Below are 137,362 nucleotides of genomic sequence, written 5' to 3' on the forward strand. Positions count from 1 at the left end.
GGAAGGGGAAATCTGAAGTTGAATTAGGAAGATCTTCTGGCTTGAAGGCAGAGAAGAGGGCTGGAAGCTGTGCTGGAACAAGCCTCTTTGGGAGGTTATGGAAACCTGCATTTCCAGCCTCTGCCATCTGGGGTTGCTAACTAACTTTCTTCAGTAAGAGGTGGGCGAGCATTGCAAAATATCAGGGCTTTCAGTAGTTTGGCTTTGTTCTGTGGCTTTCCCCCTTACCTCTACCCAAACCTATGCTCTCTGGAGCTCTGGGGCTCGCTGAGTGTCCTGAGACCCGGGGACCAATCCCCTGCTTCCAGGATGAATTTCCCAGTCAAACCCATTTCTGAGATTTCCAAGCAAGTTTGCAGGATGCTGTCCTTTCCTGATCTTAGGAGCCCTGCATATTCTAGAGCGCAACTGGAGGGGCTGGGGTGGGGCACCGAAGCCAGAGTAATATCACCGCTGGCCCCGAAGGCTCTTCGCACTTAGTGAAGGGTGGTCTCCTGTCTGAGTCGTCAGTATTCCGAAGCCATAGCAGTATCTCTTCTATGCTCAGATCTTCGGCTGCACGTGCAACAAGGTTTAAAGATTTTTTTCATTTCTTGAAATTGTACTCTGAGGGATAGTGAGTGCCTTCGTTCTGCGCTCCATAGACAGGAGTATAGATAAGCTCTCCCTTCCAGGCTGCAAATAGAGTCTTCGACCTTTTCGTGAGGACGCCCCCCCCTTTTTTTCTTTCTTTTCTTTTTTTGCAAATTCGCCTAGAGATTCTGGGATCCAGGCATTCACCACTGAGTCCTTAAAAGCTGCCCGTGGGACCGAGGCCCTATGGGAGTGGGTCTTTTGCTACTTGGGGGTCTCCCTAAACTCCTCCTTTTCCCTTTTCTCACTGGGAAGCTGGATAATGAGGAAAGCCGAGGCACCCCGGGGACTGGTCCTCGGATCTAAGCTGAGAGAAGGGGCGGGTAATCTTTCAGCATCGCCCTTTTAAGGGATTGCTGTGAGTCGAGGGATGCTAGTGGCTACAGGTCCCAGTCTTTGCTTTCTTGAGTGGGAAGCGCGCGTGTGTTGGGGGTGGGTGGTCGTGATCTGTGCAGTGTCTCCCAAACCACCACTTCCCCGCCCACCCACTAGCTGCTTGAAAAGCCTGCTTTCCTCCAGGTCGTCCCACGGCGTCTATACCCGCCTCCCCTTCTCTCCAGTCTCGGTCTCCGCCCCCTCGCTCACTGGAGGCCTCGCCGCTTTAAGAGCCGGGGTAGCGATTGACAAGCAATAAACGCGGAGCGCCGGGCTGTGCTGGAGCCACCCCGAGCTAGGGGCCTCCAGGGGCTCAGGTAGGCGCCCCCTCGGCCCCGGGACAGCACCCATCCCAGGGCCCTGTCTCCTCTTCGTTCTGGCGCAGCACCTAGGGCCCTTTCTCCGCATCTCACCTCCCTTGGTCTCTATGCTCAGGGCCATCGCCTGCATCTCCACCAACCACCCCCACCCCCTTTTCTAGGGTCCGTCTAGAGAGAGACCAAACCCCGCTGCCCACTGACGCTGCCCATCCCCACCCCCGCGGTGAGGGCTCCAAAGTGACGTCAGGCACAGAGCGGGTGAGCTGTTCGGGGCGCTGGTGTCCGTGCGGCCTCTCCAGGGGCTGTGCGGATTCTGGGGACTTCAGAGCCAGGCATTACGTAAGAATCGCGCTGTTAGCTCTTCCAGGGGTGGGGGCGCAAGACAGAGAATATGTGGGTCCCCGTGGCTCCCCGGCCACCTTAGGAGACCAACACCTCAATCCTTCCTGGGAGGGGGTCCTGGGAAGGGGGTGTGCTGCTGCTTCCGCCTCTCAGGTTGTAGAGGGGGCGGGTCTGGGGCGGGGGCCAAGGCTAAGATCTGGGGACCTGGGAAGGGATCGGTGCCAGGACCGAGGAGCCAGGGCCAGGAAAGTTAGGTCAACTGGGGCGGGGGCCGGGGGGAGAGTGAGGACGGGGCGGGGTGGGGGCAGCCATGCAGTGACCTCATCCCTGGTCTCCAGCGGGCGCTCAAGCAAAGAGCCTTCTTTGATGGCTCGCAACACACCCCCCTCCCTCTAGGTCCTAGCGCCCAACGTGTTAGTGCTGGACCCTGGGCCGGGGCGCTCTGATTCTCAGTGCATGCTGGCCCCCGCGACCACTTAGGCCCCCATCCCTCAGTCTGTCTACCCCTCCCCACGACCTGTCGGTCTGCAAAGCGCCTTTGTCAGACCTTTCTTCTCTACATCTCTTTGTACGTGTGTTGATGGAGCTTGGAGGAAACCTCCCCCTTTCCCGGTGGGCCCGCATCATCTAGCAACCCTGAGCGAAGTGGAGAGCCTGGAGGTAGGGGTGAGGGGGCACAGGGCTCAGGCTTTAGGAAGCCGAGTTGCGGGTTCCCAGATGCCTGGGCTCCTGACCTTGGCTCGGAGCCAGGCTGGCTTGCCTGGCACTGCTGTTCTCCTGTGGGCACAGCCGGACCCCGCCTTCTTCAAGGCTTGGGTGGGGGTGGGGCAGAGCTAGCCGATGTCGTGGGAACCGACTCCCCAGGGAGAAAACCCAGGCTGGCTGGGCAAGACTTCTGGGGACAGGACCTCCCTGCCTCTTCCCATTCTCCAACCTCTGGGGAAGGAGGACATCTGGAATTCTCTTTGCCAGTAACTGTCAGAGAGAGTAGCGCCAGCCAGGAGAAGGCTCTAGGTTCCAGGTCCTCAGAACCTGAGAGGGGGAGGAAGGGATCCCTCCGCGACGCTCTCTAGGAATAGGGACAACAGGAGTTGGCATCCGGGGCACTACCTGGCACAGTGGATCCTGGGCACTGCTCCAGCCTGGGTGCCAGCCTGACGGGGGGGGGGGGTGCCCTTCCTCTCCGAAGCTTCTTTCCTCCTTGTCCTGAGGAGGCAGACCCAGCAGGAAGGGGAGCCATCCTTCCACCTTTGTAATTTCTACTTTCTAAGCTCAGATGACCAGCTCAGGCCTGGGTGGCGGATGAGAGTAAAGAGGATTTTATTAAAATCAGGTAGTGGTCCCACCAGGGACCTTTTGACAAGGAGGAAGTGAAGTTGCGGCTACCCCACCCCCAGGGCCCAGGAGCATTCAGTCCAAAAGTGGGCACTGCCAGCTGCTTCCCACTACTCCCCCACCCCTGCTATGAGCCACTGCCTCCCGTTGCCATGGCAACCGGGAATTAGGGTTTTCTCCAACAGCACAGGCCCAGGAAGGATGATGGGTCACTCCCCTGCATCCTCCTCTGGAGAATGAGGGAGCCACCCCCAGCTTGGGGTGGCCCTGGGTGGGAACTGAGGCTTTAAACTCCTAGGCTGGTTCTGCCCAGAGCCCCCTGCTCTGAGCTGAGAAGGGGCAGGCAGAGAACGAGGAAACAAGGGAGGCCTTGGGAAGGTATGACATCATTTCTGTCCTCAGATGGTCAAAGATTTGTGGGAGCATCTACACGTGCCAGATCTAGGATCCAGAGGCAACATAAGACAGATGTTGACCTCATGGCCCATGGAGTTTAAAGTCTGGAAATGCCTACCTTTCCTGCTTTTGACTCAGATTCTGGACTTTTTCCCACTCTCTTTCTCGTTCAAAAAAAAAAAAAGACAGATGGTAGGCAGAGATAATTTTTTTTTAAATCATAAATCCATTTTCATTGTCGCTCTCTTTATTAGCCTTGTGATCTTGGGTAAATAAACTACCCTCTCTGACCCTCTCTCTGTTTCCTCCTCTTTGGAGAAATGGGCATAGTATCTGTGCTTTCTGCCTCTTAGGACCGTAGGATCATTTAATGCCAGGGCGATGTGTTCGCCCCTACCTCGCTGGCTGATGCTGAGGCAGAAGCCCTTCCTAATTCCTTCCCCGTTGCTTTGCCCTTGTGCCTTCTCAACCTCCTCTCTCCCCTCCTCCAGGAGAGGCATTTTGCAGAGCCCTTGCTGACTTCACCATGCCGGTCGCCGCCACCAACTCTGAGACTGGTAAGAAGGGGATGCCAATTTGTATCAGTGGTTCAGGGGATGCCAGGCAGAGACTCGAAGGCGGTGAGCAGAATCAGATACTCCCACAGCTCTCTGTAAGAACAAACCGCACCCCCTAGCTGCTCCACCCAGAGGCTCAGCCTTTCCTTCAGGCAGCTTCTATTGCCCAGCTGCACCTGCCCCAGGGTGGGGCTAGAGACACTGCATAAATCACCTCCAAGGAAGCAGGGGGCAATGCATGCACTGGAAATGGCCTGCTATTGCTGGAGGACAAATGGCACGGGGCCAGGCTGATTAGAGAAGTGGCTTCTAGGAGCCGGGTGGTGGAGGATGGCTTGGGGGCAGAGGGACTGCAGCAGCACAACCTGGGGCAGAGAAGTCCATGGGACAGTACCCACCAGATGGGTTGAGTGGCCCAGCATGTGCTAAGATGGGCCATGTGTGCCCCAGGGGTACAGGAAGCTCTGTGTGGAGAATGCCAGGGCAGGAAGCCTCTACTTGGTTCTGTAGGAGGTTTTAGGGCAAGAGAGAGGGTCAGCCAGACAAGCTAGGAAGCCTCCTGAACAAACTGCTAAAATTCTTGGGAGACTGTAAATTCTGTCAAGAGGTTGATGTGAAATGTAAAAGCCAAGACGGGGAAAGCATGTTACTGTTAGGAATACTCACAATCAGGAGTTCCCCTTGTGGCTCAGTAGGTTACGAACCTGACTTATATCCATGAGGCTGAGGATTCGATCCCTGGCCTCGCTCAGTGGGTTAAGGAACCAGCGTTGCTGCAGCTGTAGTGTAGGGTGGCTACGCTGTGGTATAGCCTGGGAACTTCCATATGCCATGGGTGTGGCCCTAAAAAGACACACACACACACACACACACACACACACGGAATATTCACAATCATTATTCTGTGCTGCTGAGTTGTTGTTACCTCATTAACCTGTGACCTTGAGTCCATCACCTCCTTTTTAGGACCCAGGTTTCCTGGTCTCTTAGATGAGATGATGGGACAAGATCAGTGTTTTTTTTGTTTTGTTTTGTCTTTTTGCCTTTTTTAGGGCCGCTTCCCGTGGCATATGGAGGTTCCCAGGCTAGGGGTCGAATCGGAGCTGTAGCCGCCAGCCTATGCCAGAGCCACAGCAATGCAGGATCCAAGCCACTTCTGCAACCTACACCACAGCTCATGGCAACGCCGGATCCTTAACCCACTGAGCAAGGCCAGGGATCGAACCTGCAACCTCATGATTCCTAGTCGGATTCATTAACCACTGAGCCACGACGGGAACTCCAAGATCAGTGTTTTTAACTTGTATGGGTCTTGGGTCCCTTGGAGAATCTGATAAAAGCCAAGGGTCCTCATCGTAGACAAAGCCTTCTATGCACAGAATCCGCATCCCACTCCAGGGGTACTGGAGCGAAATGCCCTGTGCTAGCAGCTCTCTAAGAGCCCTAACAACTGTAAACTGCTCTAGTTTTGCTCTGATTTCTCTGCATGTTTCCCTGCTTGGCTATCTCCTGTCCATGCAGCCCCTTCCCCCTCTAGGCCCTGCTACTGCCTATGCAAGATGTTTCAAGGCCCTCCCAGTTTGATTAAATTGACTCCTCTGTTCCTCCCCTCTGAGAAGCTGAACCAGGAACGTGAAGGCTGCTATGAGTGGGTCAGAGCCTAAATTGTGACACCCCTGTCCCCCAGAAAAGGCCTCTCCATGCAGTGATGGAACGGTACCAATGTCCCTCAGTTTCTGTGGCCTTGGAGGCCTCAGAGGTCCCTCCACCCCCAGCTCCAGCCTGCCTGGGCCCCTCAGTAAGCTGCTTAGGGGTTAATTAAGCCCATCCCTGAGGCCGTGATTAAAAGTCTTTCGATCTGGGCATGTCCAGTAAACCCATTAATAGTGTCTGGCAGGGGGGCAGGGGGAGGAGAAGGCCCAGTAATTTGGCTTCCCTGCTGCAGGCCCTGGTCGGGGTGGGATGGAAGATAGGGCAGGGAGTGGACCCAGGGATATGGGGAGGTCTGCTTCCTCTGAGGACTCCTGGGGCACCTGCTCCCCTGGGTATTTTGCCCTGGGCTGCTATGCTTACCATATCCAAAGGAAGAAGGGCAGGAGCAAGCTGCTTAACCTCTTAGAGTCTGTGATTCCTCCTCTGTAAAGAGGAAATGGGAGACTTCAGGCTAGGAGTCTTCATCTTTCTCCCAGGTGGCTCTCTGTGCCTGCCCCAGGCTGGATGGGCTCCTGGCCTCAAAAATCTAATGATGGTTCTGCCCCTTTTCATGTGGTGGTCGTGACACATCCCACGGGCCTGACAGAGAGATAGCTGGGCCCCTGCCTCTGAGGTCGGGTTCACTTTCCCCCTCCCTCTCTCTTCCCCCAGAGACCTCTGCCTTGGGCTCTGCAGAGAACGAAGCTAGCAGGGTCTTTCCACCCTTACCCACGAGTCAGTATGGCCACGGTCATTGTGGAGAAAGGGAGAGGGTGGGGGCGTATTCCTCTTGCAGGGAGACCCCAACTCTGTTTCTAGTAATGTGGAGGGACCCTTTTCCTGAGGGTTGGAAATACACAGGTAATGGCATGGGCTGAGCGTTTAGACAGCTTGTCCCTGGACTCCAGGCCTGCAGCCCTGCCCTCTCTTCCCCCTGTACCTAGTTCCCTTCTTTCTTTGAATCAAGGCTAGGTCCTGGGGTTTTCAGGTGGAGCTGTCCCTTTAAATCTCTGGGTTAATGTCCTAGTGTGTAATCCTGCCTGCTGCCATGGCAACCAGGGGGTGTGCTGTGCCCTGGTGCCACTCCTCAGGGAATAGTTGTCTGGTGGAGGCAGCAGTGCCTAGTGGTGCCCTCATGGGTACAGGGTCTCAGAGGAATGAATGGTGGCTCTGGGTTGGGGTAACTGTCAAGTGCCCCCCAGTGCCTACCCTAGTCCCTGCTTCCTCAATGGTCTCTCACTCACCTTTTCCCTTCCCTAATTCTGCCTTGTCCACAGGCATCGCCCTCATATCCAAGGGGGAGTGCTAACGGGAGATGGGGGAGGGTGAAACCGCTGCTGAGATGTGGAGTTAGAAATCTTGGGATGCCCTTCTGCGCCTATAGTGATGCCACCCCTTTCCCTCCCCCACTCCCTCACAAATGGCAGCTGGGAGAGGCATTTGGGCTTTGAGGTATTTGCCCCACGCCAAAGTGGTGCCACTGCCTCCTGGCGCAGGACCGAGAATCATTCTTGGGGTCTTCCTTTAATCCTGAGGGAGTCATAGTAGAGGAAACTGGGCCTGGAGAGGGGACAGAGAGGTCGGAGGGCACGAAGAGGAGGCGGCGGCAAGGAGTGTAATACAGGAGGGATTTCCAGAAGCGGGGGGCAGGAACAAGATGGGGCCAAATCCCCACCCACCTTGGGTTCCCCGCAGCTGGGCTGGTTGGGGAGAGTCCCTGAGCACCGCCCTAGTCTTGAAGGGGCTGCACGCTTAACCCTCTCCGCTTTCGAATCTTTCCTCAGCTGCCTCCTCCCCACCCCCACTAGAAGGTACTAAAACAGGGGGATCGGGTCATCCGTGGGCTGAGGACTCACTCTCCCACCGCCCCCTCCCAGAGCTTTTACTGCCCCCTCTGGGGTCTGCTTCACTTGGGGCATTGGCCAATCAGAAAGGCGGTCAGGGCGGTTGAGCCTTGCTATTGGCTAGCCCTGCAGGGGGCGCTTCCCGAGTCCCGCCTCCTCCAGCGCTGCCCTCGGACTGGGAAGGCGGCGGCGGCGTGCGGGCCACTCTGGGAGCCTCGGACCGGGCGAGGGGCAGCCATGGCGGGCAGCCCAGGCAGCGGGGCCTCCCTGGAGGGTATATCCCTGGGCTCCTCTGAGGAAGCTGAGCTCCAGAGGGAAGGTAGGGCGGAAAGGCGGGGCGGTGAGGCTGGGGCATCTAGGGTGCCCTAGGAGCGGGCTCCCGGGATCCTAAGGTTTTGGGGGCGCCGAGGCCTGGGCTGAGGGCGCCAACTCCCCTGGCTCAGTCCTCCCTGTGGCTGGCAGGCTGGGAAATCCGGTTATGAGGTTGTCTGGGGACCGTCCCAGGATATCTGGGCAGAGAGGGGAGGGTCCCTGCTCTGGCCTTTTTCTGAGTCTCTTATGGGCCTTGAAGGTCTCTGACCAAGGCCAAGCCCAGGTCTGAGCAGCAGGGGTCTGGAGGGCAGACGTGGATGCTGTTTCTGGAGAAGGTGGGGAGGATGAGGGGGAAGAGGGTAGGAGAGCAGGAGCCCTTGAACCCTGGCTGCCAGCTCTGGTTTCAGTGCCTCCCCCCATCCACGGTTCCTTCCTGGAGGAGAGGGTACTGCTGAGAGCAGTGAGAGGTGCCAGGGACCGTACCCACCCCTCCTCCTCCCCGGCTTGGGTGCTTTTATACAGATGTAGGCGTGGGTGGCAGGGTGGCAGAGTAATGATACCCCCTGCCCATCTCTGCCCCAGCTGGGCACACTGCTTCTCCCTTCCTTCCCCCAGAACCTGCCACAGCCAGGTGGGGGAAGGAAGACACCCCCCATCCCCGCTGGTGGTGGAAGGAAGACACCCCCCACCTTAGGTCGCAGCAGTGGCCGCTTCAGGTGTTCTCACGCCCTTGTCTGATCCCAGGCTGAGGGTTCACCGATCCGTGGGATGACTTGGTTCAGCTCCTGCCCCTGGGTGCCCTCAGCCATCCTAGGCCTCAGGGTGCCCATTTCCCCAGCTTCTACCAGTGTTCTGGGCCTCAGCTTTGGCTCCCTATGATCTAGACTAATTTCTTTCTCTTCTTTCTTTCTTTCTTTCTTTCTTTTTTTCTTTTCTTCCTTCCTTCCTTCCTCTCTCTCTCTTTCTTTCTTTCTTTTTCATTTTTGGCTGCCCAGTGGCATAAGGAGTTCCTGGGCCAGAGATCAGATCTGAGTGGCAGTCATGACCTGAGCTACAGCTGAGGCAACACCCGATCCTTAACCCTCTGTGCCGGGCCGGGGATCACATCCCACCATCTCCCACGACACCACCAATCTTGTTGCACCATAGCAAGAGCTCCTGTACTAATTTCTTGACAGTTGTCTGTCAGAGCTGAAGGGCCTGTAGATGTATCCAGTCCAATACACCCATTTTACAGGAAGGGAAGACTGAGACCTGTGAGAGGCAGTGACTTGTGCAAAATCACACTGAATTAGTGGCACAGCTGGTACGGGATGCTGTGTAGGCTCTGACCTTCTGCATGGCTGTCTGCTTGACACCAGGCGGGCACTCAGGGACATGCTCTAAGCCATCGTCTCTCATCCCTGAACCTGCCCGTGTGGGTGGCTGAGTCCTGGGGCTTCAGCCCATCCAGAGGTTGGATGCGCAGTCTGGTTCTCTGGTTTAGGGCAGAACCTGGAACCTGACCCTGCTTCCCTTTCTCCCCTCCCCCTACCTCAGTGTCCACTTCCCGCTGCCTAGGGCCTCCCTCCTGCCCAGGCTGGCATGATCTAGGGCCTAGAGAACAGGCCAAGGAAATTGCCCCTCCCCTCTTAGGGCCCCTGCCCCAGGCATTCAAGGTCCCGATGTGCTGGGCCAGGAAGGGTTTGCTGCCGGGAGGGGTGTCTTCTGTGGGATGTGCAGTAGGATGCGGGGTCGCTATAGGGTGTGTTTGGGTCTCTGTGCTCAGCTGGCACCTGTGTGTCTCACAGGCTGCTCTTTCCCCCCAGCCATGCAGCAAGTCCTGGACAACCTGGGATCCCTCCCCAATGCCACGGGGGCTGCTGAACTGGATCTGATCTTCCTTCGAGGCATTATGGAAAGTCCCATAGTGAGATCCTTGGCCAAGGTACAGTGCTGTGAGGGATTCAGGCACAAGGGCACGGTGCCTGGGGAGGCATGGGGACAGGGGGCCCTGGGGCTGGGACATGTGGCACCAGAGACCCCCAGAGAGGGTATGCATGGACATCCACGCCCAGATGATGAATCTGAGCCACTGCAGGGTGGCAGGCTGCCCCCACGCCTGACAGATGAGTGTGTGGATGGGCCCGTGTGGATGCGTGTGGTGACTGCCAGCTTGTAGAGGGCATGACTGGTTAGGGGTGAACATGCCTGTGCTTTGGAATCTCCGGACTTCATCCTGCTCATCTTTCTGCCTTTGGGCATTTTGTGCAGACCTCTTTCTAAGGTCACCTGCCACATGTCAGGTGGAGGAGAGACTCACTAGAGGAGAAAGTTATAAAACAATCTGATGACGGCGGTAATATGGGCAGAGGCACTAGGTGTTTTGGGAGCAGAAAGGGCAGATGGCTGACCAGCCCAGGGGGCGGCAGGGAAGACTTCCTGGAGGAAGGACCACTTGAGCTGAGTCTTGAAGAATGAGGAGGGGGAGGGCATTCTAGGCCACAGGAAGAGCTTAAGCAGAAACAGAGGTGAGAAAGAGCCCGAAGGGTACAGGAGCCATACATGCAGTGTGAGGCTGGAGCTGCAGGTGCAAAAGAGGGAGTATGAGCTGCTGAGAAGCTGGCAGGGGGCAGAGGGCCCTGGAGGCTGTGCCTGGGGTTGCACATCATCCAATAGACAACCTGGAGCCTCCTGCGGGCTTTACGCAGGGCTGTGATGACACACGCGGGTGTTTTAGGCACCCTCTGGCAGCCGCATGGGGGGTGTCTGGAGGGTCACAGCTGGAGCTGGAGAGACTGGAGTCCTGGAGGGCCCGGCACGAGACCCGCAGTAACGGCACGAGGGAAGGGAGGACGGAGGAAATGGTTAGGAGGTAAATCCTTGGTGTTTGGAAGGTGAGGGGTACGTACGGGTAGCCAGGCTCCTGAGATTCTGCACAGGGGAATCTGGCGCCACCTTCGACCGAGATGAGAAGCAAGGAGGGACCGGGGTGCGTGGGGGAGCGTGACCCCCCTCCCCATTGCGGAGGAGGAGAGGAGGTGAGAATGGTGCCAGTAGCTGTGTTGGCGGCAAGACTGGGAGTTGCAGGGCATCATGCTAATGGCTCGGATTTCTCAGGGGAGATGGACAGCCTTCTGCTGGACATGCGGGATCAGGGGTTGAGTGGAGCGGGGGCGGGGTGGGATTTGGACGTGAAGGTTCAAATAATGGCTGAAGAGGAGAGAGGACACGCGCAGAGGCCAGGGAGCAGGGTTGACAGGGCCCCACACCATCCATGGCAGGTGCTTTATTTCCTGTGGGTGGGGGTGACTCATTCCAGAGACTCGGAGGGTGGCTTTGGTCCAGGGCTTGTGCTGGATGGGGACCATGGGAGGCTGAGATGTAGGGACAGGTGAGAGTGGCTCAGAGCATCACCTCTGGGGTCTAGGCTGGGAGGGGAGGGGAGAGTGGCCAGGAGGAGACAGAGGCAGGGAGAAAATGGAAGCGAAGGCCTGGGGGCTCCCTGGGGACACAGCGTTTGGGGAGAGAGTGTACAGTGGAAGAGAAGGCCAAGGTCAGACAGGGAGTCAGGAGGTGAAAGATTTCCCAGGAGGACAGTTCCGGGGGTGACATGACAATCTAGGGTGTGGCTGTCGTGGACGGGGAGATCATCCGTATTAAAGAACTCCAGGAATGGGAAGCTCAGGTGTGGGATGGGGTGGGGTGTGTACATGGATGTTGGGGTACATAGAAGACCACAGGCAGTCCGGGGTCTTCAGGGAAGGGTGCTTGGGGTGACCAGGCCCCTCGCCGGGTCGGCAGGGACAGCAGTGGGTGTGTGGGGGGGTGCAGCCAGGTGGTGGGTCTTCTACAGGGGGCGAGTGGGGTCATGGGACAGCCATAATCGGACCTGCCATGGGGTATGGAAGGCGACCAGGCCCCACTGCTGTGGGAAGGGGACACAGCCTGCTCATGTGATCACCTGTGGAATGGCTGAAGACCTAGGGAGGTTCTGGAGAAGAGAAAACTGGGCAGGTTGGAGGAGATTGGAGAAAGGCAGATTGCGTCTCCTTCGGTGGTCAAGGGTTGGATTCATGCATTAAAAATAAAAACCAGGGGAGTTCCCGTCGCGGCTCAGCGGTAACGGATAGGACAAGTATCCACGAGGACCCAGGTTCTATCCCTGGCCTCGCTCAGTGGGTTAAGGATCCTGTGTTGCTGTGGCTGTGGCATAGTCCTGTAGCTCAGATGCGACCCCTAGCCTGGGAACTTCTGGATGGCACATGTGTGGCCCTAAAAAGACAAAAAAAATTAAAAAGGGAGTTATGTTTGCTTCAAACATAGAGAATATGAGCTCCTTGAGGACAGAGATGTCTGCCTGGTGCACTGCTGTGTCCCTGGAGCCTGGAACACTGCCTGGCACGTAGTAGGTGCTCACTGAATATGTGTTGAATGAATGAAGATGAGAGGGTATAGAAAAAGAACCTAACAGACCCCTGAGTATTCACCTCCAGGATGGGCATGCCAACCACCTGTGCTTTAGTTTTTGCTCTTTATTTTTAAGGAATAAAAAGCATGGTGCAGGGAACGCCTCTCCCCTTTCCTCCTTTCCACTGCCGGCCTGCCCCCGGCTTGAACTGATGCTGCCATTCCCCTGAATGTTTGCATTATCTTGCCGACATATGTATTCAGATGTAAACTATCTGCCCCTGGTATATGTGTTTTTATTTTTACTGTTTTATTTTTTAACTTTTTTTGGCCTGTGGCCTGCTGGAGTTCTGGGGTCAGAGATTGAACCTGTGCCACAGCAGCTGCCCGAGCCACAGCAGTGACAATGCCAGATCCTTAACCCGATGAGCCACCCGGGAACTCCTATACGTGTTTTTAAATTTTATGTAATGGAATAATAGTGTAACCAGCTTAGGTCTTTGAGATTCCTAGTTCATATAAATACTGTAGTTATGGACGTACTTATAGATACGGATCCATTGGAACTGTTGTGTTGCTAGTCCCATACAGGAATAGAGGCCGGTGTGTTCATTTACTGGTTCCCCTGCTGAGCGACAGGTACATGGTTGCTGACTTGCCTCTAGCAAGGACAGCGCTGCTGTGAACATCCTTGTACCCATCTGCTTCTGCACGGGGGTGAGACTCTTTTTAGGGTGAACACTTTGGTGGAATTGCTGTGTATATGCTCTTTGAACCTCAACCTCTGTACCTTTCCAGAGCTGATTTCAGAGTTGGATTTGTTAAACCACACCATCTCTGAGTCACTCGAGCTATTCCGTCTCCAGCAGGCCCACCAGTGACGTAGGAAGGGCTCTCAGGATGTAGAGCCTCGGGGTTAGAAGGTCCTCTAGCCAGCCCCTTTCCAAAGCGTGAGCCCCTCTCCCTCCCCTGATGGCATTCCTCTCTGGTGGCCTTGCGAGCCCATGTGACAACTCTCCGAAGGTGGGCTTGCTGGCTGGCTGGCTCTGTCATTCACTCGTTCGGTCATCTGTCCCCTATTCTACACATCCCTATTGCGTGCTCGCCGAGTACCAGGCCCGGCGCTGGGGCTATGGTAGTGAACTCTCGGATGGTTTATCCTTCTCCCTTGGGAGCCCGAGTCTGTCATTTTCTCACGGAGCCCTGCAGTGTCCTAGTCCTGGGACATCAGCCTAATTGAGAAGTCACCAAGGTGCTGGGTCTGACTGTAAGTAAACTCTCTTCTTCTGAAATGTTCTTGGGGGGAGTTCCCATTGTGGTGCAGTGGGTTAAGAACCCAACATAGTGCCTGTGAGGATTCAGATTCGATCCCTGGCCTTGCTCAGTGGGTTAAGGATCTGGCACAAGCTGCAGCATAGGTCACAGATGTGGCTCGGATCTGGTGTTGCTGTGGCTGTGGTGTAGGCTTGCAGCTATCGCTCTGATTCGACCCCCCAGCCTGGGAACCTCCATATGCCGCAGGTGTGGCTGCAAAAAGAAAAAATAAAAGAAATGGTCTTGGTGTGGGCTGGTTAGACTTTCCCCTTAAGAAATTCCTCGTATGGTTCCAGATGCACAAAGCCCAGTAGAAGGGAGTGTGAAGATTTCTTTAACTCTGAGACCCCATAAGAAGCTCGTGGGCTCAGGGAACCCAGTGATTTTTCTCCATCTAGTTGTGAAATAAACAGGAAGTGAATCTCCTCCATAAAGGCCTGTCTGAGCGCAGGAAAAATCCCTCCAGTTCCTACATGTGTGACCTTTTTACCATGCAGCTTTGCCACTCCTCTCATCAAAAGGCAGAGTTTCTCTCTCTATTCTTCAGTCTGGGCTTGACCACGTGACTTGCTTTGGACAGCAGGACCTACTTCTTACCCCCTCTCATCCATTTTAGTGATTATGTATACGCAGATAAGTTTCTAACCTAATAGAAAAACTACTTTTTTTTTTTTGTCTTTTTGCCTTTTCTAGAGCTGCTCCCGCAGCATATGGAGGTTCCCAGGCTAGGGGTCGAATCAGAGTTGTAGCCACTGGCCTACACCAGAGCCACAGCAACGCGGGATCTGAGCCAGTCTGTGACCTACACCACAGCTCATGGCAACGCCAGATCCTTAACCCACTGAGCAAGGCCAGGGATGGAACCCACAACCTCATGGTTCCTAGTCAGATTCGTCAACCACTGAGCCACGACGGGAACTCCTAGACAAAGTACCTTAATCAAAGATCCAAGGTTCTCCTGTGGTGCAGCAGGTTAAGGATTTGCCATTGTCACTGCAGTGGCTTGGGTCACTGCTGTGGCATGGGTTTGATCCCTGGTGTAGGAACTTCCACATGCCTCAGGCACGGCCAAAAAAAAAAGAAAAAAAGAAAAAAAGAAAAAATCCAGCTATAAAAGCTCAGTGGCCCAGAAACCCACAGGGCCAGAGTCTAGTTCACCTGCTTCTCTTACCCTGATGGCGTGGGCTTGACTCTCCTCTCGGGGATGTGGCAGATGATGTGGCAGGGGCCAGGCTGGGTAGATCTGGAACAGAGGAGCAGGGCCTGAGGAGACAAATCCAGAGAGTTATAGGCTCTGAAGGAAGTCAAATCTGGGTTGACTGCAGACAGCAGGTGGCAGCCCTGGCAGGTGGGTGACATCCGGGAGGGCTGACATGGATCCAGCCATAGATGTTCCAGCAATGGCCAAGGCCAAGGCCATGGTGAGGAATCAAAGGCAGAAGATGTTCAGAAGTTTAGGTAAGCTGTGCAGTTCCCCTCGTAGCTCAGCAGGTGAAGAACCCAACATAATATCTGTGAGGATTTGGGTTGGATCTCTGGCCTTGCTCAGAGGGTTAAGGATCCAGCATTGCCGAGAGCTGTGGCATAGTTCGCAGATGTGGCTCAAATCTGGTGTTGCTGTGGGATAGGCCCCAGCTATAGCTCCAATTCAACCCCTAGCCCGGAACTTCCATATGCCACAGATGTGAAGGAAAAAAAATAAACAAACAAAAAACCACGAAGAAAGAAGGAAGGAAGGAAATTAATTAATTAATTTAGGTAAACTATTACCAGTGGGGATATCTGCCAGTTGAGAGGCTTGTGAACTAATCCACATGAGATGAAGGAGCAACGACACAAGGTTTGGAGTCAGAAGATTCACTGGCTGGCTGTGTGACTTTTGTATTTCCAGCAGCCTCTCTGAGCATCAGTCATTTCTTCTGAGAAGTGGGGATAATGATTTACGTCTCAGAGTCATGGTTGGGATGGAGAAGTGCTTTTTAACTCATACAACGTTGTTATGATGTAGTCCTGGCCATCAGTTCATAGGGAAGACTCTGAAGTTTCTGGCAAAGCAAGACAGGGCCTTACAAGAATGAGGGGCCAGGCGACTCCCTAAGATAGAGACTCTGTCCAGGGGCCATGACAAGCTGAGGCTACAGTGGTGGGGAGCCCCAGTACATCAGTTAGCTTGTGCTGTGTAACAAACCACCCCACAGAATGGTGGTTAAAACAACTGTGATTTCTGTCTCATGATTCTGTGGCTTGATTGGGTGGCTTTTTTGGTCCGAGCTTGCTCAGTCAGGGCTGGGTGGTCTAGGATGGCCTGAGTCACGTGTCCGGTGTCTCAGCGGGAAGGCTGCAGTGTCTAGGGTGGGGTGGTCTCTCATCCTCTAGGAGGGCGGCTCTGATTGCTTCACATGGTGATCTTAGCAGCAGACGAGCCCCCGGTCCCAGAAATTTTCCAAGCCTCTGCTTGTATCATATTTGCTATTGTCCTATTGGCCAAAGCAAATCATAGGGCCAGATCCAGATTGAAGAGTCCCGTAACCTTCTGGCTCACCCCTCTCTGGGCTTCTTTCAGATTTTGAGCTATTTAATTAGGAGCCTAGGCGTCAAGTGAGAATCCCCTCTTTCCTGCCAAGATCGGAGAGTTTGGAGTAGGAAGGCGGAGGGAAAAGCTATTCGGGGCAAGGGCTGTGTAGTGTTGCTGCTTTTGCAGTGGATGTTGGGCGCTGGATTGGGAGCCGGCCGACCTGGGTGTGTGGGCTGGCGCTCCCATTAGCCAGCTGTGAACCTGGCCGAAGTTTCACAGGTCTGTGAGGAGCTTGTGCCCCTGCTGTGCTGAGGATGATTTTTCAGAGCAGAATTAAACAACTCGTTACCACAGAAATTCAAAACCGCTCTCCTGGTTGTGGGGGCTCCTGCCTCTCATACTGCGGTGTGTGCTGCACAAGAGCACGTGCTTTCTAAAGATGGGCGCCCAGAGAGTGACGCTGTTGCCGGATTCTCCTGCAGAGAGAAGGGACACTGAGGCTTATTTCCAGGAAGCAGTGCCTGCACTGGCTCAGCAGATTCATATCCAGAGGCTGAGCCCCGAATGCAGCGGGGCGCTGTCTTATATACCCTCCGTTATTTGTCTTTTACACTTTGGTCTCTTTGTCCTCCTTATAAGATAACATACATTCTGTAGATTCTGGTTGGATGGTCTGTGTTACAAATTGGCACGTGGATACCGATTACATCTTGCTGCCGCAACGTTACGCATGCGCACACAGATGCTGGTTATGCCACGTTGCCATCCCTTTGTTCTGGGAGGGCCCTTACAGCACCACAGCTATGGGGGTGCTCAGGAAACTTTGATGGGAGCCCTGCTGTACACCCAAGAGCTACTTGCTGTTAAGGCATTCATTTTTCCCATTCGAGCCTCCGATACTTTATCAGGGAAATGGCCTTAATACCATGGATCTGTTGCTGGAACTTGGCCTCTGCTCACCGGTGCCAAATAGAAACTCAGAGACAGAGTTTTGGGCAAAGGAGAAAAAAATAGCTTTATTACTTTGCCAGGCGAAGGAGGGTCACAGCAGGCTAATGCCTCAAAGACTATGGCCCCCTTAGGAGAGATCGGGAGGTGGTTTTATAGTTTTGGGAGTGAAAAATAGGGCCACAGATAAGGATCAGGGTAGAGGCAAGCTTGCGTTGTTTTCAAAGCTGGTGTTCAGTGGTCTGGTGGTCTTCTTTCCGGAGTAAAGAATGCTTCATTAGCATCTTCCGTTGGTGGGGGTTAGTTCTGCTGAAGAACTCAAAGATATTGTCATCTGACCTGACCCCCTTGCTGTACAGTGGGAAAATAAAAAAAAAAAAAAAAAAAAAAAGATATTGTCATCTGTATTCCTTGAGGAGGGGCCAGGACTCTGCCCCGAGGCTGCATTGCTCTCTCCCTCTCTCCCTACTGCTCCTCCTGGTCTTGGCATCCCCTTTCTCCCCTGATTAGCAACCGTTTTGAACCTGACCTTTGGAACTCAGGGAAAGTCATGGAGGCTGAAGTATAAACATCCTCATAAACAAGAAATGGGGGACACAGAAAGGCTCGTGTGCCCAGGAGCCCACAGGGCCCTACTTGGTTTCCTTTTTTTTTTTTTTTTTGGTCTTTTTGCCATTTTTTGGGCCGCTCCCGCGGCATATGGAGGTTCCCAGGCTAGGAGTCTAATCGGAGCTGTAGCCACCAGCCTACGCCAGAGCCACAGCAACGCAGGATCCGAGCCGCATCTGCAAACTACACTACAGCTCACAGCAACGCCGGGTCATTAACCCACTGAGCAAGGGCAGGGATCGAACCCGCAACCTCATGGTTCCTAGTTGGATTCGTTAACCACTGCGCCACGACGGGGACTCCCCTCTTATGGATTTTTAATAAATGGTACTGGGACACCTGGAGAGTCATTTGGAGAGATATCGAAGCAGATCTATACCTCACGCCATATATCAGAATAAATTTCCAAGCAGGTCAGATATCTAAATGTGTAAAAATAAACCACACACATCCTAGAAGAAAACACGAATCTGTGTGTAAGGAAAATCTTTTAAAAAATGTGCCTCAAAATTCAGATGCATAAAATACTAATAAATTTAACTACATTACATATATTTTTGCATTGACATAAAAAGCATAAGCAGAGGCAAAAGACAAATGACAAACTGGGGGAAAATATTTGCAAGAGGTATCACAGATAAAGGGCTTATCTTCCTAACATACAGAATGTTTAAAAAAGTGAGAAAAAGAAAATAACAAGATCTGATAGAAAAATTGGCAGAAGACATGAACAGACAGTTCACAGAAAAAGATATACAGATGGCTTTTAAACATATGAAGAGATGCTCAGCTTCATTCCTAGAAACAAAATGCAAATTACGCCCAATTGAGAGATCATTTCTCATCCATGTGATTGGTAGACTTTCAAAGGTTTGATCATATACTGTGGTGGCAAGGCTTCAGGCAAGTTTCTCATCCAGGGCTGGTGGGAGGGCAAAATGGCACAAGCCCCATGGAGGGGAGTTGGTCAGAACCTAATAAAACCACATATGTATCTACCACTTGATCCAGCAGGACTTCTAGCAAGTTATGAGAAAGATCTCCACAGATAGAGAACAGCTGTGCCAAGGTAATTCACTGCAGCTTTATTTGCAATAGTAAGATATTAGAAACAACCTAGGGAGTTCCCGTCGTGGGGCAGTGGTTAACGAATCCGACTAGGAACCATGAGGTTGTGGGTTCGGTCCCTGGCCTTGCTCAGTGGGTTAACGATCCGTCGTTGCCATGAGCTGTGGTGTAGGTTGCAGACGTGGCTTGGATCCCGCGTTGCTGTGGCTCTGGCGTAGGCTGGCAGCTACAGCTCTGGTTAGACCCCTAGCCTGGGAACCTCCACATGCCGAGGGAGCAGCCCAAGAAATAGCAAAAAAAAAAAAAAAAAAAAAAAGAAGAAGAAACAACCTAAATACCAATGGAGACTGGTTGAATAAATTGTGATACTCTAGTCACACAATCACCCAAATGCAGTGATTAAAAATAACAATAATAGGAGTTCCCTGGTGGCTCAGTGGGTTAAGCACCTGACATTGTCACTGCTGTGGCTTGGGTCACTTCTGTAGTGCAGGTTCAGTCCTTGGTTGGGATCTTCTGCATGCTGTGGGCAATGCCAAAAGTAAAAAAAATTAAAAAAATAAAGGAAGATCTCCACAGAGCAGCATAGAGTGATTTCCAGGGAGTGTATATATATGTGTGTGTGTGTATAGTCTTTTCAGGGCCACACCCGTGGCATATGGAAGTTCCCAGGCTAGGGGTCAAATTAGCGCTATAGCTGCTGGCCTATACCACAGCTCATGGCAATGCTGGATCCTTGACCCACTGAGCCAGGCCAGGGATCGAGCCTGCATCCTCATGGATACTAGTCAGGTTTGTTTCTGCTGCACCATGACAGGAACTCCTGAGTTTACTTTTTATATAGATTTAAAATTTGAATGAAATAGAGTGGCCATTAGTCACGAGTGGGCATTTATTTAAATATTTTATTAAAATTTAAGTTAAAAAATTTAAGCTAAGATACTGTTATAAAATTAAACATTCAGTTCCTCAATCATAGTACACATTTCTCAGTATACACACTAGACAGCCCAGACATACAACATGTCCATGCTTGCCGTAAGTTCTTTTGGACTATTCTAAGGACAAAAAGAATGCAGATAAATCTTACTGATTTTTACTTTGTAAGGTTGTGATGGTAGCGCAAATTTAGCAATGTGGAAACTTTTTTGAATATTGAAGGACAGAACAGATAAGTAAATATATTAATGTTCTCGGGGAAAAGTTCTCACTGGAGAGAAGGGAGATCCAAATATGGAAAGGGAAAAGATAAGGAAAGTCTTGCAGAGTTTGATTTTAATCAGAACTCTCAGTGTCGACTAATATCACCGGTGGAAATGACACCCCCGAATCGATGAGCACTGAGTGCCCAGATCTTGGTTTCTAAGTACCATTCTCCACCGAAAGGGATCAGGGTTCCTTGGAGAAACTGCTGACTCCAGACCTGGGTAGGGAAAGGACAAGGTGAGCTCAGAGTAGAGGACAGAGGGTACGCAAGGACTGATGGGAACGTGTCAAAGGGCATGCTTGGGGCTCCCCTGGGAAAAACTTGGGCTAAATTGAGATAATGAAGATAGTGATAGTGATGCCTTAGAACATCCGTGTGAAAAAAATCCACAGTGACACAGAGAGGGAGGGGGAGAGAGAAGAGGAATGGGACAGAAAAAGGAAGAGCTCTTTCTGATGGTGGAATGCCAGCTAATACATGTCGAAGGAATAACGGGGTTATATAATGGCTATTTTGCAACCCCCAATATTACAATAATTGGTTCAGGCAAAGGCCATCAATGGATACTAAATCCATCAGTGAATGATGGTTGGGGAACAAAACAGTCACTTGGTCTCAGTGTGGGGAAAACCACAAGATTGCTTATATAGAACTCACGCCACAGTGATGGACCTGAGCTCAACGTGAGGACACAATCAGATAAATCCAGGCTGTGGGGCATCCTACAGACCACTGGCTCGGACGCTTTGATAAAAAGTCCTGAAAGGCTAAAAGTTACTGGGGTATGTTTCAGAATAAAGGAGGATAAAAAGATGTGGCGACTAACTATAACACGTGATCTTGATGAGATTATGGGTCCAAAAAATTACGTTATTAAGAATATTTTGGGGGGGTTCCTGTCGTGGTTCAGCGGTTAACGAATCCGACTAGGAACCATGAGGTTGCGGGTTCAATCCCTGGCTTTGCTCAGTGGGTTAAGGATCTGGCGTTGCCATGAGCTGTGGTGTAGGTTGCAGATGCGGCTCGGATCCTTTGTTGCTGTGGCTCTGGCGTAGGCCAGCGGCTACAGCTCCGATTGGACCCCTAGCCTGGGAACCTCCATATGCCACGGGAAGCGGCCCTAGAAAAGGCAAAAAGACAAAAAAAAAAAAAGAATATTTGGGGGACACTAGTGAACATGAACACGGCGTGTGTGTTAGCTGATGCTCAATGTGTCAGTGTTGTACATCCCTCAAGTGGGACCCCTTTCTTCCCAACCCACTTAACACCTGTCCCCACTAGGTGGGTCTCTGGCGAGGGCTTCCCTTTCCCTTTTCAGAGCACCTTGTCATGGAGCCCAGAGCTGGTAGAGCAACAAGTAGGTGCAGGGCCCTCCTCTGGCACCGTGTACTGACTTCTTGTCCCCCTCCTCACTGGGCTCAAGGCCTGGAGACCCAAGGTTGAATCCCTGTGACCTTGGACAAGCTACTCCACTTCCCTGGCTTCCTCATCTTGGGTTATAAGGTGTCCAAGACCCCACGCAACGATGATGTTGGTTGGAAGAAGCTGTCCTTGAACTCAGATGCTTATAGGGTCCGGGGGATGCTGCGGACAGTTCCGTGGCGAATGGAAGTTCCCAGGCCAGGGATTGAATCTGAACAATGCCATATCCTTTAACCCACTGTGCCAGACCAGGGATTGAACCCGCACCTCTGTAGCAACCTGAGCTGCTGCAGTTAGATGCTTAATCCACTGTGCCACAGCGGGAATGCCCAGTTTGATCTTTTTTTGAGGGGTCTTTTTTTTTTTAGGGTCATACCCGCAGCATATGGAGGCTCCCAGGCTAGGGGTTGAATTGGAGCTGTTGCTGCCGGTCTGCACCAGAGCCACAGCAATGCCAGATCCGAGCCACATCTGTGGCCTACCCCGCAGCTCTCAGCAACACTGGATCCTTAAGCCGCTGAGCGAGGCCAGGGATCAAACCCACGACCTCATGGTTCCTAGTTGGATTCGTTTCCACTGCGCCAAGATGGGAACTCCGATTTTGATCATTCTAATGGCCCTCTATGGCAAGAGATGGAAGTGAAGTTTGATTCTTTGGATTCCTTCTTCCCTAAGCTGGGCCCCAATCACATGTGGGGGGAGAAAGGAGAAAACAAGCTGCATGTATATGCATGTGTGTGAGTGCGAGTGAGGCTCTGAGGCTGGTACCAGGAGCAGCGCTGTGAGTGGGGCCTAAAGTCAGGATATGGGAGTGGGAAGATGCCTGGGACCTGGAGGGGGGGCAGAGTTTGGTACCCCAGGGCTCTTGGGGAAGCATCAGGCTGCACCTGTTCGGTGCCACCTGCAGGCGCACGAGAGGCTAGAGGAGACGAAGCTGGAGGCCGTGCGGGACAACAACCTGGAGCTGGTGCAGGAGATCCTGCGGGACCTGGCGCAGCTGGCTGAGCAGAGCAGCACCGCAGCTGAGCTGGCACGCATCCTCCAGGAGCCCCACTTCCAGGTGTGGTTCTCCCCCGGAAAGGGATGGGGGGCTTGGCAGAAAGTTAGGGCTGGGATGGGCAGGGACCTCAGGGCACTGCCCCATGGTTCCCCTCTTCCCTCCACCTCCCTAGTCCCTCCTGGAGACACACGACTCTGTGGCCTCAAAGACCTACGAGACGCCACCCCCCAGCCCTGGCCTGGACCCCACGTTCAGCAACCAGCCTGTGCCTCCTGATGCTGTGCGCATGGTGGGCATCCGCAAGACGGCTGGAGAGCATCTGGTGAGGGTGCTGGGCTGCCCCAGAGGGGGAGTCGAGAGGGAGCTCTGAGCGTAACCGGCGGGGATCAAGTCCCATCAGGCAAGGACTGAAGATAAAGAGACGAAGGCAGGGATCAGCTTTGCCCAGGCTGGGGGGCAGGCACACCCAGGAGACAGCAGACCCTGTGACTCTCTCCCGTCTGCCTACTTCCCCTCCCTTAGTGCCCCTGTAAGGGAAGAATTTGGGCAGGGGATGGCAGAGAAGGTCCCTGGGGGGGTGGCTGTAGGAACTGGAGGGGCTCTTAAGAGACCCATTGGAAAATTCTGACTTGGAGCGGCTGGGGCCTCATCCCACCTGCCCTCTGTTCCCCAGGGCGTGACATTCCGTGTGGAGGGTGGCGAGTTGGTGATCGCACGCATTCTGCACGGGGGCATGGTGGCTCAGCAAGGCCTCCTGCACGTGGGCGACATCATCAAGGAGGTGAACGGGCAGCCAGTGGGCAGCGACCCCCGTGCCCTGCAGGAGCTCCTGCGCAGCGCCAGTGGCAGTGTCATCCTCAAGATCCTGCCCAGCTACCAGGAGCCCCATCTGCCCCGCCAGGTGGGCCCCCTCCCCCTAAACCCCTCACCTAGCACGAGGCCCAAGGGGCGGCCGAACCTCCCAGCGGCCAAGGTCACAGGCCTGGGGGTGGGAGCCCCTCCTCTCCAACCAGTGTGCGCAAAGCAAGATGGGGGCGGGACCTGGCAGAGCCTCAGGCCTCTCTGCGTGGTGAACACGCTCGCCCATTTGCCCTAGTGTTGCGCACGGTGCGCTTGTGCAAAGGACATGCGTGATTCTAAAGCCTGGGGTACTCGAGTGTACGAGTGCATGCCTGCATCGTGTGCAGCCCTTCATGTGCCTGGTGTACATGTGGGCTCCCCAAATCCGGTTGTCACGGTCCCGTACAGCTGCCTCCTGGTCGGTGGATGGGGGAGGTCTGGCTGCTCTGCCCACCCCTCCTATTGACTCTCTAGCCTTTTGCCCGTGCCCTCTCCTCCGGAGCATATGGGAGGGACAGAGGGATCTAGCATTAGGTGCCAGGGCCATGCCTTTTATGGGGTGATCCCATCCAGGCCTGAGCAGATCCGCCATCCTTCTGAGTCCTTTTGTTCTGATGCAAAGGGCATCATGCCTTCAGATAAGCAGTGCCAGGGTCTCTTTCATCTTTGTGAGGGGAGGGGCCGGAGAGTAAGCTGTGTGACACTTCCACCCCCTGCCTTGGGGGTGGGGGTGGCATCAGGAGAGGGCAGCGTGCCCTCTAGCCTTCCCCTGCTTCTCCCTTTGATCTTTCACTGAATCCCCCGCCCAGGTATTTGTGAAATGCCACTTTGACTATGACCCAGCCCGGGACAGCCTCATCCCCTGCAAGGAAGCCGGCCTGCGCTTCAGTGCTGGGGACTTGCTTCAGATTGTAAACCAGGATGACGCCAACTGGTGGCAGGTGAGCCCCGGATGCCCATGCAGTCTCTGCCGTGATGGCGTGTGGGGGAGGCGAGGGCTCAGGGAGGCGTTCCCTCACACAGGCAGACCTTGGTCCCACGTGCATTTCAGGCGTGCCACGTGGAAGGGGGCAGCGCGGGGCTCATCCCCAGCCAGCTGCTGGAGGAGAAGCGGAAAGCCTTTGTCAAGCGGGACCTGGAGCTGACACCCACCTCAGGTACGGTCCTCCCCCCAGACCCCTAATCTGGGATGTGGCCAGCCCTGCCTGGTCTCACTCACCCACCTCCTTATGGCCAGGGACCCTTTGCGGCAGCCTTTCAGGAAAGAAAAAGAAGCGAATGATGTATTTGACCACCAAGAATGCAGGTGGGTGTTGGGCCCCCTGCCCCTGTCCTCCTCTAATGTCCCCTCCCTCCCCAGCCAATGACTTGTGCGGCTCCTGGTTCTGATGCTGCCAATCCCGTCCCTGAGCCTCGCCCAGTTGCTCCCCGCTGCCCTTGGCCCCAGCCCTCTTATCCTTGGCCTCCCTGAGAACCCAGCCCCACCCCCTCCCCCAATGCATAATGCCATCTCCCTGTGTGCAGAGTTTGACCGCCACGAGTTGCTCATTTACGAGGAGGTGGCCCGCATGCCCCCCTTCCGCCGGAAAACCCTGGTGCTGATTGGGGCTCAGGGTGTGGGCCGGCGCAGCCTGAAAAACAAACTCATCATGTGGGATCCGGATCGCTACGGCACCACAGTGCCCTGTGAGTGGGAGCAGGGCCCTGCTGGGTGGGGGGCAGAGAGCATAGGCTGCCTTGGGGGCCAGGGCTGAGTCTACTGAAGGCCGCATTGGCGGAGGCCCCCCGGTCAAAGGGTTCCAGGGTTAAGGTACTGTGGGTGTGAGGCGTGGAGTGTGCGCCCTCTCTGGGTGGGTGTGGGAACTGCAGGATGGGAAGAGCTGGGAACGCCGTCCCTGTGAGCCTTTGGCCAGGTGGGTTAAACCAGCCTTGCCTTGCCTTCTCTCACTTTTCGCTTGTTAAAAGCCCAGCGGGGGAAATAGGGCTCTGAGCTGTGTGTGGCCTTGTGGAAGACAGGCTTACAGGACCAATTGAGATGTGAAAGCTCCTGGTCCCTAGAGGCAAGATCCTGAGTGCTGATCTCAGGTCAGCTTGCCTTGCTGTGTGGCTTTGGGCTACTCACTGCCCTCTCTGGGCTTCAGCCCTTTATCTATGAGCGCGGGGTTGAAGCAGTGATCTCTGAAGGTCCTCTCCCTGTGGACCTCTCAAGTCTGTGGGTGCCTGTGGCGATGGTGGGGGCAGGCAGGCTGTGTGGGGAAGCAGCAGGGCCACGTGGCACATGGAGAGCATGCGCAAGTGTGTCTGAGGGGGTGTGGCCTGCTTGTGCCCATTCGGCGCCTCCTACCCCCTAGACACATCCCGGAGGCCCAAGGACTCAGAACGGGAAGGTCAGGGTTACAGCTTCGTGTCCCGCGCGGAAATGGAGGCCGACATCCGCGCTGGGCGGTACCTGGAACATGGCGAATACGAGGGCAACCTGTATGGCACACGTATCGACTCCATCCGGGGCGTGGTCGCTGCCGGCCGGGTGTGTGTGCTGGATGTCAACCCCCAGGTACTGCCTGGCCCGCTCCTTCCCAGCCTCCTCAGTGGGGGTCTCATTCTGCTTGCCCCCCAGCATTTTTCTGTATATTTCCAAGCACTCCCCTATAAGCCCTCAGCTACTGCTAGGGACCCAGGCCACCTCGAACCTCTTTCTCCAGCCTCCTGGAACCCCCACTCCTCTGTCTCCAGCCACCTGCCAGCTCTTCTACCATTCGTTCCCGGGGCTCATGTCCCAGAACCCCAGGCCCCTCATTCTCCTCTGTTCCCAGGTACCTGTCCTCACCGCTATCACCCCAGAGGTACCTGGGAATACACTCCCAACCCTCCTCTTCTGCAGGCAGTGAAGGTGCTGAGAACAGCTGAGTTTGTCCCTTACGTGGTGTTCATCGAGGCCCCCGACTTTGAGACCCTGCGGGCCATGAACCGGGCTGCACTGGAGAGCGGGGTGTCCACCAAGCAGCTCACGGTGAGGGCCTCTGAAGTGTGGCGGGAGGGCTGCCTGCGGTCAGGGAAGGGGCCTCCACCAAACTCTTGGCAACCGCGTGCTCCTCACTGCAGCTCTGCCAGCAGGACTAATGATTCCTACTGACAACACAGAAAACCGAGGTACAGAGGCCACACAGCTGGCCGGAGAACAGGGTCTGCCTGCCTACAAAGCCAGTGCTCCCTTCAGTCTGATTAGGCCCTCTTACCTGGGTGGCCTGGGGGGCACTTCCCATGGCTGGTCCTAGGGCCACCCCCAAGTGCCCAAGGTAACCCCCCACCCCAGATCCAGCCCAAGCTGGAAGGGCAGGGATGGGAAGGGAACTTGAAATGCTGACTTAAATAAGCTGACGTGGGCGCTCTAGGACTGGCCCAGCTGTGTCCCAGCAGCTCCGGAAGGCCTTGTTTGCGGCCAGGGGGAAGAGGGAGGGGTGTTGCCGCCTGCAGAAGCCCGGCTGGGACGCCTGTCCTGGGCCTGAGCAGTATTCTGACTGGGCTCTGAGAGCCGCAGTACCAGGTACGGCCAGCAGAGGGACCCCTGAGTTCAGAGCTCTGAAAACCCTCTACCTCTGGCGGTTCTACAGGTCCCTGGGGGCGAGGCGGGTGGTCCGGGAGTCCGGCAACACCAGACTTTTGAAGCCTCTCCTCCCTGCACTGGCTCCTCCTTGATTCTAACTTGTCCGTCCAGGCAGCCTTCCGGTCTCTGGCTTCCTCCCTCTCTTCAGGCTTTTCTCCAGTTGTAAACAGCCCACCTCTGCGCAAAGATTTCCCGCTGGCCCTCTGGGCTCCCTTGGGTCAGCATTCTGTCCCCACAGAGCGGGCAGAGCAGGGCGCCTGGCAGAAGCTCCTGTGCCCACAGCTAGCTGTGTCCCTGACTCTACACTTCCTCCCTCAGACCTCTCTCTCCACACCTGTGACGTGGGCAGCCAAGTCCTACCTCACCAGGACCTTGGGGAGACGCCTCTCCCTCCCCAGCACCTCCTCCTTCTCTTCCTCAGCTCAGGCTGGCCCCTTCCCGTCCCCACTTTCCAAAGGTTATTTCCTTCCTTCCTCTCACCCGTCTGTCTGTCCACAGTTACAGGAGAGCTGCCTTGGGACCCGCAGGGAGGGGCCTCCTTAGCCAGGGCTTGGTACTTTGTGCCTGCCCTGGTTGGTACTTTGGGCTTTGGGGAAGGGGCTGGATGGGGCAGGCTGTGGGTCTCCCTGACGTTGGGGGTGCCTGGGGGACACTAACGGGCACGACGTCCCCTTGCACCGGCAGGAGGCAGACCTGAGACGGACAGTGGAGGAGAGCAGCCGCATCCAGAGGGGCTATGGGCACTATTTTGACCTCAGCCTGGTCAACAGCAACCTGGAGAGGACCTTCCGAGAGCTCCAGGCCGCCATGGAGAAGCTGCGCACGGAGCCCCAGTGGGTGCCCGTCAGCTGGGTGTACTGAGCTTGTTCACTGGACCTCCGCCCTGTGGCTTGTGACCCGGCACCTGGAATCCATCCCCTTCCCAAGTGTGACCCTCAGCCATGATCCTTAGCTCCCACCCCGGCGCTCTGGCTCTCCCTGGGTAAAGGCCTTAAGTCTGGCTTCAGCGCAGAGGCGTGCACTGCCAGGGAGATGGGTGTTCGTGGGGTACCTCTGTGCCCAGGTGCTGCCCACTCCCGACGTCCATTGGCCACCAGAGGTCCCTTCTGAGGGCCACTCTGTGCCCAGGAGTGTGTCAGTGTCACCTCCATAAGGCTCAGTCCAGAGAAGAGAAAAGCTGCTTTGGGACCATGTGATCAGTAGGCGCGCTGCCCGCTGCCTGCTCCAGTCACTTTTTCTCTCTGGACTGGCCACGCCCACCCCACTCCTAGGCTCCTCCTTCTTCTCCCTGCAGCCGAGGAGCAGACCTTAGGCTGCTCCCCTGTGGTCAGGGGAGTACACGGCCCCCCTGGCAGCCAAGCAAGCCCGGGCGGCGGTGCCCGCCTGGTGCCGTCCCGAAGGCTGGAGGAGCCGAAGCACCAGCTGGTTGCCACAGCCGGGGAGCAGCGCAGCTCTCGGCCCCCTGGGACCGGGGCTGGGTGTTGGTCGTCCCCCATCCCCAGCTTTTCACTGCCGAAGTCTCTCTCAGACTTCCCTCGCGTGCACTGACAGGCCCGCTCTGCTCCCCCTCAGGCAGACGGGAACTGCAGGCCCGGGCAGCAGAGGGGGGCGGGGGGTGCTTGTAGGCTGAGCCCTGTGACAGGAGCCTACTCCTTCTGATAGGAGAGCTCCTTGGGGACACATCTGTCCATGGTCGTTGTCCATTTTGGTCTCTCTGGCAGAGTCCGGGTGGCCCACTCGAAGGAGGGCCGCCTGGGAGCTGAGGAAAGGTGAGGACCCGGCCACGGGGTGAGGGCTTGGGGGACATTTGTGCTCCAGCAGGCTCCTTGCACAACTCCAGGGGGCGCCATCCCCACTGTAGTCTCTGCAGCACATGCTGTGATGCCTGGTCTGTGTTTCTGCCACTGGTGTGTGTGTCGGGCTTAGTGTTTGGAGAGGGGACGCTAAGGCTTGTTTTGCTTTCCAGGTCACTCTTTGGGGGCCCTTTTTGGGGCACCCCATCAGCCCCCAGTTCTTATAAGAACCTTACCCCAAATTCCAGAGACTTGGTGCCCCCTAGATGTGCCCCCTTCCAGCTTTCCTATTGTCCCCTGACCCTAAATGCCACCCTCCAGTCCTTGGAGAGGGCAGTTGTATAAAATACAAGAATCCCTTTTAAGAAAAGAATGCTGTCTTTGCTGTCCCCAGGCATCTCATCTGTCATCCTTCTCTGTGACCCCTCCTGGGGTGAACCTGTCCTTGTAGGGGACCCCCAACCCTCCACCCCAGCCTGTGTGCTCCCCAGTTCTTCTGAGTGTCTAACCAGTCTTTGCTGCAGTGTCAGCCCGAGCTGGCCCCTGAACCACTGTGTGCCCATTTCCTAGGGAAGGGGAGGGGGGAGAAACAGAATATTTATTACAAAGTTAGAAATATATTTATGATATTAGGGATCTCATTTGCATTTGCCTAAGATATGCAAATGAGATGCCGCGGTCAAGGCCACGCCCATCTCATTTGCATAGCCCTGCATCCACCATGCAGTCATCTTTATGCTCTTTTCCCTTTTCGTCAATATTCTTTTAATTTCTCCTCAGTTCAGCTCTCCCTTGCTTCGCTCTCAGCCTCAGCCCGAGGGGACCGGGGGCCGGAGGGAAATGGGATGTTCGCCTGCTGGCCCAAGGCCACAGTGTCCTTTGTCCGCCCCCTCCTCACCCGGGAGACTTGGGAGCAGAGGCAGCCATGCTGTCCCTCTGGGTTAACCTCCAAAGCAGCCTGAGCCGAAGACCATCCTTTTTGATGAAGAGTGGGGACTGGGCACCTGGCTGGCAAGTTGGCACCTGGCCCTTGAGGATGAATCTCCAGACACTATTCTGGCACCTTCACCTGTGGTGATGCCCGAGGGGCAGGGTTGGGCCCTTCCTTTCCTGTCATGCCCCCTCTCTGAACAGCATCTGACCTGCCCTGCCTCAGCCCCACTCCAGGGACCAGGGCTGGGTTGGAACCGGCCTGTGCCCAGCGCATTAGCTCTTCCTCCTCCCTCGTCCCTCCTCCCCCTGTGGACGCCTGTGTGAGGGACCTGGATAAGGGGGATGCTGCCCCTCCGTCCACACCCAGGCCCAGCCCTGCTGCCCCCCACCCCCCGCATATGTCCACTTTAGCTTTCTCTCTGACTGGTTTTCTTTTCCTTTGATTAAATGTGAACGCAAAGTTTCTGGGTTCTGCTTGTCTTTTATTGGGGTCAGGTGGATGGCTTCAGGAAAGGCTGAGGGTGGGGAGCACAGTATAGATGATTCTAGAATGGAAGCTGGAATGACATGTCTTGTGTTCTGTGACGTCTTCTGAAATTTCCCATCCCGCCATTCTGCACTCCCCACCCGAAAAGGATACCCTTCCTCCCTCCCTTTCTTTTTCTCTTTCTTTCTTTCTTTTTTCTAAATGCTTGTATCCAGGCATCTGTGAGCATCCACGGGGACCAGGGGACTCAGAGACTCCATGGCTAATCCACTCAGCTTCACCTGGAACTGGCTGTGTGGCCTTAGGTAGGTTCCTAAGAGTGGTCCTTGGATTAGCAGCATCATCAGCCTGGAAGCTTGTTAGAAATGCAGACTCAGAGTTCCGTTGTGGCACAGCCAAAACGAATCTGACTAGGAACCATGAGGTTGTAGATTCAATCCCTGGCCTTGCTCAGTGGGTTAAGGATCTGGCGTTGCCGTGAGCTGTGGTGTGTGTCACAAACATGGTTCGGATCTAGTGTTGCTGTGGTCTGGCATAGGCTGGCAGCTGTAGCTCTGATTAGACCTCTAGCCTGGGAACCTCCATGTGCCCTGGATGCAGCCCTAAAATGACAAAAGACAAAAAAAAAAAAAAAAAAAAAAAAAAAAGAGAAAGAAAAGAAATGCAGACTCTCAGATCGCATCCATCCAGAACTACTGAGTCAAATATGCAGTTTGGCAAGATTCCTTCTTAATTCATAGACATTTGCAAGTTTAAGAAGTATGAAACTAGAAGATAGAGCTGAAGAAATTATGCAGAATGAAGAACAGAGAGGTAAGGGGAAGGGAAATATGAAAAAGAGGACAAGATATATGGCCAATATAAAGAGGATGTCTAAAAAATTTAATCCTGGTCAATGGAAACAGTAAGAAGAATACAGTACAGATAAATATTTGAAGAGAATATTCTAGAGCTGATGATAGGTATGAATCTACACATATAAGAATTTACCCCAGGAGTTTCCATTGTGTCTCAGTGGTAATGAACCCAACTAGTATCCATGAGGATGCTGGTTTGATCCCTGGCTCTGCTCATTGGGTTCGGGATCCAGCATTGCTATGAGCTGTGATGTAGGTCACAGACGTGGCTCAGATTCAGCATTGCTGTGGCTGTGGTATAGGCTGGCAGAAGAAGCTCCAATTCCACCCCTACCCTGGGAACTTCCATATGTCACAGGTGCAGCCATAAAATGCAATGAAAAAAAATTTTTTAAATAATAAAAAAATTTATCCCAAACAAGAAAAATTAAAAGTTCATGACCAGGAGTGAAACCGCAGCACACCAACACAAGCAGAAGAGCAGTCTGAGAAAAAAGATCACATCACTCAGTCTGACAGCAGACTTCTCAATAGCAACACTTACAGCCAGAAGACAAAATAACTGTACCCCCAGAATGCTGAGAATGGCTGTCAACCTAGAATTGTATACCCAGCAAAACTTTCAACTCTTAGGAACAAATTAAATCTCTAGTGAGAGAAGTGAGATAAATGGAAGCACACCAGCATGAAATATTATGCAGCTGATAAACATTTAATTTACAAGAGGTTTATAAAAACATTACATAAAAGCATAAATGCTAAAGATAGAGAAATTAAGTAGGAAAAGGAAGATGTATAAGTTGTAGGTACAAAAAAGTCGGAAAAGAACATCAGCAAGTGATGTGGAGACAGACTGGAAAGAAATACAACAAAATGCAGTAACCATTGTCTCTGGGTAGTGGTGAGACTAGAGGGTATCTGTTTTCTCTTTTTATCCCATCTTGCTAGGTTTTGTATACTGAGCAGCCCCTAGTGCATTTTTCAAAAACAACGGAAAAAGAAAAAAAAAAAAAAAACCCCACAGAAGTTCTATTGTTATTCTACCGCTCCCATCCCCAAATTCTGGGTCACCTGCAGGTTCCCCTGAGGGTCCTGCCCTATCCCCTCCCACCTCCCTTTTAGACACCCACTTCTATCTGCACCCTGTGTTTTCGCACCCCCTCCCCACTGCCACAACCCACAGGCAATCAACCCTTTCTTGACAAGGAAGGAGCCAAGGTTTTCCCCATCCTCCTTCCAAAGCCTGGAATGCGGAGTTTTCTTGTGGTGCAGAGGATTAAGGGTCTGGCGTTGTCCCTACTGCAGCTCAGGTCACTGCTGTGGCATGGGTTTGATCCCAGGCCTGGGAACTTCCACAGGCCGTGAGTGCAGTGAGAAAACAAAAGGAATCACAAAGCCTGGAATGCATGGCTGGTAGGGAGATCAGAAAGGCAACCCATCCTGCTGTAGAGCACAGGGAACCGTATCTGGTCACTTGTGATGGAACATGATGGAAGATAATGTGAGAATATATATATGTGACTGGGTCACTTTGCTGTACAGCAGAAATTGACAGAACATTGTAAAACAACCACAAAAGAAAAAAAAAATAAAAATCTTAATTAAAAAAAAAGAAGAAAGACAACCTGCTCCCTGCCAGTCCTGGCTCACCCCTTCCAAAGTGCACTTGACCTGGGCCTGGACTCAGGCCAAGGAATGGCCCCAGCTGGGTCCCTGTGTCATGGGCAGAGCAGGCCCTACCGGGGGCCCCAGGGAGATGCCACACACCAAACTCTCTAAGCTGGAGAGACCTGGATGCTCGACAGACCCTCTGGTGCTCGAATTCCAGTGTTAGGGTCAGGATCGCCGGGGCACTTGTTAGAAATGCAGAGTCTTGGGCCCAGCCTCAGAGATGATTTTGGTAAGTGGTTTGTTTTTTTTTTTTTTCTTTTTTTTTTTCTTTTTTAGGGCCTCACCTGTGGCATATGGAAGTTTCCTGGCTAGGGGGCAAACTGCAGCTGCTGGCCTCCACCACAGCCACAGCCACCCCAGATCCAAGCTGTATCTGCGACCTCAGCCACAGCTTGTGGCAAAGCTGGATCCTTAAGGGAGGCCAGGGATCGATCCTCACGGACACTATGTGGGGATCTTGAGCCACGGAGCCACAAGAGGGACTCCGGTTTTAGTAGTTCTCGTGGAGCCCAGCTTCCTGAAGGACTGGGATGCAGGTAGCTCAGAGCCCAGCTTCGAGAGATCAGAATCGGGTCTAATGCAGCAAACTCCCTCCTCCCCACTGGCTTATGTAGAACTTAGCCCTGAGTCTGAGGATGGAAGGAAGGGGGGAGAAAATGGGGTCTGGGGGCCAGGTGGGGAGGTGGGGACTGTTCCCAAGCACCCCGGCCCGGGGGAGTTCCCATAGCAGATGCAAACTCAGACCAGATTCCCTGAGCCCTGCCTGGCCCTGGGAAGGGTCCAGTGGCTGCGTGCCCTGCCCAGGGCTGTGACCATCTCTGGGCGGTCCCAGCCTCCAGCCGGAACTGTGAGGCCACCCCTCCAGGCTCCAGGGCTAACGGTCTCCCAGGTCAGGCTGGGGACCTGCAGGAGGAGAGTTTGGGGAGGTGGGGGAGAGGCCTGGAGGCTGGCAGGTGAACCGTGAAGCTGTAGCAGAAAGCTTATCGGAATTAGTGCAAATTCAACCCTTCAGATTCACGGTGGGCAGACGACCTTCTTCGGCTACCATGAGATGAATTCTGAAAGGCCCGGCCCCTCCCCGGACACGGGGAGAGGAGGGCCTGGGGTCACGTCTCCCTCAGGGTCCCGCAAACAGGCTCCGTCTTCCTCTGAAGCCTGTAAAGACAACAGTGAGAGATGAAAAGCAGAGCCCAGCTGGGTCTCCAGTGGCTGCGGGTCCGCCCCAGCCTTTCCCCCCAAGTTCTGGGCCTCTGCCCATCTAAGGGGCACAGGACTAACCATTTCTCCTCCCAGAACCCCCAGGCTCTGACCCGTCCCCCCATCCCCCATCCTGGCCTCAGGCCTGGCCCCATCCCCCATCCACGGCCTCAGGCCTGGTTCTGGCCACCGATGTGGGAATCCCGCCAAGCCCAGAGCTCTTGAAGCGGGCACTTCCCATATGCTCTTCAAGAATTTTCTGGCTGGGGGCTGGGGGGTGGGGGTGGGAGAGGAAGAGGATTCGAGGTCAGAAGCCCTGGCCTCCTGGGTGAAGTGGCCTCGGCTATGGTTATGATGGGATAGGTGGGTGGGTGCCGAGGGCCGGGCCCTCCCCCACTTCCCTGCATTGTCAGAAGGGATCCGGGCTAGGTGGCTCCAAACCCCCAGTGGCCCCTGTCCACACCTGGCTCAGGCACCGGATCTCCGTGTTGGGGCTGGCAGGAGGCCCAGTGGGCCCTGCAGGGTTGATCGCGGTGTACTCCGGGACCCAGCTGCTCTCCAGCGGCTGAAACACAGACCCAGTCAGAGCAGCCTGTTCCTGGCAGCAGGGATGGCCTGCAAGCGAAGTGGGAGGGGGGCCATGGGGGGGCGGGGCCTATGGAGTCAGAGTCCTTAGGTCCAATTTACAAGGCTCACCGTGACTTTGGGCAAGGCATCTCACATCTCTGAGATTGAGTTTCCTCACCTGTAATATGGGCATGGGAATTTTCCTCTTAGGGTCATTACAATGTTTTTTTTCTTTTTAGGGCCACACCCGTGGCATATGAAAGTGCCCAGGTTAGGGGTCCAATCAGAGCCGCAGCTGCCAGCCTATGCCACAGCCACAGCAACGCCAGATCCCAGCTGCATCTGCAACCTACACCATGGCTTGTGGCAATGCTGGATCTTTAAGCCACGGAGCGAGGCCAAGGATCAAACCCACATCCTCATGGATACTAGTTGGGTTCTTAACCCACTGAGCCACAATGGGAACTCCTGTAATAAATATTTGTGATAATGTGTTATCACTCGATAGCTAGGAACTCCTGGAATGATTCATTCGTCTTCCTGATTATTTCTCTCCTTAAAGCAAGAGGAATGCGCAGGCTGCAGGCTCTTTGCAGGAGGTGAGGAGGAGGCAAAGTTGGACACCTCAGAACCTCACCGAATAGCGAGAGCACAGGAAAAATTCTTCAGGAATCACTGGTCTGAGCAGCCCCTCCCTGGTTAGATGCCAGAGCCCAGGGAAGAGGGGCGGGGAGTCCAGCGAGCGTGGCGAAGCCCCTCCCCGGACCCGGCTCAGCGGCTCCCATGGGTCCTCCCTCTCCTTGCCCAGCAGCTGGCCAGGGCAGAGGCGGGAGCTGGCCGAGGCCCCCAGCCTTGTCTCCTAAGGGCGTAGCGGCCCCGAGGCGGGCTGGCCAGCAAGTCACCTGGTCTGAGGGACGCTGAAGCCTAGGAAAGAAGCTCACATTTTCTAGATAACTATGCAGTGTCTCATCTCACTTGTTCCTCACTGCAGTCCTTCCAGATGGGGAAATCGAGGCTCAGAGAGGTGACCTAACTTGCCAGACGTCACACAGCTGGTGAGAACCTGAGCTGCGCCCTGTAGTCATGATTAGTAAGCTTCAGACCCACGATCTTTCCCTGCACGAGGCTGCCACTGTGACAGGGCGTCCCACACACTTTTCTTTTTTTTGCTATTTTAGGACGGTACCCGTGGCATATGGAGGTTCCCAGGCTAGGGGTCTAATAAGAACTGTAGTCGCTGGCTTAACGCCACAGCCACAGCAATGCAGGATCCAAGCCACATCTGCGACCTACACCACAGCTCATGGCAACACCGGCTCCTTAACCCACTGAGTGAGGCCAGGGATCGAACCCATGGCCTCACGGATCCTAGTCGGGTTCGTTAACTGCTGAGCCACCAAGGGAACTCCCCAGACACTTTTCTGCAGTATTCCCTGTCTCCCAACTGGGCCCCTGCTTCCATCAATACCTTAGCTGTGGAGGATGGGGGCTCAGGTGGAGGTTTGAGCCACCTCTGCTGACACCTTCGGTCTTATGGGGACAAGGAAGGAATCAGAACAGAATTCCTGGAGCACAATGTGACTGGGGGTGGGGGGATGAGGGCGTCAAGGAGTGGGGGGAGGGGGAGGGAGCTTTCGCAAATGCTGTCGCTCCCAGCCTCTGTCTGTCCCAGCCCTGCCTGGGGTGAGGATGTGGCAGAGCTGGGGCTGGGCCAGAGGACTCTTGTCGTCGGGTCCATTTCCCACCAATCCCTTATTGACAGCTTGGTGATTCGCTCAAAACCCAACCATGGGCGGTCCTGTCGTGGCTCAGCAGGTTAAGAACCCAACATAGTTCCATGAGGATGTGGGCCTGATCCTTGGCCTCCATCAGTGGGTTAAGGAGCCGGCATTGCCTCAAGCTGCAGCGCAGGTCACAGATGCAGCTAGGATCCCGCATTGCTGTGGCTGTGGTACAGGCCAGTAGCTGCAGCTCTGATTGGACCCCTAGCCTGGGACCCTCCATATGCTGCAAGGGTGGCCCTAAAAAGCAAAGGAAATAAAATAGAGTAAAATAAAGTAAATGCAATCATTCTTGTAATACACTCAGCTTATACACAGCACTCCATACATGATACTTCCTTTTTCTACCCACTCCCAGGCTCACAGAGGAAGAGAAGTTGGGTACTTCTATTAATGGGGCTGCAAATAAAATACAGGACATCCGTTAAATTTTAATTTCCTCGTGCCACCCTAAAAACAAAACAAAACCAACCCAGCCACTGCTGACCACTGACCATCAGCAGCTGCGGAAGTGTCACCTGCTTAAGGGTGGCCGAATTTGAGGAACGAACATCATGGGGCAGACACTAAGCCACACATGGTGGGGCCAAGGACCACCACCCTCTGTCCAGGGAGGGTCTCCATCCTTCAGGGGTCCTTCTGCCCACGCCGTGGACGCTGGGCTGCTCCAGCAGGCATGCAGGCATTTTCTGGGTGGTTGAATATACAAGAGCCATATGAGAGCCTCTAGTTCTAGTGGCTCAAAAAACAGGAGCAGGCAGCACGGAGGTGCTCCCTCTTAGCCCAGCCTCGCTTCCAGAGCTGGGCAGGGCATGAGCCTCTGGATGCAGAGGCAGGAGGGGGGCTCTGGCGGTGGCCCTGGCCATCCCTCTGTCCATGTCCATGACCTTTCCCTTGCTCTCTTTGGTCACGACCACCTGGCTGAGCTTCCTGAGGCAACAATAGCTGCTTCCGAAGCCGAAGCCGGGGAGGCCCAGCTCCCCATCCCGCCCCGGCCCCTCCCTAGAGGATCGGGCCTGAGTCTTTTGTCCTGACTGGCGCCAGGAAAGACGGCAGCCCCTCTTCCTTGCTCCAAGGTTTGAGGGAAGCAGAATGGAGGCATCTCAGTAAACAGCTGAGGAAGGAGAGGCCGGGAGGGGGGTTGGGTGAGGCAGGTGAGGCTTCTGCTTCCCTGAGCCGTGACCGTGACCGTGACCCCCTCCGTAGGAGCGCCGGCGTAGGAAGGGAGGTCTCTCCAGGAGTGGGGAAGGGCCCGGCAGCAGGTAGCGTCAAGGCAGCTTCCTCTCTCCAAGAAGGGGGGTACAGAGACCCCCATTCTCTCTGCCCCCTGGTCCCCAGAGTGCCAACCTCGGCCTGAGCGTCAGGACAGCCACGCCACCTTGGTCTCAGAGCCAAGGAAAGCTCAGAGAGAACAGAGGGGTGTTCTGGAAACAGGAGAGTTGGGAGCCGAGAGCTCTGAACCCTGCTCTCTCTCCCTTTCTCTCTCTCTCTCTCTTTTTTTTTTTGTCTTTTTGCTATTTCTTAGGCCGCTCCTGCGGCATATGGAGGTTCCCAGGCTAGGGGTCTAATTGGAGCAGTAGCCACTGGCCTACGCCAGAGCCACAGCAATGCGGGATCCGAGCCGCGACTGCAACCTACACCACAGCTCACAGCAATGCCGGATCGTTAACCCACTGAGCAAGGGCAGGGACCGAACCCGCAACCTCATGGTTCCTAGTCAGATTCGTTAACCACTGCGCCACGATGGGAACTCCTCTCTCTCTTTTTTTTTTTCCAGCCGTACCTGCGGCATATGGAAGTTCCTGAGCAAATTGGAGCTACAGCTGCCGGCCTATACCACAGCCACAGCAACACCAGGTCCAAGCCACATCTGCGACCTATGACATAGCTTGTGAAAACGCTGGATTCTTAACCCACTGATCGAGGCCAGGGATCGCCCACATCCTCATAGACACTATGTCAGATTTTTTTTTTTTTTTTTTTGCCTTTTCTAGGGCTGCACCTGCGGCACATGGAGGTTCCCAGGCTAGAAGTCTAATTAGAGCTGTAGCTGCCAGCCTACACCACAGCCACAGCAATGCGGGATCCGAGCTGCTTCTGTGATCTACACTACAGCTCATGGCAACGCCGGATCCTTAACCCACTCAGCGAGGCCAGGGATCGAACCCGCAACCTTATGGTTCCTAGTCGGATTCGTTAACCACTACGCCACGACGGGAACTCCCCTTTTTCTTTTTTCAGATTTTTAACCGGGAGAGCCACAATCGGAACTCCTGAATCCTGCTCTCTTATTTGGGCCACCGCCTGCTGTGTGAACTTGGGCAAGACTTTTCCCCTCTCTGGGCCTCATTCTCTCTTCTGCAAATAGCTGCGGTTGTCATACTCCGAAGTGCTGTTGGAATTCCTGGTGGCAGTGTTTAAACTTCGATTTCCTGCCCCCAATCCCTGGAGGTTTGGTTTGGCACTCCTGTCAAGGAAAGTGTATTTCTAAGAGGCCGCCACCCCGAGGTGTCCTGGAAGTGGGTTTGCACCAACTTAGAGAAAGGCTTGTCGAGATGACCTCAAAGGCCCCCTGGAGATCCAGCTCGGATGTTCTCTGATACTGATGGGGGGATGGGAAGAGGGCCCTGGGCCTGGAGCAGAGCCCTGTTGGCACCGGTGGGAAGTCAGGGTGAGGACGGCAGCCTGAAGGGCTGGTCTCGGGCTCACACGGATTCCCCGGATATTCGAAGCACGGAAGCCCAGGCAGGGAGCGCAAGAGCCAGGGCCTGGGGAGTCCTGACTTCCAGCCCCACGGGGGTCTGACCTTGGGTCCGCCTCCTTCCTTACCGAGTGGGAGAGCTGGAGCTTCTCCTTCCTCTCTGTCTCTGCGGTCAGTTGAGCTGAAAGAGACCAGAGGGAGCACCTTGAAGCCAGGAGTCACCAGGAGATGCAGCTGACGCCACGGGGGTGGACAGGCCCCCTTGCATCGACCTTCCTGGAGGAAGCTGGCAGGCGGATTGGGCAGAGACCTGGCAATGACCTGGACTTTTGAGCTTAGTACATGGAAATCCCCTCAGTGGGCCAGAAACTGTCAATGGAAGGGGTTGTGTGCGCCTGGGTTGTTGCTTCTTAAATCTTACCCTGCACACAGGACCCTGGGAAATTCTATTACAATGCAGATTCTAATTCAGTAGCTTGAGGTTAGGGCCTGAGAGTATGCATTTCTTTCTTTCTTTCTGTCTGTCTGTCTTTCTGTCTGTCTGTCTGTCTTTCTTTCAGGGCTGCACCTGTGGCACATGGAAGTTCCCAGGCTAGGAGCTGAATCGGAGCTACATCCACTGGCCTACGCCACAGCCACAGTAACTCCAGATCCAATCCGCGTCTGCAACCTATACCATAGCTCATGGCAACGCCGGATCCTTAACCCACTGAGTGAGGCCAGGGATTGAACCAGCATCCTTGTGGAAACTAGCCGGGTTCATAACCTGCTAAGCCACAATGGGAAGTCTGAGAGTCTGCATTCCTCACAGGCTAGTAGGGATGTCACTGCTGATATCTAGGGACCACAACTTGAGAGGCAAGGTGCTAGGAGGCTCTGAGGTTGTGACCAGGAATGTTCCCATCCCGTGTGCTCCTCCCGATTCCTCTGAGGGGACCTAGGGACACAGACAAAGCTGACATTTCTTCCTAGGGGCCACACAGTGGAGAGCTAAGAGACAGGCTCAGGATCCACCCCCATGGCCACAACACAGGGACGCCAATTTGTAAAGCTGACTTCCCAGCTCTACTGCTTCCCAGCCGTACAACATAGGGCAAGTCGCTTAACCACTCTGTGCCTCAGTTTCTTGCCCTGTAAAATGGGGGTACTTGCAGCAAGTAGTTCCTAATTCCACAGTATTAAGAGAATTAAAGGAGATAAAAAAAGCAACATAAGCCACACCACGGTGCCTGGCACAAGGCAGCTCCATTAGCGTCATCTCAGTTAAACCCTCTTAATCTGTGCCATTCACCATGGGCACTACACGCGGCCACTGAGCACTGGACACGTGACTACTCTCAGTTACACTGAGATTCCTTTTTTTTTTTTTTTGTCTTTTGTCTTTTGTCTTTTGTCTTTTTAGGGCCGCACCTGCAGCATATGGAGGTTCCTAGGCTAGGGGTCGAATCAGATCCATCACCACAGACATAGCAATGCTGGATCTGAGCTGAATCTATACCAGATCCTTAACCCACTGAGTGAGGCCAGGGATCGAACCCACATCCTCCTCATGGATACTAGTTGGGCTTGTTACCCCGGAGCCACAGCGGGAACTCCAATATCCTAGGGAATTTTAAATCACACATGTGGCTTGTATTCTATTTCTGCTGGACATATAGCTGAGGAAGCCGAGGCTCTGGAAGTTAGGTGACTTGCCCAAGGTCACACAGCTAAAAACTGGCAAAGCTGGGATTTGAAGCCAAGCCTCGAAAGGGGCCGAGCACGTCTACAGACCCAGCAGCAGGTGCTGGGCCACCATGTACATCCTGCTCAAGTTCAAGTGCTCGGCCCAGCACGACCTCTCCTGCCTCCCCCAGAGTCTGTCATACAAGGAACCTGCCGAGATGGCTTCACTGGGATGGACAGAGAGAGAAGAGGCTGATGAGCTTGGACAGAATAACCAAAGCAAGCATCCCCTTGCTCCCCCATTGAACTGCCTGTGCCTAACGCGGACCGCCCTGTGGGTCCCTCATAAGGGAGGGGCGGGGTTCTTGACGCCCATTTCTCAGATGCACACACCAAGGCCCATGAGGTCTCTCCGGGGTGGTGGGGGACTGTGGGTCTCAGGGAGGCTCCCTGGCTGAGAGCTTCTCACCCCCTCCCGTCCACACGCTCACCTTCCTTCCTCCGCTGCAGCACCCAGCTGCCGAGGGCGGCCAGGCCTGTGGCCAGCAGAAGGGCCAGCAGCACCAGGACGGGGGCCAAGATGCGGGTCATGGGGATGGATGTCCTGTGGGTGACATGGAAGGAGCCCCCGAGGCTGTCAGTAGATGTCGGTGGCACACTGGGCATCCTTATTCTAAATCCCAGCCTCTCCCAGGGAGGTCGGAGGGCACTGGGGACCACAACATCCGGTTGGTCTCAATGGAGGGGACGTTAGTCCCATCTCCAGCCCCAGGAGACGCTTTCAGCTGGTTCTGACCCTGTGAGCGGCTACCTGGCCGTCGGTAGTTTATACATAACCCCCTCCCCCACCAAGAGCCGGTCCCCCAGGCTGGGACTCCAGTTGGGTAAGAAAAAGTCACATTGTTTGGTTCCACATTTTCTGTACTTTCTTGGCCACACCCGCAGCATGCAGAAGCTCCCAGGCAAGGGACTGAAACTGACTCAGGTCACAGCAGTGACAAGGCTGGTTTCCTTTTTTGGGGGGCCTTACCCTCAGGTGGGAGTTCTCAGGCACGGCAGTGATAAGGCTGGGTCCTTAACCCACTGAGCCACCAGGGAACTCCTGGTTTCACATTTTCATGCTTGGCATAAGGCCCAGGGCAAAGTGGACAAGCAAAAGCTGCTGAACTGGGGTGGCTACCCCTGAAGCCGGGCCGGAAGTGAGCTGAGAGACTGGGGCCACGGCCTGCACCTCGGTGGCTCTGCATGTCCAAGGCAACAGGGCTACTGGCCCGTGTAGCACAGGCGGTTCACTGCTCAAGGGCCCCTATAGGCAGGGGCTAGGGTGAGGGCTGAATCTGCCCTCTGTGCAGGGGCTGTGCTCATGACAAGAGGCTGTGTCCGCCCAGAGGAACTGTTTGCTCAGAGGCACCTTATGGTTTAGGGAGGGATGGCCTGAAAGGGGACCTTGGTCCCCTGGGAGCTCACCCAGACTTGGCGGTGCTGCTTCTGCGGACCAAGCTGGTGTCCTTTGCTGAGGTGGAGTCCAGCTGTGTGGTTGGGCGGGAGATCCCTGCAGGAGGAGAGGTTGCTGGGTGAGGAGTGGTCCCTGCGTATGGAGAGGTTGCTGAGTGAGGAGTGGTCCTTGCGAATGCAGAGGCCCCTGCGTGTGGAGAGGTTGCTGGGTGAGGAGTGGTCCTTGCAAATGCAGAGGCCCCTGCGTGTGGAGAGGTTGCTGGGTGAGGAGTGGTCCTTGCAAATGCAGAGGCCCCTGCGTGTGGAGAGGTTGCTGGGTGCTCGGACGGGAAGGTCCCTGCGGACGGAGAGGCCTCAGCCCCTGTCTTCCCCAGCTTGGCGGTGCTGACGGTCAGGTGGAGACCAGGAGAAGCTACAAGTCCAAAAGCAACGCCTCAGCACCTTCCCTGCTCCTGGATTCCCAGCATCCCCGGACCTCTGACCCTAGACCCCTGAACCCTAGTCTCCCCAGGACCAATTTCTCAGAACACCCCCTGCTACAGGACCCCCCCCAGGAAGCAAACAGAGGCCACAAAGAAGCCGTTTTGAACAAGCAGGCCACCTGGGCCTGGCTCTCAGCTCCCCCTTTTGCAATGCAGCCTGCTCCCTCTATCGTGGGGAGGTGCACTCCCCCCACCCCCATGACCCTGAACGCACCCCAAGGAATGAGGGACGTTTGTTACCTGGGAAGACGTGCAGAGAGACCGAGAAACTATCATCGAGGCCCAGCCTTTGGATCCCGCAGAAGTAAAGCCCCTCGTCCTCCAGGGTGAGGTTCCTCAGGATCACCTTGAACCTGAGCTCCCGGGGGCTGTCGTGGACGGACACCCTGCCTTCCTGGCCATATTCTCCTGAGAAAACAGTCCCTGAGCAGCGGGCGATGAGGTACCCGATCTTCCTGCACCAGTATTTCCTGTGCGTCTTCAGCGCCTCCCCGTAGGTGCACTGCAGGGACACGGTGTCACCTACGAATCCACTGATCTCCTTCGGGCCCACCAGGGTTCCGTAACCTGAAACCACGGCAGGGGGTGAAGGGTGGAATTCCCTGATTCAAGTATCAGGGTCAAGACCAGAAGGCTGGAGTTCCCATCATGGCGCAGTGGTTAACAAATCCAACAAGGAACCATGAGGTTGCGGGTTCGATCCCTGTCCTTGCTCAGTGGATTAAGGATCCGGCGTTGCCGTGAGCTGTGGTGTAGGTCTCAGACGCGGCTCGAATCCTGCGTTGCTGTGGCTCTGGCCTAGGCCGGTGGCTACAGCTCTGATTAGACCCCTAGCCTGGGAACCTCCATATGCCATGGGAGCAGCCCTAGAAAAAGGCAAAAAGACAAAAAAAAAGACACAAAACCAGAAGGCTTTCCTCAATCACCCCCTTGTGAGGGCAGCCCTGGGAAGAGCTGGTACTCCACTCTACCCCGGAGAGAGCTTGGGATAGGTTTCCCTAAACCTGGTGTATTGAAGGCTGGTGATGGGGAAGCTCTTGATTCAGCCAGCCTGGAGTGTGAATCCCAGCACAGCCACTTAGTAAACTGTGTGACCCTGGGGAAATCGCTTGACCTCTCTTGGGCTGCTGAATTTTCTCACCTGTAAATGCTGGTCATGTCTGATTTCATGGAATTAAGATGCTATTATAGGCAAGATCCACTATAATTTTATATAGCATTAAGAAACAAACACTGTCAGTTGAGCAACTGCATCCTCATTTGTTTTTTCTTTTTAGGGCTGCACTCTCGGCATACGGAAACTCCCAGGCTAGGGGGCGAATCGGAGCCACAAGCTGCCAGCCTAAACCACAGCTCACTGCCGCGCTGGATTCCCCACCCCACTGAGCCAGGCCAAGGGGTCAAACCTGCATCCTCATGGATCCTAGTCAGTTCATTAACAACTGAGCCACAAAGGGAACTCCCCTCATCCTGTTTTTATGTTGAAGATAAAGGGTTTTTTTTTAAAAAAGAGCAGACTTGTGAATCGATGAGACAGAAGAACTTTTTACCTTTCGGGGTAGTTGAGCGTGGCATAGCAGAAGTTCAAAAAATTTTTGCTGAGTTTTACGTGGCAACCATATAAAGGGTGTCTTTTGGGCATCCTGGCTTGGCACAGAGTCAAGAAAAGAAGACCCAAAGCGACATAAAGCTGCTTTCACAGCCACTCAGCCACCAAGGGTCTAGACCCCACAAGTCTGGGGGAAGATCTGACTCTGGGTTCCAGAAACAGCAAGTGCAGGCTCCCTCTGAGGACTGAGGGCAAGTAGGGTGGGGTGAAGCCTGGAAGGATCAGGTGGTTGGGTTGGGTCACAGCCTCAAGGCTCTGCTGGGGGTGGGGAGGGGGGAAAGAAAGGAAATGTAGGTTCCGGAGGTTTTGTCCCTGCAGACCCAACGCGCGGGAACGAGTCCCCGCATCCCTCCACCCGCGCCCCCCTCTCACCTGGGAGCACGAGGCAGGCCCACAGCAGGACGAGCGGCCGCATGGTGAGCGCTGGCCGCGCGGGAGCGCACACTGGGAGCTGGGAGCTCCTCTCCACCGCCGCGCTGCGCGGGGCTTCGACTTCCTCCAGAGGGGATGCCGAAGAGGAAGGCAGGGGAGGGGCCGCGCGGGTCACCCCTCTGCGCCCCAGCGCCGGACCGGAAGGCGCCTCTGCCGTTCCCTCCGTGCGCTTCTCCCAAACCCGTGCCCTTGCAGGGGGTCTTAACCATGCCCCTGGCCACGCACCCCGGAGGGTCTGTGCGCACCATTCGGGGAGTCCATGAATCTCGGTGGGAAACATCTTGACTTTCACTAACCTTTAAGTGATATTTATCTTTTCCTTATGAGTGTCGTGTTCGCAGCGCTGTGACTTTGTCACCAATGAACATCACACATTAGCACTTTAAGTTGTCACCAATCGCTTGAAATACTGCTGTGCACGCACCTCACTACTTGGAAAATTGTGTGCTATTAGATTTGCCTCTACGGTTTTACGCAGTTACAAATTACATAATTATTACACAGCCATTAATATTTTGGTAACCACTTCAATATTATTATTGGTCTTTTAAGCATATGTATTTCATGTTATATGTTTAAAAGATCATTACGCTAACACGTGATCCGTAGGCTTCACCAGACTGCCAAACGGTCAAAGGTACATAGGTCCCTCCTTCCCACGGCCTCCCTGGGGGCGCAGTACCGCCCTCGGCCACGCGGCGGCAGTGCAAGCGGGGGTGAAGGAAGCTGAGCGGGGTACCTGCAGCCCCCTGCAGGCCCCGCGAAAAGGCGGCTCTCCCCAGGAGCGCTGAGCTGTCCGGGAGTTTAAAAAAGTGAATTAGCGGTTTTTTGTCACAGAATTGAATCCTTAGGGGTAAGAGAAAAAAACAAAAACAAAAACAAAAAGACCCACGCACTCTAGAAGGGGTCCTGACATATAGTTTTCCAAAATAGCTCTGTGGGGTCTTTTTCCTTATTGCAAAGGTTATACAAGTTGTAAGCAAAATTTTACACAGTGCAGAAATGCTTAAAAAAAAAAAAAAGGAATTCTCTGGTGGCTCAGTGGGTTGGGATCAGGTGTTGTCACTGCTATAGCTTGGCTTTGACCCCTGAGTAGGGAACTTCCGCATGCTGTGCACCAGGGGGAAAAAAAAAAGAATGGGAACGTCTCCTGTTATTCTCCTTCTTTCTTAGAAAACCACTGTTAATATTTTGACATATATACCTCCACATAAACAGGTGGAATTTTTACCCACTTGCCGGGCTGGTATTTGAGGCATTAACTCAGTGCTTCTGGGAGGGGAGCCTGTGTGTGTGATTCTGATGATGTGGAAGATTTTTTTTTTTTTTTTTGGCTGCGCCCATGGCATGTGGAAGTTCCCCAGCCAGGGATCGAATCCGTGCCACCAGCGTCAAGGCCTGATCCTTAACCTGCTGAGCCACCAGGGAACTCCACGTAGTAGATATATTTTAATTTTACCGTTAAAATTAAACGGGGGTGCTGCTGGCATTTAATGGACAGGGCCAGGGGTTCACATAGCTGAAAACTCTGTTATGATCACAGACTACAAAGGGTAATCAGTTTTTGCAGTTTTACCAACACAGCTTAAAATGTATTTATTCTGGTGTTTAATAGCATATCTCTACTATTTGGGGGGGGGGTCCTTATACAGGGTAATTTCCTGATCTTGTTACTTTTCTGAAATCCTAACTTGACACTTTGAGATCTGCGTTATTTGGTTACAAATTGTTTCCCTTTGTTTTTTTTCCCTTCTGTTACAGCTTAGGCATCATATTGTGGTTTTTAAAAACGAAGAGTGTGAAAAGGCCCATTATTTATGATGGCCACTGTGGGGAGAGTAAACGAAGTGTTTTTTTATTTTTTTGTCTTTTTGTCTTTTTAGGGCCACACCTGCGGCATATGGAGGTTCCCAGGCTAGAGGTCCAATCCGAGCTGTAGCCGCCAGCCTACACCACAGCCACAGCAACACCGGATCCGAGCCGCGTCTGTGACCTACACCACAGCTCATGGCAATGCCGGATCCTTAACCCACTAAGCGAGGCCAGGGATTGAACCCGTAACCTCATGGTTCCTAGTCGGATTTGTTAACCATTGAGCCATGATGGGAACTCCAGAAGTGTTCTTTTTATTTTGACAAGAGGGTGTCGGGTCTGCTGTGCAGCACCCCAACACCTGGCTCCCTTCGAGTGTATTGTGAGGTCCGTCCCTCCACCCTGCCAGCCCCACACCTGGCCAGGAGCAAGGTTCGAGGGCTCTGTTAGAAAGAGATCTCCAGGCCCAGAAGTGGTACAAGAGCTGGGGAGAAGGCCCAAGATCGGGGCACTGGTCTGGGCTCTGCCACTGGTCCCATGTTGTACTGGGGACAATGAGTAGAACCCCGCCTCCTCCATACACAGTAGGTTTGGGGATCTGAAGGGAGAGGACACTTGCTTCCTGCTTCCCGGAGCTCTGGAAGGTGCCCTGCCCTCACAGCCTAGGAGAGCAGGGGGCAAACTGTTTCCTGGACCAGTGAGCTTGGGGCAGTCTCGCCACATCCTCATGGCATCCGTGAGCCCAAGAATGGTTTGGCCATGCCTGGTGTTGCCATGGCTGGGATGAAGGGATGGGGCAGCCGGCATGGGGAGGAGGAAACAGCCACACCGGAGCCCACAGGAAGCCGGAGAGTCTAGCGGATGCCAGCAGGGGCAGATGAGGAGGAGGGTGTGGAGAGAGACCCAGGGTGTTATATCCAACAACGACGGGGGAGGAGTTCCTGTTTTGGTTCCGTGGTAACGAACACGACTCGTATCCATGAGGACGTGGGTTCCATCCCTGGTCCTACTCAGTGGGTTAAGGATCTGGCGTTGCTGTGGCTGTGGCGTAGGCCGGCAGCTGCAGCTCCAATTCAGCCTCTAGCCTGAGAACTTCTGTATGTGGAAACTGTGGCCCTAAAAAAGAAAAAAAAAAAAAAGGGATGAGCCACAAGCTGGAAAGAGCCCGGATCCCTGAGTCACCACTTGGAAGAGAGCTCCCTCTCTTCCAAGCCAACAGCAAGATTTGGTGTGAGCAAGAGATAGATTTTGATGTGTTTGGCCACTGAGACTTCAGTTTGTTTTGGGGGCAAAGCTTAGATGCCACAGCTTTGGAGTTCCCATTGTGGCGCAGTGGTTAACGAATCCGACTAGGAACCATGAGGTTGTGGGTTTGGTCCCTGCCCTTGCTCAGTGGGTTAACGATCTGGCGTTGCCATGAGCTGTGGTGTAGGTTGCAGACACGGCTCGGATCCCGCGTTGCTGTGGCTCTGGCGTAGGCCAGTGGCTGCGGCTCTGATTCGACCCCTAGCCTGGGAACCTCCATATGCTGCAGGAGCGGCCCAAAGAAATAGCAAAAAGACAAAAAAAAAAAATAAAATAAAATAAAATAAAATAAATGCCACAGCTTTTTGTTGTTTCACATGTATTTCATCCTCTGATTCACCTAAAGCTTCCCCTCCCCAACCAGTGGCAAACTCAACTGTTCAACTTCCTCCACTGTACAAATCTGACAACTGCTTTCAAGATTTTCTTTTCTTTTCTTTCTTTCTTTTTTTTTTTTTGTCTTTTAGGGCTGCACCCATGGCATATGGAGGTTCCCAGGCTAGAGGGGTGGAACCAGGGCCGCAGCTGCCAGCCTAACCAATGCCAGATCCGAGCCTGGAGCTAGTGGCAACACTAGATCCTTAGCCCATTGAGCTTGGCAGGGATGGAGCCCGTATCCTCATGGGTACTAGTTGGGTTCGTTACTGCTGAGCCACAACGGGACCTCTGCTTTCAAGATTTTTATGTTGACTATTTTAAGGAGTTTTTACTTCTAGGAATGCCAGTGGGGCCATGGGGAGGGCAGCAATGTAAGACTAAGTACTTAGGATCTTCCTCCTTCAGAAGCTGGATAAAATAGACATATATTTTAAAATATTCTCAAAAACCTTGAATGCTAATGCAATGTGGTGTCTTGGATTGGATCCCAGAAGAAAGAAAGGGTATTAGAAAAACTAGCTCGGAGTTCCCATCGTGGCTCAGTGGTTAACGAACCCTACTAGCATCCATGAGGACGGAGGTTCAATCCCTGGCCTTGTTCAGTGGGTTAAGGATCTGGCGTTGCTGTGAGCTGTGGTATAGGTTGCAGACGTGGCTCGGATTCTGAGTTGCTGTGGCTGTAGTGTAGGCCAGCAGCTGCAGCTCCAATTGGACCCCTAGCCTGGGAACCTCCATATGCCTCGGGTGCGGCCCTATAAAGACCAAACAAACAAACAAACAAAAAAAGGTCCCAATCCCAGAGTTCCCCCTGTGGCACAGTGGGTTAAGGACCCGGTGTTGCCGCAGCTGTGGTGTACCTCACAGTGGAGGCTCGTATTTGATCCCTGGCCCAGGGACTTTCACATACCGAGGGTGCAGCCAAAAAAAGAAAAAAGCAAAATGGTTCTTGTCTGTGTAGAGAAGGTTGCTAAGGTGGAGGGGGTTGGGGAGTGGATGGACTGGGGGTCGGGGTTGGCAGGTGTAAGCTTTTATATATAGAATGGATAAACAGTAAGGTCCTACGCTACAGCACAGGGACATATATTCAATATCCTATGATAAACCAGAATGGAAAAGAATGTTTTTTAACTACATATATATATATATATATATATGTAACAATCACTTTGCTGTGCAGCAGAAATTAACACAACAATTTAAATCAATTAATAAATAAACTTAAGGAGTTCCTGCTGTGATGCAGTGCGTTAAGGATCCAGCATTGTTTCTGCAGTGGTTCAATCCCCAGCCTGGTGCAGGGGGGTTAAGGGGTGGGTATTGCCACAGCTGTGGCATAGCCCTGACCTGGGAAATCCCATATGCCGCAAGTGTGGCCAAAAAAGAAAAAAAAAAAAGTTTTAAATAGTCCTGGTCTGGTAACTTCCTCCTGACCCCCTTACCTCCGGGTACCATAAAGATACCAATGAAAAATCCTTTCTGGGAGTTCCCGTCGTGGTGCAGTGGTTAACGAATCCGACTAGGAACCATGAGGTTGCGGGTTCGGTCCCTGCCCTTGCTCAGTGGGTTAACGATCCAGCGTTGCCATGAGCTGTGGTGTAGGTTGCAGACGCGGCTCGGATCCTGCGTTGCTGTGGCTCTGGCGTAGGCCGGTGGCTACAGCTCCGATTCAACCCCTAGCCTGGGAACCTCCATATGCCGCGGGAGCGGCCCAAGAAATAGCAACAACAACAACAACAAAACAACAACAAAAAAAGACAAAAGACAAAAAAAAAAAAAAAGAAAAAGAAAAATCCTTTCTGGAAGAAAATAGCATCAACTTAAGCATCAGATTATCTTAAAAATCATTTTTTCCCTAAATAAAATCCAATATAAAAAGATAATCAGATGCACGAGGACAAGACTCCACAAGCAAGAGTGTGCGGGGACAGCCAACTGCAGAAACAGACCCCTGGAGAATCCAGACACTGCAAATATCAGGACAGCTTCAACGCTACTATTCTTACCATGTTCAAGGAGGTAAAAGTCAAGGTGGAAATTTCTGGCAGGGAACTGGAAAGTAAAAAAAGTGACAGAGCAGATTCGAAAAAGAATAGCATGACATTCTAGAACTGAAAAAATATGATTAAAAGTAAGAATAAGGAGTTCCTCGTGGCTCAGCGGTTAACGAATGCAACTAGCATCCATGAGGATAAGGGGTCAATCCCTGGCCTCGCTCAGTGGGTTAAGCATCTGGCATTGCTGTGAGCTGTGGTGTAGGTCGCAGATGCAGCTCAGATCTGGCATTGCTGTGGCTGTAGTGTAGGCTGGCAGCTGTAGCTCTGATTGGACCCCTAGCCTGGGAACCTCCATATGCCAAGGGTGCAAGCCCTAAAGAGACAAAAAATAAAATGAGAAGAGGAGGAGGAGGAGGAGTTCTGTTGTGTCGCAATGGAAACAAATGCAACTAGCATCCATGAGGACGTGGGTTCCACCCCTGACCCTGCTCAGTGGGTTAAGGATCCGGCGTTGCCGTGAGCTGTGGTGTGGGTCACAGAGGCGGCTCGGATTCTGTGTGGCTGTGGCTGTGGCGTAGGCCAGGAGCTACCGCTCCGACTGGACCCCTAGCTGGGAACTTGCATATGCCGAGGCTTCGGCCCTAAAAAGCAAGACGGAGGAGAAGAAGAGGAAGAAGAAGAAACCATCCAGGATGAAGCACAAGGAAACAGAAGGATGGGAAACAGAGTAAGAGCAATGGGGATAAAGTGAGAATGTTCACTCTGTTTTATTGGAGACACAGATTGAAAGCAAACAGAGGATGTGATACAGGCCATGACGTACCAATGTGAAGAAACACACCACGTGTTCCTTAGCACGTGTGTGTGCTTATAACATGTGGGAAGCTGAAGCCTGTGCCCTGAGGTATGGAACCCTCTCCCCTGGGTCTAAGGGAGGTACACTATGGACCCTGGATGGATGACAAAGGTGGCACATCCTTTGTAGAGCAGTGGGGAAAGGAGAGTGTTTTCTTTTTTTGGTCTTTTTTAAAAAATGGCTGCACCTGCGGCATATGGAGGTTCCCAGGCTAGGGGTCGAATGGGAGCTGCAGCTGCCGGCCTACACCAGAGCCACAGCAATGCAGGATCTGAGCCTTGTCTGCAACCTACACCACAGCTCATGGCAACGCCGGATCCTCTATCCACTGAGTGAGGCCAGGGATGGAACCAGCATCCTCATGGATACTAGTTTTGAGTTCTTAACCCACTGAACCACAGTGGGAACTCCAGGATGGTGTTTTCAATAAGTAGTGTTGGGACCATTAGGTACCCACGTGGGAAAAAAAATATAAGCCTCGATCCCTGCCTCCTATCACACACGAATGCCAATGCCAGGTGCATTACACAACCAAATGTAAAAGGCAAAATGATGAAGCTTTTCAAAGATCATGGAGCATATCTTCATGGCCTCGGGGTAGAGGAAGAGTTCTCAAACCAGACACAGACAGCACAGACCACAGAGGAAAAGACTGATAAATTCGCCTACAAGTGTTCATTGGAAGATGCCACAAAGAGAGAAGAGGCACACACACACAGAAAAAAATACCAGCCACGCATAGTGCAGACAGCACAGATATAGCATGAAAAAAGATAATGTTGGACGCAAGAAGCCAGGTATACAAAAGACTGATTCCTTTTTGATGAAATTTAGAAACAGAGCAAACAGAATGGCTTTGCATTGTGGTGTAAATACACTTAGAGGGTAAAACCAGAAAGCAGAGGGACTGTGCCTTCAAAGTCCGAGTAGTGAAGGTCTCTGTGGGAAGAAGCTGTGATCTCCGGGGATATAGGGGGTCTTCTGGGGCTGGAAGAGTTTATTTCTTCACTGGGGTGGTGACCATACAGGTGTTCACTTTTTATTAATTTGTGATTTTTTTTTTGGTCTTTTGTCTTTTTAGGGGCCGTACCCGTGACATTTGGAGGTTCCCAGGCTAGGGGTCCAATTGGAGCTCCAGCTGCCAGCCTACACCACCGCCACAGCAATGCAGGACCTGAGCCGCATCTGCGACCTACACCATAGCTCATGGCAACGCCAGATCTTTAACCCACGGAGCAAGGCCAGGGACCGAACCTGCAACCTCATGGTTCCTAGTTGGGTTCGTTAACCACTGAGCAACGATGGGAACTCCCATGATGTTGTATTGTTTGTGCCTTTTCCCGTGACTCGTTCTATTTCACAAATCTAATATATATATTTTTTGAGATGGAGTGACAAAACAACAAATAGAAAAAGTTATCAGAAATCTAAAACCAAAACCAAAACCAAAACCAAAAAAACCTGGAGTTCCTGTCGTGGCTCAGCGGTAATGAACCCATTATCCATGAAGATGTGGGTTCAGTCCCTGGCCTCGCTCAGTGGGTTAAGGATCTGGCATTGCCGTGAGCTGTGGGGTAGGTCAAAGACGTAGCTCGGATCCTGCTTCGCTGTGGCTGTGCGGCAGGCTGGCAGCTACAGCTTCGATTTGACTCCTAGCCTGGGAACTTTCATATACCACAGGTGTGGTCCTAAAAAGACAGACAAACAAAAATCCAAAAACCAAAAAACCCAGTTTGTAGTAATTTCCCTTGTTCTTGCTGAGATGAAAATAAGCTGAGTCTGCCGTTTCTTCAGACCCTCTGACTCATTTCTTTTTTTTTTTTTCCTTTGGCAGAGCAGCATGTGGAAGTTCCCCAGGCCAGGGATCGAAACCATGTGACGGCATCAGCGCAAGCCACAGCAGTGACAACGCTGGCTCCTTAACCACGTGGCCACCAGGGAACTCCTGTCTGACTCACTCCTGATACCTGTCTGGGAGTGAGCCCATTTTCCCTCTTGGAATTATTCCCCATTCCCTTCGGTATCTGGGCTGAATGCCAAAACCAACGCTGCAGACCTGGAGCCTGAAGCAGATTCTTTCTGTCACCTCGGCAAGGATCGAGGACATTGACATTCTTGCCCCCGCCCCACACTGTGTTTCCTGCACTCTCTCTCCCTGCAAAGGTGGACCCCCCACATCATTCATTTCTCTGGCATCAAGCTCATTTTCTTGTTCTATCTGTGGCTTCCCTGGCTGGTGCATCTTGACCAAGCCCTGTGTGGGTGAGGGGACCCTGCCTGGGCTTCTAGCCATCTTGGCCAACTGTGCCCTGAGTAACCTTCTCTGTCCTCTGCCCCGCTCTAAACTCTCATTCATTCAAATACCTAACCCTATGTTAATTTCAAGTACACAACATTGGGGTTTTTTTTTTAAGAATTTTTTTCAAACATTTTATTTTATTATATTTTTAGGGCCACACCCACGTCATATGGAGGTTCCCAGGCGAGGGGTCAATTCTGAGCTGTAGCCACTGGCCTACACCACAGACACAGCCACACAGGATCCAAGCCACGTCTGTGACCTATACCACAGCTCACAGCAACTCGCCAGATCCTTGACCCACTGAGCGTGGCCAGGGATCGAACCTGCACCCTCATGGTTCCTAGTCAGATTCGTTAACCACTGAGCCACAAGGGGAACTACTCAATGTAGTTCTGATTTACATTTCCCTGATGATTAAGTGATGTTGAGCTTGTGTGAATGTGCCCCTTGGCCATCTATACATGACTTCTTTACAACAATGTCTAGTCCAGTCCTTTGGCCATTTTTTAACTGGGTTGGTTTTTTATCTATTTATGTTTTTTGATGTTGAGATGTATGAGATTTTGGGGGTATGTTTTGTATATGAACCCCTTATCAGACATGTCATTTGCAAACATTGTCTCCCATTCAGTAGGCAGTCTTTCTGTTTTGTCGATAGTTTCCTCCACTGTTGCAAAAGCTTTTAGTTTGATGCGGTCTCAGTTGTTTATCTTTGCTTTTGTTTCCCTTGCCTGAGGAGACAAATCCAAAAAAAGTGTTGCTAAGACCAGTGTCAGAGAGTATACTGCCTTTGTTTTCGCCTAGGAATTTTATGGATTCAGGTCTAATGTGTAAGTCTTTGCTCCAATCTGAGTTATTATTTTTTTCTTTTTTGATCTTTTTTTAGGGTTGTACCCGTGACATGTGGAAGTTCTCAGCCAAGGGGTCACATCAGAGCTACAGTGGCCAGCCTACACCGCAGCCACAGCAACTCGGGATCTGAACCGCATCTGCAACCTATACCACAGCTCACAGCAACACTGGATCCTTAACCCACCGAGCGAGGCCAGGGATGGAACCCGCATTCTCATGGATACTAGTCAGGTTCATTACCGCTGAGCCACGATGGGAACGCCTGAGTTAATTTTTGTATATGGTCTGGGAAAGTAGTCCAGTCGGATTCTTTTGCACGTAGCGACACTATTTTTAAAGTAATTTCTGCCCCAACTTATTTATAGTCATCTTTCTTAAAAGTTAAATTACCATAAACATGAGAATCATTTTGGTACTTTCTGTTCTGGTCTATTTGTCTACCTGTTGATGTTTCTTCTGTATGAAACCTTTAAAACTGTTTTTGTATAAGAAATGGTTCCTATCTGCTAAGGCAAGTGTCACCTTACAACCCACCCTGCCAAATCTGGTCCCCAAATTTTCTTTTTCAGAATTTTCCTGCTATTCACTGATGCTCATTTTTCCTGATGAGTTGGGTGTTTTGGTCCTTGGCTAGTGTTTTAAAGGTCCTCCCCTCCCATATAGCAGTAGGTCCTTTATTTATTTATTTATTTATTTTTACTTAAAAAAAAATCAAACTATAGTTGATTTGCAATATTGTGCCAATTTCTGCTGTACAGCAAAGCGAATAGGACCTTTACTTTTCCTAGTTGGTTTACAACTTGATATTTGATCTTTTGGTTGATTATTTAGTTTGAACTTTTTTTTTTCATTATACTCAATGACTATTATCATTATTGTTTGTCTTTTTAGGGCTGCACCTGAGGCCTATAGAAATTCCCTGACTAGGGCTTGACTCAATGTAACCCCTAGCCTGGGAACTTCCATATGCAGTGGGTGTGGCCCTAAAAAGACACCATCAAGAAAGATCGAGAAGCTATTCTTCTATGTTTTCTTGTGTTAACTTTTCTCAATTTAGTTTATGTTTATGCCTATGGTCCCTCTTCAGTTGAGCTGTGTCTGTGGTATGACTCCCCTCCTCCCGCCATGAACATTAAGTTGTTCCAACACTTTTTTTTTTTTTTTTTTTAGGGCCACACCTGCGGCATATTGACTCAGCAGTAAAATATGGAAGTTCCCAGGCTAGGGATCCAATCCAAGCTACAGCTGCTGGCCTACACCACAGCTCACAGCAACGCGCGATCCTCAACCCACTGAGCAAGGCCAGGGATCGAACCCGCATCCTCATGGCTCCTAGTCAGGTTCCCTAACCACTGAGCCACGAAGGGAACTCCCAAGTGGTTCCAACACATTTACTGGTGTTCTTGTCAGAAGTCATCTGACCCTCTGTCAGAGAGCTCTTGATATTTCTCTAAGTCTAAGCGACCCTGGTAAAAACGCGCCTCCTGTAGTCCTCCCTCCTCAAAGTGAGGTCCTAAGACTAGAAACATGGCATCACCTGGGAGCTCGTTAGAAATGCAGAATCTGGCACCCCTCCAGCCCTACACAACTCCCAGATGATTCATAATCACATTACATTTTGAGAAGCACTGGTGGAGATAATTTTTGAAGAAGGAGCGGAAATGTGATCACGACACATACGGCCACTTACAGCCTCCCCCTGCACCGCAGGCTGTGGGGGCCTGTGGATCTATTTTCTCTCTTGGACGCCGCCAGGCTTACTCTCATCCTCAGCGTCTGGGTCCGGGCTCCGCTCGGGGCGGCCTGCTCCTTGCTCCTGGGGGACAGGGGACCCACGAGCCCACTCCTCACCCTCGAATACCCACAACCACTTGACCACTCACTCATCGAGCAGCTCGAGCCCTCTCCCCCATGCCAATCCTTCCACCCCAACCTCAGCATCTCAGTTACAGAGCAGAGACAATAATGGTCCCTATCTCAGGAGTTAATGCGATGCGAATTGTTCTGAGGAGTACCTCGGGCACAGAAACAGCACAATAAAAGTCAGGGATCGTCAGGGCCATTTCGGAGCCCGTCCCCCAGGAGAAAGCCCCTGAGCGCAAGCCGTTTCCTCGGCAGATCCACCCCCGCCCACTCCAGCCGGGCAGAGCCGAGCCCTGCAGTCTTACCGGCTCGACGTCTCCTCTCTGCCTCCTCCGCGCCCCCAGGGCCCCGGGCACCGATAAATCTTTCCCAGCACCTTGCATTGTTACAGAGAGTTGCCCTCGCGCGTCTGACCGGTCCTCCGCCCCGGCTGGAGTCCGTCAAATTCAGAATCCCTGCTTTGCTAGTCTCGGAACCCCCAGCCCCTGGCACAGTGCCTGGTACTTGGAGGGCGCGCAATAAATGTTTGCAAAATCGAATTCTGTGTTTAGCAAGCGTCCATCCCCCCTCCCCAGCACATGGGGCGGGGGTGGGTATGTGCAGGCGTTGGGGGCGGAGGAGAGGCTGGCTGTTGACCGGGTTGGGGACATAGACAGGGGTCTCCCCAGGGCTCGATGGGAGGACGCTGAGGTCGCGGGGTGTGTGCGGGGGGAAGGACCACGCAGGAGAGTGGAGCCTGGGCCCTCTGAGGGTTGGCTGTGCCAGACGCCGCGGGCGCCCTCCGCTCCTCCCCCTCCTCCCCACGCCCCCTTCCCCCTCCTCCCCGCGCCCCCTTCCCCCTCCTCCCCGTGCCTCTCCTCCTCCCGCTCCGCCACCCCCGCCCGCGCGGCCGCGGCAGGGAGGGGCCGGGGAGGCGGAGCCAGCGGCAGCCGAAGCTCCCGGCCCCCGCGCGCCTCCCGGACTGGAGCTGAGATCCCGGCGCGCCCAGGTAGGACCCCGCGCGGGGGACCGACCACGGACCCGGAGCTGCGGCGGGAGGGGCTCGGCGGGCGGGAAGGATGCGCCGAGACCCGCCCCTCGTGCACACGCAGCGTTGCGGCCCAGGGAGCTCCCCGCTCGGTTGGGGGGCGCTCCGTCCCCGCCCCTCGGCCCCGGGCCTTCTTCCCCGCACCCACCCCCTCCCCTGCGTGCCCCGTTCCTTTCCCGCTGCTCCGCATCCTCCGAGACCGCCCATGGCTTCCCCCAGGTCTCGCCTTGCCTTTGCCCAGCCGCGCTCCTTGTTGGTCCCACAGGTTCCTTCTCAGAGCCAGCTGGAGTCTGTGCTTGGCTGCTTAGGGGAGTGGGGGGCACAGCTTAGAAGGAGCCGGAGGGTGAGTCTGGCGTAGGGGGGCGGGGCGGTGGCTGGAGGGCCGGGTACCATTCTTTTGCATCCTGGTGTCAGTGGGGCTCAGGCACTGGCGGGCGCAGTGGGGCTGGCTCCATGTTTGCAGAATGAATGAATCATTACTCTCCTTATCTGCTTCTGAAGGAGGACTTTTTGAGGACCACGTGCTGCAGAGCACGCTGGGGGGCCTGCCGGGCTAGGGCTCCCCCCCCCCCCCGCCGGCATAGTAGACACCGGCTCTCATCTCTCTCCACCTCCTCTCTATGCTCTATTTTGAGCCCCAGGCTCTGTTCACCTTGGGGTTTGAGGGTGGTGGGGAAGGAGGGGCTTGTGGGCCCAGCCAGGTACTTGTTGAAGGTGTGACAGGCAAGGGACTCGGGCAAGGCCCCTGAGAAGGTCACAGGGGAGGGAGGCGCTGGGGAGGAGAGCACCCACCATCAGAGAGGGGCTACTTCTCACCCCTGAGACCCGCCACCAGAGTATGGATTCTGACCTGCAAGTTACTGAATCCTCCAAGCCTCTGTTTCTTTATCAATCAAATGAGAATATTAGTATCCATTCCTCAGGGCTTTGAGCAGCTTAAGAAAAAATGTCGTGAGAAATCACCCAGCACAATGCTTGACACATGGGGAGCACTCAGCAAATCTTCATTTTCTTTCCATCTTATCTGGAAAAAAAAAAACCAAAAACCAAAAAACCAAGCAGAGATTTATATGTTCCCATCCCCTCGGTCCCCGCATTGGTCCTGGACAGACACAGTACCTATGTAATCACTGTTTGTTGAATGAATATGTTTGATGGAGTTTCACGCTGTGCCCCCCCCCGCCTTTTTCTCCCAGAATCCACAGGCAGAGCTCCAGATCTGACCAGCACAGACATGCCGGTGCTGTCTGAGGACTCCGGTGAGTGTCTCCCAGGGCACTGGGCCTGTCACAGCCTTGAGAACAAGAGCCTGCCCGACAGCCCAGGGCAGCCAAGAAAGCAGCTGCTGCTCGCATGGGCTCTGAGCCTCGGGAATGAGAGCCTGGGGAGAAAATGTGCAAAGACAGGGCTAAAGTGTAGTTGGAGGGGTTGCACGGGGCAGGAAGTATCCATTGCATTGGGTCTACTTTATTTTTTTTTAACCCTCATTTTTTTTTTTTTTTTTTTTACACTCTCCTCAGGCTTGCATGAAACCCTGGCGCTGCTGACCTCTCAGCTCAGACCTGACTCCAACCACAAGGAAGAGATGGGCTTCCTGAGGGATGTTTTCAGTGAAAAAAGCCTCAGTTATTTAATGAAGGTAAAGTCCTCCCCCCGCCCTGGGAAGGTGGTCACTAGCCCACCGCGCAGGGCTTCCTTCTGCTGCTCCATAGAGGGGAAGGGCCACGTGTGTGGGGTCCAGGGTAAGCCCAGGCAGCTGGCTTGGGAGGCCCCAGCCTGAGATCAGCTGTCTTTGCAGATTCACGAGAAGCTTCGCTATTACGAGAGGCAAAGTCCAACCCCTGTTCTGCACAGCGCCGTGGCCCTGGCGGAGGATGTAAGGCCCAGGTTTCTCCTTCCGGCCCGAGTGCCCCCCGCCCCCCATCACTCCTCCATCTGACCTGCTTACCTTTGTTTAACCAGGAGTCACTGGGACTCAGGAGCCCCAAGGTGACAAGCATCTTTGTCCTTTCCCCTCCTCCCTGGGCCTCCTAAGAGGCAGGGAGGAACTCGTGAGCCTTGGACAGGGCCAGGGGACATGGTGACGTGGTGACGCCCACTTACCCTGTGTTCCTGAGAAGGTCTGTTTCCCCAGCTGTGACATTGAGAGCAGCGCCCAAACGATTGAGGACTGGTGACAAGAACAGGTCACTCGTGCTCATTGCATCTGTGCTTTGGGCAGGCGCCATGTGAGGTCCTGGGTGCAGTGCGTCCCCCTTACTGGCTCAGGCTTCTTATCTTTTAAAGGAATCTTTCCCCGTTTCTGACGAACCTGTCCTCCGTGTTGCGTGGTCGGTAAAGCTGTCCTGGTTGATTACTAAGGCCGGCTTCCGAATAAACTCACATAACCCCAGGAGATGGCTTAGCGAGGGCTGGAGGCAGATCCCAAGCCCTTTCTTGGCTGTGAAATGCCTTTAGAAGGATGTTAGGTTGCCAGGCTCCCAGGCTCAGCATTGCCTCTGCTACTAGCTCTGTGACCTTCAACCAGTCACTCACCCTCTCTGAGCCCCAGTTTCCTCATCTAGAAAATGTGGCGAGGGCGCAGACAATAGAGCCACGTAAGCCCAGGTTCAAGTCCTGGCTGTGCCAGCTTTGCGACCTTGAGCAAGATAGTTAATCTTTCTCATTTACTTCTCATCTGTGAAACAGCAAAATAGTAGGACCCGCTGCATCTAGTTCACTGTGAGAGTTAAGTGAGAAGGTCCGTATAAGGCCAACAGCATCCAGGGAGGGCTTCGCGCATGAGCCCCCATTAGCATTAGCCTGTCAAGCCTTCTGATCCCCAGCATGATTTCCCGGGGAGCATCAGTCCTGGGGTGGCAGAGGGTCTGATGGCCCCCTGGTGCTGTCGTAGTGGTTGGGAGGGCCTTTGGGTCTGAGGCTGAGTCTCCCCCCCCAGCCCCCACCCCGCCCGGTGACTCCCAGCAGGCTTGAAGCATCCACAGCCATCTGTGTCCTCTCGCTCCTTCCCCTCCAGGTGATGGAGGAGCTGCAGGCCGCCTCCGTGCACAGCGACGAGAGGGAGCTGCTCCAGCTGCTGTCCACCCCCCACCTCAGGGTACTCACAGTCCCTGCCACCCACCCATGGATCCTGGGGCGGGGGGCAGGAGGGAGACTGAGGAAAGGAGACTTCTGAGCGAGGGCTCCCCAGCCCAGTGTCTGGCTGGTTGTCTCTCTGGCATGAGACTCCCTCCCCCACCAAACCACTGCCCTGCCAGGTCCCCCCGACCCCTGGGAGCTCTGGGGCCAGCCCTTCTTTTTTTCTGGCTTTCCTGACAGGCCATGCTCATGGTACACGACACTGTCGCCCAGAAGAATTTCGACCCCGTTCTGCCCCCTCTGCCCGATCACATTGCTGAGGATTTTGACGAAGAATCAGTGAAGATTGTCCGTCTGGTGAAAAACAAAGAACCTCTGGTATGTGGCCCCCTCCTCTCTTTCCCACCCTCTTCCTCTTTCCCACCCCCACCACCCACCCAGACAGGTGGGAAGGGACCCTGCTAGAATCTTCCGTGTGAGTGATGCCCTGACGAAGCTGCCGCTCGTGCCTGTGACGTGTTTGTGTGCACAGTACCCTTCCTTCCTCCCTCCGCCGTGACCAGGTTCCCTTGTGCAGTAAAGAACCTGCACAGCCGTGCAGGGCAGCCCTTATCGCTATGCTCTGAATCCAACTATGGTCCACGGGGCAAACTCCGCCCCCTGCGGGTGTTGGTGAATAAAGTTCCGTGGGTGCTTGGCCATCTCGTTCATTTATAGATTGTCTGTGGCTGCCTTTATCCAGCCACAACAGACTCAGCGGAAACTCTGTTGCCCGCAAAGCCCAAGATATTTACATTTGGCCCTTTCCAGAAAAAGTTGGCCAACCTTGTCCTGAATTCTGAGGAAGCCCAGGGCAGCAGCTATTCTTCTCCCCAGCTGACAGATTGTTATCATTTTGGTCCTGGTTCAGCATTCATTGGCCGAGCAAAGGGACAGTTGTTTATTTGATGGAGGGAAGTAGCAGCAGTCCAGAGAACTGGGGGTTGCCCTGGAGAACACTGCAGCTGGCCCTCTTGATTGTCAACTTTCGCCAAGTTGACCTCAGATGAGCTGCTTCTGCAAACAGACTGTGATTCTCCTCTTCCTGTCTCCTTACCCTCAAAATGGGGCAAACATCCGCTTGGCAAACAGACCATGACGCCTCCTATGTGCCAGGCCCCATGTTGGGTGCGGGTGGCTCAGAGATGATTAAGACTTCATCATGGGAGTTCCCATTGTGGCTCAGTGGGTAATGAACCCTGCTGGTATCCATGAGGATGGGGTTGGATCCCTGGCCTCGCTCAGTGGGTTAAGGATCTGGTGTTGCTGTGAGCTGAGGTGTGGGGTTAGTAAGTTGCAGACACAGCTCAGATCCCAACTTGCTGTGGCCGTGGCGTAGGCCTCAGCTGCAGCTCCGGTTCCACCCCTAGCCTGGGAACTTCCATACGCTGCAGGTGTGGCCCTAAAAAGCAAAAAAGAAGAAGACTTAGTCCTTGCCCTCTGGGAGTTCATAGGAGGTAGTGACCAGGGGTTTCCTAGAAGGGGTGATGCCCCTGCTGAATTCTGAGAAAGGAGTTTTCTAGAAGGAAGAGAGTGGGCATTTCCAGTAGAACTGCATGAGCAAAGCCACGGGAAGGTCAACTTGGCCTGAATGTTCAGGGAACTTGGCAGGTAGGAAGGAAGGTGTGACAGAGGCGAGGCCAGAGCAGCGGGGAAGCGTAAAGACCCAGATCCCCACACTCGGTTGCTTGGCTGGACCCCGAAGCCAGTGGGGAGCCATTGAAGAGTTTAAAGCAAGAAATAAACCAATGCCCCATTTAGCTGGGAGTCTGGGGAGGCATCTTGGCTAAGGCCCGGGTGTCCTGCTGAGATGACTGGGTGGGTCACGGGGTCATCATTCGAGGGCGCGGGGGATAAGGAGGAGCTTAAGGTCCATTGAATTCAAGAGGCTTGAGGGACGGGCAAGTGGCGATGTCCAGGAGGTGAAGGCTTCTGTGTGCACAGATGCAGACTTGGCAGGTGCCAGCATCCAGGAGGGGTTATGACCATGCCTGGGTAAAGCATATGCAGAGTGAGACAAGAAGAGGACAGGGGCCAAATCCTGGCCCTTTAATCAACATTTAAAAGGCAGATGGGAGTTCTTTTTGTGGCTCAGCAGGTTACGGATCTGATATTGTCACTGCGGTGGTACAGGTGCGATCTCTGGCCCAGGAACTTCCACATGCTGCAGGTGTGGCCAAAAAAAAAAAAAAAAAAAAGATAGAGGAGGACTCAGCAAAGGGGATGAATTGTCACTGAGAAGAACTGGGAGAGAGGTGTCACCAGGGCCCAGGCTAAGAGAGCATTCCAGAAGGAGGGCAGATGGAAGAGCAGAGGAAGAAGACTGAGGGTGGTGATAAAACTTCTCTATCATATCGCCTTTGTGATATGATAGAGAAGGCACTGGACTTGACATCACAGAAGGCCTTACTCTTCACCAGCTGTGTGACCTTGAAATTGCGTATCTTCTCTGTGCCCCAAGCCCTCATCTCTACAATGAGATGGTGACAGGAGTTCCCCTGGTGGCTCAGGGGTAATGAACCTGGCTGGTATCCATGAAGATTTGGGTTTGATCCCTGGCCCCACCCAGTGGGTTAGGGATCCGGCGTTGCCGTGAGCTGTGGTGTAGGTCACAGACTCGGCTCTGATGCTGTGTTGCGTAGGCCAATAGCTGCAGCTCTGATTTGATCCTTAGCCTGGGAACTTCCATATGTTGCATGTGTGGCCCTAAAATGCAAATAAATAAATAAATAAATAAATAGAATGAGATTGTGATTGCATTATTGTGCTTTGTTCAAACTCTAAAGTTCTGTGCTGTATTAATTTTTTTGTCCCCACTGTGGGCATGAAGAAGTTCCCGGGCCAGGGATCGAACCTGCATCAGAGCAGCAACTGGAGCCACTGCAATGGCAACAGTGGACCCTTAATCCGCTGTGCTACAAGAGAACTCCTGCGCTATACTAATTTGAGATATTGCTTTTCTCTCATCCTCAGCACTGGAAAAATGTTCTGCCCAATGGGGTGGCAGAGGGAGGAACGGGGGAGGCTCTGTTGGGTCCTGAGAGGCGGGCTCTGAGGCTCAGGGCTGCTTCTCAGGAGCCTGCCTGCTCTTCTCTGGTGCAGGGGGCCACCATCCGGCGGGACGAGCACTCGGGGGCTGTCGTGGTGGCCAGGATCATGCGAGGGGGCGCAGCAGACCGGAGCGGTGAGTGGCGTCAGGGCTCTGGCCCGGCTGGAGGTGATGGGCAAGGTCCCCAGCCTTCCACCTTCGGCCACGGGTCTCCTTTCCCTCTCCTATCTGCTCACCGCTTTGGGATGTGCTTTGCTTGCTGGGAGCGGGGCTGGAATTTGAAAATAATCTGGAATTTGAAATCTCCTTTGAAAATATCTCAGACATGGAGTACTTTGAGGGTGATGAGAAGGGTGCAGGCATTGGCTTCACCCAGGGACTGGTTAAGCTCGGTGGCTAAATCCTAACTGGGAGGTGGGGACACCCTTCCCGCCCGCCCCCCCCCGCCCCCGCCCCCAGTTGCCTCAGCAAGCCAGTGTTACCGAGGAGAGTGTGTTCATGGCCCGGTGTGTTTGGGTGGAAGATGGGTTAAGAATCACTGGTGTGCGGAGGAACCTGATTGCGAGAGAAAGCCCCTGGTAGAGGGGAGTGTGGCCCCCAAAATCTGGGGTCCATTGCAGTGAAGAGTCTGAGACCAGTGCTTCCCAAACATTAACAAGCATAAGAATGGCCCGAGTGTCTTGTTCCAATGCAGATTCTGATTCAGCAGGTGGGCCCAAGACGCTGCAGCTCTTCCCGCCTCCTGGGTGATGCTGCTGCTTCGAAGCCAGTGTCCACATCAAATAGCAAATAGGGCCTGATAGACCAGACACTTGTCATTAAAGCAGAGGCCAACGCGTGTGTGTCTGACACGCTTGATGCCATCGTCCCTAGTGCCCTGACGTTTTCTTGTAAAACTTGAGAAGGACATTCTTGGAGGTATGTCGGTTCACCCAGGAAGGTGAAGAGTTAATGCTCCTTTTAAAGATGCAGAGGTTGCAGCAGAAAGAACACGGTCTTCCTACGGCAAAGTAACCGCGTTTGCGCGCTGGCTCTATTATTTCTTAGCAGTGTGGCCTTGGGCGAGCTGCCTGGTTTTTCTGGATCTCAGCTGCCAGTTTATAAACTGGGGATTTTAGCAGGTGGTCCTGAGGCTGTTTAGGCCGGGTGAGGCATCTGGCACGCCGTGGGGACCCAGTTCACCCCAGTCCTATCCATCTTCTTGAAACCTTGAGTCTCCCCTGCAGGTACTGGCTCTGCTCCAGGGGCCGCAGCCCCCTTCCCGAGCTGACCGTGACCATTGGCCCCTGTGTCTCCTAGGCCTGGTCCACGTTGGAGATGAGCTCCGGGAGGTGAACGGGGTTACAGTCCTACACAAGCGGCCCGACGAGATTAGCCAAATTCTGGTACGTGCTTCATGGGTGCTGCAGGGTTCAGTGGTTCTTTGGAGACCCAAAGCGGGGCGCTTCCTGAGGCCAGGGCGCCAGATCTGGCCCAGTCTCCACAGGCAAAGTGGCCTCACCATGTGCCCAGCATGCGGGGTGGGGGCAGGGGGAGCGGAGCACCCAAACCACCTGCCTCTCAGAGCCGCCTCTTCAGCACAGCCAGCCTCCCCACCCCCAGCTTTCTTTCCCAAGGACCCTTCTAGAAGAACCTCTCCAAAGGCTCCCCTCTTCTAAAAGGCCGAGGACTATCCAGTAAGAGACTGTAGCCCAGGGAGGACTGAGAGCAGGGGCCTCGGGGTCAGCTGGTCCTGGGTTTGAATCTTGCCTCCATCACTTTTGACCTGTGCAGCCTTGGACAAGGCATCGCATCAGTCTGAGTTTCAGCCTCCTTTCCTGTGCAGTAGGGGTGGGCATGGGTTCTCCCTCAGGGCGTGGTTATCATTAGGTTGTGAGCATTGGGCAGAGGGTAGAACCCTTCACCATTGCCGGGCGTGGGGCTGGTTCCTAGAAGATCAAATGTGGGGGCAGAAGCAACCTTTTGGGTCCAGTCTGGGAGTTCAAGGCAAAACTAAAATTATAAAAAGCCCCAGTCCTAGTTCTGTTCTCTTCATCCTCGGCATGAATGGTTTAGGGGGTGGGGCGGGGAGAGGCAGAAACGGGTTGAGATCTGAAGCTGGGAGGCCCAGCTCTTTAAGGCCCCCACAGCTGGGGGCCCTGGTTGCCACCTCCTGGTCCCCCCTCGCCTTTTCCTGGTTCTGGGCACCGACCTTCTTGCGATCCAGAGCGATGCAGGAATAGCGCTGGGCGGGCTGGGTTCTCATGCGCTGACTGTGTTCTTCCTCACGCCCCCTCCCCACATGGGGTGCAGGGTCTCTGTCGGGTAGAGGGGAGGGGAACCCCTGGAAAGGTAGGAGCGGCCTGAGATTGGGGAACATGCAAGCAAAGAGGGGGAAGTACGGATTGGGAAGCAGCCCCAAATCGGGCAGGAAGGAGGAATAGGAAACAGAACGAGGTGATCAAAATCACCCGAGAGAAGAGCAAGAAGGGCACCCCTTTGGGGGCAACAGAGGTCACAGGGACGAAGGGCTGTATTCAGCGCATGCATTGTCCTTGGGTTCTCATTAAAAATCTTCTGTCCCTCTGTCCCCTGCAAATGCATTAATCAGTTCGGCCGAGGGCCGCCGTAGAAGGCTCGGTCGTAGGGGACCCGGTGTGTCTGACTTTCCTTTCCAGACCTGGGAAGTGAGACGTGAGGTCGTGGCGGGCGGGAGGGGGCCAGGTAGATGATCCGGCTGTGCCCGCTCTCTCCTTTCAGGCGCAGTCCCAGGGATCCATCACCCTGAAAATCATCCCAGCCACCCAAGAGGAGGACCGCTTGAAGGACAGCAAGGTTATGGGGGAGCTGGAGGTGGGCGGAGGGGGGAGCGGGGGTTGGGGGGGAGCTGTCATCCGGGAGGAGATCACCCGTCTGGTCCTGGGAGTGTGTGCTCAGTGGAGAACTCTAATTCAGTCACAAAGTGATTCATTTGTTTGTACCCAGCCTCTTCTAAACAGGGCTAGATGTAGCTTGCTAATAAAAAAGACAAGGTTCTTTTCATTGGAGTAGAAAATCAGGGCCGTGAAGAGGAGGCGCAGGTACCAAATGTTCTGGCTTTTGGGGCCAATTAAGTAACTGCCATCTGTTTAATTGTTTGGTGAGCCTACCTTTGGTGGGCACCTCCTCTGTGCCCGGCGCTCTGCCAGGTGCTGATAGAGGCGTTGGAAGTGAGGCTTGAGGAAGGTTGAGAGGAGAAGGACTTCCCTGGTGAAGAGGGGATGGAAGGGTGTGTGGGCAGAGGGGTCTGCATGCCAGCGGCTCAAAGCCATGGATTGGTATCCGGGGTCCATGAGAAGGCGGGCTCCAGGGGGACGGTGGCGGGTGTGCTGGGAGATGGGTTAAGGCTCTCTTCTGAATGGTCTTAAATCCTTTGTTAAGGGTTTTGGCATCCTCTCTGCTTAGTTTGGGCTCTCAGAAGCCCACCATGATACAGGGATTCAAGAGAAAATAGTTTATTTGGAGGTGACCCCAGGAAACATCAGTACAGGAATGGGGGGTGGGGAGTAGCCCTTGCAATGAAGGGTGTGTCCCCAGCAAAGTCCCACCGTGGGAGCCAGAGCTTCATCCGGCTCCAGAATCCCCTATAGACCGTGCCTCTGTCATCCCACCCCCAAAGCTCTCTCTCCCTGGAGAGCAGGGGAGTCTGGATTCTGGCTGTCTCCAGGTTGCACCCCGGGGATTAATTTCCAGTAATCTCTGCCTGCTGGATGGACGGAGAGCAGATCCCAGTGGCTGAAGAAAGCCTCTAGGGAGCCAGCCTGGGGTGCCCTGAAAAGATAAGGCCCAGGAGATCTGGGCGGGCACCCCACAGGCCAGGTTACAACCTCAGAGGCAGTGAAGTTCTTAAAGGTTTTTTTTTTTTGTTTTTTGTTTTGGCAATGCCCATGGCATGTGGAAGTTTCTGGGCCAGGGGTTGAACCTGAGCCACAGCAGTGATCAGAGCTGCAGCAGTGATAACACCAGATCCTTAACCCACTGTGCCACAAGGGAACTCATATTTTGTTTTGGTTGGGCTGGGTTGGGCTTGTCTTTTTAGGGCTGTACCTATGGCATATGGAAGTTCCCAGGCCAGGGGCTGAATCAGAGCTACAGCTGCAGGCCTGCGCCACAGCCACAGCCACTCAGGATCTGAGCCGTGTCTGTGACCTACACCACAGCTCATGGCAATGCCGGATCCTTAACCCACTGTGCAAGGCTAGGGATCGAACCTGCATCCTCATGGATACTAGTCAGATTCTTTACTGCTGAGCCACAATGGGAACTCTTTTTTTTTTTTAAGAGGGATGTGATGCAGCCGTATTTTGTCTTAGAAAGCTCCCTGGGCCGTGGGTAGAGGGGAGTGTGGTGGGGGGAGACGGGGGGCTGGGGCATCTGGTAGGAGTCTATTGAGACTGGGTGAGAGGTTGTTAAGCCCTGAGCTGAAGTGGTGGGAGGGAGGATGGAAGAGGGCCTTACTTTGATTTCACAATAAATTTGGATCTGAATTCTCTGGCGGCCAAGGTCAAAAGGAGAACATAACGGAGTTCCCATTGTGGCTCAGCTGTTAAATCAAACCTGGCTATGGTGTTGCTGTGGCGGTGGTGTAGGCCAGCAGCCACAGCTCCAATTGGACCCCTAGCCTGGGAACCTCCATTTGCCATGAGTGCAGCCCTAAAAGACAAAAAAAAAAAGAGAACTTAATGAATTATATACTTTTCATCAGTGGATGGCAGGAAGCATGTCAATTTTTTAAGAAAGCTAATTATTGTCTTTTTGCCTTTTCTAGGGCCATACCTGTGGCATACGGAGGTTCTCAGGCTAAGGGTCAAATCAGAGCTGTAGCCACCGGCCTACGCCACAGTCACAGCAACGCCAGATCTGAGCCGCATCTGTGACCTCCACCACAGCTCACGGCAATGCCGGATCCTTAACCCACTGAACAAGGCCAGGGGTACAACCCGCAACCTCATGGTTCCTAGTTGGATTCGTTAACCGCTGAGCCACGACGGGAATATTTCTTAAATATTTCTTCCTGAGCTAGATGCTTGATCAGGGCTGGGTGCCTGGGACCCTGGTAACGTCTGTGGCTGAATGAGGGTATCTGTTCTTGTAACGTATGGCCAGAAAGTTCTTTCTCTTGTTTAATGGAATCTTTCCTTCTTGCAACATGAAGGAATGTGAATTGGATTTGTCTAAGGAGATCCTCTGGCCTCCCCTGCCCCCCATTTGCTATTAAAGTAATTGGACCCTAATGGTCTGGAAGTAGAAATAAATAAAATAAATTCATGCCACCGAATTACAGAGGAGAACAAAGCAGTGTGGCAGAATGCCGTGTCCTATCATCTTCTCTGGAGGGATGACTTCGGGGTAAAGGGGAGAGCTGGGGGTTGCCAGGTGTATGACAGACGAGGCAGGACTGAGTCCAAGATGCGGATGTCAGTTACCCTCCGGAAAAGTGATGGTGAGGAATCGGTAACAGTAGTTTCCTTGATATTTGTGTTCTCAGGATAACTTCTAGATGACTTATTTAATGGATGGCTGCTGACACCATCAGGGGCAGTTAGCATATCGGAAATAACGTTTGAGTTATAAATCGTGCTTGCCTTTACTTTTTGTTTGGACTTGTAGTTGCTTTGTGTCTGCTCAGAGGCTGTTATAAGGACAGCAGATCAGGTAAATAAGATGTTTAGGTTGGAAAGGGAAACTCGTAGAGCTCATCTCATCATTTTCTGATTCTTTTTTTTTTTTTTTTAGGGCCACACCCACAGCCTGTGGAGGTTCCCAGGCTAGGGGTCGAATCAAAACTATAACTGCTGGCCTACACCACAGCCACAGCAACGTGGGATCCGAGCCTCATCTGTGATCTACACCGCAACTCACGGCAACGCTGGATCCTTAACCCTCTGAGCGAGGCCAGGGATCAAACCTGCATCCTCATGCATACTAGTCAGATTCATTTCTGCTGCACCACAGCGGGAACTCCCATTTCCTGATTTTTGATGGATTTCCCAACTGTGATATTCAAAACAGTTGAAGAACAGTTAAGAAAATAGGTGCATTGGGCTTCTGATTAACTTTCTAGGCGTTCTCACTGTTGTATAGCGGGTTAAGGATCCGGCGTTGCTGTAGCGGTGGTGTAGGTTGCAGCTCCGATTCGGGTTCGATCCCTGGCCCAGAAACTTCCATATGCTGTGGGGGTGGACAAGAAAAAAAAAAAAGAGAGAGAAACAAAACAAAACAAAACAAACTTTCTCTTCTTGAGTCTGCTTGTTCTTCCCCCTGTGAACGGTGCTTGTCCTTTGGCTGTCCACGTGCCGTAGACACGTCTGTGCATCCACGGCACAGGGCCGCCTCACTGATCCCCTTCCCTGCAGGTGTTCATGCGGGCTCTCTTCCACTACGACCCCCGGGAAGACCGGGCCATTCCCTGCCAGGAGGCAGGGCTGCCCTTCCAGCGCAGGCAGGTCCTGGAGGTGGTGAGCCAGGATGACCCCACGTGGTGGCAAGCCAAGCGAGTGGGGGACACCAACCTTCGAGCTGGCCTCATCCCCTCCAAGCAGTTCCAGGAAAGGTGGGTCTGGGGCGTGTTGTGATGAGGGGCGGTGCTGGGGTGGCCAGAGGCCTAAGAACATGGCAGAGTCCCAAATCTTCCCCAGCACAGCCGGCACCCGGGGGGCGGGTCCCTGAGCTCCGTACCAATTGTGCTTGTGTTGGCTCTTTTTTCTGCCATCACCACTGGTGATGGCTGTTGGAGAGTCAATAAATGTATGGAAATCTATGTTACTAAATTACCGTCTATTTTAGAATGCCTGCTTGGGGCAAGTTGAGAAATAAAATCTGAAAATACAGACGAGGAGGAGGAAGAGAAGAAAAATTACCCAAAGTCTCATTACTATCTAAACAATGTAATTTCTTTCCTTCCTGCTGTGCCTATAGAATTTGAGGTCTTTTTTTGTTTTTTGTTTTTTTTTTTTAAGGGTTGCACCCGTGGCATATGGAAGTTCCCAGGCCAGGGGTCAAATTGGAGCTGTAAGTCGATGGCCTACACCACAGCCACAGCAACGCCAGATCCAAGGCAGGTCTGTGACCTACACCATAGCTCACGGCAGTGCCGGACCCTGACGCACTGAGCGAGGCCAGGGATCGAACCTGCGTCCTCATGGATACTAGTCAGATTCGTTTCTGCTGAGTCAGGACGGGAACTCCTGACGTGAGCATTTCCTACGTCATTACCTGTTCTTTTATCGTGTGGTTTTTAAGGAGATGTAGTTTTCATTCACAGGCAGGGACTGTGGTTTCTGCCCTGGAGGAGCTGACCGTTTAGGGGGAAGGTCACCCACGGTTCAGATGAACTTTATGTAAACGGGCATGAGGGAGGAGGACTCCGGGCTCCGCAGGGTCCTGGCAGGAAGATTGGCCACTATCCAGGGGCAGATGGAAGGGTCTGGAAGGGTCATACCTAAGTGACTTTGCGTTTTCCCTGTGGCTGTACTGTGATGCTCTCTCCAGCGTTTCACTGCTGCAAGGTCACCATCGTTATCTTGCACATAGACTGATCTTCATGTTTCCAACTGTTTCGTTAGGACAGATTTCCAAAAGTTTCAATCTTGGGTCAGAGGGTGTGGCACTTAGCCTGCAATACCTCTCCTGAGGTCTATAGCCCTCCTTGAGCTTTGGGGGTGTGGAATGATGCTGAACAGACCTCAGGTGCATCCGTCTCGGTGGCCCTCCTGGAGTCTTCCCCCAGGAACTTGTTAGACAGGCCAGTCCCTGGGCCCTGCCCCAGACCTGCAGAATCGGAAACTCAAGAGGGCGGACTCTGAGCGCGGTGTTCTGACAGATATTCCAGTTGATTCTGCAGGGCTGAAGCTTGAGAACTGCAGCTCTGTTTCTTCAGAGGGGCCTCAGACCCATCTGCATCTTTGCTTTCACAGGTCTTGGGAGAAGCCTCTTCAGTTGCATTTAACTGTGGGAATCTAGACACCCCAAGAGCCCTGGGCATCTTCTCGGCTCAGAGACAGGCCTTGGTGGCCGCTTCTCCCCCAAGGGCCACATTCGATAATGTGCTGGGGGAAGGCCATTCAGTTAGGGTCACTTCCACCCTCGGCTTCTGCTGTCTTCCATCTTCCTCAGAGATGGGGAGGCCAGTGGGGATGGAGAAAGGGCCTCCTTTCCTTGAGATTCAGCCCTGGATGGGGAAGCAATGACCAACTGCTGACCACGGGCAACGGGCTGTACCCCTGTGTGTGCCCGTCTTGGGCTGCCAAGCTTCTCCCAGAGCAAGAAGCTCAGTTTCTTCCTCGAGCCAGTGAGCACCCGTGAAAAGGTGCCTCTTCACTGGACTCAGTGTGAAGCAAGGAGGCCTTTGGAGTGCCAGGCCGAACCCACCTGTGGGATCCAGGCCTGTTTCCCCGTGTTTTTCAGAAGGTTCCCCCTAAACGGCAGTCTCATCCAGCTCATAGGCCCTCCCATTCCCTTGTGTCTCCACAGGCGACTAAGCTACTGGAGAGCCACGGGCACCCTGCCGAGCCCCCAGAGCCTCAAGAAGCCGCCCTGTGAGTGGACTGGAAGGATGGCCCTTCGGGGAAGGCAGTTCAGGGTGGGCTGGGGTTAGGACTTGGGGGCCCTCGTGTGGGTAAGAAGCGGGCCCTGGGCCAGAGGGGGCATTGGGGTGTCATCTGAGCTCACAGGCCCCTTGAGGCGGGGGAGCAGGTTGGGGGACATATTCTCTGGAGAGGAGCTACTGTATTGGGGGCCCGTAAGTGACACTGCAGGGAGGTAAGACCTCTCCTGAAATTGTTGCAGACCGCGCGCATGTGGGTCGTGTGTGTCTGTGGGTCTGTCTGGGAGCGGCTTCACAGCTTTCATTAGATTCCTGCAGGGCTCTCTGACCCTGTCAGTTTAAGAATTGTTGGAGCTCCTGCTGTGGCGCAAAGGGATTGGTGGCCTCTTAGGAGCCTGGGACGCAGGTTTGATCCCCAGCCCGGCACAGTGGGTGCAGGATCTGGTGTTGCTGCAGCTGAGGCTTCAGTTGCAACTACGGCTCAGATCTGATCCCTGGCTCGGGAATTCCATATGCCGTGGGCTGGCCAAAAAAGCAAAAAAAAAAAAGGAAAAAATAAAAATAAAAAAGAACAATTGATGTGGAACCACTCCACCATGGAATGGAGACTGTGAGTGAGCTAAAAAGACCAAGAAAAAAAAAAAAAACAACGACTTCAGATAAACAATGAATAGGTTTTTGGGGTTTTTTTTAAGGGCCTTACCCTAGGCATATGGAGGTTCCAAGGCTAGGGTTGAATCGGAGGTGTAGCCACTGGCCTACACCACAGTCACAGCAACTCGGGATCCGAGCTACGTCTGTGACCTATGCCACAGCTCATGGCAACGCTAGATTCTTAACCCTCTGAGCCCTGGATCAAACCCGCATCCTCATGGATGCTAGTCAGATTTGTTTCCATTGGGCCACAACGGGAACTCCTGAATAGGTTTTTAATACAAGTATATGCCATGCAATATTTGGGACATACTTACACTAAAAAATTATTTGTTGTTTCTCTGAAATTCAAATTTAACTGAATGTCCTGTGTTTTATCTGACAGCCCTACTCTGTGTACCTTTTAGAAAACCCATTCACCTGCCATCTTGCCTTTTCATCATCACAACAGCACTTTGTAGTGATGGAGCCAGGGTATCCCTTTTTCCAAGACAGTTAAACGGAAGCGCATGAGGTCAAGGGAGTGGGGCCGGGCTCAGGATCAGAGCCCCCGGATTAGAGCCCCCTGTGGAGAGCAAGCTTCCCCAGGGTACAGGCTTCCTAGCCTGGGAGGAGGATGGGGGCTCGGAACCAAGCGGGGGGCCCTGAACAATGCCAGGTGACCGAGCACGGCTGGCCCGCAGCCCTGCTCTGTGCCGCTCCATCCTCCGGCATCTGCATTTGCCCAGGCAAGTTTCTGACCCCAGAAGACAGCAGCTCCTGGTCCCGCTGCAGGCGTCTTTGGAGCCGCTCCTCGGCTGGGTGGCCACCGCCCACGGCCGCCTTTCCAAACTTGCGCTCGAGTCAGAAGGACTGCGGAGTATTGGCCCTGAGGCCGCTCCCACCCGTGAGGCGCTGGCTTTCTTTGGGCCACTAATGAGACACACACAGGAAGACTAATTAGACCAAGTTTGGGTTTAATAATGCACCACAGCTCAGATCACAGGTTTGCGGGAGGAAGGAAAGAGGGGACAGATGGAGGGCTCCTGAGGCACACGAGGCTGCGGCTGCCTCTCAGCCACGGGGGCCCCCCGGTTCCCCTCCACTAACGCTGTTCCATCTGTCTTTTGTGCAAACTGCAGATGATCAGCCTTGTGACAAAGGTAGGCCCAGTGTTTGTCCTCCGTGCGCACGGACAGGCCCCTTTTCTGTAGACTGTCTGGGGCGGGGAGGGGCTTGTTTTCCCCTCCGCCACCTCTGGCGTGGCTGTGGCCCTTGGCACCTCGCTCCCTCCTCTGCCAGCTGGACCAGCCTGCGCCTTGAGGCGTGCAGAGCCGGTGGGGATGTGGGCTGGGCCCTTCCTGGACTCTGGCTGGGCTGACCGTGGGCTCCAGCTGGGGAGCAGGCCAGAGACAGAAGGGTAGGGCAGGGCGAGGGATGTCCCCTCCTTCTTCTCCCCGATCCAAACTTGGAGGGGCTGGAACAAGGCCTGCTGGCCCAGGGCCCCCTGCCAGGCCTGGAAAGGCTATTTGTGGCCTAAGCATGGAGAGCTGGGCAGAACAGAAGAACTTGTCCTGGAGTGACCAGGACATGGCATTTATCCCAAGCCCCCCCAGAGACACCATCCCAGAGGGCTTCTGCCTGGCCGTCCAGGGCCCGGGTACTTCTGGGCTGGGGCGTGCGTCCAGCATGGCTCACTGGCTTCCCTCTCTCTCTTTGGTTCCCAGAGACCTGTGACTGTGAGGGCTATTTCAAGGGACACTATGTCGGTAAGTAGGGAGTAGTAGGGGCTATCCCCCTAAGGTCCCCTCCCATCCGGGGTCAGGGGGAGGTGAAGGCAGTGACCGAGCCCCAGGGATCCCTCAAGGGCAGCTGAGCCTGTGGGACCCATATTTGCCTTCAACCTCTTCAGCCGAGCCTGCCAGGCCTGGGGTCCCCCACCCCAACTTTCACCCTGCCACTGGGAGCAGCAGCCTCACAGGAAAGGGACTCGGACCCCTACGTTAACAGCAATTTTATTATCGCCATAATCTCTGTGGTAGTTTATTCAGGGTTTCTGCCACCCCCATACAGCAATGGAGCCTTTTACCAATCCCCAGCGTACCTCCACCTCTTTGGTTTCGGGTAATCTTTTCACAGGCCTTAAAGAGCTTTTAAAGTCTTCATTCTGAAGTAATTTCAAACTTCCTGAAAAGCTGTGAGAATTATGCAAAGAAACTGCAGCTGTTGTTAACACGTTGCCGTATTACCTCCATCACTCCCCTTTCTGTATATACACACCCACCCCCATCATGTGAGAGTTAGCTGTGGACATCATGTCCCTTCACCTTTAAATAGCTCAGTCTGGTTCCCTAAGGACAAGGACATTTTCTTTTACACCCCAGGGCTGTTACCGCTTCTGGGAATTTAACGTGCATACAGTTCTGTTAGCCAGTATACTGTTCATATTAAAGTTTTGCCAGTTGTCCCAGTAATGTCTTTTAGATCCCCTGATCTAGGGTCTGGTCTAGGAGCACACATGGCATTTGTAGATTTGTTGTCCCATTTCATGGATATGGGAACCGAGGTGATGACTCGCCTGAGGTCAGTCACCTGTCAAGTAAAACAGTAGCCTTGAACCCTCATTTTTGGATGCTAGGCGGTCACCCTTTTGTCATATCCTGATCAAGCTCTTCCTGTAGCAAGTATTTGGGAGAGGCCTGTACATCTCAGTCCCACCTCCAGGTCTGACCAGGTAGAGAAAGCCTTTAGAGGGAGATGCTGGGACAAATGCCGCAGTGTCTCTCTGCCCTTCTGCCCAAGCTGGTCTTCGGAGGAGCTTCCAGCTGGGCCGCAGGGAGAGGCTGGGAAGCCCACAGGAAGGAAAGATGTCCTCCGTAGCTGAGCCTCTGGAGCTGCCTACCTATGAGGAGGTGACCAGGTACCAGCACCAGCCTGGTGAGCGGCCCCGCCTGGTGGTTCTGATCGGTAGGTGGCGTTTCCAGGAAGTGGGCTGGTTTGCTCCCTGGTGGGGTGGGGAGGGAGCTCAGCAAGGACCCTTCAGCCTTCCCTTTGTGTCCCAGGGTCCCTGGGAGCCCGGCTGCATGAGCTGAAGCAGAAGGTGGTGGCAGAGAACCCACAGCATTTTGGTGTTGCTGTTCCACGTAAGATGACCCGTGTGCGCGCGCGCACCTGCGCATGAATGTGTCTTGGAGTCTTGACTTCGTGTATCCATCTTCATCCTTATTTTGAGTCTGAGGGACCGCTAGGCACTGCCTGCTGTAGTTAGATCAAGGGTCCTAGGCCTGATGAGAAGGGACCCATTCTCAGTGGTCCGCCAGGACCCTCTGAGGCAGTAACTGGAGGACCACTTGCCCACTTCCGGCCTGGGATGGGAGGTGGGTCTGGAGCACATTGTAGGAAAAGTAGCAACTCAACCCATTAGCAAAGGGTCCCCAGTAGTGGGAAGATTCCAGCCTCCTCTTCCCAATGACTCTGATTCTTCCGGACCCTGCTCCCTGCTTGGGCTTCTGGCAGTGTTGCTTGGCCACTCCCTTGTAGCCGGATCCAGCCTGACAGGGTGGGTACACTCCTGAGTGCAGAGGCAGCCGAGGATGCTGAAATCCAGTGAGCAGAGGTCCTGGTTTTGAATGTGACGAGGAAGAGGAGAGGGTGCCAGGAACTCTCCCAAGAGCTTTTGCATGCAGCGACTTGGCCAGCCTTCCCTGTACCCCTGCACTGAGCATTATCATCATCCAGACTGCAGAGGAAGACACTGAGGCTCAGAGAGGTTAAGTAACGGGTCCAGTGTCACACAGTTGGTAGGTGGTGGAGCCAAGATTCAAACCCAGGCAGGCTGCCCGAGTCACATGGGTAACGAGGCCACACAAGAGCCTCTCCCTGCTCCCTGCTGCTTCCTGTCCTTGGCTGTCCCTTTCCTCTCTGGGACTCGTTCTCAGTCCTCTTTTGCAGAGGGATGCAGGGCGGGCACCTGGTGGCCACTGAGAAGGGATGCTGTGGTGGCAGTAATGGGACTTTTCTAGAGTGTTCTCGGGAAGGCGTCTACAAATCCTTTCTTTTACTGTATCACTCCCCTGGGCCTCAGGGCCCATAGCCTGGTCTGTGAGTTGTCAGAATTGTCTTCCAGAGTCTTACCTGACATGACCGGGAAGTGGCAGGGGGTCATGGTGGGGGTGAGAAAGCCAGTTTGGCAGCACACCTGTGAGGGACCAGGGAAGCTTCAGGGGGCCCCAGCCTTCTTGGCCAACAGGACAGACTGAAATAGGACTTGAGAGGTTGTTCACACATGGGTCTTCAGAAACCTCCCAATCCATCCCCTGGGGGAAGGGGTACCTGGAAGCAGGGTACCTACCTGCTTCCAGACACAGCACAGATAGGTGATCCCCCCCCCCCCGCTTTTAGGAACTGGGAAAGTCAGGGAAGACTTCCCAGAGGCAGGGACTTTTGTGCTGGGTTTTGAAGAGTAAATAGGAGTTTTCCAGGCAGAGCAGGAAGAGCTCTCCATACTACCAAGGGAGCAACATGTGCAGCAGGACAAAACTTGGACCCAAAGTAGCAGTGTAAGGGGCTGGGGAGGTTAGCGAGGATGATGTGGGGACATGAAGCTGATTGGGAGGTTGGGTTGATCACGAGGGGCCCGAATACTCATCCGAGGTGTTTCGAATGTAATCAGTAGATGAATGAAAGTTTCAAAGCGAGGGCGTGATCAGGCAAGTGACCCTAGCAGCCCTGCCAGACGTGGGACAAACATATCACACATGAGAGCCTAGCAGATCCCCTGGGTGGCCCCCAAGGGCCAGAAAACACTGTCCTCTGAGCCCCTCCTCTTTTCTTTTGGAATGCTCTGGAAAAAGCTGAGTGTTGCTTCCTCTATGCCCTTGTTTTGTGGAGGACCTGACTTTCCCCAGAGGTGTGCACCTCGATTCTATTGTGGAAATCAGAGGAAAAATACTATTTTAAAACTTTGTGAGGGAGTTCCCGTCGTGGTGCAGTGGTCAACGAATCCGACTAGGAACCATGAGGTTGCGGGTTCGATCCCTGCCCTTGCTCAGTGGGTTAAGGATCCGGCGTTGCTGTGAGCTGTGGTGTAGGTTGCAGATGTGGCTCGGATCCTTTGTTGCTGTGGCTCTGGCGTAGGCCGGTGGCTACAGCTCCGATTCGACCCCTAACCTGGGAACCTCCATATGCCGCGGGAGGGGCCCAAGAAGTAGCAAAAAAAAAAAAAAAAAAAAGACAAAAAAAAAAAAAAGGCAAAACTGTGTGAGAACCAGCTTTGCAGAAACCTCTAGCCCACAGGGGGACTGTCTGTCTTCGTGTCTCCTTTACTCTCAAACCAAAAAATTTTTTTAGCTACACCCACAGTACATGGAAGTTCCCAGGGCAGGGATCAAACCTGTTCCACAGCAGTGACATGTGGGATCCTCAAGCCTCTGAGCCACTAGAGAACTCCTCAAAATGAGAAATATCGAATAGAGAATTAAAAGCATTATGAGAGGATCATCAGGGAGTTCCTATTACGGCTCCGCAGTAAGGAACCAGACTAGTATCCATGAGGACGTAGGTTCAATCCCTGGCCTCACTCAGCGGGTTAAAGGGTCTGGCATTGTCCTGAGCTGTGACAGTCGCAGATGCAGCTTGGATACGGTGTGGCCGTGGCTGTGGTGTAAGCTGGCAGCTATTGCTCCTATTCAACCCCTAGCCTGGGAACCTCCGTATGCCAAGGGTGCGGCACTATAAAGACAACAGAGCGAAACAGGGTCATCTGAGTTTTTGCTGCCTTGGCTCGCACAAAGAAAAGCTATCAGGGCATAAATACTTAGAGGACTAGGAATGCTTTTGGTGATTCTTTAAAAGCGACAGCATCGATGAGGCAGTTTGGCAGAGTGCATGCACTTGGCCTGAGACAGAGAGCGTTCTGTCCTGGCTCTGCTCCCTGCCAGCTGAGAGACAACAGCCCAGCGCTCTTAACCTCTCTGTACCTCCCAGTTTCCTCCCCGGCCAAAAGGGAGGCCTCCTTTGCCTCCATCGCAAAGCGGTGCAAATCAGTGATGTGCCTGCGAAGAGCACGGCGCCTGCCACCCAGGGACCCTCGAAGGGATGTGGTTAGTTTGTACCCAGATCAGCCACGAACTCCTGACGGGAATGAGGGCACAGGCGACTGTGATGGGGCATCTCTGTCCGGCTGTCTTTCTGGCTTTCACAGATACCACCAGGCCCCGGAAGAGCCACGAGAAGGAGGGGGTAGAATATCACTTCATCTCGAAGCAAGCGTTCGAGGCCGACTTGCATCACAACAAGTAGGTTTGCTCCGTGGGCCCGTTGGGCGTCTTGGCGTCGGTCCAGCCTCCCCCTTGAGCTCTGGGATGAAGCGAGGGGGAGGAGGGGGAGGTCGTGGCGGCCGTTCACTTTCTGGGCTGATTTAGGCAAGCCCAGGAACTGAAGGCCTTTTCCCCTGTGGTGGTATTTTAGGTTCCTGGAGCACGGTGAATATAAGGAAAACCTCTACGGAACCAGCCTGGAAGCCATTCAGGTTGTGATGGCCAAAAACAAAGTTTGTTTGGTGGACGTGGAGCCGGATGTGAGTTCCTGGGCCACTTGGACGTTTCCTGTGAACGGAATTTATGAAGTAGTCGGGGTCTGGCGATTTCACAGAACATTCAGTCTCCGTCTAGGAACTGTTTATTCCATAGCACTGGATGTTAAAATTTCTTTGGGGGAGTTCCCATTGTGGCTCAGTGAGTTAAGAACCTAACTAGGATCCATGAGGATGCAGGTTCCATCCTTGCATTAGCAGGTTAAGGATCTGGCGTTGCTGTGAGCTGTGGTGTAGGTTGCAGATGTGGCTTGGATCTGGCGTTGCTGTGGCTGTGGTGCAGGCTGGCAGCTGCAGCTCCACTTTGACCCCCAGCCTGGGAACTTCCATATGCCGAAGGTGCAGCCATTAAAAAAAAAAAAAAAAGATAAAATTTTCCTTGGGTTCCTGGAATCTGATGAAAGCTTTGGACCCCCAGATGTGCACATCTGTACACAAAAACTGCATTACTTGGAGGGACCCTAGGATAGTGACCTCCACAAGGAGTAAGCCATACAGTAGATGGGTGGCGGCCCCGACCGGTCTGGGGCTTAGATGTAAACGCACAGGTGGAAGCTGGGTCACCCCCTCCTGGACCAGGACAAGTGAAACTGGTGGCTTAGAGGACTGCTCAGGGAGGTGGCCAGGAAGGAGAGTAGTTTGAAAAAGGGCCGACTTGACCCCGGGAGGTGCTTCAGAAACATTTCCAGTTCTGCGTACGCCACAAGCTTGACGGGGGCTTAACCATCTTTTTAACCTTGTCTTTGAGAAAAACTTCTAAGCTTTGAACTCAGTCTGGGCATTTTTTTCCTCTCTATAGAAACAGCGCTCCAGTTTTTATGATATAAACTGTAGGCTTTATTTTACAGAAGTTGGCTTGAAACGGATTCCAAAAAGCACACCATGTCCTTAAAGGAAAACCCTCACTAATTTGGACTTACTGGGAGCTGGCAGTGGAGATTAAAAGCCTGAATTTCAGGAGTTCCTGTTGTGGCTCAGTGGTTAATGAATCCAACTCGTATCCATGAGAACGTGGGTTTGATCCCTGGCCTCGTTCAGTGGGTTAAGGATCAGGCGTTGCCATGAGCTGTGGTGTAGGTTGCAGACTTGGCTTGGATCCTGAGTTGCTGTGGCTGTGGCGAAGTTGGCAGCTATAGCTCTGATTCGACCCCTACCCTCGGAACCTCCATATGCCACGGGTGTGACCCTAAAAAAAAAACCAAAAAAAGTCTGAATTTCAAAATTTCTTATTTTTAATTTTTTAATGGCTGCACCTGCACCCTACAGAGGTTCCCAGGCCAGGGACTGAATCTGAGCCACAACTGTGACCTACGCTGCATCTGCGGCAACACCGCATCCTTTAACCCACTGTGCCGGGCCAGGGATGGAACCCACACCTCTATAGCAACCTGAGCTGCTGCAGTCAGATTCTTAACCCCCTGCGCCACAACAGGAACGCCTCAAATTTTTTTTGAAAAGTGATTTTTATTGGCGGGGGGGGGAATGCAGATTATACACAAAGCAGTTTAATACCAGTGTTTCCAAATAGAAGCCCTTACATCTGTAAATAAATGCGCTCATTAACAGGACAGTTTGCATGTTGAAAACCTTCTATGTCTTTCCAGCTTGCTTCAAGTGATCTCTCCGTCTCTTTATTTGCTTAGCAACTCTTTTCTTCTTTGAATATCATAAGGAGGCCTGTGTGATAGCACAAATTTTGCATCAGTGTGGTCCAGATTGATGGTGCTTGACCGCATACACACTGAATCCTGCCGGCTCGTCCATCAGGACTGGGCAAGCTGAGAAGGATAGACAAAGGTTCATCAGAGCCTCTGGGGGGAATGGGTGGGGAGCTCAGAGAGATGACAGCTCTCAGAGCCAAGGCGCTGGGACCTCTTGGAACCTCCATTCTTGGCGAGTGAGCCTTTGGGGCCCCGCCAAGCCCAGCATCATAGCGGAGGGTGGGAAAATGAGCAGGCGGTCCACCCAGTTGAGGTCCCTTGTCACATGACCATACAGTCAGGGCCTCTGCCATTGCAGTTAGGTGATGGAGCACATTGTTACTGAGCATTCAACAAGTAGAGGTCTCAATGAAGTATTTTCAAAGTATATAATATTCCTGAATTTTCTTTCTCAGGCACTGCAACACCTGAGGACCTCAGAGTTTAAACCGTATGTTATATTTGTAAAGCCTGCAATTCAGGAAAAACGGAAGACGCCACCCATGTCCCCAGCTTGTGAGGATGCAGCAGCCCCACTTGTAAGTTTAAAGTTGATCATTTCCTCTCTGAAGGCCTAAAAGGGCCTGTTAACAGCTGGATACGGGTGCTCGTACCGTCTGCAGAAGGCCAGCTTTCCATCCTGCCTCTTGCCCAGACTCAGATGGTCACGTGATCAGAAGGCTCAAGCTGGAGTTCCCGTTGTGGCTCATCGGGTTAAGAACCCAACTAGTATTCATGAAGATGCAGTTTGATCCCTGGGCTCACTCAGGGGGTTAGGAATGAGGTGTTGCTGTGAGCTGCAATGTAGGTCGCAGGTGCAGCTCAGATCCTGCCTTCCTGTGGCTGTGGTGTAGGCTGGCGGCTGCAGCTCTGGATCAACCCCTAGCCTGGGAACTTCATATGACGAGACTGTGGCCCTAGAAAGGGAAAAAAAAAAAAAAAAAGAAGGCTCAGGCTGGGGCAGCTGGAGGTGCCTCTCAGTCCACACAGGGGTGGCTTTGCCTGGGTTCCCCACCCTCCACTCCCTCACATGGGCACCTGCTTGGAAAATAAGGGACTGCCATCTGTCAGGGACCGGATCTGAGTGTGATGAACCACAATAATTTATTGAACTCCTAAGCCAAACCCAGGTAATTTTTCATTGAAACATCAACTTTAGATCCAGCAAGCTAATCCAGGACAGAGGCCAGGGCCAGCATGGGGACTCTTTCCTCTGTTTGGAACCTTGCCCCATACAAAGGTTGTAGGTTTCATTTTTAAAAAATATTTATTTGCTTGCTTATTTATTTTTAAAAATGTTTGTATTTTTTATTTTATTTTATTTTATTTTTTGTCTTTTTCTAGGGTTGCATCCGAAGCACATGGAGGATCCAGGCTAGGGGTCTGATCAGAGCACGGGTTCCGAGCTGTGTCTGTGACCTACCCCACAGCTCACAGCAATGTTGGATCCGTAACCCACTGAGCGAAGTCAGGGATCGAACCCACAACCTCATGGTTCCTAGTCAGATTTGTTAACCACTGAACCACGACAGAAACTTCAAAAATTTAAAATTTTTATAGCAGCCCCCATGGCATATGGAAGTCCCCAGGCTAGGGGTCGAATTGGAGCTACAGATGCAGGCCTGCGCCACTGCCACAGCCACATCAGACCCGAGCCGCCTGTGTGCCCTGCACCACAGCTCATGGCAATGCCAGATCCTTAACCCACTGAGCGAGGCCAGGGATCGAGCCTGCATCCTCACGGGCACTATGTTGGGTTCTGAACCTGCTGAGCCTCAACGGGAACTCCGTGTAGGTTTCTTGTTTGTTCCCCAACTGCCCCTTTCCTTGCAGGATGCGGAGCAGCAAGAGATGGCCGCTTCCGCTGCCTTCATAGATCAGCATTACGGGCACTGGGTGGATGCCGTGCTGGTGAAGGAGGACCTCCAGACTGCACACAGCCAGCTCAGAGCGCTCTTAGAGAAGCTGAGCAAGGACACTCACTGGGTACCTATTAGTTGGGTCAGGTAACTGCATCCTAGAGCATCCAAGTTGGCGGGGACCTGGAAGACCACCCGGTCCAGCCTCCCCCTTGTTAACATCAAGGAATCTCCTGTGAAGGAGACAGAATTTTCCATAAACTCCATCAGCAAGAAGAGTATTTGTGGGAAGTCTTATTTGTCCTTGGTTTTTGTCTGTGGTTTTTCCCTGCACCCCTCCAGAGCAGAAACATGAGTCGAAAGGGGGCTTAGCACGACAAAAGACATGTCATTCATTAAAGTATCACAGGCAAGCTGCCCGTGATTCTTTGCACCAAAGTTGAGTAGCCGCTGTCTTTTGGCGGGGGAGTGGTGGTGAATTTATTCAGTACCAATTTCTTGAGGTGTTTGAGCTTTATACATGGAGGGACACTTCATTTTTCCAGCTTTGTTGGGCGTGGAGTGGCTTTACCCCAGAGGATTTTCCATGCAATTAAAGCTCCCCTGTCTTCAGGCACTAAAATGTTGATTTCAACCTTTTTAAGAGAGTGTTTGCCTGGCCATGGAAAACTTGGTTCTCTGTCTTCTTAAATACGTGAGCATTCAATAACTCTTTTGGAAGATGGAGTCACGCTTCCCTGTCACCATGACTTACTGTACTATTCTATGATTTTTTTTTTTTTGCGTGTGTGTCTTTTTAGGGCTGCACCTGCAGCATTTGGAGGTTCCCAGGCTAGGGGTCGAATCTGAGCTGCAGCTGCCAGCCTACGCCACAGCCACAGCAATGCGGGATCCGAGCCACGTCTGCGACCTACACCACAGCTCGCGGCAATGCCTGATCCTTAACCCACTGAGTGAGGCCAGGGATCGACCCCGCATCCTCTGGGATACTAGTCGGGTTCATTTCCGCTCTGCCACGATGGGGACTCCCTGTTTTCAGGGAATGTAAGGCTGCTTGTGTCATTTCTCATATCCTCAGACTCCTAAGATTGAGCCCTTGCTTGTTTTCATTCATTCTGTTCCGTCATTTGATCGACCCTCTTGTTACTGACAGTTGTCCAGTTGTCACCTGTCCCTACCTTCAGATTATGGGGGCTCCTGTCATGTTAGCTTATGGGAAACCAGATGACCCCCCTGTCAATACTATGTCTAAGTCACAACAAATCAGTCCTGTCAAAATCAGAATATGAAGGCTTTGAGTGTGGGCCTAGGGGGTTGTCTCTGAGCAAAAGTGTTTAATGCCACACAAGCTTTGTGATAATAGATCTTAGCTTCAGAGAAGTGTATTTCTTATTAATAGCCAATGTATGTTAAGTCTTTATTCGGTGCCAGGAACTATCCTAAGGCCTGTATATACATGACTTTGACAAATAACACCAAGCCTAAGAGGTAGAATTCTCATCATCCTTATTATGCAAATGAAAAAAAAAAAAAGGCTAAAAACATTTAAATGTGTCCGAGCTCACACAGCTCTAAAAAATGGCAGCGCTATGGCATTTGAGTCCCTGAGTCTCCCTAATGCCAGAGATGTTATTAATCACTACCCTATACTGCCTCTTCTTTCGTGGCCCCATAAATGGGGCTACCTGTTAAATAATTGACTTCTAAGTGGGGAGTGTCTTCGAGCTAGAATTTACAATAATCTGCGTGTGGCTGCGACTTCTAAGACTGAAAAAGAGGCTGCTGACCTGGGTAAGATTTTCAAGCTCTTTTCCTCATGAGAAAAACAGGAGGACAGGTGAAGAGGGAAGCACAAGGGAGAAGGTTTGCCACCCATTTAGAAATTTCCATTTTGCCTTCTTACACGAGGATACTTTTGCCACGTTCTAGCTTATGAACCTGGTAGGTCCATCTAATAGGATCGTGTGCTTCAGACTGCTCTAGCAAAAGGACGAGGATTTTTTTTTTTTTTTTTTTTTTTTTTTTTTTTTTTTTTGCTTTTTAGGGCTGCACTCATGGCATATGGAGGTTCCCAGGCTAAGGGTTGAATAGGAGCTATAGCTGCTGATCTACGCCAGAGCCACAGCAACGCAGGATCCAAGCCCCATCTGCAACCTACACCACAGCTTATGGCAACGCCGGATCCTTAACCCACTGAGCAAGGCCAGGGATCGAACCTGCAACCTCATGGTTCCTAGTCAGATTTGTTTCCGCTGCACCACGAAGGGAACTCTGAGGATGAGGATATCTTTATACTTAGAGAGTCCTGAATTCTTAGCAAGGGAAACTAGTCTTGAGCTGTCGCACAGAGGACACATGCAGGGAGGGCAGCTGCCCTTTGAAGTTGAAAGGCACATGCCAAGTTGTGTGGATTATACAGGAGAGCCAGGACCTAAAGTCAGCTCTCAGGCAAAAAACACGTTAAGCCAAAATTACTTTTGAAAAATCCCCTAGGGAGGCACCTTGGTGGAGATTGTAACCAACTCGTCGCAGGTCTCATCTGGGTAGTTTTGCCCCCATTTGTAGGAGCACGGTGGTTGAATACCAGATGACTTTGTTTTTTGTTTTTGGGTTTTTTTTTTGTTTGTTTGTTTGTATTTCATGCTACCCAACAGACATTTTCTGCCCCTTAATATTTTTACACAATTGTTGGATGAAATAGTAATTCTCTTCGTGTATTGTGAAGCAAGGCATTAAAATGCGATGCCTGCTTTCCTTCTTGTCCAAGTAGCTTCCCCACCCCTAAGGCAAGCTGTGTCCACAGCTGTTTGTCTGCTACTAAGTCTGAAAGGGTAGAAGGACTAGAGCCCCAGAGACAGAGGTCATTTGTAAAATTTTTTGCTGTTCGTAAAAAGCAGAAGAGTCTTTTTTGAAAAAACAAACAAAAAAATGCACCTATGTACAAGAAGATTTTGGTGAAATGTGTGTAAATTCAATTCCCAGTCCCATTCCAGCCAGTAGTCCATATGTTCTGAGCCCCTGGGCAAAATTTCTGCAAAAGTCCATTAATCTGGGCCTCACACCAAAAGATCTGCTTATTCATACCCCTCAAGATGTACCTTTTTTTTTTTCCCCTTCGACCTTCAAATGCAAGTAAGCTCTCTGCCCACGGCGACAACCAAAGAGAATGTGCACTCTGGAGGACTCTTCTAGGTCAGAGATGTTAGATGAGTGGGGCATGCGTGCTGCCACCACCCATTCTTACATCCATGGCAGACAGTGCTAATCGAGCACAGCACTCCTGCTCATTGTAGGCACTGCTCTTGGATATTTCAGGATATAGTATCCAGTCTTGATTGAGCAAAACTGGCAAGTGAATTCATCCCGTTTGCTATCTTTGATCCAGCAAATTGCAGCCCTCTCTACTATCCACTCCACTCCCTGTAGGAGGTGGGTTTAAGAAAATTACATCTGTCCTTCACAGGCAACGCTTGGCTATGTTAAACCTCCTCCATTTGTGCTTTTACCATCGTATGTTTGAATACACACATGCTTTCAGACATGTGGCCCATCAGTTTTACACTCACTTATCCAGGGTTACATCATTTATGCTACCGATCACAGGCTCGTACATCCAAAAGAATGATAGAGCACTTGGTGACTTATTTAATAACTACAGATCAGCATATGCACAAAGCCCATTCTTTTTTTATTATTATTACTAAAGTATAGTTGATTTACAGGGTTGTGTCCACTTCTGCTGTACAGCAAAGTGACCCAATCATACGTATATATTCCCTTTCTTATATTATCTTCCATCGTGGTCTATATCTCAAGAGACTGCATATAATTCCCTGTGTTGTAGAGTAGGGCCTCCTTGCCTATTCATTATAAATGTAATACGCACAAAGTTTTTTTGTTTTGTTTTGTTTTGTTTTGTCTTTTTAGGGCTTCACTGGAAGCATATGGAAGTTCCTGAGCTAGGGGTTGAATTGGAGATGCAGCTGCCAACCACAGCCACAGCAACATGGGATCCAAGCCGTGTCTGCAACCTACACCACAGCTCGCAGCAATGCTGGATCTGTAACCCACTGATCATGGCCAGGGACTGAACCTGCATCTTCATGGATTCGAGTCAGATTCATTTCCACTGAGCCACGATGGGAACTCCCCAGGTTTTCTTTTCATCTCCCATACCCGACTGGGCTCTGGAGAGGCCTGGCAACCCAGAATGAAGAGTAGAAAGAGACAGGGAAGAAGGGAGGGAGGGAGAGAAGAAGCTTGGTTTGCTGTCTCTGCCAAAGGACTGGGGAGAGGAAGCCCAGGAGACGTCGCAAGGAGCCCCAACCCTAGGCCCAATTCATTCCTAGCAGGAGTGAAGCCCTCTGTCTCCCCGTGACATGAGGAGACCCAGGCCCAGCAGTGCCGGCCCGCCCCTCTGCAGAAGATGGCCCAGCGACACTCGGCAGCCCAGGGAGGCACCTTCCCCCACTGCAGAAGACACCAGCAGGGACTGAGTGGGAGTCCTGGCAGCACCCAGAGAACAAGCAGACCAGAACAGTATGGCAAAGGCTCAGAAAACCCAACTGTCACTGGAACAAAAACCCATAAAAGAAGTAAGAACCTACACACTGCACCTTAACGGGACTCCTACCTACTCAAAGATGTAAATAGGACTGAGCTGTTCCTACCACAGTTACCCAAATGTCCAGGATACAATAGAAAATCACTCATATCACCAAAGCCAGGAGAACCCCAATCTAAATCAGAAAAACACAATCAACTGGTACCAATATACCATGATTCATATGTTGGGTTTTATCTGACAAGGATTTTAAAGCAATTATCGTACAGCACTGTGGCTGGGATCCGGTGTGGCTGTGGCTGTGGCGTAGGCCAGCAGCTGTAGCTCCGATTAGACTCCTAGCCTGGGAACCTCCATATACCACAGGTGTTGCCCTAAAAAGAAAAAAAAAAAAATCCAATTACAAATCGTAAGTGCCTGAAATAGGCAGTAGACATATAAAGGTAGGTAGAAGATATGTTGGGGGGTGGGGGAGGGGTGACAGAGAGGGAGTAGAGGATGACCGCCAGGTTTCTTAGCTGGCTGTCTAAAAGAATGGCCGTTCCTCAAACAGATGACTGGAACCAGTTTAATGATGAATTCACATTTGGACATACGGATTTTTTAAACTTTTTATTTTGAGATAATCATAGATTTACATGTGTGTTAAAAATAATGCAGGGAGTACCTGCTGTGGTGCAGTGGGATCTGTGGCATCTCTGGAGCACTGGGACACAGGTTCAATCCCCAGCCTGGTACAGTGGGTTAAGGATCCAGCACTGGCACAGCTGCAGCTTAGGTCACAACTGAGGCTCGGAGCCAGGGAACTCCATATGCCAAGGGATGGCCAAAAAAAAAAAAAAAAAAGGTCCTGTGTACCCTTTACTCAGCTTATCCAGGTGGTGGCACCTTACAAAACTATACACAATATCACAGCCAGGATATTGCTACTGATCGAGTCAGGATACAGAACAGTTTCATCATTGATGAACTGAATGTCATCAAAATTAAAATGTTTTGCTTTGTGAAAGATGAAAAGACATATTACAGAGAAAGTATTTTGCAGATCACATATCCAGTAAAGGACTTGTATCTAGAATATGTAAAGAACTCTCAAAATTCAATATTAAAAAATCCCAATCCAATTGGAAAATGGGCAAATGCACCATTATTCCACCAAAGAGGAAATACAGATATCAAGGAAGCATAAGAAAGGTATTCGACTTCATTAGTCATTAGAGAAATGCAAGTTAAAACCACATGAGATGTTACTGCATATGTGTTACAATGCCTAAAATAAAAAATAGTGATAACATCAAATGTTGGCGAGGATGTGGAAAAACTGGATCATTCATCCATTGCTGGTGGCAATGTAAATGGTACAGCCACTCTAGAAATAGCTTTGTAGTTTCTTTTAAAATGGATTTTTAAAAAACTTGTCATCAGTATATGCCAGCTGTTATTTAATTAAAGCATAGTTGATTTGCAATGTTCCTTCATTTTCTGCTGTACAATAAAGTGACCCAGCCACCCATACATGCCCTTTTTTTTTTCATTTTCCATCAGGTTCTTAGCCAAGAGACCAGATATAGTTCCCTGTGCTGTACAGCAGGACCCCATCACCCATCCGTTCTAAATGTATCAATTTGCATTCACCAATCCCAAACTCCCCATCAGTCCCCCTCTCTTCCCCCTCCCCCGGCAAGCACCCGTCTGCCCTCCATGTTCGTGATGTTCCTGTTTTCTAGGTGGATTATTTGTACCATATTTTAGACTCTGCGTGTAAGTGATCTCATATGGTGTTTGTCTTTCTCTTTCTGACTTACTTCACTTAGTATGAGAGTCTCTAGTTCCATTCATGTTGCTACCAATGGCATTATTTTGTCCTTTTTATGGCTGAATAGTATTCCATTGCATACATGTACCACATCTTCTTAATCCATAAAATGGACTTATACTACAACCCTGCAAGTACACTCTTGGGCATTTATCCCAGAGAAACCAAACTTATTTTCCTACAGAAACTTGTACCCATAAGTTCATAGCAGCTTTATTCACAAATGGTCAAAAACCTAGAAGCTACTCAAATGACCTGCAGTGGGTGAATAGTTTAATAAACTGTGGTACAGTCATACCATGGACTACTCAACAGTAAAAAGGAATGAACTATTGGTACACACAGCTTGGATTGAACCTCAAGAAAATTATATGGAGTGAAAAAAGCCAATTGGAAAAGAATAGATATACACTGCATGATTCCATTTACATAACACTCATGAAATAGCATAACAACAGAGATGGAAAACAGATTAGTGATTGTTAGGGGTTAGGGCTGGAAGAGGGTGGCTATGGCTAAAAGAGGTGGTAGAGTCTTTACATAATGGTGTACTTAACTATCTCAGATGCGGTTGTACTTACACAAAACTGCACGTGATAAAACTGAATAGAGCTCTACACAAAGGAGTGCATGCATAATTTGTAAAATTTGTATATGTACGATATACAAATTGTAAAAATGTCACCTTCCTGGTTTGAAATTGTACTATGTTTACACAGGGTGTTAACCTTGGGGGAAGCTGGGTGAAGGGTATAGGAGGCCCCCCTTGTATGTTTATTTGCCACTTCCTGTACATCTAACTATTTTAAAATAAAACATTTATTTGTGATAAGAACATTTAAGATCTGATCTCCTTCACTTAAGTTTAAAAACATTCAAAACCAGCATGACCAAATCACAGAAGCCATGTATATTGCCTTGTCATATATTTTAAGGTATTTTTGACATTTTGTTTTCTTTTTTCTTTTTATGGGGGCACCTGCGGTATATAGAAGTTCCCAGGCTAGGGGCTGAATCAGAGCTGAAACTGCAGGTCTGTGCCACAGCCACAACAATGCCAGATCTGAGCCGCATATGGAACCACGGCTTGCAGCAACACCGGATCCTTAACCCGCTGAGTGAGGCCAGGGATTGAACCTGTATCCTCATGAACACTATATTGAGTTCTTAACCTGCTGAGCCACAACAGGAATTCCTATTTTGGACATTTTCAATCTTGCTTCTCCCTATAAATGAACAGAGTCTATGGAAACTTCCTACGGCATTCTTTTCCAACTTTCTGAATTCGAAGAAGAACTATGGCATTTGTTCTCTGTATTGCCTGAATTTTAATTTCCTCATGGGCTTTTGTTTTCCGTTTTGACAGAGCTGAGCGTGTGGCTGGATCATCTCATCCTATCTGTTCTTCCCCCCAGGGTGATGGTGATGGTGTATGTTTTTTAAAAGTTGGGGGTTCCCATTGTGACTCAGCAGGTTAAGAACCCAACTAGCATCTATGAGGATGCAGGTTTAATCCCTGGCCTCGCTCCAGTGGGTTAAGGATCCGGCGTGCTGCGAGTTGTGGTGTAGATCAGCAGCTGCAGCTCCGATTCAACCCTAGCCTGGGAACCTCCACATGCTGCAGGTGTGGCCCTAAAAAGAAGAAGAAAAAGAAAAGGTCTCTCTTTCTCTCATGAACACTGTTCATAGCCCCCAATAAAAAGGCTTTGTTACATCTTTCCTTCTGCCCGCCCAGTTTTGATTCCATTCGGGGGTGGGACTTACAGCTTTGGGGGCCTTTAAATGGGACTTACTCATGTTATGTTCCAAGCTTTATTATAAGCATCCTAGATTGAGCATTCAGCCACTTAGGTGTGTCTTGAGATCCTAAGCAACTGAGAAGTCCTAGGGCCTCTTCTTGTATCTTTTCCATGGTGAGTAACCCTGTATTCAGGGAGAGGAGAGGGAGAGAAATGGAGAGCCATCAATTACCCAGAACTGTTCTTTGGAAAGCCTGAGTGTCCATTTACCCTTCTCCCTGGGGGCAGCAGGCGGCCAGGGGAACTCAGTCATTACTAAGCATGTGAAATCATACAAAATGCCAACACAACGGTCCTTTTGAACAGTGACAGAGGCCCTTAATGTAGCTTTAGCACAACACCAAAGCCACGAGACCTCCCGTTTCTTATTGAGGCAAATCACTTCCCCTTTAGACGCACGTAAAGCCTCAGAGCTGATGACAACAGCTTGTATGTAAGACGGAGCTCTGGTCCCTGAACTGATGACCAATAAATATTACAGAAGAGCAAAATTTACCCCTTCGTTGGGCCCCTCATTCTTCATCTACAGTCTTTAGGGCTTTGTCCTTGGCTGTGATCACTGTTCTCTAATAAACTGCAGCAGTGTTCAGACCTACCTATTCACCTTGGGAGAGAAGATATCTGGTGGTATTTCTGATATAGCGCCTTGAATTCTTGAAGGAAAAAAAAATCAGAAAGATTTATGTCAATGCCAGGGTGCTGGTGCCAAAGCTGAAGTTCTAAATTCTACGGATGGCTTAGAAATAAGGCTTACAGACCAAAGCCAGGGAGTGGAGGTTTATAAAAACACTGCAGATGGCTTTTTTTCCCTTCTTCTGTTTTTGAAATTTTTAAATTATAGTTGATTTACAATGTTGTGCCAATTTCTTTTTTTCTTTTTCTTTTTCTTTCTCTCTCTCTCTCTTTTTTTTTTTTGGTCTTTTTAGGGCCATACCTGAGGCATCTGGAAGTTCCCAGACTAGGGGTCAAATCAGAGCTACAGCTGCCGGCCTACACCACAGCCACAGCAACGTGGGACCCGAGCTCACAGCAACACCGGATCCTTAATGCACTGGAGCGAGGCCAGGGATTGAACCTGCGTCCTTATTGATACTAGTCGGTTCATTAACTGCTGGGCCACGACGGGAACGCGCATGGTGTGCCAATTTCTGCTGTATAGCAGAGTGACCCAGTCATACATACATACATTCTTTTTCTCATATTATCTTCCATCATGTTCTATCCCAGGAGACTGGATGTAGTTCCCTGTGCTGTACCATAGGACCTCATTGCTTATCCATTCTAAATGTCATAGTTTTTTTTTTTTTTTTTTTAACTTTCTTAAGGGTCATCCCTAAATAAGCAAATCAACCACATAGTGAACCGTGTACTCTTCATCCTCTTTGCTTGTACATTCAGCCTGAATGAATTAAGGGATGAGGGAAGATACTATCGGATATTCTCCGAGGCTGACACATCACGATGGCTCTGCTACCAAGGAGATGTCCTTAGCGGGGGTGGGAGTGGGTAGGTATGCTCCTGTTGTTAGCTTGGTAGGTTCCGGGCAGTTTTTCTTTTACCAATTGTTGCATTTCTCATGATTTTTGCCCTCAGCTGTTTAGGGGTCTCTTCTGAGACTGACTCTCCTCTGAACACAGACAAACTCTGTGCGTGCAGCAGAGTAGCACCGAGTGTCCACGTGCCTGCCAGTCTAACTCCGACGACTTTCGGTCGTAGTGGGGTTTGCGATCACCCAGCCTCTTCAGGATGCCCTGGTTCTCCACGGTGATTCTCACTAGGTCCCGGTTCCTTGTTTCTCTGTTTAAGCTGAAAAACACAAAACCCCAAGATGTGTGAAGAATGAAATTCTCCTCCTGGATGGCAGTGGGGGAGATGAAGTTGTGATGTCATACGCCCAGGCTGCCGAAGTTCAGGGCCAGTTGGCCTGTGGAGCCCTGAAGCCCTGCACACCTGTTGAACCAGATCTCGCTCTGGGAAATAGGCAAAGCCTTTTCAGGTTAAGGTGGGTGGTTCTGTGCCATGCTGGCCACTAGCAGATTCTACTTTATTGGTCTGGGGTGGAACCTGGGCACTGGCATTTTGCAAAAGTTCCCCAGGCATTATCATATGAAACCAGGATTGAGACGCTTCGGTTTAGGTGATGGAGGAAGGTCTTGCCGACAGAAAAATCGTGACTGGGTAGTGACAAGTTAGGGTTCACCTCCTTCTCCCCCACTTTCGACTCAATTTCAGATACGCAAGAGTAGGCAAGACATCTTGACACTCCCCCCTTCACTCACACACACACATAGACACACACAAACAAACCCTTCCCTGCGTACACTCCTTTTGTAGCCCTGCTCACATTGTGTAATTATTTACATAAATGTTCCCCCTACCTGACCTTGAGTTCTTTGAGATTAGGAAATACATATCTCATTTCGTCTCCATATTCCTGGTGCTTAGCACACAGCAGTTGCTTAAGAAATATTTGTGGGAGTTCCCGTCGTGGCGCAGTGGTTAACGAATCCGACTAGGAACCATGAGGTTGCGGGTTCGGTCCCTGCCCTTGCTCAGTGGGTTAAGGATCCGGCGTTGCCGTGAGCTGTGGTGTAGGTTGCAGACGCGGCTCGGATCCCACTTTGCTGTGGCTCTGGCGTAGGCCAGTGGCTACAGCTCCGATTGGACCCCTAGTCTGGGAACCTCCATATGCCGCGGAAGCGCCCCAAGAAATAGCAAAAAGACAAAAAAAAAAAAAAAAAAAAGAAATATTTGTGGAAACAATTTTCAGAATGCTGCGTTAGAGTCCCAGCTATGGTCCCCATTTTACAAAAGGATAGAGTGCTTTCTTGTGACAAACTCTCAGTAGGACTCTGAAGAGTCTCTTAGAGGGAATAAAAGCTTTTCAACGTTCCAGAAAGGTCCCTGTTTGGGGTGGTTTTCTCTCCCCTTGACGGGGTCTCTGCTTATCCCTCAAGATAACTCTCATGAGGCTTCCTCCCGCACTGAAACCCACCAAGAGGGACGTCAATTTTGACTTTCAGAAAACGAAACGAAAAGAAAGAACACTACCTCTTGGAAAAATATTCGTTCCAGCAATCCACCTGGGCAGGGCCGCGGTGGGCGTCGGCGATTTTCTGACACAGTTGCTTGTTTTCGTATTCGATTTTGTCGATTCTCTTTTGTTCACCCTGTCGAGAAACCCCACCCACCCTGGTGACGTCATGGCTCCTCTGCGCTCGGTCGCGCGAGGGCTGAGCATCCCCCTCCCCTGGGATTTGGGGAAGGGGCAAATTGGGGGCCACAGTAAAGAGTGGGAGGGGAGCCGAGGAAACCAGGGTGGGGTGGATGGGGAGGAGGATGAGCCAGTCTTTAGTGAGGTTAGTATTTAGAAGGCTCTTTAGGACAGGGATAAAAATCCATAAGGTCCATCTGCAGACGGCAAGAATAAATACCTGTAGTTTGCTCAGTTTTAAAATGTGATGTGTGTGCGCCACTGGAGGTTTGGTATCAACAGTAGGCTTCACTGGCGAGGGAGGAAAGAGAGCAGTGTTATGTCACAGGTGCCTTCTTATAGCCTAGGAGAACCTGCTCACATTCTATCTAGATGGTGACCCTGATTAAAACATTACGTTTGAATTCTGAACTAATCTAGTTCAGGAATTTTGGTTCAGGTTAATTTCCCAAACTGACATCTTCTGAAGCATTTGGAGCAGAAACAAAGAAATGGTGAGGGCAGGGAAAAATACAATTTAAAGAGATAAATGTCCTTTGAATCCAATGAAAGAGGCTTTCTCCCTAGTCTTTCCAATATGACTAGTTTGGCTATGGGGTGCTGAAGTACTATCCTCCGTCAAGCTTACTTTGGCTTTAAAAAGTTACATGAGAAGTTCCCGATGTGGCGCAGCGGATAATGAATCCGACTAGGAACCATGAGGTTGCAGGTTTGATCCCTGGCCTTGCTCAGTGGGTTAAGGATCTGGCGTTGCCGTGAGCTGTGGTGTGGGTCGCAGACATGGCTTGGATCCCGCGTTGCTGTGGCTCTGGCGTAGGCCAGCAGCTACAGCTCCGATTCGACCCCTAGCCTGGGAACCTTCATATGCCGCGGGTGCGGCCCAAGAAATGGCAAAAAGACAAAAAGACAAAAAAAAGTTACATGAGCATTTCCATCAAGTAAACCCCCTGGTGGCAGATAAATTTTGTCACTGATGCTAATGCCCTCATGCAGATAAAGCCATATCATTGCAAAGCCATGAACTGGTCTGGTTTACCCGCAATACCTCTAAAGTGGGCCCTTCCAGAACCCTAATTGCAGTGTCCAGTTCAAATTGCCCCACGTACCTATTTGTATTCTATTCTTATGGAATACATAGTGGCCAAAGTCCAGTTTCTTCCTGAATGATGTGGTCTGTCTATGATTAGAGACGATTACAGGGTAGGCCAGATAATCCAGGGAACTGTTCATCTTCTCTTCCTAGTCTCACTTCAGAAATAAGGCACCCACGCTCCTCTGTGAGGTACTTAGCTGTCCCCATGACCGGTTGTCATAGTTACTCAGTTATGACATCAGGGACAGGTTCCAGGGAAGAAGGAGGAGCAGTGGAGCATGCCAGGCTGTCCCTGGACTTCTCTTTTGAAAGCTAATGTAGGTTCAAGTCAAGATGAGGGCTGACATTAGAAAGTTTCCCACTTGCCTGGTATGCAGTGCCACCAATAGCAGCAGGAAGAGGTATGGTGTCTGGGAAGGCCAGAAAGGCACTGGGGTGGGGGTGGGGGGATGGAGAAATCTAGCCCTGGTTACGCTTGGACTCTAAGCCAAGTAATCTCCCCGGCAATGGTTTCCCTGAAGGTATGAGCCCACAGCTGTTTGCAGAGGTGAAAGATGAACTTGATGATTTGATTCCATGTCTTCACTTTTGCAGATGAGGCGAAAGTCCAGAGCAACAGCCAAGCTGCTCTAGAACAAGTTAGTGGAAGAACAAGTTCAGGATGTGGGTTTCCTGAATTCTCAGGACCACGGATGTTTTTTGGAGACGTTGGGCTTCGGGTGAGCTGCCATTGGGGGAGGTCAGAGACCTGTCGCTTTTGCTGGTAGTGGGATCTCGTAAATGATGAGTTGCTGACATCGTGTGGCTCATAGTGGGCTGGCAGCTGCTCCAGGAAGGGCTGCAAAGGAGCGGGATGCATCTCCACACCGGCACTGGGCGTAGCACCTAGTAAGTGTCCTATGCAATTGCTGATAAAAACAGGGAGAACACCTCCCCAGTGCTCACTATGTGGAGCCCGGGGGTTTCCTGGAATGCTACATTTAATCTTTCAAACAACCCTAGGAGTTAGGGGCTAAACCCCATTTTTTCAGCAAAAAAAAAAAGTTACATCATTCCCCAGGGCTACCTATGCTTGCTTGCAGAGCCCAAGCTTTAAGTACGATGCCGACTCTCATTGAAGGTTGGAAGAAATGTGCCCCAGAGTTGGGCTTCTCAAACGTTAACCTTCGCAGAGATTTCCAGGGAGGCTTGTAAAATGCTTATTCTCCTTCAGCAGGTCTGAGCTGGGGTGCAGATTCTGCTTTCCTGGCCAGCTCCCGGGTAATACCAGAGCTGCTGGTCTGCAGCCGGCAGTCCGAGCTCCCAAACGGAACCCGTGTGTCCCTGAATTCCTGAAAAACCGAGGGACACTTGGTGTGCCGCGGTCCAGAGGAACTTTTATTGCGCCCCGCATTTCGTCCAGTGGCGGTACCGGACTGCCGCGCCTTAGCGGGGGGTGGAGGTGGGACGAAGACCATCGCCCCTCCCCGAACCCCGGCCGGAGCTCCAGAGCCGCAGCATCTCCGCCCGCGGACGCAGGCCTCGGAGTCTTCCCCCGCGTCCGCCCGGCGCCTGGCGGCGCGCGTACCTCCCAGAAGCGGAACGCGCCTGGCCGCCCGCGCTCCGCCGCTTTCCGCGCCCGGCGGGCCCGCCTCCGGGGCGGGACGGGGCGGGTCCCGGCTCCGGAGCCCCCGCCCAGCTGACCCGGCCGCTCTCCCCTCGCTCGCGGTTGCCCCGGCGTGCAGGGCCCGGCCGCCGCCATGTCGGGCCCGGTGGAGCTCTCGGTGCAGGATCTCAACGACCTGCTCTCGGACGGCAGCGGCTGTTACAGCCTCCCAAGCCAGCCCTGCAACGAGGTCACCCCCAGGATCTACGTGGGCAACGCGTGAGTCGCCGCTCCCGGGTCGCAGCCCCGCCAGCCCCTCCCCGGGGCGCCCCGCCCACCAGAGGGCTGGGGTGGGGGCGTCGGCGGGCGTGGGTGGGGGGAGCCGGGGCGGGGTCCCTCCTCCGGAAGCCGCGGCGGGGGCTGGGCGGGGGCTGAAGTCGCCGCCCACCGCCTCGCTTGGGGCCGAGGGGCCGGACCCCGCCCCGGCCCAGCGCGGTCCTTCCCTTCGCGTGATGCCCGGGGTCGGGGGTGCTCGGCCAGCCCGATGTCCAGTCCGAAGCCCACTCTCCAGGGGCACGGCCCTGGGCGGGGTCGGGGCTACCAGTTTCATTTAACAGGTGGCCCTCTGTCACCCGGCCGGTCTCCGGCCCCGCGTGTCATGTGACAGCTGCCTGGTTCTGCAGTGAGGTCACCGCGGAATGTCTGCCTTTGCTCCCTTGGCAACGGGCTGACGTCACACTTCGGGCGTGGAACTTTCCTGGCCGGGCAGGCCCAGGGCCGGGAATTGAAAGATCCCAAACTCGGGATCCAGGGACCCGGGCCTTGGTTTTCTCGCTTCTCCCCCAGCTTTCCAAATAGGGTGTGATGTACCTGAAGTTCTAGAACAATCCAATGATAAACCCCCTAAGGACCTGAACCATCACTTAGAAAAGGCTGCGGACCTTCTCCCCATCAGGAAGTGCATTTATTATTTATCCCTTAGGAGTTCTTACCAAATTGATTTTTTCATTTTCTCATAGTCAAACTACCAGTAAGAATTTCTGAGCGGCAGGAGGGAACCAGTGTTGCCCGTTCTGAGAGGTGCTGAAATACCAGCCAAAAGGCAAAAATAGATTACCATGCCTGTACAGCCGTGGGAGGGCACGGGTTGGATTTTCCTGAGACTCTGAGAATCCAGTTCCAAGGACTGCCGTACAAATGGGGGTCATCGTGGAGCTAGGGGGTCTGGAAGGCAGTTTCCAGCTTCACGAGGCCGGTGTTATCCATTTAATCATTTACCATATTGAGCCTCCCTGTGTGTTGGGCATTGAACAAGGCTCATTCACAGTAGAGTTACTAGTGTTAATGATAAAGCTGTTGAATGTTGCTGTTGGCTTAGTGTAAGAGAAGGGAGCTGCATGGTAGGGACTCTTCAAAGTTGTTTTAGTGTTTAAAAAATTTTTTTTATTATGGTTGATTTACATTGTTCTGTCCATTTCTGCTGTACAGCAACGTGACCCAGTCATACATAGATAGGTATACACTCTTTTTCTCACACTGTCTTCCTTGATGTTCTATCACAATATATTAGTGTTTTTTTGAAGGAGCCACTGCTTTATAGTGTAGTGCAGGGTTGTGATAGCCAAAGGCACCCTGCAAAGTTCTGAGGAGAAGCCGCTCTCCAGCCACTCAAGCAGCAAGTGGCCTTGGCACGCTGGGAATCCCTGTTCTCTTAGGCATCTTGGCCCCTTCAGCTGTCACCACTTCCCAATCGAAAACCAAGGTTGTGACTATCTGGTGGTAGTCACAGGTGACAGGTGCTGATGGCCACTGGAGAAAACACATCCTTTGCCCTTGAGTAAATCTGACCTTGACATCTGACCCACCCTTGTGTGGGGTGCTTAGCAAGAAGGATTGACTGAGTACCAGTATCACCCCTGCACCCCAGGGTTGGGAGTGCCTTAAAAGCAGGGCTCCTGATCAAAGCTCACAGGGCGGAGATGAGCCTGGATGAGCCACGTTTTCTGGCTCTCGGGATTTGCAGTTGATGTGGGCACGAGAGGCAGAGTGAGGGAGAAGATGGAGCAGGGCTGGTGTCAGGAGGAAGGAGGGCTCCTCCCAGCCCTGCCGCACAGCAGCCGGTGTCAGCACACACACACACATATCCTTCCGCTGTCCCATCAGGCCAGAGTTTAAGCTCTGTCCTTCCTTCCTCACCGGGCTGCTGTGACAGGCAAACAAGACCATGCAAGAGAAGGCGTTTTGTAACGTATAAACCGCTGTTTGAATTGGGACGTTGTTGTGAGATGAAATAAAGGAGGCCTTTGACTATTCAGATCGAATGTTTTGTAACCCCCATGGTTCTGTTGGGGCCACTTGCTCCCCGAGTGCTTACTCATCCGAGAGAGCTGCAGAAAGGTGGCAAGTGGCTATGGCAGGAAGCACCCCTCTGGGGGACGGAAGGGGGCCGCTGCACTTTCTAATTCAAGGAAGAGGCTGCCTGGGATGTGCTGATTTCATTCTTCCCTGACTCATCACATGTTCGTTCAGCGCCTAGAGTGTACAGGTGCCATAGCATTTGCTGGACATAGAGACATGGAGCAGATGTGGCTCCTCCCTCGAGGAGCTCACACCCTGGGCAGCTAAGCAAATAAGCACAATCGAGCTTCAGGATAGTGGCACTGACCTCCGCGTCAGGCCCTGTCTATAGAACAGCTCATTTGACCCTCTGAACAGCCCCAGGAGTAGGTACTGTTATCATCCCCATTTTACAGATGGGGGAACTGAGGCACGGAAAAGTTATGTGGCTTGTTTGCAATTGCCTGGCTTACGGTGTGTGGCAGCGCTGGAGTCAGATCCGGGCAGTCTGGCTCCAGAGCCCATTTTTAGCCACCTCCACGGGGCAGGGAGCCTGATGCCAAATGGAGTGGAGGGGAGAGCAGGAAATACTGCCGAGGGTGATGAAAAATGAGAGGGTGCGTGTCCGAGAAGAAGGTGGAGAAATGCATTCCAGGCAGAGGGAACAGCGTGGGCATGAAAGCACCCAGTCTATTTGGGGCATGTCATTAGATCCGGCTAGAGTGAGGGCAGAGGGTCATAAGCTGGGGCTGGAGGAGCCGGCAAGGGCCAGAGCATGGAGGGTTCCTTGTGGGGTCAAGAGGCTTAGGATCTTCTCCAGCTTCCTCCCCCGAAGGCTGCCAGGTGGTCTGTTGACCATCCCCCGCTGCTGTCTCCTGTCCAGGTCTGTGGCTCAGGACATCCCCAAGCTGCAGAAACTGGGCATCACTCATGTCCTGAATGCGGCTGAGGGCAGGTCTTTCATGCACGTCAACACCAATGCCAACTTCTACAAGGACTCAGGCATCACCTACCTGGGCATCAAGGCCAACGACACGCAGGAGTTCAACCTCAGCGCCTACTTTGAAAAGGCGGCGGACTTCATCGACCAGGCCCTGGCTCAGAAGAATGGTAAGGGACCCGCCACCCAGGAAACCGTGGGAGGCAGCTTTGAGTGGACTTTTTCTAGAAAACGAGCCCCCGACAGACCTCCACTTGGAAAGCCTGGCGTTTCCTGTCTCTTATGTTGAATGACCGAGAGCTTTTGGTCTCTCCTCGCTCTCTCTGCTCACTTGGCTGCCTGTCACATGGCCCCATGTCACCCAGGGTGTACACACCTGTCACACAGCAGCGGCCCCCGGGCCCTGGTGTTTGATCTGACTTTGGCTGAGGGTGGATTGCCAGCCCCTTGCCCCTATTCCGATAGCTGCAATAATGAGGGTTTATTACGTCTGTGATAAGAAATCCTGAAGGAGTCCTGATGCCACCAAAGGGCTGGCTGGTTGGGCAGCTGTCTGGTGGTGTCAGGACTCCTCTGCCATCCTCAGTGTTGGGGACTCCTCGTGTGGTCCCGGGATGGCTGTGGCAGATCTGGTTCCCACCTCCCAATAGGACAAAGTGCAGCAAAACACGAGGCCACCATGTCTTCCTCGTGTCTCTTTTCTCAAGAGCCAGTAAAACATTTTCTAGAACCCCTGCAATGGAGTCCCCCTCCCACCCCACTGGTTAAAACTGGGTCACATGAATACCTGGCAGGGGGAAGAGGGTAGCCGTGATTGACTGAGGCCACAAGTCAGCAAACTTTGGCCCAGTTTTTATTTAATTTTTAATTTTTATTACTTGTAGTTCTTAGGGCCAGGCCCATGGCATATGGAAATTCCCAGCCTAGGGGTCCAGTTGGAGCTGCAGCTGCCGGCCTACACCACAGCCACAGCACCTTGGGATCCAAGCCATGTCTGTGACCCAGCCACAGCTCACGGCAATGCTGAATCCTTAACCCACTGAGTAAGGCCAGGGATCGAACCCGAATCCTCCTGGATACTAGTTGGGTTCATTCCCGCTGAGCCACAGTGGGAATTCCAGGCCCAGTTTTTAAATGCTTCCTGCAGCTCCCAAATACAAGGTAAGAGCGAAGCGGAGCTGCTGAGACGCTGGCAGTCGGGCAGGGTGTGCCAGAGAGAAATCCTAGAAGGCCAGACGCGGATGCCAGCTGAGCAGACGGGCCTCTGCCCTTTCTGCTTGTAGCCTGTTTCTCTCAGCAGCCGCCTTTGCCCTCCTGCTGCTTCCTCAGCCTCTTCCTCCCCCCCCCCCCCCCGCCTCCAAAACCTTCCCGGGGGGAGTGATCCCACTGAGGCGGGCCCTGTTCCCCTGACCCTAGCCTGTCTCTGCCACCCTGAGCTGCACAGCAGCCTCCCCCCAGAGCTTACTAACCGCTGGTCATCACAGGTTTGGGGCCCAGGAGGGAAGTTTTATCACCTGGGGAATCTGCAGACTTTATCGCTGGGCCCTTCATGGCCCTCCATGGCCTCACACATGTCACCCGCTCCACTCCAGCTGTACTGAGCTCCCGCGCGGCTGAGAACAGGGGCCCAGTTCAGGGCATGGATTTTGCTCTTCCTGTATTCTCTTCAGCATCCATTCAGGGAGCCAAGAACTCTCTGACTTGTTCCTCTTCCCCTGTGGCTCAGAACAGACCCTGACTTTGTGTGACCTCCTGCCTTAGCCCACGTGGGCCAGGTCACTCGTCTGGAAGGCTCTCTCTGCCTCTCCCTAGCCTGTCCTCTGGCAGACTCCACCTCGTGCTTGAGCCCTGGGCATGGTAGCATCCTCTCATCCATGAAGCCTGCCCTCAGGCCGGGTCCACCGTGTCCCTTGTCTGCTCCCCAGCCCCTGACGTGGATCAGGCACATAGCAGGAACTCCGGACACTGTCACTGAACCAGTGACAAAAATGAATTGTGTGGCTTCTCATGCCTAGTGTACATGCTTTTAGGGTTGGTTGGCCAAGTGAGTCAGCAGAAACACACTGCCTTCAAGACTGTGCGGGGGTGGGGGTGGTCCATCACTTTGGCGAGCTGGGAGGAGTGGCCAGGGATGCTCAGAGAAGGAAGCAGTCATTTCCAGCCTGGAAGATCAAGGGAGGCTTCACAGAGGAGGTGGCCTCTGGGCAAGGCCTAGAAAGAGGGGCTTTGAGGCCTCCTCTTCTGCCCTGGCTTCGTGAGCCTTGGGTATGCTGAGTCCATTCCGGTTCCAGGCGGTGAGGCAGCTGCCCTACCGACGAGGGTCCCGTTGCCAGGGCGGGGGCAGGGAGAGCCCCACGCTGAGTGCTTTAGGGCCACTGTCCAGAGAGTGAATGGGCAGGAAAGTGGGGGACCCCCCATTCCTGCTCCGAGAAGCGTTGGGAGAATAGGCTCATGTTTGGGGGATAGGGTCATGGGAACGGAGGAGACTCTGTCTGCCTCTGGGCCGGCAGATTTCCTTCCGAATAAAGTCTGTGTAGCGGTGTCGGTGGGTAATCATTGACTCGGCCAGTCAGCACATGTTTATTGAGCACCTAGTGTATGCTGGAGGTGGCAGGGCTTCTGCATCAATAGCCTGCAGTCCTCGCCCTTGCAGAGCCCACACCCTGGCAGAGGAGGGTAGGTCTGTGTGTGGCCAGTGGTGGCACAGGCTGGGCTGGGTTGCATAGAAGAGGATGCACCATGTGCCAGCAGAGAACTCGTAGTGTTGCCTAATATTTATTTTTTTATTTTTATTTTTATTTATTTATTTATTTATTTATTTTGGTGTTTTTAAGGCTGCGTCCATGGCATATGGAAGTTCCCAGCTAGGGGTCGAATCAGAGCTGCAGCTGCCGGCCACAGCCACAGCAGCACCAGATCCCAGCCATGACTATGACCTAAGCTGCAGCTCACGGCAGCACCAGATCCTCAACCCACTGGGCAGAGCCAGGGGTTGAAGCTGCGTCCTCATGGATAGTAGTCGGGTTTGTTACCGCTGAGCCACAACAGGAACTGCTAGTGTTTGTTTATTGAGTGTTCATGTCTGTCAGGCAGTGGCCTAAGGGCTTTATATGTCCCTTCCTTTAATTTTCTGACCACCTTGGACAGCGGGTACTATTAGCACAAATGGGGAAACTGAGGCACTGTGAGCTCAGGTGGGTCATAGAGTAACAACCACGGGACTGGTTAGGGCTCTCCAGAAAAACAGAACCAGTAGAATATATAGATTATTTATTTTAGGGAATTGGCTTATGCTGTCGTAGGGGCTGGAAAATCTGAACTCTGTCAGGCAGACCAGCAGGCTGGAAACAAAGGTGGGACTTCTGTGCTACCGTCTGAAGGCAGAACACCTTCTCCGGGAAACCTCAGTTTTTGCTCCTAAGGTCTTTAACTGATTGGGTGAGGCCTACCTGCATTACCAAGGGTAATCTCCTTTATTTACAGTCATTTAGGGAGTTCCCCTTGTGGTGCAGCAGAAATGAATCCCAACTAGTAACCATGAGGTTGTGGGTTCGATCCCTGGCCTCGCTCAGTGGGTTAAGGATCCCACATTGCCATGAGCTGTAGTGTAGGTCGCAGATATGGCTTGGATCTGGCGTTGCTGTGGCTGTGGTGTAGGCTGGCAGCCGTAGCTCTGATTTGACCCCTAGCCTGGGAACCTCCATATGCCGCAGGTGAGGCCCTAAAAAGCAAAACATAAAATAAAGTCAACTGATGGGAGGTGGTCACTGCATCTACAAAATCCCTTCTAGATTAGTGGTTGACCGAGTAGCTGGGTGGATTATAGACAAGTGCCGTTGACACTTTTTTTTTTTTTTTTTTAGCCATGCCCGCACAGCATGCGGAAGTTCCCGGGGCCAGTGATGGAACCCATGCCACAGCAGTGACAATGCTGCATCCTTAACCCACTGTGCCACCACTCTCAAGTTGACTCATTTAACCATCATAACCAGGAAGTTAAAATTTACACCCAGATTCACATGACTTCAAAGATTTGGGTTCTAAAGCCCTGTGCTAACAAAGGAAATACTTGGGCTGGGATCTTAAGAGATGAGTAGGAGTTTGCCAGGTGGCAGAGAGAGAGGGGATGTTCCAGGTAAAGGCATCAGCATGTGCAAAGGCACAGAGGTGAGGAAAGCCTGGAAAAGTGTCGAGGTGTGGGCGCGGTTGCCTGGTAAGCCACACTTTGGACACTAGACTACCCGGCCCATGGTGACAGGTCACATATTTTATTTATTTATTTATTTATTTATTTATTTATTTATTTATTTATGCCTTTTGAGGGCCACTCCCGCGGCATATGGAGGTTCCCAGGCTAGGGGTCCAATTGGAGCTATAGGCACCGACCTACACCAGAGCCACAGCAACGCGGGATCCGAGCCACGTCTGAAACCTACACCACAGCTCACGGCAATGCCGGATCTTTAACCCACTGAGTGAGGCCAGGGATTGAACCACAACCTCATGGTTCCTAGTCGGATTCGTTAACCACTGAGCCGTGACGGGAACTCCAGGTCACATATTTTAGAACGCTCCCTCCCGCTGGAGTGCGGGTTGGTGGGGGTGAGGGTGGAGGCCGGGTTCAGTTTGGAGGTGAGGGAGCAGAGGTGAGCCGTGACGAGCACCTGAACTGAGCGCTCTATGGGGAGGGGGTGCGATAAGAGAAGCCCGAGGTTTGTGGCTCAAGGCACCCCCCCACCACTCCAGGTGGCAGGGGTGGGGACCGCATTGATGATGCCTCTGGCCTTTCCTCCCTATCCCTCCCTCCCTTCACCCAAAGCTGGGGATGCAGGAGGGAACAAAGCGGATGCATCCCCGCCCTCGCGGAGTTCATGCTGCAGGGCGAGAAGACAGCGTACAAGGGAGAAAGATATATGGCCTGTCGGGGGATAGAGGGCCCGAAGCTTGGAGAACGGGGCATAGAGAGTGGGCTTGAGGCTCTAGAAGGTGGGCAGGCCTTTCTGGGACGATGACCCTGGAGCAAACACCTGGAAAAGGAGACGTCGCAGGTGGGGGGGGACGGGGGGGGCGCTTTTGTTTGTGTGTTTGGTTTGGTTTTCTGTCGCATACTCGATGTGCCAGTTCCTTTTATTTTTTTAAACGGCTTTGTTGAGGCGTAATTGGCACACATCGGCTGCACAGAGTAGAGTTTGGTAGGTTTTGATATATGTGCACCATGTCTGTGAAACCAGTCCCACCACCAGGATGGTGAGCTTATCATCACCCTGCAGCGTTCCCTCGAGCCCCTTGGTGACCTGTCACTTCCGCCCCTCCCTCCCCTCCGTTCCTAGGCAACCGCTGGTCTGCTTTCTCTCCGTGGACATTAGTGTACATTGTGTAGCGTTTTGTATAAATGAAGTCGCGCTGTCTGTACGCTTTTCCTGATCTGGCCCCTTTCACTCAGCATAGTTATCTTGAGTTTCTTCGGTGCTGTCGCGCAGATCAGGAAAGCCCTCCGAATGCTGAGTAGTTCTCTCTGTTGGATGGATGTACCGCGCGGTTTGTTTTTCCTTTTACCTGTGGATGGACATGTGGGCGCTTTTCATATGTTGCTTTTTTGATTGAAGTAGAAAATTCCTATCGAGAAGGGTCCACATCACAGCGTGTAGATCCGTGTAGATCAGCACACATCTGTGTACCAGCCGTCAGATCAAGAATCAAAGCAGGACCAGCACCCCAGAAACCGCCCACATGTTCCCTCCCAGGGCCACATCCCCCCCCCACCCCAGGTTCCAGTCTCCAGCCTGGAGCGCTGACATCGTGGATCCATCTGACAGCACGGATCAGTTTTGCTGGCTCTTCTACTCTGTCAAATCATATGCATCATATTTGTGTGTTTCATCCATATTGTGTCTGGGATGTTGGCGATTGTACAGATTTGCTGTTTTTTCTTCTGCCATTGATGGGCTTTTGGGAGTTTGCCGCCTGGGGCTGTCATGAATAGTGTACCTGTAAACATCCTGGCGCTTGTCTTTTTTTAATTATTATTATTGAAGGGTAGTTGATTTATAATGCTGTGTTAGTTTCATGTGCACAGCCGAGTGATTCAGTTATACATACCTATATATCTTTTTTTCAGATTCTTTTCCATTTTAGATGGTTACAAAATGTGATATATGAGTTCCCCTGCTCCGTGTCCTTTAGCAAACACGTGTGCGGTCCTGCTGGCTGTGGGTCTGGGATGGAGTTGCTGGGCCCTGTGTTCGCCTTGAGTAGGTTCTGCCACACCGTTTTTGAAAGCAATGTCCCCATGTGCACCCCATCCCCGCCAGTGCTTTGCGTGCCCATTTGTGGTTTTCATCTTAGCCCTTCTGGGGGGCACCGCCGGCTGCTGTGGCTTTGCGTCGCAGTTTTCATTTGCATTTCCTGGGAAAATCTTGCCTGGAGCCGGGGTGTCATTGGATGGCCCCCGCTCACCCAGTCGCCCTGTTTCTTACAGGCCGAGTGCTCGTCCACTGCCGAGAAGGGTACAGCCGCTCCCCAACCCTTGTCATCGCGTACCTCATGCTGCGTCAGAGGATGGACGTCAGGTCTGCCCTGAGCATCGTGAGGCAGAACCGTGAGATCGGCCCCAACGATGGCTTCCTGGCCCAGCTCTGCCAGCTCAATGACAGACTCATCAAGGAGGGGAAACTGAAACGCTAGGGCGCCCCCACTGCCTCTTCTCTAGAGGTGCCCCAAGCTGCCACGTTTAGGAAACACAGTGTCCCCTGCTCCCAGCATCACCAGGCACTAGCCCACACGTCTGTCCCAACACAGCCCTGGGCCACTTTCCCCCTGGGGAGCGGATAAAGAAGCTGGCGAAGGAGGGCCTTCTTGCTCCCTGTGTGTCCTGTGCCTACGGTTCGTGGCGTCCTCACCCTGAGGTGGGGGCGCAGAGGGAGGAGGCCTGGGCAAGAGGTCTGTGCAAGCGTGAGGCCCGGGACGCTCACAGGGGCCCCTCCTGACCTCCCCTGTCCCCCACTCCCCACCCCCACCCCCCACCCCTGGGCGCCTCGAGCCCTGTAAGGGAACTATGCAAACTCTGGCCCTCTCTTCCTGCCGTGTCTGTCTCCCCCGCCTCCACAGCCGTCCACACCCTGCTCAGCCATAGGCAAAGGCGCATCGTGAGACCTGCAGCTGGCTTGGGGTCAGTTGCCAGTGGGTGGAAATTCCCACGAAGGGACTGCATCTTATTGATTGCCTGGGGGTTAAAGATGCCTAAACAAAGAGGCCCTGGAGCGGGCAAAGACGTCCCCCTGGAGGACGCTCCCAGATCAGTTAGTTGGAAAAACGTGAATCCTCAGAAGGAAGGCTTGGGTTCAGAATCCGCCTCTTTGGGATCCGTGGCTCCCAGGCACTTGGTCAGGCAGAAGAGCGATGCCTCAGGCAGGGTTTTCTTTTTCTTGTTTTAGAAAACAGGGTGTTGAAGTCCAACCTATTTAAAAACCCCACCATTTGGAGAATTTTAAGGGTTTTGTCCTGAATTATAGTGTTGGAGAGCCCAAGCCGCTTGTGCTCACTTGCTTTTTGTCTCAGTTGCTATTCCAAGAACAGGAGGAGGAAGTTGGTCAATTATAGCCCGTGTCTGTGTGTGTGTGTGTGTGTGTGTGTGTGTGTGTGTCCCAGCTCGAGACCAGAAGCTGGATGAGCAGGGAGATGAAGCAGCCCGAGCTCACACCCTGCCTGCTCACAGGTAATTCGTGCAGCTCTCTGGTGCCAGAAATGGTCCTGGAGCCTTGGCAGCAAAAATGACTCGGCCAAGCAGGAAGGAACATGGCAGAACATCCAGATGGAGGAGGCTTGATTGGTGGTTAGAGCAAACAAAAAGAAACAGCCTTTTAGGAACTTTTTTAAGGATGATGTTGGAATGCACTCACACTCACACTCACACATGTGCACATATATGTCGGAACGTAAGAGTTCTGTTTTTGAACACAGTCTTGTTAGGACGTGGCATCGTTGTCCTTGGCGCAGGTGACACAGTGCTGTCATCTTTAGGTTCCCTAATGGCAGTGTGTCTAGCACACAGGTGTCTGGTAAAAGTCTGTGGAATTAAAATTTTTTTTTGGCCACACCCATGGCATGTGGAGGTTCTGGGGCCAGGGATCGAACCTGCGGCCCAGCAGTGACTTGAGCCACAGCAGCGGGCAATGCCGGATCCTTAACTGCTAGGCCACCAGGGAACTCCTAAAACTTTTTTTTTTGAGCACCAAATATATGCAGGGCATTGTTCTAGGGGGTGTATCAAGCTCCCAGAAGCCTGAATTGATGGTAGGATCCCTTGGACTTGCAAAGGCGTCTTACCTGAAAGGAGATATCAGGGACTTTTGTTGAATATTTAAAATTCAGTTTTAAATTTCAGTTCAGGCAGCATTAGCAAGGTAGGGAATGTGCCTTTTCCAGAGTTGGCCCGGAGCTTCCAGCTAGGATAGGGAGCAGCAGCTGTGTCTCGGGGTTTCCTCGAAGGTCTCATTTTGGCAGAAGCAGAAGCGGCACCTCGCAGCCTGGATGTCGCCTTTGCTCTGTGACTGCAGCAGCCCTAAAGGGACCTGGATTTGTCTGTCTTTTTCAGATACCGGGCTGCCCAGACAGACCCATCCTCTCAACCGCGTCCCTCACAGCTCTCAAAGAACTCTCCCATTTAATCCGACGTCGTCCTCAGAATAACCCCATGCACTTGGCAGGGCTTATTCATGCCCGGGGTTCAGAGTGATGAGGGGTGTGGTGCTCAGAGCCACCTGGCTCTGAGGCAGAGCTGAGGCGAGCTTTCAGGTTTGCTGTTCTCTGAAGCCGAATTTTCTCTCTCGTACTATACCCCTCCTCGAAAAATGAGCCCCTGGGAGTGTCCAGGTGCACTGGACGTGCCCTTGACCCAGTCCATTTGCCCAAGGGCTAGTTAGCTTTGGGGACTAAGGCCAACAGTTCAAGCGGTGGTGTCGTGGCGGGGGCTGGTGGGGGTGGGGAATGGGCTCTGGTCCAGGAAAAGGATCCCGGTTGGGTTAGAATGTGTGGCTCTTCTTCTAGGAGACGTGAAGCACCCCTAAGTCAGAGCTTTCTGCTCCACTCTGGAAGAGGCATCAGAGCTGGGGCTGCCCCCCAACACCCCCAGGCCCAGGTGGTGGTCACCGCACAGAACAGCCACAGGTACCTGGGCTAACTGACCAAGACGTCCTGCAGGCCTCTTTAGGGGGGCATGTCGGAGAAAAAGCCATGGGGAGAATTACTGCCTTCACTTTGGGGCTACTTTTATGCTGATAACGTGATAGTCTCAGTCCCAGAAACCCCATATTTACTTCACGAGATGTAGCTCCTAGTTCTTTGAGTAACACAAAATCCAATTAATTCTATTGTGTAAGAGCCAACACATGCCCAGCGGAGTGGAGAGCTGTTCTGGAAGCTCTCTATCCCTGGGAAGTGATGGAGTAGGAACTCAGGGTGCCTCTACCCCCTCCTCTGACTGGACCCCTTCCTGTGACTAGCAGACCCCAGTCTAGACCAGCTTAGAGCCCCAAATGGTTTTCTTCTCAGTTCTAAAGCAGTACACCGTCCACAGGCTGCTTTGTTTCCCTGCCACTCTGAGTTAGCTGGAGAGCAGAAATCACCATCTGTCAAACAAGGGGACTCAACCTGAAGACCTCTAAGGTCCCTTTTGGCTCTGATACCACAGGGTCCTCTATGAATCCCCATTGACCTTGACCCCCACCTGGAAATTATAGGGCGTGTAACCATATGTTGACCAGCAGGTGGCGCTGTGTCCCACCCTTGGTGATGGATGCTTGGCGAAAGGAATGTTGGTGCCTTTTGTATCACAAGTTAAGACGCTAATGTTTTAATCGACTTAAGCACTGATCTTAAAATATGAAGCTGTTAGCTTTTCTCGTAGGAAATTTTCTGTCATAAAACCGGCATCAAGAATCACTGAAGAGCCAACGATGATGGTCCTTCCAAGTCAAGATTTTATCCTGACTGGAAAGAGAGGCCATCTCCGGTTGAGAGGGCCGATTGGTTGGAAGCTTAATTTACCTCCTGTCAGCTTTTAGGGTAATTCGATTGTGAAAGTGTGAATTTTCTGGACAGAAAAAGGGAAGGTATTAAATTGATTTTAAAAACAAAAGTAAGTTTAATGTCTGTTATATCACAAGTCAGTGTTAAAACACTAAAACTGTAACCAAAATAAATGTCTTACATTACAGAGAAATGGTCTTTTGTGTCCTCCTCATTGTAGTTGATTTTCTTTTACTGTTCATGCTTAGCTTTTATGTTTGCTTTTCTTAACTTTTAAAAATAATCATCATCTGAAAACTAGCCTGCCTAAGCTAGTTATAGGTCCTGTCATGGTTATATTTATGCAGTAAATATTTGCTGAAATCTCTCCAGTACCAGAAATTCCCTGTTAGGAAAAAATCTTTTTATATATTTAATTTTTTAAATGTCAGGTTTATTGCACTATCACACACATCTGACTAGCATCCATGAGGACGCAGTTTCGATCCCCGGCCTCTCTCGGTGGGTTAAGGATCCAGGGTTGCCATAAGCTGTGGTGTGGGCCAGCCGCTACAGCTCTGATTTGACCCCTAACCTGGGAACCTCCATATGCCATGGGTTCGGCCCTTAAAAAAAAAAAAAAAAAAGGAAAGCAAAAAAATAAAAACAGAACTGGGAATGTGTTTTTAAGTGTAACTAAAAAAACATTTTCATTTAAAAGGTACTACTGTATATACATAGTAATAAATTCAAACAATACAAAAGGCTTGGAACAAAAAGTCAATCTCCTACCCCAAACCTTCATGCCTCTTTCCTAGAAGAAGCCACTACCAAGTATGTCCTTTTAGAAACGTGCCATGCACGTGTAGGTGCACACAATCCGTGTGTGTGTAGAGATGACCTTTCCCCTGTAACGGAAAATGTTCTCGAACTTTTCCTTGTCTTGCTTGACAATATATTGTACTCGCTGTTTCTTCTGGTTCCATTCATTGTAGCAACCACATAGCATCCATTGTCTACAGAGGTAGAGTGACTTCTGCATACTCTTTGTAAGCGGGCATCTGGAAGTTTCCAGGCTAGGAGTCTAATCGGAGCTGCCCGCCTATGCCCCAGCCACAGCAACGCCAGATCCAAATCGTGTCTGCGAGCTACACCACAGCTCACAGGTACTAGTTGGGTTTATTACCATTGAGCCACAACAGGAACTCCCTGTACACTCTTATTTTAAAGGTCCAGGCTGCTTTAAGGACCCCACCTGTAAAATGAGACTCAGGAATGATAATCACAGTGTTTTAACAGTTTGGTATCCAGGTAATTTTTGGCGTCTGCTCGGGGTGGTACAGTGTCAAGGATATCCCAACATTCAGAGCTAACCAAGGAGGGGTGTCTGCTGCTCCCTTGCGTAATTTTATGGTTGTGGACATGCCTGAGTCTAGCTGTGAAAAAGACAGTCTCTGACCTATATAGTCTGCTGAATTGCCAACCCATTTATAAGAAGTTGGGGAGTTCCCATTGTGGCTCTGTAGGTTAAGAACCTGACATAGTGTCCCCGAGGATGTGGGTTCCATCCCTGGTCTCACTCAGTGGGTTAAGGATCTGGTGTTGCCAAGAGGTGCGGCATAGGTCATAGATGCAGCTCTGATCCCATGTTGCCGTGGCTGTGCGTTGCCATGGAGGCCCGCAGCTGCAACTCCAATTCTGATTCAGCCCTCCCTGGGAACTTCCATATGCTGAAGGTGTAGCCCTTAAAAAAAAAAAAAAAAAAAAAAAAAGAATCCTCAGTTTCCATGAATGAGAGATGGGGGGCTTGGGAGCCAAGTGGAGAGTGAAGCAAACTTACCCCTGAGGTCTCTTTCAAACACTCTACAGTCCCGAGTCCCGGGAGCATAACTTACTTTCCAAATTTGGCATGTTCTTCAGAGTCTGGTCCAAATGCCACATCTTCCCAGATCCACCCCAAGGGTGTTCTCTTCTCTAAAGGCCCATAATAGGACTTGCCACTGTGGCTCAGTGGCGATGAACCTAACTGGTATCCATGAGGGTGAGGGTTCCATCCCTGACCTCGCTCAGTAGGTTAAGGATCCGGCGTCACTGTGAGCTGTAGTGTAGGTCACAGATGCGGCTTGGATCCCAAGTTGCCTGGCTGTGGTGTAGGTCGGCAGCCATAGCTCTGATTCGACCCCTAGCTTGGGAACTTCCATATGTTGCAGGTGTGGCCCTAGAAAGCAAATAATAATATTAATTAATTAATTAGAAAATAAAAGGCCCATTACACTTTGTTCTTTTATTTTTTCTTAATTTTTCAATTTTTTGTCTTTTTAGGGCTGCACCCTCAGCATCTGGAGGTTTCCAGGCTAGGGGTCGAATCAGAGCTGTAGCCACTGGCCTACACCACAGCTACAGCAATGCCAGATCCAAGCTGTGCCTGAGAGCTACACCACAGCTCATGGCAACGCCGGATCCTTAACCCACTGAGCAAGGCCAGGGATCGAACCTACATCTTCATGGATACTAGTCAGGTTTGTTTCCGCTGAGTCTCGACGGGAACTCCCAATTGAAATTGTTTTAACAGCCCAAGCTTGGCATTGGCAGCCTTGCGGAGAAACATGCTATTATGTGTTGAATTGTGTTCCTCCAAAATTTATATGTTGAGGAGTTCTCACTGTGGCTCAGCGGGTTAAGAACCCAACTAGTATCCATGAGGATGTGGGTTTGATCCCTGGCCTCGCTCAGAGGGTTGAGGATCTGGTATTGCTGTGGCTGTGGTAGTTCCCTAGCTTGGGAACAACCATACGCCTCAGGTGTGGCTCTAAAAAAAAAAAAAGGGAAAAAGAAAACAATATTCATCTATTATTCCAAGTACCTCAGAACATGACCTTATTTGAAAGTAGGGTTGTTGCAGGTGTTGAGATGAGGTCATCAGGGTGGGCGCTAATCCAACGTGACTGACGTCCTTATAAAAACGGGGAAATTAGGAGTTCCCATTGTGGCGCAGGGGAAACGATCCTGACTAGGATCCATGAGGATGAGGGTTCGATCCCTGGCCTCGCTTAGTGGGTTAAGGATCCAGCATTGCTGTGAGCTGTGGTGAAGGCCAGTGGCTACAGCTCCAATTCTATCCCTAGCCTGGGAACTTCCATATGCCCCAGGTGCGGCCCTAAGAAGAAAGGAAAAAAAAAAAAAAAAGCAAGGAGAGGTCATCTCTGCGGTCACAAAATTGTTCTTTGTTTTGGCTGTGATGGTGGTTACTTGAACCAACCCACACGATAAAGTTGCATAAAACTAAACACACACACACACACGTACAAATAAAACTGGGGAAATCTAAGACCAGTGCATTGGGTCGATGTCAGAACCCTGGGTTTTGCAAGATGATACGAGAAAACTAGGCAAAGGGAATAGGAAATTTTCTCTGTATTATTTCGTACAAGTGCACGTGATACGATGACCACAAAATAAAAGGTTCAATTCAAAAAACGACTTTGTCCAAGGATGTTCACAGCATCCCTATGGAGGATAGGGGAGCCCCCTAAACTACCCACAACAGAAATAAAACCCTGGGAGTCTAATTCCAGGGAGTATTGTCTAGCTCTGAACATTGCCACGTTTGCGGACTGAATAAATATAAAGCTGAATTAGTGTTAAGGGGAAAAGCAGATGGCATCATAGTAAATTCTCTCTGAGACATTCTATGGAAAGCGTGACCATTACCTTGGCAGAGAGTAATTCTAAAGGATGGAGATAAGTTAGAAGTTCAAGTCCACTGGATTCTTCTTTTTCTTCTTCCTCTTCCCCTTCCTCTCCTTCGTCTTCTTCTTCTTTTCCTTCTCCCTCCCCTGTGCTCTCCCTAAACATTACTTCAGTTTCAAATAAAATAAATGAAATCCTGAGCCCTGCCGTCCTCTGGTCGCTGGCTCTTCCTCCCATCTCCAGCAGGTGGCAGACGTGTTCCAAGGATGGTCCCCACCGAGTCCCTTTCCTGTGGATGAGCCGCAGATCCCAACAGCAGGTGGGGCTCCAGCATCATTCTCACCAGCTCAAAGACTCCAGACAGCGGAACTGCCCTCTCCGAAGTCCAGGGCAAGAAGACAGTTGTCTGGCCGCAACAGGGTTAATGGCTCACATTCCAGAGCAAGGAAAAAGGAGGCTGGAGGGTCACAGACAAGGGGAGGGGGCTCGCAGGGCCCCCTTTCTCACAACACAGGCCAGCTCTGCTGGGAGAGATAGATCACCCCCAACAATGGCCACAGCTGTTTTCGTCTGCCCTGAAGGAAACTGACTTAGGAAGCAGGTATCAGAGAAGGCCCTTCCTGTAGGGGCTTCTGTCTGGCTTGTAAAACTGTCAGAGCAGCTGCATTCATGTGTCGAGTGATGGATGATGGAAAGGAGGGACAGACGGCCGCAGATGGACACAGCGACTTACAAGTCGAGGCAGGTGGCAGAGGCGTTGCCGAGGCTCTGCAGGTGGGGTGCGCTGATTCATTGCCCAGTGAAAATACCAAGGGGACCTGGGCCACGGCCCTCTTCCCAGCCTCCTCCAGGGCCGGGAGGGGCTGTGCCGCCTCAGACAATACATCTGCAATGAAAGCTTCCGCCGCCGGCCCTCCTTCATTTTCCTGCACCTCAGGTGTGAACCTGCCTCCCCCCCGGGCCTTTCTTTCTTCTCCAGGGCCTAGGGAGCAATTCCTTTTGGGTTCTCTGTGGCTGGCTGGACCTGGGGTGGCTTCACGGAATGTTCCCTGTACTCTGCACCGATAAGGTTTTCCATAATGGCCTCAGAGCTCGCTTTGAAAAATGTAAGGGGCTGGGAGACAAGAAAAAGAACGTTAGCACTAAAAATGCTGGCTTTCGCTTTTGCTAAGAAAAGGAATTTTCTGCTCTCTGCTCCTTCCCACAGCCTGGCCCAGGGAAATAACTGCCTTTGGCACATTAGCCCGCCAAGACGCGCCTGTCACCAAATGCAGGATTTCTGAGAAGCATGAGCTAAGGTTTCCTCCTTGTCTCCATCACCAGGGCCTGCTGACTGTGCATCCTGGCCTTGAACCCAGAACCCCTGCTCCCTCCACCAAGCGGGAGCGCTGGCTGTGGCCTTCTGGTTTTCCCTCTTCCCTTCCAGAGGACACGAGTGGCGCTTTCTTGGTCTGGATAATTGATGCCGAGCTGCATGGAGTTGAGGGCCAAGGAGGTTTCTTAAAAAGCATCCTCCTGCGTCTGCCGGGATCTGGGGCAGGGGAAGGGGGTGGGGGGAGGGACAGATACTCGTAGACCCCCGAGACAAATGAACTTGGTCTGAGACATGGGATCAGCTGGGCTGAGACCTATGGAGGACGCAGAGCTGCCGTTTTCTTTGTTAAACTGGTCCAGGTTGGTTTTGAGAAAGCCCGAGGGGCCCAGAGAGGTGGAGGCGAGGAGCTGGAGCTCCTTCTGATATCTGAAAACCACAGGCGCCTGCGCGTGGGAGGGAGACACGGAGAGCAGGCTCGTCTGGCCCGCCCCCTCGCTGTGGGTCACCTGGGAGCACCAGCCGCACTTTGGGGAGATTTCTGAGCCCGAGGAGAAGTCTTTGGGGGAGGGCCTGCTCTGAGCACACCCCGTTCCCTCCCCCTGGGCTGAGGGAAGCATGGGACCAGCCCTGCCCCAGCCTGTCCTCATTGGCTGGCACGAGGCAGAGGGGGCTTTAAAAAGGCAAACGTGGCCAGGCTGGGGACCAGAGCCTGTGCTACTGGACGGCCCGGTGCCCTCCTCCGGCTGGCACCATGCAGCTCTCGCTCACCCTGTGTCTCGTCTGCCTGCTGGTACACGCAGCCTTCCGCATGGTAGAGGGCCAGGGGTGGCAGGCCTTCAAGAACGATGCCACGGAAATCATCCCTGAGCTGAGCGAGTACCCGGAGCCTCTGCCAGAGCCGAACAACAAGACCATGAACCGGGCAGAGAACGGAGGGAGGCCTCCCCACCACCCCTTCGAGACCAAAGGTATGGGGCGGAACATTTGTAGCATAAGGGTCCTGGGAGGGTTCTCTTTGGGTGGGTTTTTTTTTTTGTAATTTTATTGGCGTGTAGTTGACTTACAGGGTTGTGTCAGTTTCAGGTGTGCAGCGAAGTGATTCAATCATACATATACACGCATCTATTCTTTTTCCTTGTCCCATATAGGTTATTAGAGAATAGTGAGCAGAGTTCCGTGTGTTAAACCGTAGGTCCTCTTTGGTTACCTATGTTCTAGCTTTGATGGGGGTCGAAGACCAGGGTTGACACGCTGGGGTACACTGGGAGCCACTGTCAGCACCAGCGGAGGGACAGTCCTACCTGGAAGTAGGGGAAGGATGGCATGCCAGCGTAGCCTTGGATTTCAAGTGCCAGGGTGTGGGACGGGCAGGGGACTGGCAGTGAGAGCCCAGAGCAGGAAGGGGGCTGAGGTGGTGAGGGTACAGCCTGGGGACAGGCTCAGGGGCTCAGAAAGGAGACTCCAAACACTCCTCTCCTGAGAAGAGGGGAACCAGGGTCCAGCTGCTGACGCCACTGGAGAGGGGACAAGGCAGGGGAGCCTCACGTCTATGAGCACCTGCTGGATGCAGACACCATTTGGGCTGCACCCGAAATGTACCCCCGGAGAACTCCCAAGGTGAAGGTGAAGAAACGGAGGCTTCAGAGATTAAGTGGTTTGTCAGCAAGCAGAGAACTGAGATTTGAAGCCACTTGGATCCCGTTACAAGTCAGCCCTGGCAGGGGGTGGGGTGGGGTGGGGTGTCAGGGCCAAAAGCAGGAGCAAATCTCCACCAAGTGGTGGGAGATACCAGAGCGGCATCCTTCCAGCTCCCACCACCCCTGGTCTAGCCAGTGAGCTGGCACCAGAAGGCATGGGAGCTGCAAGCACAGTTTTAGCTTCTGACCTGGGGGGCAGCTGGGTCCAGGCCCTGGACGGGAGGCAGCATCCTCTGTGCAGGGCGTGGACACAGGTGGCCCCATCTGTCCTAAAACCTCACCCCAGACCCGGCCTTGCTTCCGCCCTGGGAGGGAGGCTGACCCTGGTAGAAAGGCAGTGACCCCAGCAGAGGGCGCACCTGGGTTCCTGGTCAGGTCCACACGGAGAAGCCTGGGGGGCAGTGTGCACAGCTGGCCCTGCAGCAGGTGGGAACTGCTGGGGGCAGGGGCCAGGATGGCACTTCAGAGTGAGGCCCTCTGGCCATGGTCCAGGTGAGAGAGGGAGTCCCCCTTGCCCAGGCTCCAGCATTCTGCCCTGCTTCACCACCAGCGGGGACTGGGGGCTCTGCACAGGGCACCCCCAGATAAGGCTGGTGGAACCACCCATCTTTAAAGGGGGTGGGTAGGAGTGCCTCTCCTCTGCTCCTGCCCAGGGAAGGTCAACTAAGCTCAAGTGATGGGCTCGAGTACAAGACGCCACCTCCCTGGGCTCCTATGAGAGCCACTGGCCCAGAGGAAGCCTCGTGCTCAAAACAAAGTCACCCTTTGCAGAGGAAGAGCCTGACCTAGGGGTACTATTCTTGGAAAGCCCCACAGCCTCCTTCCCTGGGCAAGGAGGCCGCCCCCACACACCACCCCTGCGGCTTGGGAGCAGGGATCAAGATGCCAAACCCGCCCAGAAACCAGAAGGCCAGCCACGGGAGGAGGGCAGCCCCCACGTCTCTCCTGCTGTGCTTCTTCTCCCAGGGCTGCGGCCCTGGCCTTCTCCGCCTCCTCTCTGGTTTTGGTCTTAGGACTATTTTTCATTGCTTTGTGTCACATTGGAACTGTCCCTATGAGACCCTTGGAGATGAGCAGGTGCTCACATGAGGACCAGCCGTGTAAAAAAGCTCCCAGGGGTCTAAGCCCACAGTGGGAGACACAGTCAAGGTGTCTCAGGGGGATCAAGCCAGGCCTTAGAGCCCAACCTTCCCCCAAGCAGGGGGCAAGCCTGTGTCACCATCAGGTGTCCATCAAATGTACCCCCCCCCACCCACACACACAAAGATGGGCCTGGCAGAGTGCCTGGTACACAGCAGGTGCCTAATACATGTTTGCGGCAGCTGCAGCTGTAGGTTTCCAATCAGAGCTTGGTCTGTCTCTGATAGGGAGGTAAAGGCAGTCAAAAAAATCAGCCCTTTGTCCCCTGACCGTCAGCCTAGCCTTCCATGGGCTCCAGCAAACGCCCTTGTGGGAGCTGAGAAATACTGAGGCCCCAGGGGCGCAGAGCCGGGAGACGAGCTGTGCCTTTTGGGCAAGTGCTTTCCCCACTCTGGGCCTCAGTGACCACGGCCGTCATGAGGGGCCGGGCAGGCCGCCCTTGCTCCTTTCCCGTCTGATGACTTCAGACTCGGCTGCACCTCCCCTTCCATCTCTCTTCTCAGCGGCTGCCCTGATTTAGTACCTTCAATCAGCCCCGCTCCTTCCTCCATCCCCTCTGCCAGCCCTCCCAGCCAGAAGAGGAATCTGGGAGAAGCCAAAGCCATTCAGAGAGTGAGGCCAGGGACCCTGTGGCACAGATGTGACTTACCTCTGGCCAAGAGGGCCCCCTGGAGAGGAATAATAATAACATACAAGAGCCAACACTTCTAGCACTTACTGTGTGTTAGGCGGTGTCCCCTGAAATACATACATAATGGATTCATTCACGGAATCCTCAAGACCAGCCATTTTACAGATAGGAAGCACAGAGAGGTTAAGTAACTTGCCCAAGGTCACACAGTGGTGGAGCCCATATTTGACCTTGAAGCAGTCACCTGACCCCAAAGTTTTAGGGGGACAGGGTGGGCCAGAGAGCTTTCCCCCAGCTCCAGAGTACCCGGGCCCTTCGCGCATAACAGATCCCCAGGGGCCAAAGCGTCCAGGGAGAGGGCAGGTTTGGAAATGGCGAGGGTGGCTTGGAGGGAGCCCGGCGGGTGGCCCGACTGGGCAGCCGCCCTGACGCGCGCGCCTCTCTCCGCAGACGCCTCCGAGTACAGCTGCCGCGAGCTGCACTTCACCCGCTACGTGACGGACGGGCCGTGCCGCAGCGCCAAGCCGGTCACCGAGCTGGTGTGCTCGGGCCAGTGCGGCCCCGCGCGCCTGCTGCCCAACGCCATCGGCCGCGGCAAGTGGTGGCGCCCCAGCGGGCCCGACTTCCGCTGCATCCCCGACCGCTACCGCGCGCAGCGGGTGCAGCTGCTGTGTCCCGGAGGCGCGGCGCCGCGCGCGCGCAAGGTGCGCCTGGTGGCCTCGTGCAAGTGCAAGCGCCTCACTCGCTTCCACAACCAGTCCGAGCTCAAGGACTTCGGGCCCGAGGCCGCGCGGCCGCAAAAGGGCCGGAAGCTGCGGCCCCGCGCCCGGGGCGCCAAAGCCAACCAGGCGGAGCTGGAGAACGCCTATTAGAGCCAGTGGCGCCGCGCCCCGCACCCAGGCGCCCCAGGTTTCCGCCCCCCTGCGCGCGGTTTGAGCGTTTGTATTTCATTTTAAGTGCCTGCAACCCAGGGCCGGAGGTTGAGACCTTCCTGGCTGCAGCGGGAGGGAGCCAGGCCCTGTGGATCCCAGGTGTCAGCAAAGCCCCCCCTCTTCTCTCCCTCCTAGGGGGTCCCGGGGCAGGGGAGGAAACTGAGTCACAGACACTGAGCCACGTAGCCCCGCCCACCGGGGCCGCCTACCTTTGCAGGTCCCACTTCGGAGGAGGCAGGAAAGAAAGCGTTTCACTGCCCTGGGGATTTAAGGGAGCAGTAGGGAGTGAGAAGAGTCCAGGGACTGGTTAAGAAAGTTCGATAAGATCCACCCCACCCCCCCAGCTCTCTGCCAGTCAGAAAGCCTTTAGTGCCGTGTTGTGCCCAGGACTGACTTGCCGGGTGACCTCTGGTTACGCTCTTCTCTTCCCGGACCTCGATTTCCTCTTTATAAAATGGAGATGGAGTGAGATTAGCATCTGGAAGAATCTACTGTCCTATGAGTCCCTTTGAATGGGCAGAGGAGAGAGAGCTTGGATTGAATCACTGATATTGTCGCTTCCAGCATTTGGAGTTGTAATCCTCTGATCTGACAGCCAAAGATGAAAAACAAGCAGGAAAAAAGAAAGGAGTCTATTTCTGGCTGACTAACTCGGGGAAGAAGCTGTGGTGTGTCCTAGGCTGCTCTCCCCAGATGTTTGGCTACCCCCACCCCTCCATCTCAAAGGACCCAGAAACAACAGCATCAAATGGGGTAGAGAAGACGGTCCCAAGGGTGGTGGGAGGCACAGAAATCGCCCCCTGTTCCCAAAGAGCAGCCTGCCACCCCATGGCCATGTTTTGTCATCACTTTCTGCAGAGAGGAGAGCTCAAGGACCCATACCCTGGGCTTGCCACCGCCCGTTCAAACACCAGCAGGTCCCTTCCGAGGTACCTCCTCCTGCCTCCCACCCACGGAAACATTTCTGGCTGGAAAAGAGCTTCTTACTGCTGTTACGTGGGATGGCATATCTTATATTAAAATAATATCATTGGGGAAAAAATGACAAGTGCTGTATATATGCTGAGAAACCGCAAAGCTTCATAGCTGCCATCCAAAAATCTTTTTGGAAAATCATTTCCAGACACCACTTACTTTCTGTGCAGTTTTCATTGTTACAAAAAAAAAAATTTTTTTTCAGCAGAAGCACGTGCCATGTGAAAGCCTACCCAGCTGGTTGTTTTTGCCATCTTTTCATGTGGGATTTGTCCCCAAGAATGAACATCACAGTTTTTAAAGAAGAGTTAAGTTACCTATTTATTTTCTCACTTAAGTTATTTATGCCAAAGTTTTCCTTGTAGAGAAGGACAACATAAATATTGCTTTATGAAATACCCGTCTGTTCTTTCAAAACCCAGAGGCATTGTTAATAAAGACCATGAAGTGACACGGAGAGGATGTGATCTTGTTTTGTCAACCACATGTGGTCATTCTTGTCACCGTTAACATCTTTCTCTTGGTCCCTGGCGCTTAAACCTTGGAGGCCCCCTTTGACAGGGTTATGGTAGCCCTTGTAGCAATTATGTCCTTCCTTTGAGAGGTCAAGTTCCGTCCCTTCCTTTCCAAACCCAGACTTCCTCCCTTTATGCAGGCTGTTGTATCAGCCTCAGCCTGCTCTCCCGTTAGCAGCTTGCCCGCCCCAATGTCTTCTCCAAACACTGTTCTCCCCACGTCGATACCCCTGCTCTCCATCCCCCAGTGGTTCCTCCTTGCCCAGGATCAAGTTGACAAGTAAGGCTGCTTGATTCCCATCCCCCATTCCACCAATCTTCCTTAATGACCCCCAAGTGGCCAGAGCTGTCCTGATTCCGGCCCCCTGAGCTGACACCCCCCACAACTCCTGCTCTTTCTTGGGGGTTCGTCTTCTTTGTCACCTCTTCCCTAAAACTTCCGGAGATGCTCCAGCCCCTGCTGATGCCTCTCTCCTCAGCCGTCCAGCCCCTTTGTTCGTATCGTTCCTTTCCTTCCTGACTCTGTGTCTTCCATGCAACATCCATTCGTGGGTCACCTGTCTCGCCCGGCCAAGCCGTGCCTAGCACTTGGAGAGACACAAAGCCAAGTACGCCTTAGGACCAAGCTCGCTGGAGTTCAGTCAAGCCTTTTCTCCAGTGTGAGTTTTATGCTTCCCTGGTGAAAAGGTAAACTCTTCACAAGCAAGGGCAATGTCTTGTACTTCTCTCAAAAGTCTTGAGAGGGGGTTCCTATCGTGGTGCAGTGGAAAATAATCCGACTAGAAACCATGAGGTTGCGGGTTTGATCCCTGGCTTCACTCGATGGGTTAAGGATCTGGCATTGCTGTGAGCTGTGGTGTAGGTCGCAGACATGGCTTGGATCCTGCATTGTTGTGGCTCTGGCGTAGGCTGGTGGCTACAGCTCTGATTGGATCCCTAGCCTGGGAACCTCCATATGCCACGAGTGCGGCCCTAAAAAGCAAAAAAAAAAAAAAGTAGATAGATGAGATTACTGGAGTTCCCTGGTGGCTCAGTAGTTTAAGGATCAGGGCACTGTTACTGCTGTGGCTCAGGTTGCTGCCATGCTGTGGGTTTGATCCCTAGACAAGAACTTCCATATGCTGAGGGTGCAGCCAAAAAAAAAAAAAAATTTTTGTCTCATTTAATAGGGCTGGATGCCAGCTGAGACTCAAGAAATATTCTTCCCTTTCCATAAGGAGGGATGAGCAGTTGCAAAGCTTTGAATCAAGTCCAGCCCATCTTGGGGTAAACCCACCCCCCCAAAATAAGCTGAGGTCCTCCCCATGACTTTCCCTTTAACTCCTGATGAGCCCACCTAAGTTCATTACCATCATCCATGAGTCTTTGATAGGTGTCAGTGGGTGCTGCTGAGGAGCCTCTGCAGGGAATCCCAGCGTGTCCCAGAGCCCAGAACACGAGGGCACATAGGAAATGGATACACTGCCTAGCCCCCGGGGGCAATGTGGCAAGCTGGGTGGGACACGGGCTCTGGGGCCAGGTATGTATTTGAATCTGAGGACACAGAGGCACCAAGGGGTTAAACGTTTTGCCCACAACCAGACGTGGGCTCGGTTCCCCGTCCCAACACGCTCTTGAGCTGCTCAGAGCCTCGTGGGCACGTGGGCAGATGATCAGGTCCCATCGTTCTGTACAAAGGGTTACAGGGACCAAGGATGGCAATAATTGGTTCTGCAGGGGGAACGAGGGATGGAGAGGCTTAGGGAGGGTTTCACGAAGGTGGGAGCTGCTCAGAGGTTCAGCAGGTGAAGGTGAGGGGAGCAGGAACATTCTAGGCAGAGGGCACGGCCCAAGCCAAGGCACTGAGGCTGAAGGTTCGTGGGTGGAGGAGCCTCAATTCCTTAACATGTAGTGAGCCCCACCATGTGTGAGGCAGCATCAGGGAACCCAGGATTCAAACCAAGACCCCTACTCCAGCCCACTGCAACCCAAGCCACTGCAGTCAGCATCATAACCCACTGCACGGCAGCAGGAACTCCTCCGTGTAATTCTTAACAGCTCCCACATTTATTCTCAAAAATGTCCTGGTTTGGGCAATAAACTATATACACCTGGGGTCTGCTGCTGGGACCCTGAGTTCCAGAAGAGATGAGCCCAGGCTGCAGTCCCATTACCACGACGGGAAAAAAGCGCAAAGGCTAAATTGTAGGGTCGGCGAGAGGTTATTTATGGAAAGTTATATTCTACCTACATGGGGTCTGTGAGCCTGGCGCCGATCAGAAAGGGAACAAACAGGCTCGGTGGGAGGGGCAGTGTTCTGCTGCGGGAACATATGTTCCGGGGGCACAGCCAGAGGCAGGGCTTGTATGAATAGTCTGAGGGTTAGACAGACGGAGGGTAAGACAGATGGAGGGGACAGAAGGAAAGAGGTCTTTGTCTGTCTGTCTCTTTCGCGTGCGCGCGCGCACACACACACACACACACACACACACACACACACACTCTGCATAGGGCTCCACCTACATTGCAAGTATAAACGAGGTTGCCTTTGCACAAGAAGATAGAATGAAAGAAACTCAAAGAAGCCACAGGAACCCAAACGTCCCCATCTTCCTCGAAGCAGGCAGGACTTGGGTGGCTGGGGCAGGGGGAGAGCCTGCAAAGCCCACGCGCGCGTGAGCGGAGCTCGGAGCGACAGCAGTTGCAGGCTGGTGCCGCATCCCACACTCCTCCTCCCTGACCTGACACAGGCCTGCCCTAGTTCCCATCACCAATTCTAGCTCTGGGGCCTCCCCATCCTCCCGCCCTCCCCGCCCCCACCCATTTCTGGAGAGCATCCTGTCTTCTCCTCTATTCAAGAGCAGAGCAGGCGGAGGCTCACATCTGGCCCTTTTGACCGACAGCTAAAGTTCCCTTCCTGACTAGAGGGTCAACAGGCAGGGGGACTGTTGCTCTTAATTGACACGACCTTGCGCCTGGTTTGTCCAGGACACCTACTGGCTCAGGGTAATACTTTTATTTTATTTTTTTTTAATTTTAATGGCCGCACCCATAGCATATAGGAGTTCCCGGGCTGGGGATTGAATCTGAGCCACAGCTGCAACCTACACCCGCAGCTGCAGCAATTCCAGATCTTTTAACCCACTGTGTCGGGCTGGGGATCCAGCTCACTGCAACCCAAGCTACTGCAGTCAGCATCTTAACCCACTGCACCACAGCGGGAACTCCTCAGTGTAATTCTTAACAGCTCCCACTTTTATTCTCAAAAATGTCCTGGTTTGGGCAATAAACTATATGGTCCCCCTGCTATTAGGAGATGCAACTTTCTGTGGAGTGGCGGGGGCCAAGTTACCCACTTCCAAATGCCAGTCCTCTGGGACTCGTCTCTGTCGCTGCTCTCCGGGACGCTGCCAGCACCTGGCAGGCAGGAGGCACCGTACATGCATTGTGGTTGCACAGTTGTTTGGTTTATTTCGGATTTCTTCCTTGGTGAGTTGAGGTGGATAGAATGGACTGGGATGTAGGGAAGATGTGGGAAGGGGGGAAGAGCTGACTTCTGTGCAAAGAGATGGTTTGCTCAGATCGCTTTATTTTTTTGAAGAGAGTGGTATACAATTTAAAATTTATTTAAAAATTATTTCTAATTAAAAAATTTTAATTTATTTATTTTTTGTTTTTACAGCCACACTCTGGCATATGGAGTTTCCCAGGCTAGGGGTCAAATCGGAGCTGCCAGCCTAGGCCACATCCAAGCCACATCTTTGACCTGCAGGACAGCTCATGGAGACGCCAGATCCTTAACCCACTGAGTGAGACCAGGGATCAAACCCATGTCCTCATGGATACTAGTCAGTTTTTTACCACCAAGCCACAAGAGGAATTCCTCGGATAATTTTCTATTAGGTTTCTGAAGATCAGACACAGCTCATACCCTCAAGCAGTTTATAATCTTGCTAAGGGTCAAGTGGAAAATGATGCCGCTGGGTACCACTGTGGAGGATGTGACCATTTGCCATCAGAAGGGCAGAGACAGGAGTGAGTTGGAGAGACCTTCAGGGAACAAGGTAGGCGTGGGGTCCAGCTGAACTTTGAAGACTGCCAGGACTCAGAGGGGCAGAGAGGAGAGGCAGTAGAAGGAAAGGGAGTGAGGGGGGCCTCTCTGGGAGTGGGGGAGGGGAGGGGCGATGCTGGCATGGGACCTGGAATGCTGTGGGCTCTCTCTATCTGCGATTATTACGCAAGGAAGCAGAAGCCAGGGAGGCCAGCAGGGTGGGTTGGGATAGATGCTGTCAATCACAGCAGCAGAAAGGAGGCATCCACGGGCAAGGAGGGAGGGGCTGAGTCCCCAGAAGGGTGGCATTGACTCCCGTGGGCAAGACAAGGAGCTGGGTTGCAGGTGCTGAAGGGTGCACCAGAAGGTTCTGCACTCCACCAGCCTGGCAGAGCTGCTTTGGAGTCCTGCCTTTCTTCCAACCTCTCCCGGACGAGTTCCCACTTTTCCACCAATCATCTGGGCTGCCTGCGCTGGGGTGCTGTCCGCCAAGAGGCCCAGAGCTGGCAGTGGGCAGCTGCAGGTGGGAGGTGGGTACCCACGAGGGAGAGTGGGAAAGGGAGATGGAGAAAGAGAAGCCCAGACCACAAACCTCCCTTGCCTGAACACTTCCTGAGGGCTGGTCCTGCCAGCAGTGTGAAGGTGGAGAAAGAGGAAGTAGGAGAGAGGAGAAGATGATTGTGGAGAGAACGGCAATAATCACTCATTCATTCCACTGCATCTGAGCACCGATGGCGTGCCCGGCACTGCCCTGAGCTCCATGCATGCAATCGCGACCCTGGAGCCTCACCAAGTTCATGGTCCAGTGCCGGCAGGGATCTGGCTTTTAGGCAACAAGGAAATGCATAGCATAATGTCCAGGAGGGTGTTCTGTAAAGAAAAATAAAGCCAGTGAGCAGCCGGAGAGCCACGAGGTGGCCAAGCCAGGTCTCTCTGAGGAGGTGGCATTTAAGATGAAACCTAAATGCAGTGGGAGGGAGCCACACAAGGACTGGGGGACGCATGTGCCCGGAGGGGAACAGCAAGTGCAAAGGCCCTGAAGGTATGGAGGGGGTGGAGAAGGGACACCACTAATTGCCTGTGGTGACTTTCAGGCGTCTCCAAGCCAAGGCTGCTAACTCCTAATCTGGAAACCAGCATGCTAATTATAATTATAGTGGGGAGGTGCATGTGTGTGTGTGTGTGTGTGTGTGCACACACGCATATGAAATAGAGACTCTTCTTTGTATGTTCTCCTGTCTCTGCAAATTAAAGACCAAATGCCCCCTGCCCCTGGGAAGAGAATAATTTGCATATTATAAATTATATAACAATGCATACCTTTATTCTTTTTAAAAATTAATTAATTTTTTATTACAGTATGGTTGATTTACAGTGTTGTGCCAATTTCTGCTGTACAGCAAAGTGCCCCAGTCCTATGTATTGTGCGCCTTTATTCTTTTTTTCTGTCTTTTTAGGGCCGCACCTGCGGCACATGGAGGTTCCCAGGCTAGGGGTTGAATTGGAGCTGTAGCCGCCAGCCTATGTCACAGCCACAGCAACACCAGATCCGAGCTGCATCTGTGACATACACCGCAGCTCATGGCAATGCCGGATCCTTTAACCCACTGATGGAGGCCAGGGATTGAACCTGCGTCCTCATGCATACTAGTCAGATTCGTTTCCGCTGAGCCAGGACAGGAACTCCTATACGCCTTAATTCTTAAAACACATGATAGGTTTGCTTAAGTAAGGCTGCGGGCTTGGGCAGATGTCTTCCTTCCAGGAGATCCATATGTTATGAAATTCATATATAGTAGCAGAAAAAACCATGGTTTTCCTTTACTGGATGCCCACAAAGCTCCAGCCTGGGATGAAAGCAAGGATTAGCTTGACTCGGAAAAGTGCAAACTTGGTCAGAGTGACTGTTCTTTTCCTGCCCTGGTTCTGGCCCAGGCTTTCATGTGTAGGCAGAAGTACACGTGTTTCTTCTATTCGGCTGAGACCCTTGATCGGAGATGGAGATCTGAAGGGTTAGGAGGAGTCTAGAAATAAATTCCTTCTGGAAGGGTTCATTCTTACTTCTCAGAACTATATGAAAACATGCCCACTAATGAGCACACTCACACGACAGCATCCACTCCACAGCCCTTCCTCGAAGACTGGCTTTCAGTCGGCTCTTTGGTTTTGCACATGGGGTCACACATGTGTGCATTCGTGCACGTGCACACACACACATATACCACATTAACTCTGAGTAGATATGCTGTCGGTTATTTCCAGGTATCCCACAAGCCTCCTTGTTCCTGCTCCTTGGTTAGCAGATGTCCAAGAATAGCCTTGGCAGCTGGGGACCAAGGACGATGCCCACATCCAGAAGTCACAAGAGATCACAACCGCGGCCAGTTCTGGACAAGATAGAGTCCTTGGTCTCCCAGAGACACCAGACAAGAGGCCAAGGTTGCACCTCAGCTCTGCCCAGAGACCAAAAGCCGAGCAAGAGGGTGGGGTGTTTTCTATATGCATTGCTCTCTGAGGGCCCCCCAAAATCTGCCGCTAGCTTCCCCCCATCCAAGAGATGCTGTGTGGAGGCAAAGAGGCCAGCTTGGGGTCCCTTCTCTCGGTTTCTCCCTTCTACCTCACTACCTGATGGACCTTTCTCTCCCCCCACCCTTTTTTAGGGGCTCACTCGCGGCACATGGAAGTTCCCAGGCTAGGGGTCGAATCGGAACTGCAGCTGCCAGCTTACACCACAGCCACAGCAACACCAGATCCAAGCCTCGTCTGCAACCTGTGCTGCAGCACACAGCAACGCCGGGCCCTTAACCCACTGAGCGAGGCCAGGGGCCAATCCTGCATCCTCATGGATGCTAGTCGGGTTTGCTACCGCTGAGCCAAGAAGGGAACTCCCTTTCTCTGCATTTTCTTTTTAAAAATTCAAATTAACATTTTTTTCTCCAATATTCTTTTTTATATAAAAGCAAATTAAACATTATAGACGAAGCTCTCTTTGTATGTCTCCCCTTCCCCATGTTTCTCTTTTCCTCTCCAGAAGGAACAACCTATGTTTCTATGCTTTTCTACATATGTATTACTTGTAACCATGTACAAAGGTGTGTGGTTTTAAGTTTTACATTTTGAATGTTTAATTTTTTTAATTTACATTTGAAATTTTTAAATTGTAAATTTTATCATACCATATGTATTCTGAAACTCACCTTTCTTTTTTTTTTTTTTACTCAAAATTATGCCTTTAAGATCTAGCCATGTTAGACCATGTTTCCCACTTGAACCCTGGTACCTTTTATGACTATGTCACCCTTCGTTTATCCGTTTTCTACTGGCGGACATTTATTTTGTTTCCGATGTTTTCAATGCCATTAGGACGCTGCCTGCGCTGTTTTCCTGATATGACATATTGTAGAGCTTGTTCAAGACAGGAAAGGGTGAAGGTTCCAATATAAACATCTAGTCATGCGGCTTCCCTGCTCAAAACGCCTCCATGGCTCCCTATTACCCAAAGGACAAACTCTAGGAGTTCCCTGGCAGCCTAGCAGGTTAAGGATCTGGTGGTGTCACTGTAGTGGCTCGGGTCACTTCCTGTTGTGGCTCAGGTCACTTCTGTGGCACGGGTTCAATCCCTGGCCTAGGAACTTCTGACTGCCGAAGGCCTGGACCAAAAATAAAAAGGATGCACTCTAAACTCATTAGTTTCTAGCTTCTGCCTACTTGTCCAGCCACATATTGGATCACTGGCCTTCTTGGCACTTTATGCCCAGCAATGTTGTATTTCTTTACTTTTCCAAAAAGTCTAGATAGTTTGAAACCCCTGTACTTTTGCACATGCTGTTAAGTCAACCTATGATACCGTCTTTCCACCTCTCTGTTCTGGAAAGTCCGCTTCATCTTTATTTTTTATTTTTTTTGTCTTTTTGCCATTTTCTTGGGCTGCTCCCATGGCACATGGAGGTTCCCAGGCTAGGGGTCGAATCGGAGCTGTAGCCACTGGCCTACGCCACAGCCACAGCAACTCGGGATCCGGGCCGTGTCTGCAACCCACACCACAGCTCACAGCAACGCCGGACCATTAACCCACTGAGCAAGGGCAGGGACCGAACCCGCAACCTCATGGTTCCTAGTCGGATTCGTTAACCACTGCGCCACGATGGGAACTCCCAGGTCCTCTTCATCTTTAAGTCTAACCTCAAATGCTACCTCTTCTGTGGGGGCAGACCACTGTGTCACATACATACTGCATCACAGGGCATCACATGGGCTGCTCTTGGCTGCCTCCCCTATGGACCGTGAGTCTGTGGCGGGCAGGGTCCCAGCATTTGCACATTTGTAGCCCCAGTGCCTTTGCACAGGCTTTGGTCAGAGTCAGTGCTTGATAACTATTTACTGAATTAACAGCTGTTGGGACAGCAGGGCATGATTTGAGCAGAAATGAAAAGTCCAGCCTCCTTCCAGCTCAGCAGCAGGCCAGCATTCCAGGACAACGTCTCCAAAAGCATTTCTTTCATTCCAGAACTTCCGTAGCTTTTGCAACCTTGTTGGGGGCAGTGAGGCCCCTCCCAAGAAACCAAGTCTATGGCTGTTTACCCAGGCCATTATCAAGCGTGCAAATTACAGATACCTCTATCACTGGGCCAACAATTTGGAGTTGCGGTGTGAGGTTATTTCTGTGTCTGAAGAAAACAGCTCAGCTCTGACTAAAGAAATAAATGATATCATTTTTTGTTCAGGCAACCAGATTCCTTGGTACAAAAAGCTCCCTGGGGAGGAGCGTTGGGACAGCGTGGCTGCTCTGAAGCCCTGTACATCTGTCAGCTTCTCTAATCTCTGGCCTTCCTTCCTTTGCCTGTTTCCTTCTCTTCACACAGAGGCCAGTGTTGAGCCCCATCCGTGCAAAAAAGGGAGCCGAAGCCACCGGCCTCACGTATGCGCTGGGGTGGGCGAGGGTGAGGTTTTGGTCCAGTGATATTTGGGGCTTCCCCCCCCCCTTTTCTTTTTTCTTAGAAACCAGCCTCAATTTAAGATAATGACTCTCCTTGCTGGCTGGTGATCGCTATTTGTAGGGACTTATTTTTCTCTGGTCCATTTGGCTAAGAGACGTTGGCTCTAAAAGGGAACATTTTCTAAAAATGTCGCTGGACCATTGGTGGGGCACCGAGGGGCAGCTTCCGGGTCAGCTCTTCCAGGAGAGCCTAGGCGTCGTCTCCTTAAAACAAGAGTTACAGATGGAAGCAGGCTCCTGAGGCTTTTATGACTAACAGGGTCAGGATGGCTCTTTAAAGTGTCACTGGGGAGGAGTTCCCATCGTGGCTCAGCAGGTTACAAACCTGGCTAGTATCCAGGAGAATGTGGGTTTGCTCCCTGGCTCAGTGGGTTAAGGATCCTATGTTGCCCTGAGCTGTGGTGTAGGTCACAGATGTGGCTTGGATCTGACATGGCCGTGGTTGTGGTGTAGGCCAGCAGCTGTACCTCTGATTCGACCCCTAGCCTGGAAACTTCCATATGCCACAGGTGTGGCCCTAAACAAACAAACAAACAAAATGTCATTGGAATCTGGGGCAACAAAGACCCTGAGAAATCTTTTGATCCAGACTTTGGAGAAAGAGTCCAATCTGTCAGGCCCATCTCCTCTCCAGCCCCTCCCATGTCCTTCCCCCCGCACCCCCCACAAGGCCCCAGCTCCCCGCTCTGTCCATGCTGCATCTCTAAGTTCCCTGAAAGCACCAGCTCGTAGCTTATGGCAGTGCTGCTCCCTCTGCCTGCAATGCTCTTCCTGAGCTCTCTGCCCTTCTGTCTCAGCTCAGATGTCAGCTCCTCTGAGACCGTCCCTGACCTGGCCATCTGAAACAGGACTCTGCTCTTCTCTTTCCCAACCCTTGTCACTACTTGTCATTTTGCATTCATGTCTTGTCATGTCTGTTTCTGCTGCCCGATTGTCAGCCGTGTCAGGCAGGGGCTGAGCTGGCTGTCTCCCCACCCTGTGCCCTGCGCTGAGACCAAGGAGCCTGGCCCACGGCAGGGCCCGGGAAAGGTTTGTGAATGAGTGAACCAGCAAGGGGCAAGGGGGCCTCCAGCACACCCTGCCAAGGTTAAAACGGCACCTTGGCTGTCATTTAAATACCGGATCATGGAGTTCCCATCGTGGCACAGTGGAAACAAATCTGACTAGGAACTATGAGGTTGTGTGTTTGATGCCTGGCCTTGCTCAGTGGATTAAGGATCCGAGAGCCGTGGTGTAGGTCGAAGACACAGCTCAGATCCCGCATTGCTCCGGCTGTGGTGTAGGCTGGCAGCTGTAGCTCTGATTCGACCCCTATCCTGGGAACTGCCACATTCCGCTAGTACAGCCCTAAAAAGCAATAAATAAACACTGAATCACAACAGGAGTTCCCTGGTGGTCTAGTGGTTAGGATTTAGCACTTTCATTGCTGTGGCCTGGCTTCCATCCCTTGTCTGGGAACTGAGATCACATATCAGGCTGCCGCATGCTGAGCTCAAAAGAAAAGAAAAACAGAATTCCTGTTGTGGGAACCCGACATAGTCTCCATGAGGATGCGGGTTCGATCCCTGGCCTTTCTCAGTGGGTTAAGGATCCAGCATTGCCGTGAGCTGTGGTCTAGGTCACAGATGCGGCTCAGATCCCATGTTGCTGTGGCTGTGGTGCTGGCTGGCAGTTGCAGCTCTGATTCGACCCCTAGCCTGGGAACCTCCATATGCTGCAGGTACAGCCCATAAAGGGAAAAAAAAAAAAAAAAAAAAAAAGCCTCAGCTGCTACTCTTGCCTTGGCTCACATCACTTCCTCCTGGAAGCCCCCCGAGCTTCCAGGCCTGGGTTAGGACCCTCCCCTGTATTCTCATGGCAGACAGAAATTTCCCACTACTGCCCTTGGCAAAATGCCCTTTCATCCCAATTTACTGTCTGTTTCCTCTGTTAGACTGGAAGCTTCATGAGGACGGGAGCTCGCTGTCCTGCTCAGGGCTGCAGAGAAGACCCTGATTTGAAAATTCTGACTTGGACACATGCAGGAGCAGCCAAACTTGAAGGATATAAATTGACTCAACTTTGCCTCAGGAGTCCAGCCAGGAGACTCTGATCTCCCAGGAGGGGAGTTTTGAGACCCCAGGGGAAGGAGGCACCCCAGGCCTCCTCACATAGACATGACTGCATTCCAGAAGGCCATGGGACAGCCCTCCGAGACTTCTAGACAGAAACTGGAGCTAAAAGGCTGGACCCCACCCCACCTCTCCTGGTAGGTGGCCCGAAGGGCACAGCCCTCCTGACATTTGAGTGTAGGAGGGGCTGCTGCTTCTCCAGCAGCTGATATTAAAACGTCTACCCCAGGTGAGCCGTGGTGTACGCATGTTTCAGGGGAGAGATTTTTTTTTTTTTTTTTTTGGCTCTAAAACGGGACTCATGATAAAGACTGTATTGATTGGGATTCAGCCAGGGAAGCAGCGAATATGGGCATAGGGGATTTATTATAGGCCTTAGATTTCACCCCTAAAGTGGGAGGGGCTGGGGCCGTGATATTCTGCAAAGAGATTTGGATCATCAGAGAAAATGTCATGAGCCGTCTTGCCATGGGTGACAAGTCGGAGCTTGCAGGGACCTTTGAGAAGCCAGGCACATCCAGCTGCCCACTGGGGGCCGTGAAGGGAGCTGGTGGAGACATCTGTGGGAGCTGTGGCTGGGCAGGGCCAGCAGGCAGGACAGGAAGCAGAGGAGCACAAGGACAAGCTGGGACGGACAGGACACTTCTGCCTCTGTCCCTCATGGTATCTGACAGTCAGCTTCTGTTTTCTTTTCCAAATCTCGCCGAAGTTCGTCTTTTGACCGACTCTACCCCAGACCCACACGGAGGAAGGGCTTCTGGGAAATTGTTATTCCCGGACTCACCACGCTGACATAATACAAGCCAGCACGAGGACCTGGCCCCTCATTCTCCCCAGCCTCCTCTCCTCCATCACCGCCCACACCCTGGCCCCTCTTGGCATGTCCCCATCGTGCCCCGCCCAGGCTGCGCCCTTGATTTGCAAGGCCCTGTGTTCAGGTGGTCAACTCTCCTTCGACTTTAGGATCGGAGGTTCCCCGAGAAGTCTTTCCTTTCTGAGAGTCCTGCTCCCCTCTGGGCTCCAAGAGGACTTGGGACAAACCCGTCTTGCAGCTCCTGGGGCCTGCAGCAGCGTGTCTGCCTCCTCCCCAGGTCACGGGCTATCTAAGGAACCAGGAGCCTGCAGGGAGGGAACCAGGCTCCCCAGTGTGGACGCCACTCAAACACCGGTTTGGTTTGCTGTGCTTCAGAATGAACCCGGAGTTCGTTCAAAATTCAGGTTCCCAGTCCTTGCCTCCCGTATTTCCTAAATGGTTAGAGGGGAGGGGAGCGCGGAGGAAAGTCGTGGGGACAAGTGTAGGGTTTCGATGGGGAGCCTTGCCAGTGAACTCTCCTTGCCTACTTGAGGATGCTGAGATGCCCAGTGAAGGCACCAGCTTCAAAAAGCTGAGGGGAGGGTGGGAGGGCTCAGGCCCCTGGGTGGGGCTCAGAGCACATGCCCAGGCTCTGAGGACCCTCTTCCCCAGGAGCTGGAACAGGAAGCAGATTCTTTGCCCAGCACATCAGTGAGGAAGATGGGGTCCTGGAGGCACCTTGGGCCCAGTTGGCTGGGGACGTGTGCATGTGTTGGGTGGGGACAGCCAGCCTCAAGGCTGCCTCAGATTGACCGTGGAGGAGCTGGCACCAGGACAGGAGCTGGAACATAGTGGCTCTCACACAGCTGGGCCTTGCCAGCTTCAGCATCTGCTCCCAATTCCTGTCTGGTCCTTCAAGGCGAGGGCTTCGGCCTCCCAGGAGAGGCAGGGGGAGACTCGGTCCTCCCTGACCTTCTCGGCCAGGTGGTGGGAATCGGACACACCCTTGGCTTCTCCCAGGGGGGCCTGAGGGCTGCTGAATGGGATGCTGACTCAGTTGTCTCCTGACTTGGGCCATTATTTTATTTAAAATGACAGAGCATCCCCCCCACAATCCCATCCCAGTCAACATAAGCACAGCTTGCATGTAGCTATAATTTTTCTAGTCTTGCTCTGTGTGTGTGTGTGTGTGTGTGTGTGTGTGTGTGTGTGTAGTTATGTTTTCTGCATGATAATGCAAGCGTTTCCCATGTTGCTGCAGAATTTTCATATCCATTATTCCTGGTGGCTGCCAGGCCATTGGGGATGATCAGCTATGATTTCCTTAAGGACTGGCTGTTGTCCTCTGACCCACCCATTAGCCACTCTGTCCTATCCTGGGGCCAGGCTCCCACTTGATGAACGTAGCCCCGGTCCAGCCCCAAATCCTGGCCCTCTCTATCCAGGCCCTTGCCCCCCACCTCTCCTTCTGTCCTTCCTTCCTTTCTTTCTTTCTTTCTGTCTGTCTGTCTGTCTTTCTCTTCTCCTTCTCCCTTCCTCTTCCTCTTCTCCTTTTTGCTTTTTAGGGCCATATCGAGGGGCATATGGAGGTTCTCAGGCTCAGGGTTGAATCGGAGCTGTACCTGCTGGCCGACACCACAGCCACAGTAATGCGGGATCCGAGACGTGTCTGCAACCTAAACCATAGCTCATGGCAACGTCGTATCCCTGACCCACTGATAGAGGCCGGGGATCAAACCTGAATCCTCACGGACACTATGTCTGGTCCTTAACCCACTGAACCACAGCAGGAACTCTTCTTGAATTCTCACTGCTCCAGACTTTTGCTTTGTCTCCCAGTTTGTTTGTCACACTCACCCCTCCGAACTGACAACTCAGGAGTTCCCGTGGTGGTTCAGCATGTTGAGAACACAACATAGTGTCCATGAGGATGTAGGTTCAATCCCTAGCCTTGCTTAGTGGGTTAAAGATCCGGTGTTGCCACAAGCTGTGGCCTAGATCCTGTGTTGCTGTGGCTGTGGTGCTGGCTGGCAGCTGCATCTCCGATTGGACCCCTAGCCTGAGAACTTCCGTATACCACAAGTGTGGCCATAAACATGAAAAACAAAACAAAACAGCAAAAGTCTAAATTTAAGATCCACTGAGAATATTAGACCTGCAACAATGGCTTTCCAGACACTACCCATGTTCTCACCCAATTAGAAACAAGACAAAACAAACAAATGAACAATAACGGCAAAAAAATCCAGGTAACTCAGAATACTTCTCTAGAACTGGCCCTTGGCCAAGCTTCTCCGGCCAAGAATGACACACATCCTCAGATCTGATGCCTTTTTGCTTGCAGTCCCTCCCCACCAGGCCCAGGCCCTTGGATGCTACCCGAGGTCATGCGTCTGGCTATGCAATCAGGCTTCTGAAACATCGGATGGGTTACAATATTTTCATTATTGTAAGTATGGTGGCCGGGGCTCCCTGGCTCTGTCGGCTTCTTTCCCCTCTCATCCCTGCGAAGGGGAGAGAGTCTTGTAACATCACCAGTCATTAGAGTGATGGAGAATCCACTGTAACCAGAGAGGGTGACCCCAGGGGACAGAGGGAAGCTGAGGCAGGTGGCGGTGCCTACTTTAGACATTGAGCCTCTTTGGCCAGATAGAGTTTTCTCTATCAAGGATGATTTATTTTTCCAGAAGAGGGACAGTTCTGTGGCTCCTGACATGTGTGGCCCGATTGTTCTCCGGAAGATAGGTACCACTTTATAATCCTATGACCCAAACAGGCCAAGAAAAGATCCTCCTGCTGGCACATCTTAATATGCAATAAATCAATGGGTAAGAGCCAGCGGAATGGAAAATCCCATAGGCTGTGGCGCGGTGGTGCTGCTGCTGGAGAGAACATCCAGATCCGTAAGCCCTGGGGCCCCTTCAGATACATTTGCACGGGATTTAAGGGTCATTAGTAGATGTTGCTAAAGCAAATTGATAAATGGCTACGGCCGAGGCTCTGCAGGTCTTAGAGCAGGGAGCAGACAGGGTGTGAGTCTCAGGAATTCCACAAGGCCTTGACACTGCAGTGTCATCCTCACGGCAGGAATTACTTCAGGGCCCTGTTAGCAGAAGGCTTCTGTGGCCATCGCTCTCCCCCCACTGATGACTCCCTCTAGATCCAAATTTTCGGGGGACAAGCTGGATTGCTCTAGCTGGGACAACAGTGCTGCTGACAGTCACAATGGGACTGCATGGGACAGGAGAGAAGTAATTGCTCACATCAGTGGATGAGGAGGACGAGGAGTCCCCATTGTGGTGCAACGGGATCGGCAGCCTCTCTGGAGCGCTGGTTCGAAAACCGGTCCAGCACACTGGGTCAAGGATCTGGTGTTGCTGCAGCCACAGCGGCAGAGGTCGAAGGATGAAAGCAAAAGCACCAGCTCGCCACTAGCCAAGCTACGAAAACGTTAGGGTTGGGGGTTCTCTTGTGGCTCAGTAGGTTAAGGATCTGGCGTCGTCACTGCTGTGGCGCAGGTTTGATCCTTGGCCCAAGAACTTCCACATGCCTTGGCTGAGCTCAAAAGAAAAAAAAGAAAAAAGAAAATGTTAGAATTGCCACGTGCTCGAATGGGTTGGCCAAGTAAGGCCACAAACCAAATCTAAGCTGTTGCCTGTTTTTTGTTTGTTTTTTATAACAGCCTGTGAGCTAAGCATGGTTTTTATAGAGGCACACGTGGAATTGATTTGAAGAATTCCAATTCAGTGAAATGTTATCCAAAAAGATTCCATCCCTCTTATTAGTAAATCTTTATTACAAAAAAAATTTTCCTGAATGTTATGATTATATGAAAAATTTTTCAATAAAAATTTGTGGAAATTTGTTTACTCTCATATTACCAAAGTACATACAAAACTTTTTTTTTTTTGGCTAAACCTGTGGCATGTGGAAGTTCCCAGGCTAGACATCAAACCCAAGCCACAGCAGCGAGCCAAGTCACTGCAGCGGCCGTGCTGGATCCTTAACCTGCTGTGCCACAAGGGAACTCTGATGTATGATTCCATGTAGAGAAAAATGTCCAGATAGGCAAATCCATTAGAAACAAAAATTAGGCTAATTGTTGACACTAATTTGTTGGGATAGGAGAATGGGAGTGACCACAAATGAGTATGGGCTGTCATTTAGGGGTGATGAAAATATTCTGGAATCATGGTGATCATTGGACAAACTGGTATCCTAAAAACCACTGAATCATACATTTTTAAATGGTGGACTTTTATGGTATGTGAATGATATATCTTAATAAAATAGATAAATAAAATAAAAACCTGACATCTGACATAATCTAGAACCCATTCCCTGAAAATAATTTTGACTTGATGTAGAGTCTACATTATACATTGAATGTGCCACTGGATGGTCCAATGTGATAATCCAACTGGTTGGATATGATGATGGTATAACTGGTGACCAGACAAGCACTAAGGTGAGACCGGGCATCTGTGAAAGCACTTACTTGTAAAGCTTTCTAAGGTGCTATATTTTATTTTTAATAAAGTTCTGCCCTTGTGTCAATGTTCTATTAAAGTCCAATTCAATCCAAGAAAAACATGTCTACAAAATGTATAGCCCTGGCTATCAAAAGTTTGAAAAATGTTTGGGGATCAGTCAGGTTCTTAATCAGTTTAAGCAGCTAAGAAATTGATTGAGTTCCTGATGTGGCTCAGTGGGTTAAGGACCCGACATAGTGTCTGTGAGGAGGTGGGTTCAATCCCTGTTCTCCCTCAGTGGGTTAAGGATCGGCATTGCCACAAGCTGTAGCGTGGGTCACAGATGCGGCTCAGATCTGTGGCATAGGCTGGCAGCTGCAGCTCCCATTCAACCCCTGGTCTGGGAACTTGCAGCTGCTGCAGGGCCATAAAAAAATAAAATTAAATTAAAAATAAAA

The 137,362-nt window shown here is 52.3% G+C and overlaps 6 protein-coding genes across 34 annotated transcripts; 4 read left to right on the forward strand and 2 right to left on the reverse strand.

The window, feature by feature from the left end:
• Positions 1-1,236: 1,236 nt before the first annotated feature.
• Positions 1,237-29,908, forward strand: MPP2 (MAGUK p55 scaffold protein 2). 6 transcript variants are annotated; one of them, XM_084984380.1, is made up of 15 exons: positions 1,291-1,325; positions 1,490-1,667; position 3,176; positions 3,896-3,958; positions 9,615-9,733; positions 22,186-22,338; positions 22,451-22,600; positions 22,952-23,179; positions 23,928-24,059; positions 24,170-24,275; positions 24,356-24,424; positions 24,643-24,804; positions 25,470-25,672; positions 26,000-26,128; positions 27,407-29,908. In XM_084984380.1, exons 4-15 carry the CDS (start codon positions 3,928-3,930, stop codon positions 27,581-27,583), a joined length of 1,659 nt encoding a protein of 552 aa, XP_084840506.1. In that variant the 5' UTR covers positions 1,291-1,325; positions 1,490-1,667; position 3,176; positions 3,896-3,927; the 3' UTR covers positions 27,584-29,908. The 6 variants fall into 6 exon arrangements, with proteins under 6 accessions (XP_084840505.1, XP_020922561.2, XP_020922563.2 ...); XM_084984379.1 differs by lacking the exon at position 3,176 and having other exon boundaries at positions 1,237-1,325; positions 1,490-2,330; positions 3,893-3,958; XM_021066902.2 differs by lacking the exon at position 3,176 and having other exon boundaries at positions 1,237-1,325; positions 3,893-3,958.
• A 1,575-nt stretch (positions 29,909-31,483) lies between these two features.
• On the reverse strand, positions 31,484-56,153 carry CD300LG (CD300 molecule like family member g). 19 transcript variants are annotated; one of them, XM_084984397.1, is made up of 8 exons: positions 56,020-56,153; positions 47,093-47,280; positions 42,552-42,945; positions 41,842-42,016; positions 40,866-40,978; positions 38,838-38,890; positions 34,124-34,225; positions 31,484-33,618 (listed from the first exon to the last, which is right to left on the reverse strand). In XM_084984397.1, the coding sequence occupies exons 5-8, from the start codon at positions 40,963-40,965 to the stop codon at positions 33,505-33,507; spliced, it is 369 nt and encodes a 122-aa protein (XP_084840523.1). In that variant the 5' UTR covers positions 40,966-40,978; positions 41,842-42,016; positions 42,552-42,945; positions 47,093-47,280; positions 56,020-56,153; the 3' UTR covers positions 31,484-33,504. The 19 variants fall into 19 exon arrangements, 14 of the variants coding, with proteins under 14 accessions (XP_084840523.1, XP_020922570.2, XP_020922568.2 ...); XR_014821106.1 differs by lacking the exons at positions 47,093-47,280; positions 56,020-56,153 and adding exons at positions 36,122-36,407; positions 44,293-44,387 and having other exon boundaries at positions 32,701-33,618; positions 34,124-35,543; positions 42,552-42,878; XM_021066911.2 differs by lacking the exons at positions 47,093-47,280; positions 56,020-56,153 and adding an exon at positions 44,293-44,387 and having other exon boundaries at positions 41,842-41,926; positions 42,552-42,878.
• A 519-nt stretch (positions 56,154-56,672) lies between these two features.
• On the forward strand, positions 56,673-82,692 carry MPP3 (MAGUK p55 scaffold protein 3). 4 transcript variants are annotated; one of them, XM_084984377.1, is made up of 20 exons: positions 56,673-56,702; positions 57,007-57,084; positions 57,938-58,000; positions 58,262-58,380; positions 58,540-58,617; positions 59,758-59,838; positions 60,060-60,197; positions 62,961-63,042; positions 64,207-64,292; positions 65,647-65,739; positions 69,282-69,478; positions 71,398-71,462; positions 73,246-73,266; positions 73,831-73,872; positions 74,906-75,070; positions 75,166-75,246; positions 78,306-78,399; positions 78,572-78,680; positions 80,812-80,934; positions 82,229-82,692. In XM_084984377.1, exons 3-20 carry the CDS (start codon positions 57,976-57,978, stop codon positions 82,403-82,405), a joined length of 1,776 nt encoding a protein of 591 aa, XP_084840503.1. In that variant the 5' UTR covers positions 56,673-56,702; positions 57,007-57,084; positions 57,938-57,975; the 3' UTR covers positions 82,406-82,692. The 4 variants fall into 4 exon arrangements, 2 of the variants coding, with proteins under 2 accessions (XP_084840503.1, XP_003483023.3); XM_003482975.4 differs by having other exon boundaries at positions 65,647-65,721; XR_014821102.1 differs by lacking the exon at positions 73,246-73,266 and having other exon boundaries at positions 65,647-65,721.
• Positions 82,693-87,415: 4,723 nt separating this feature from the next.
• CFAP97D1 (CFAP97 domain containing 1) lies at positions 87,416-96,387 on the reverse strand. Of its 3 annotated transcripts, none has more exons than XR_014821117.1 (6): positions 94,754-96,360; positions 93,868-93,938; positions 93,485-93,603; positions 91,993-92,239; positions 91,030-91,086; positions 87,416-90,557 (listed from the first exon to the last, which is right to left on the reverse strand). XR_014821117.1 is itself a non-coding variant. In XM_003131374.7 (6 exons), exons 1-5 carry the CDS (start codon positions 94,875-94,877, stop codon positions 91,030-91,032), a joined length of 495 nt encoding a protein of 164 aa, XP_003131422.1. In that variant the 5' UTR covers positions 94,878-96,387; the 3' UTR covers positions 87,416-90,557. The 3 variants fall into 3 exon arrangements, 2 of the variants coding, with proteins under 2 accessions (XP_003131422.1, XP_084840572.1); XM_003131374.7 differs by having other exon boundaries at positions 92,116-92,239; positions 94,754-96,387; XM_084984446.1 differs by lacking the exons at positions 87,416-90,557; positions 91,030-91,086 and having other exon boundaries at positions 91,890-92,239.
• Positions 96,388-96,420: 33 nt separating this feature from the next.
• DUSP3 (dual specificity phosphatase 3) lies at positions 96,421-109,821 on the forward strand. The gene is made up of 3 exons (XM_003131360.7): positions 96,421-96,604; positions 99,546-99,772; positions 106,081-109,821. Exons 1-3 carry the CDS (start codon positions 96,480-96,482, stop codon positions 106,284-106,286), a joined length of 558 nt encoding a protein of 185 aa, XP_003131408.3. The 5' UTR covers positions 96,421-96,479; the 3' UTR covers positions 106,287-109,821.
• A 4,315-nt stretch (positions 109,822-114,136) lies between these two features.
• Positions 114,137-120,440, forward strand: SOST (sclerostin). The gene is made up of 3 exons (XM_003131361.4): positions 114,137-114,234; positions 114,505-115,580; positions 118,531-120,440. The coding sequence occupies exons 2-3, from the start codon at positions 115,364-115,366 to the stop codon at positions 118,950-118,952; spliced, it is 639 nt and encodes a 212-aa protein (XP_003131409.1). The 5' UTR covers positions 114,137-114,234; positions 114,505-115,363; the 3' UTR covers positions 118,953-120,440.
• Positions 120,441-137,362: the final 16,922 nt, after the last annotated feature.

This window comes from Sus scrofa, chromosome 12 (genome assembly GCF_054392235.1).
Source record: "Sus scrofa isolate SSC_HxYL_T2T_F1_AM1 chromosome 12, Sscrofa_HxYL_maternal_Yorkshire_Landrace_v2.0, whole genome shotgun sequence".
Lineage (NCBI taxonomy): Eukaryota > Metazoa > Chordata > Mammalia > Artiodactyla > Suidae > Sus > Sus scrofa.

Bases quoted from the DNA above. Each gene is read 5' to 3' on its own strand.
- CFAP97D1 (XM_084984446.1), bottom strand. From the start codon at position 94,877: ATGAACAGTTCCCTGGATTATCTGGCCTACCCTGTAATCGTCTCTAAT. The intron at 93,604-93,867 runs GTATTTATTCTT...GTTTCTCGACAG, and splicing joins TAAAACTGAGCAAACTACAG to GGTGAACAAAAGAGAATCGA. The intron at 92,240-93,484 runs GTAGTGTTCTTT...TGTGTTTTTCAG, and splicing joins AACGAATATTTTTCCAAGAG to CTTAAACAGAGAAACAAGGA.
- DUSP3 (XM_003131360.7), top strand. From the start codon at position 96,480: ATGTCGGGCCCGGTGGAGCTCTCGGTGCAGGATCTCAACGACCTGCTC. The intron at 96,605-99,545 runs GTGAGTCGCCGC...TCTCCTGTCCAG, and splicing joins AGGATCTACGTGGGCAACGC to GTCTGTGGCTCAGGACATCC. The intron at 99,773-106,080 runs GTAAGGGACCCG...TGTTTCTTACAG, and splicing joins GGCCCTGGCTCAGAAGAATG to GCCGAGTGCTCGTCCACTGC.
- MPP3 (XM_084984377.1), top strand. From the start codon at position 57,976: ATGCCGGTGCTGTCTGAGGACTCCG. The intron at 60,198-62,960 runs GTATGTGGCCCC...TCTCTGGTGCAG, and splicing joins TGAAAAACAAAGAACCTCTG to GGGGCCACCATCCGGCGGGA. The intron at 75,071-75,165 runs GTAGGTGGCGTT...TTTGTGTCCCAG, and splicing joins CCGCCTGGTGGTTCTGATCG to GGTCCCTGGGAGCCCGGCTG.
- SOST (XM_003131361.4), top strand. From the start codon at position 115,364: ATGCAGCTCTCGCTCACCCTGTGTCTCGTCTGCCTGCTGGTACACGCA. The intron at 115,581-118,530 runs GTATGGGGCGGA...CTCTCTCCGCAG, and splicing joins CCACCCCTTCGAGACCAAAG to ACGCCTCCGAGTACAGCTGC.
- MPP2 (XM_005668764.4), top strand. From the start codon at position 7,732: ATGGCGGGCAGCCCAGGCAGCGGGGCCTCCCTGGAGGGTATATCCCTG. The intron at 7,814-9,614 runs GTAGGGCGGAAA...CTTTCCCCCCAG, and splicing joins AGCTGAGCTCCAGAGGGAAG to CCATGCAGCAAGTCCTGGAC. The intron at 24,276-24,355 runs GTACGGTCCTCC...CCTTATGGCCAG, and splicing joins GGAGCTGACACCCACCTCAG to GGACCCTTTGCGGCAGCCTT.
- CD300LG (XM_021066907.2), bottom strand. From the start codon at position 44,335: ATGCGGCCGCTCGTCCTGCTGTGGGCCTGCCTCGTGCTCCCAG. The intron at 42,242-42,551 runs GTAACAAACGTC...TTGGACTTGTAG, and splicing joins CTCTCTGCACGTCTTCCCAG to CTTCTCCTGGTCTCCACCTG. The intron at 38,891-40,865 runs GTGAGCGTGTGG...GGTCTCTTTCAG, and splicing joins GCTGCAGCGGAGGAAGGAAG to CTCAACTGACCGCAGAGACA.